This window comes from Glycine soja, chromosome 4 (genome assembly GCF_004193775.1).
Source record: "Glycine soja cultivar W05 chromosome 4, ASM419377v2, whole genome shotgun sequence".
Taxonomy (NCBI): Eukaryota; Viridiplantae; Streptophyta; class Magnoliopsida; order Fabales; family Fabaceae; genus Glycine; species Glycine soja.
In genome coordinates this window covers 5,374,351-5,515,411 of record NC_041005.1, presented here as the reverse complement: position 1 = coordinate 5,515,411, position 141,061 = coordinate 5,374,351, and the positions used below count along the sequence as shown (strand labels likewise).

At 32.0% G+C, this 141,061-nt stretch overlaps 15 protein-coding genes, 1 long non-coding RNA gene, 1 other non-coding gene and 1 pseudogene across 28 annotated transcripts in view; 13 read left to right on the top strand and 5 right to left on the bottom strand.

The window, feature by feature from the left end:
* Positions 1 to 2,928, top strand: part of LOC114408959 — a 3,611-nt gene extending 683 nt beyond the window's left edge. Inside the window, exons 2-4 of one of the 3 annotated variants that reach the window (XM_028372196.1) lie at positions 1 to 156; positions 1,005 to 1,400; positions 1,492 to 2,928. In XM_028372196.1, coding sequence (XP_028227997.1) covers positions 1 to 156; positions 1,005 to 1,400; positions 1,492 to 2,418 — 1,479 coding nt within the window. In that variant the 3' untranslated portion in view covers positions 2,419 to 2,928. Of the gene's footprint in view, positions 190 to 1,004; positions 1,401 to 1,491 lie in introns of all 3 variants that reach the window. The other 2 variants (XM_028372194.1, XM_028372195.1) reach the window with 2 other exon arrangements.
* A 942-nt stretch (positions 2,929 to 3,870) lies between these two features.
* On the bottom strand, positions 3,871 to 6,809 carry LOC114408958. Of its 2 annotated transcripts, none has more exons than XM_028372193.1 (4): positions 6,550 to 6,809; positions 6,318 to 6,432; positions 6,002 to 6,116; positions 3,871 to 4,716 (listed from the first exon to the last, which is right to left on the bottom strand). In XM_028372193.1, exons 1-4 carry the CDS (start codon positions 6,648 to 6,650, stop codon positions 4,253 to 4,255), a joined length of 795 nt encoding a protein of 264 aa, XP_028227994.1. In that variant the 5' UTR covers positions 6,651 to 6,809; the 3' UTR covers positions 3,871 to 4,252. The 2 variants fall into 2 exon arrangements, with proteins under 2 accessions (XP_028227994.1, XP_028227993.1); XM_028372192.1 differs by having other exon boundaries at positions 3,871 to 4,749; positions 6,550 to 6,808.
* A 4,500-nt stretch (positions 6,810 to 11,309) lies between these two features.
* LOC114408957 (putative clathrin assembly protein At2g25430) lies at positions 11,310 to 13,997 on the bottom strand. 2 transcript variants are annotated; one of them, XM_028372189.1, is made up of 2 exons: positions 13,775 to 13,997; positions 11,310 to 13,693 (listed from the first exon to the last, which is right to left on the bottom strand). In XM_028372189.1, the coding sequence occupies exon 2, from the start codon at positions 13,643 to 13,645 to the stop codon at positions 11,687 to 11,689; it is 1,959 nt and encodes a 652-aa protein (XP_028227990.1). In that variant the 5' UTR covers positions 13,646 to 13,693; positions 13,775 to 13,997; the 3' UTR covers positions 11,310 to 11,686. The 2 variants fall into 2 exon arrangements, with proteins under 2 accessions (XP_028227990.1, XP_028227991.1); XM_028372190.1 differs by having other exon boundaries at positions 11,310 to 13,682.
* Positions 13,998 to 16,551: 2,554 nt separating this feature from the next.
* On the top strand, positions 16,552 to 16,624 carry TRNAR-CCG. The gene has a single exon. It is a non-coding gene; the product is annotated as a tRNA-Arg (tRNA).
* A 2,142-nt stretch (positions 16,625 to 18,766) lies between these two features.
* On the bottom strand, positions 18,767 to 20,789 carry LOC114408955 (auxin-responsive protein IAA29-like). Its single transcript, XM_028372188.1, has 4 exons — positions 20,245 to 20,789; positions 19,638 to 19,897; positions 19,444 to 19,534; positions 18,767 to 19,267 (listed from the first exon to the last, which is right to left on the bottom strand). Exons 1-4 carry the CDS (start codon positions 20,511 to 20,513, stop codon positions 19,207 to 19,209), a joined length of 681 nt encoding a protein of 226 aa, XP_028227989.1. The 5' UTR covers positions 20,514 to 20,789; the 3' UTR covers positions 18,767 to 19,206.
* LOC114408956 lies at positions 19,804 to 23,047 on the top strand. The gene is made up of 2 exons (XR_003665960.1): positions 19,804 to 19,916; positions 22,710 to 23,047. It is a non-coding gene; the product is annotated as an uncharacterized LOC114408956 (long non-coding RNA).
* A 2,525-nt stretch (positions 23,048 to 25,572) lies between these two features.
* LOC114408953 lies at positions 25,573 to 34,640 on the top strand (annotated as a pseudogene).
* A 747-nt stretch (positions 34,641 to 35,387) lies between these two features.
* LOC114408951 lies at positions 35,388 to 37,932 on the top strand. The gene is made up of 5 exons (XM_028372186.1): positions 35,388 to 35,728; positions 35,835 to 35,934; positions 36,188 to 36,287; positions 36,517 to 36,605; positions 37,130 to 37,932. Exons 1-5 carry the CDS (start codon positions 35,581 to 35,583, stop codon positions 37,455 to 37,457), a joined length of 765 nt encoding a protein of 254 aa, XP_028227987.1. The 5' UTR covers positions 35,388 to 35,580; the 3' UTR covers positions 37,458 to 37,932.
* A 135-nt stretch (positions 37,933 to 38,067) lies between these two features.
* LOC114408952 (ATP synthase subunit b', chloroplastic-like) lies at positions 38,068 to 39,010 on the top strand. Its single transcript, XM_028372187.1, has one exon. It carries the CDS (start codon positions 38,213 to 38,215, stop codon positions 38,858 to 38,860), a length of 648 nt encoding a protein of 215 aa, XP_028227988.1. The 5' UTR covers positions 38,068 to 38,212; the 3' UTR covers positions 38,861 to 39,010.
* Positions 39,011 to 42,793: 3,783 nt separating this feature from the next.
* LOC114408950 (E3 ubiquitin-protein ligase KEG-like) lies at positions 42,794 to 47,130 on the top strand. 2 transcript variants are annotated; one of them, XM_028372185.1, is made up of 5 exons: positions 42,794 to 42,934; positions 43,677 to 44,044; positions 44,144 to 44,235; positions 44,345 to 44,818; positions 45,951 to 47,130. In XM_028372185.1, the coding sequence occupies exons 2-5, from the start codon at positions 43,685 to 43,687 to the stop codon at positions 46,891 to 46,893; spliced, it is 1,869 nt and encodes a 622-aa protein (XP_028227986.1). In that variant the 5' UTR covers positions 42,794 to 42,934; positions 43,677 to 43,684; the 3' UTR covers positions 46,894 to 47,130. The 2 variants fall into 2 exon arrangements, with proteins under 2 accessions (XP_028227986.1, XP_028227985.1); XM_028372184.1 differs by having other exon boundaries at positions 42,794 to 42,954.
* A 16,208-nt stretch (positions 47,131 to 63,338) lies between these two features.
* On the top strand, positions 63,339 to 68,447 carry LOC114408949 (adenine phosphoribosyltransferase 5-like). The gene is made up of 7 exons (XM_028372183.1): positions 63,339 to 63,675; positions 63,934 to 64,044; positions 64,887 to 64,979; positions 66,074 to 66,223; positions 66,376 to 66,434; positions 67,133 to 67,226; positions 68,164 to 68,447. The coding sequence occupies exons 1-6, from the start codon at positions 63,585 to 63,587 to the stop codon at positions 67,223 to 67,225; spliced, it is 597 nt and encodes a 198-aa protein (XP_028227984.1). The 5' UTR covers positions 63,339 to 63,584; the 3' UTR covers position 67,226; positions 68,164 to 68,447.
* A 2,300-nt stretch (positions 68,448 to 70,747) lies between these two features.
* On the bottom strand, positions 70,748 to 79,551 carry LOC114408948 (PX domain-containing protein EREL1-like). 2 transcript variants are annotated; one of them, XM_028372182.1, is made up of 10 exons: positions 79,052 to 79,551; positions 76,819 to 76,929; positions 75,829 to 75,927; positions 74,681 to 74,767; positions 73,688 to 73,796; positions 72,755 to 73,437; positions 72,377 to 72,541; positions 72,044 to 72,286; positions 71,381 to 71,599; positions 70,748 to 71,233 (listed from the first exon to the last, which is right to left on the bottom strand). In XM_028372182.1, exons 1-10 carry the CDS (start codon positions 79,139 to 79,141, stop codon positions 70,991 to 70,993), a joined length of 2,049 nt encoding a protein of 682 aa, XP_028227983.1. In that variant the 5' UTR covers positions 79,142 to 79,551; the 3' UTR covers positions 70,748 to 70,990. The 2 variants fall into 2 exon arrangements, with proteins under 2 accessions (XP_028227983.1, XP_028227981.1); XM_028372180.1 differs by having other exon boundaries at positions 72,755 to 73,563; positions 79,052 to 79,550.
* An 8,471-nt stretch (positions 79,552 to 88,022) lies between these two features.
* Positions 88,023 to 88,959, bottom strand: LOC114408947 (pEARLI1-like lipid transfer protein 1). Its single transcript, XM_028372179.1, has one exon. It carries the CDS (start codon positions 88,895 to 88,897, stop codon positions 88,364 to 88,366), a length of 534 nt encoding a protein of 177 aa, XP_028227980.1. The 5' UTR covers positions 88,898 to 88,959; the 3' UTR covers positions 88,023 to 88,363.
* A 7,493-nt stretch (positions 88,960 to 96,452) lies between these two features.
* Positions 96,453 to 105,494, top strand: LOC114408946. Of its 2 annotated transcripts, XM_028372178.1 has the most exons (10): positions 96,454 to 97,955; positions 98,383 to 98,847; positions 98,962 to 99,263; positions 99,869 to 100,591; positions 100,674 to 100,952; positions 101,134 to 101,295; positions 101,615 to 102,553; positions 102,646 to 102,861; positions 104,252 to 104,512; positions 104,705 to 105,494. In XM_028372178.1, exons 1-10 carry the CDS (start codon positions 96,623 to 96,625, stop codon positions 105,050 to 105,052), a joined length of 5,028 nt encoding a protein of 1,675 aa, XP_028227979.1. In that variant the 5' UTR covers positions 96,454 to 96,622; the 3' UTR covers positions 105,053 to 105,494. The 2 variants fall into 2 exon arrangements, with proteins under 2 accessions (XP_028227978.1, XP_028227979.1); XM_028372177.1 differs by having other exon boundaries at positions 96,453 to 97,955; positions 98,383 to 99,263.
* Positions 105,495 to 108,721: 3,227 nt separating this feature from the next.
* Positions 108,722 to 112,376, top strand: LOC114408328 (synaptotagmin-5-like). The gene is made up of 7 exons (XM_028371352.1): positions 108,722 to 108,745; positions 108,866 to 108,967; positions 109,337 to 109,411; positions 109,929 to 110,008; positions 110,987 to 111,137; positions 111,228 to 111,452; positions 112,039 to 112,376. The coding sequence occupies exons 1-6, from the start codon at positions 108,722 to 108,724 to the stop codon at positions 111,273 to 111,275; spliced, it is 480 nt and encodes a 159-aa protein (XP_028227153.1). The 3' UTR covers positions 111,276 to 111,452; positions 112,039 to 112,376.
* A 6,245-nt stretch (positions 112,377 to 118,621) lies between these two features.
* Positions 118,622 to 123,870, top strand: LOC114408944 (uncharacterized vacuolar membrane protein YML018C-like). 3 transcript variants are annotated; one of them, XM_028372174.1, is made up of 8 exons: positions 118,622 to 118,940; positions 119,384 to 119,779; positions 120,100 to 120,314; positions 121,560 to 121,630; positions 121,714 to 121,815; positions 121,979 to 122,096; positions 122,174 to 122,309; positions 123,521 to 123,870. In XM_028372174.1, the coding sequence occupies exons 1-8, from the start codon at positions 118,860 to 118,862 to the stop codon at positions 123,581 to 123,583; spliced, it is 1,182 nt and encodes a 393-aa protein (XP_028227975.1). In that variant the 5' UTR covers positions 118,622 to 118,859; the 3' UTR covers positions 123,584 to 123,870. The 3 variants fall into 3 exon arrangements, with proteins under 3 accessions (XP_028227975.1, XP_028227976.1, XP_028227977.1); XM_028372175.1 differs by having other exon boundaries at positions 118,623 to 118,940; positions 121,563 to 121,630; XM_028372176.1 differs by lacking the exon at positions 118,622 to 118,940 and having other exon boundaries at positions 119,413 to 119,443; positions 119,529 to 119,779.
* Positions 123,871 to 126,308: 2,438 nt separating this feature from the next.
* LOC114408943 (ER membrane protein complex subunit 7 homolog) lies at positions 126,309 to 129,424 on the top strand. Its single transcript, XM_028372173.1, has 7 exons — positions 126,309 to 126,539; positions 126,625 to 126,668; positions 127,477 to 127,585; positions 127,780 to 127,843; positions 127,950 to 128,066; positions 128,172 to 128,280; positions 128,988 to 129,424. Exons 1-7 carry the CDS (start codon positions 126,448 to 126,450, stop codon positions 129,080 to 129,082), a joined length of 630 nt encoding a protein of 209 aa, XP_028227974.1. The 5' UTR covers positions 126,309 to 126,447; the 3' UTR covers positions 129,083 to 129,424.
* Positions 129,425 to 130,947: 1,523 nt separating this feature from the next.
* LOC114408942 (cysteine--tRNA ligase, chloroplastic/mitochondrial-like) lies at positions 130,948 to 135,974 on the top strand. 3 transcript variants are annotated; one of them, XM_028372170.1, is made up of 9 exons: positions 130,948 to 131,381; positions 131,479 to 131,542; positions 132,326 to 132,487; positions 132,704 to 132,874; positions 133,023 to 133,304; positions 133,450 to 133,575; positions 133,757 to 133,954; positions 134,426 to 134,527; positions 135,312 to 135,974. In XM_028372170.1, the coding sequence occupies exons 1-9, from the start codon at positions 131,017 to 131,019 to the stop codon at positions 135,534 to 135,536; spliced, it is 1,695 nt and encodes a 564-aa protein (XP_028227971.1). In that variant the 5' UTR covers positions 130,948 to 131,016; the 3' UTR covers positions 135,537 to 135,974. The 3 variants fall into 3 exon arrangements, with proteins under 3 accessions (XP_028227971.1, XP_028227972.1, XP_028227973.1); XM_028372171.1 differs by having other exon boundaries at positions 131,184 to 131,381; positions 131,475 to 131,542; XM_028372172.1 differs by having other exon boundaries at positions 131,358 to 131,381; positions 132,295 to 132,487.
* Positions 135,975 to 141,061: the final 5,087 nt, after the last annotated feature.

The window sequence follows — 141,061 nt, the reverse complement described above, 5'->3', positions numbered from 1 at the left end:
GGAGAGGGAAATGCGGGAGAATCGAAAGCGAAAATGACGGCGGTCGGAAAAGCGGAAATGAGCGTTGCGGTGGCAGAATTGGTGGTGAGGAAGGAGAAGAAGACGCAGTTCACTTCTCATCATGACTTTCAAAGAAGGCTTCCAATCAAATTAAAGGTCAATGGTTTATGCATAGAAGCTACCCTTTTGGTACGCTCCATTTTCATTTTCTTTTCTGTTTTTATTTTAATTTTAAAAAACTTATTAATATAATTTATTATATGTGCCTTTTGGCCTTAGTTAGTCAAACCCCTTTCATAAGCACATACAGCAAAAGTGAAAAGTAATTAACACTTGGCTATTTTGTTGAAATTTTCTATGTATGTGTGGATGCAAACTCATGAAACAAATTACTAATGTCATATTTTGTTGTTTGAACTCATGACTCTCGTCTATCACTCGGTCATTTCTTGTGGCAATTCACTTTCAAAATAACGTAATCTGACCGTGATTAAGGAAAGAACTTGTCTTTTCTTTTTGTTTTTACTTTTTAATAATATGTATGTGTCAGAAATATTACTAATCTACATTTTATATATTTTTTCAATTTTTTTTATCATGCATTTAATTTCTATAAAACTGTGACATTCAACTAATTATTTATTTTTGTTAAGTTTAATTTTAAAAATAATTATTATAAAATTAATACTTATAATTTGTGGTTCACAGCCAAAATGCATTTAGATTAACTTCTTTTACTATTTAGAGAATTATCAAGTATGAACTGAAATGCATAACTTGTATGTATCTACTTTGTGTTAATAAGAATTAATATATGAATCCAACTAATTAGAAATAAAATTTTGAAAAAGAAGTGTGGAATCTTTGTTAATAACTGTTATTATAATTGTTGGATCTTTTCTTTCTAGCAAACGTAATTTGACAACCTCATCTAGCATAGAAAATTACACAAATGTGGAAAAAAGATTACAATTTCTCAGTGGGTAACGAAAACTTTTTAACAGGTCTCTATGAGATTATTGAAGTTGAGGGATTCTAATGGTGACTCAGCAGGACCCTTTGGAAAAAACTGGGTCCAGTCAGAGAAGAAACGAGGGATTATAAAGGAAGTGAAGTACTTGGCAAGCTTGGGAAAGAAAAACAAAGGCAAGTTTGATGAATCGGAACAAACGAGTCCTCATGACTCGGATAGATCCCCCGTGTTTGACTCGGATGACTCGTACGATTCCACCACAAGCAGTGGCAGCAGTAGCAACAGCGGTGGAATCCCCAACGCACGGTCAACACTCTCAAACGGGTCTGAGAGCTTTACAACCTCGGAGACAGCAAAGACTCGTTTGTCCCACTTGCCACGGAATAGAAGCCTCAATACTCAAACCTCCTATCCTGCTCCTTTCACGGTTAGTTGTTACCTCATCTTTTATGTTACCCCTTCATTATTATTGTAGGTCACTTTTTTTTGTAGACTAATTAGACAATTTTCTTGTTAAGTTATTGCAGAAATCAGATAAACTTTCTCCACAATTATTATACCAAAAAGGCAATTCAAGAAGCTGGGAATACAAGGACTTTTCAAGTAGAGATGGGCAAACAAAGCTCAAAACCAATGTGTTTTTTGCTTCCTTTGACCAAATGAGTGAACGAGCCTCCGGTGAGAGTGCGTGCACGGTTTTAGTTGCACTCATAGCGCACTGGCTCCATACCAACCACGGTATGCCAACAAGAGCACAATTTGAGAGACTCATCACACAAGGTTCATCTGAATGGAGAAGGCTATGCAACAGTGATGACTACTCAAAGCTCTTCCCAGATAAGCATTTCGATCTAGAGACAGTCATAGAAGCCAATCTCAGACCTCTTGTTGTTCTCCCTCAGAAATCTTACACGGGTTTTTTCTCCCCTGAGAAGTTCCAGTGCTTGAAAGGAGCCATGTCCTTTGATGAAATTTGGAACGAGATAAAGAGCAAGGTGGGTGATAAGGAGTCAAGAGTTTACATAGTGAGTTGGAACGACCATTTCTTTGTGTTGAAGGTAGAAGCGGATGCTTACTACATCATTGACTCTTTGGGGGAGAGACTTTATGAGGGGTGTCAACAAGCATTCATACTCAAGTTTGATGATTCGAGTGTGATGTATGGGAAAATAGACAAAGCGAAAGAGGTCCCAATTAGTGGTGCAAGCCGTGAGAAAATTTGCCGTGGAAAAGAGTGTTGTAAAGAGTTCATCAAACGGTTTCTTGCTGCAATACCACTTTGGCAACTAGAGAAGGAGGAGAAGGAGGAGAAGAAATGGAGTGTTTCAAGTCCCTATCTTCACCGGCAATTGCAGATTGATTTCCATTATAGCTCTTCATCATCCTCATCTGCTTCAGCTGATTCTTTGTGGTCTCTCTTAGAAAGTGGTTCTTTAGAAGCCTAACTACGTAGCCAGTTAGGTAGGCACATTCATCAGGGCCTTGTGAGTCGTCACCCAATGAACATGTGCAGAATCTTTGAAATTTGAACGTGTATATGATCAATGCTTTAAACCTTGGGGTTATATCGCAATCTTAGGTAGATATGCTGGGCCAGAGAAAAATTGCATCTCCACATCAAATTGGTGCAAGGAATGTTTTCTGCTGGTTGACCTTGAGCAATTGTTACCACCAGAAAATGCTAATTCACAAGAAATCCAGTTTTTAGCGGCTGTGCCGCTGTTTGCTGACAACTTCTGACCATGTGATCGATTTTTTTACTGAAATTGATGATCAAGAATATTATATGAGCATCATTAGTTCATAGAGTAGGCATCCTTTCGGGATTGATCCTTATTTGGTGAAAAACGAAAGGAGTGTTTGTAGAGATGCCATGTACTTGTTCTTGCCCACTATATTTCCTTTTTTTTTCAATCAATTTTTAAAGGTAAAAAAATTAGCACCATTTCACCCCACTTATACCTCATTTTTTTTCTATCTTCCATCCTCTTTGTTTCTCATTCTATCATTTGTTACATAAATTATTATTTTTTCTTTTATTGTTTCTCTCTATCTCTCTTATTTCTACTCATACATCCAAAAGTAGAGCATATGTTTATCATTGGTCTACCGTATACCATGATTTTTATCTTTCACTTATTATTTTGTTTATCTTATATATACTTGTACAGATGAAAATAAGATGAATGCAACTCTCTTGACAAAAGTTGAAGTGTATAAATTAATTTTGAGAGAATGTGTTTTATTATTCTTTCTCTTTAGTAATTAATTTCAACTATATCATTTTCCATTCCTTATCAATCAAGTGTGTGTTTGAAAAAAAGTTTCCCTTAACATAAACGGGTGTTTACTCAATGATAGGTGAGTGTTACTTGTATGTTTAATCTATGAAACCTTTACATTTCTCAACTTGTACGACATATAACGTCATAAATGGTTCAAGACGTGAGCAATTGAAATTTTAAGACGATACCCGAATTTAAAATCATTATATTTTATCAATTAAATCAATCACTAACTTATATTCGCCAATAAAAGTATAGATAATTATTTTTGTCGGCATCATCCAATTCAAGAGTACCTTCACATGTACCAAGAAATGTTTCATTGCGAGGTCACCATCTTGTTACTATTAAACCTGAAATAATAAATTTGCCTTCATAATAAAAAAATAGTACTAATTTTCTTTCTTAACAGTCACCAGATAATTCCACTGTCACTAGTCACTACATTGCATTCACAGGGGAAGCCATGTTCATCTAGTTGGTAAGACGTGAACATTGATATTGCACAAGTTACCTAACGTGGAAATGACGCATTTTACTACAGTAGAGGACCCACCATTTAAAGTGTCTGGTTTATGCAAAACCAATTTCGTTAGAAATCGAGCATGATAATTTATACAAAACCAAACACACTAACAAAACGTGAATAATTTACTCAAAACTAAACACATGCTAATCCACGGTTATACTTCTGATAGTAGTTGTTATTTACATAACCCATTAGTAGTAACACATGCCTAGGCTTTCCAAGAAGCATAGCAAATCACACACTAGAGATCACAGTTTTCTCAAAGTTAGTACACACTATCTTAGGCTTCAAGCAAAACATCTAAAATCTGCGTTCAGTTAATTGTACCGTTGTTGGTTGCATTCTCACATAATTGTCCTTGAAGCTCCAACTTTTTACCGTTCTGAGAGGTCCGAACAAATTAGATTGTTTCTAACTTCAGTTTCCTGAATCTGACCATTTTCAAAACTAGGGGTCGATGGTACATTAAGGGGGTCCTAACCTCAATGATAGATCACATTTTCTTGTGCATGGATTCTCAAAATCCCCATTAATAATGAATGATTGGGATCCCCCATTTGAAGAATTTTTTAAGTTATGGGCTAGTAGATTCCTAGCACCATCACCACCCACAAGGGCAGGTCCACCAGTGTGAGAAACAGATACATGTGATACTTTGAACCCATGATGATGTTGTGAATTGCCAAGTTGGATGTTGTTGTTGTTCCCATAGTACAGAGGATAAACTGAAAACAATTTTGGTGGCGGTTGGTGTTCCACGCATTGCTTTTTACTAGCTGAAGGTACATTCTCGGACACACATTGAGACCTTGTGTTATTATGATCCTTCGTATTTGCGGTATTATGCAACGTGCCATAAGAAAGTTTTGGAACCTCTTCAGTGCTGCGACTTAAGTAACATCGTTGGTTGTTGCGTTGACTCCTTGTGGCTTTTGTTAAGGAGCAACCCAAACTTAGAGCAGCTGAACCATATCAAACGAAGAAGGAAAAACACCATAGCATATATATGTATCAAACACTTCTCACCAATTAGTGCATTTTTAGATATTGGAAAGTGGAAAAATTTATACTTTCGTTAAATAAAATGTTTTGTTTTTATCCGTTTTCCGATGATTACTTATTTTAATATTTTAGAGCACTGCTAGACTACACGATTTTTTTTTTCGTACGACGTCTTCACAATGCATGTGTAAATCATGGTACACTGTTTTCTTACATGATTTCGTCCGAAAAAATCGTACCAACGGCATTTTCGTTCTCTTACATTTGATTCCCAGAAGAAGGTAGAAGAAAAGAAATTAGTATTTTTTGAGATGTCTTAGACAAGAGAAAATGAAAAGAAATAAAAGTAAAATTTAATCCGTTTATTTGACTGGATAAAAAAAAGAAAAACATATATTTATAAAATAATATAAAAACTCTAATAAATACACATATACAAAATAGGTTGAACTAAACAGCTCGGTCTGAACTTCTCTTATAAAACGTATGATTTCAATTTTAAGGCCAAATTAAACTCGGGCCGTTTTAGCCAATCCGATCCTGGCTCAATGGGGTTTTGGTATGCAAAAACCTGCCAATAGCTTTAAAAAAGTTAAATTCAAGTTTTTTTCCACCCAACCTTCTATAGTGCCCAACCTGCATTGAACCAACTGGGGTGTAGAGCAGCACATTTTACCACCTCTACATAAATGATACTAGTCCTTTTAATTTAATCTAAAAATGCTAGTCTTCCTCTTTTTCTACCATATTGGGAGAAAGACATTTTAAGACAGGACTCAAAAAACATAAACACTCTTTCCTCTCTAATCAGAAAACCAAGCAAGAAAAGTGCTTTTTCTATACTTTTCTTTTAAAGTTCCTTCTAATTCTATTCATACCAAACAAAGTGTTAAAAGAAAGCATTTTTTTACACTACTTAATTTTTATAGTACTACCTACCAAGTTCAATTTCACCCGTTGGTGCAGGAAAAGAAAAGATTTTCCTGCTCTATTTTTAGCATGAAATAATGGGTGCACGGAGATCGTAAAAACTGAAGACTGAAAACGTTTTTCTCCTTTTTATTTGTTAATTCTTGATATGAATGAACAAAAGTTGCAACCTTTGTTGTTATTTTTTTTCTCTTAAGTTGCTACTCCTTTGGTTAAATGAAACAAACTAAACAGAAATGGCGCAACTTGATATAATAAGAGTTGAGTAAAGTAAAATACTACCTTCGATGCAAGGGCGCAAATACTCTCCAGTTTCTGTATGCTCATCACGTCGAATTATTGTATCAATAGCATCATTTGTTCTTTCCAAAAGTGTTGTAAGGTCCATGTATTCAGCCTACCCAAAAAAACAAATTTATTATTTATTAAACACTAAAAAAGTTTTTTTTAATCCTCGTGATATTTCTCTTTCCACCTCCTCAAGAAATAAAATAACCCTCAAGTCATTTTTATTTTCCTTTTTTGTTTTGCAAACCATAAAATAAAATAGTTGAGTACACAAGCAAGCAAGCAAGAAACGAAGAAGAAGGAAGATTACCTCGGAATTGGCTTTAGAGTAAATAATTTCCTCTGCCCTGAGCACAACAACGGGTAGCTTCTCTTGGTACTCTTTGTTCTTCTTAGTAGAAGACCCATGTATCTCGTTGACAACCCTATTATTATTCAACAATAAAAAATAAAAAGATTAAAGTGAGAAACAAAAGGAAGAAGCTTTTTTTATTTAATTATTTTATTTCTGGGTGTGTGTGTTTTGGGGAGAGAGGGTTGACCTGAAAATTTCTTGAATGAGAGTTCCTCTGATGGGTTGGTGTATTTCACTGTGCCAAGCTCTTTTGACGCAATCGTAAGGTTTGGGACCTGGGCGGGGCATGATGGGCACTATGGGAGAGAAAGAGAAACAGAGTGCTCTGTTTCATGAAGAGAGACAAACCCCAAATGTGGCTCACATTATTATTAATTATTTGTGGGTGGGTAAGTAATAAGAAGGAAGTGTAACCTACAAATGTTTCTCAAGTGGGTTTCCAAACTTATTGGTAATTTGAGGATGTTGTTGCGTGATGATCTATAAATAAATATGTTTATAAACACTCAATAAGTCTAAATATGTCCTAATCTTATTTAATTCTTAAGATCCATTTCACTTAAATTTTTCTATTGGATAAAGTCTGTGCATAGAAATTAAAAAAAAAAAAAAAACGTAACTTAACTTGTACTCTAGATTTTGCTTTTTGTTAATTACTTCTCGACTTCCAAAATTGCTGAACACTGTCAGCAGTGAGCACAATGGGATACCATCAAATCTATTTTACCTTTTTTTTCTTCTTTTCTTTCAAGTACTATCACTCGTGAAGAAATTCAACAAATGGTAGTAACAAATATTCTTTAATATTGAATAAAAAATGCTTTTTTTAACATTGTTATTTGTTATCTTGAAATTAGTTGACAAATAAGTGTTTAATCTTCAATATTTCTTGAATATCACTCAATGGTTTAATTGATTTAAATAGTTTTATATTTCGTTTAATAAAAATATTTCAGTTAAAAATCATGTTAATAAAATATTAATCAAAAAAGTATTTATTAGTACTATTATCAGTTGGCTAAATTGTAGTGAAAAAAAACCAGTGGTTATGAAGAAAAGTTAAGGACTGGGGGAGATTGAAGAGTTTGGTTAGGATATGTACCCTACTAATCCACATGCTTGCTTCCCGTAGCCCCAAGAGTCTTTTTCTCCATTGGTCCCTTGTCTTCCTTTATCTCTAAAGTCATAACTATTTGACCTTTCATCAGATTATCACTGTCGGTGACCCCAAAGTAACCCCAACCTCTATCAACCAATAGATCAAAACGGCACAATGTCTACTTTTACTAATAAAAATTGCATCATGATTTTATTTTTTTCAAACCGCTTTTTATTTTCCATTATTTTGCAATTCATATTTAAAAAAAAATTATTTTCACTGTCTTTCAAATTTATCAAATAACCCAACCTCTCCCCCTCTAATTTCTCTCTTAACAAACAGGCTATAAGTAATCAAACTCAAAATTGATCAAGAAAAAAGAACTCTGATTCAGCTGGACAACATGCGGGACATGTCATTCAATCATAGTGTATGCAGAGTGATGATATTAGCAAGAAGCCACGTGTCGAACTCTCATGGGATGGGACATAATCATATAGCATCACGCGACACACTCGAAAGAACTCTTTAATAATCAACCTTGATTCCATTGGACGGCTGATATATGCCAAACACTCAAAATTACTATCTCACCAAGAAAATTTATTAGGGTTGGTTTAGTAGCAAAAACTGTAATGAGAATAAACAACAAAGGCAAATTTTCGAATTTATATTGTTCATAGTTACCTAATTAACCTTTTTAACTATAAATTTGGCAGAAGTTTTTGTGCGTTTTTCCCAAATAAATACTACTACTAGTTGAAAGTATTTAACTCGTAAAAGCAGGGATCCAGAGTTGTTCAATAATTATTACTGCTGCTTTTGCGTGCCATCCCAATATTTTTCTGTTCAATTCGAAGTGCACATGTTTTTCCTAAATTAAAAAAAAAAAAGGTTTTTCGAGACAATGCATTGTATTTTCTGCCTTTTAATTAAAAAAAAAAAAAACAAAGCAGAGTTATTCCTCTCCTAGCTAGGAGCCCACTACCAGTTTTAGCTAGGCCGCCATTCCGATTTTTAAAAGCCCACTGCTGTTACAGAAGTATATATATAAAAAAATATTCTTATTGGATAATAGGGTAGTTATAGACTTAATTTTAGGGGGAAAAAAATGAAAGGGGGGGGTATATTTATAAATTTAGGGAGGAGGTTTATTTAATATTTGCATAGACTTGAATTTACGCAAAGCCCAAACTCTTCTTGGTGTTCTCTATTACTGAAAGCCCATCCCTCGTAGCTTCAAGCGTGAGAAGTGCGATTCAACAAACCATTTCGTTTTCCTCTGGACCCAAAATAGAGAACCCTTTCCTAGAAGTAGAACAGATAAGGGTGGGACAGATGACCTAACAAAGAAAGTTGCAGTTGACCTTTCAATGCTTATCTATCATATCAACTTCATTTTCTAAATTCTTTCGGACCTTAGCAATTTCGACTCCATTTTGTGCTAAGTTCGCCCCTTACATCTTTTAAAACTTTCTTACAAAAATATCATGGAAATATGTCTGTTATGAAGACTTTCTGTTGTGTTATACGGGTCACATTACATATATACGTAAAACATTTTAATAATAGAGGAACTAAGTTGAACAAATTAAAAAAAAATAGAGGGACCAAAAAAATAATTTAACCTAAAATAAATATTATATATAGTATAAGTTATACATGCAAATAAGTGGAAGAAGAGAAACAAAAAAAATAATGAAACCCTATTTTTGTCACTTATTTGAGTTATAAGTAATAATTAAGGATAAATAACAATGTTGAAAATGCCTTGTTAAAGTTATAGCAAGTAGCCTCACGCCCTGACCACTATATAAAGGAAAAAGTAATGGCAACTAAATTAGTGTAGTTAGTAAGGAGTAAAGTCGTGTGTGTATTATAATTTTATAATTTAACAAAATGTAAAATACCATTTAATGACTTCAAGATATGAATATAAAGTTATTAAAATGTTAGTATTATTCTTTCTTAAAAAAAGAAACCAAAAGGTAGCCATGGAAAAGAAAAGCACGGGCAAGAAAGCATCGAGCGAGGTCAAGCTCTCGTTTTTAATTTATGTGGCCATGGGTGTAAAGGAAGGAAAACGGTGGGGTTATGATGCCAAAAGCTGAGTTTTCGCGAAACATCGAACTAGTGCTTTGCACAGTTTGTGCATTACAAGTATGATCTTTCCATTCAAAATGCTAAGTTATAAAATCGAAGCAGAAACTCCTTTTGGTTTCTTCGTTAGTGGGGCATGAATATCTTAATTTAATAGTGTTTGGCAACCGGTATCACCATTACCATTGTGTTTAAAGTCATCATAATAAAAAAGTTATATAAAATAAAGAGGGTATAACTGTAAACTTACTGGAAGAGTTCAATGCATGAGAATCCTATGTGTATGGTGGAAAAAGATATATTTATTTTCTCGGCTTCATCCACAGGCCGTCTTGTACAGATAATCAACGAAATCTAGTTGGGAAATGGGAACAACAAAAAAACAAACTAGACGGACAAGTCCATAAAACTGAGTTCTAAAACTAAAACCAAGCTTTCAGCCATTTTCTCAAATATTAGTTGCGATGCTAAATAATTTGGAAGATGAGATTCTCACTTTTCTAAACTATTTATTCCTTTCAATTTACTCTTTTTTATCTCTAAATTAATTTCACTATTTTTTAAAATTACCAATAATTAAAAGTAATCTTATATCATAAACTTTCTTGGTTTTTTATGAACTTGTATAAAAGAACTTGGGAAATCATAAGTTCAATTATGCTTCTTCCAAAATGCTTTAATATGATTTTTACCCATTATCTAGAGTTCTTGTGACATATTCAAACACAACTTCGTTTAACATTATCATCATGTCGACTCCAATGACTAATGAGAGCTGATACTTTTACTAAATCAATTTTACTAAATGGCTAAACTGTAATTTTAACCCTTTTTCATTCTTGATGAGTGATTGTGGTCCTCCTTTTTTTTCCCGCGATTTTGATTCTGTTTTAGAAAATCCACGATTTAATCCAATTCTCAACTATGCATAATTTATTTGTTTTATTTTAGTCTCATTTAACCCTAAATCTAACATATTAATTAAAGTATCATAAAAAATAATTTAATTAATTAAAATATAATAAAGAAATTAGTGTATGCAAAATTAAGGATGAAATCAAAATTGTGAATTTTATAAAATAATGGGACGAAAATTAAAATTTAATACTACTGTTGAATCATGAATTGTCACATAATATATGAGCATATAATTGAACGATCATATTACAGTAACAATTAATCTCAACTTTATGCATGAGTACATAAGCAGACAAACTATATATAGCAAAGAAAAGCCCCCCCACATGCCACAACGCCACGAGCTAACAAACACATAGGAAAGCTCTACTTTTTCTTAACCCAACCCAAAAGCTTGAAGAGAGAAACTATATTACTGTATCCAAAACACATGTATCGCCTACAGCTTACAATGACAGACGGTTTACCTGTCTTCACTCACCATTTAGACAATCTTCACCAAATAGTCGAAAATAATAGTTTCAAGATTCAAATTGAATAGTTGTTAACGATAGGAACTGAAGAGTATGGGACAACTATATTGTTAATGAAAAGACCCAATCATATAACTTGAATGCCATAAGAGATGTTGCTTGACATCCCTAGATAACATTAATGATGATGTAGTTAAATTCGGTGACCAAAGGTAAGACAAGGAAAAATAACCGGATTGAAAACTTACTTCCTATTCCTAATGTCAAACCCAGCAACTTACTAATACATCTAACTCCACCCTAAAGGAACCACTTCCCGAGTACCTATAGTAAAGTTTAAGAATAGGCAGTCAAGGCTGCTCCCACAAGATGGAAATATCATTTGGTATAACCAATAGTGTTCATCAGTACCAGCATTTAATAAAATTTACAGTAGTTAATCGTTTGTTTTTAAGGTGCAAGAATCACTTGGAAGTACAAAATCGGGAAGAAAATGCTAATATTACAAAATACAGAGAGATATCACAAATGAGTTACACATCTCCCAGCATCAAAACCCAACAAGAATTTGTCTCTTCAACCCAGTCTCCTTAGCAACCCCGTTGTACTAATGTGCAGATCTCAAGAATAAGATGACATCATTTGAAACCAAGCCAAACACTATGTCGTAGTAAAAAATAAACGAAACAACCTATAGATGTGACACAGAAAAGAAAAAAAAGGTGAAAGGGGTATCAGTAAGGAGTGTGATAATACCCGGTTGGAGGCCCCATTCCATTGACTGGGGGCATTCCATAAGGCATCATGGGCATAGGACCTCCGGCATAGTATCCAGCGCCATTCAGTTTGGCCAAGCTAGATTGACCTTGCATCCCATCCCTAGCATACTGATGCCACACCTGCTGCTCCTGCACAAGCAAGTGCTGCTTCTTCTCCATATCAGCCATTTGGACATAGGACGGTGGTGGAACACTCAGCGATGCGGCAAATGGATCCTGATTAACTGGCTGCACGGATCCATCCGGGGCGGGGAGAGCCAACACAGGGGTTGTAGTCTTCCCAGGTCCTGGCAATGCCACACTGCTTGCACTCCCTCCACTCAGTTGGGTAGTGCTGACATGCTGCCTCACCATTCCTTGATCATACATGCCAGTCAACAATAGAGGATCAAACCCACCACCTAAAGTTGCCTTCTGCTTTGACAAATTGCTAGCAGTCTCTACCAATGCCAATTCCCAATCAGCTTTCCCGGGCTCTGCAGCTGGGGTTTGCCAGGCTGAAGTCACTTCTGGCTGTCCATTTGATGGGAAGGCTTCCCATGATCCATTTACATTATTAGCAGGTGCACCAGCAAAGAGTGCCAAAGCCAATTTATTTCCCTGATCATCTGCAGTAACTGCATCGTCTCTCAGATTCACCAAATCCTCCGTAACCTGTGGCTGCGGCTTAGGCTCTGGCTCAGGCGGAGGAGGTGGGATATAATTCTCTGGTGGTGGCAGTGCCTTGATTTCATTCATATCCGGGGCCGGCTCCTCCTCTACCTTCTCCACCGGCGGAACCTCCTCTTTCCTCTCCGGACTCTTTGGCCTCTTGGCCCTATCCCTCACAAACTCCTCCAATGTCTCAAGCAACTTATTGGTAATCCTCTGAACCTCAGGGTACTCCGAGGACCTCGCCACACCGGTATCCTTACACCAATTGTAAAATGCAACCAACTCATCAATTTGTTTAGCCGCACTAGAATAAGCATCAAAAGCCTTCACACAATCAGCATAGTCCATATCAAAGAACTTATCAAGCAACACAGCCAAAACCTCACATATATCAGCATACAACTGAAAACTCTCCTTAACCACAGGATACAGCGCAATCAAAACCATCCTGCTATTCTTAGCCAACCCAGTAGGCCTACAAGCCAAAAACCGATCCAACAACTTCTGCAAATGTCCCATCTTCCCGAAAACCCTCTCTGGCGTCATATCCCTCAGCGGAGTCACACTCACAACCCTCTTCTCTTCCCCTCTCCCCACCGATTCACTCATGTCCCCATACGATCTCGTCTTCCTCATCCCATTCCCATAGCCGCCTTCCCCTCTAAATTCACCACCACCGCCGTACTCATACGGCGGTGACTGGAAATTGTCTCTTCCGCCAAATCTATCATCACTGCCGCCACCGCCAACACTACCCGCACCGCCACCATAGGAGGCGGCGGTGCTTTTTCTATCAAAGAGCATCAAGTCAAGCCTCTGATCTAGATACATAGCATAGGTCCTCACAAAAGCGGAGTGATCCCAGGAGCTGGAGTGAGCCTCATCTCTGAAATCAGACATGTTGAGGAGCCTGGTTCCCCTGCGGGTGGCGAAGAGGATTTCCTCCTGGAACAGCGGCGGGCCCTCGTTCATGAGCCTGTGCACGAGCATCAGCGCCTTGAGCGCCACAATCCAGTCGCGCGTCTTCCCCAAACGCTTGGACACGGCGGTGACACACGCGTGGACGTAGCCACGCGAGTGGGACATGAGGTTCAAGATCTCCCTTATGTACTTCTCGCTCGCGGGGTCGTCGTCATGGCTCGTCGCCTTCACAATCGCGACCTCCATCTCCGGCGCCATGTTGCTCGAAACCTTCGCTATCCCGATGCTTGTCTGGTCCTTCACCACCCCAATCGCCTTCCGGATCGTGGTCGGAGCCATCGCAAACCCCCCAACAACAACCTTATTCACTCACACACTAAACCCTAGCTGAATTAATCAACTAAATTTCAAAAAGAAGAAAACCGTTGAAATTCAACCGATAACAATTGAAAATTCCTCGGGGATTACCTGAGCTCCTAGATCCGCGCGAAAACGGGTATGGAGGGTCCGGTCGGTGCTAGATTATAGGTGCGGCGTATTCGGGGGAATGACCAATGGAGAGAAGGGTCAAAAAGCGTTAACCCTGTGATCTGTGTTTCAGATCTATGGCAATGAGAGAGAGAGAGAGAGAGGTGAAATAATAAAAAGGTGTTGTAATGTTAATAGCTACCGTCTACCGAAACTCTCTGTCTGAAGGGAGGGTGGGATTGGATGTGTCGCGGGTTTATTTTAGTGCAATACGACGCGTACGGGTTACGGTGACGTCGACGGGTTTTCTCCTTCTTGATAGCGATCTTCTTTCTGATCCTTGCTGTTGCGATGTGGACACGTGGAGACGGATGGTGCGGTGATGAGGTGGGGCCCGCTTGAAGTACACAAACTAAGTGTGATTTTTAATTCATTAAAGCATCTGTGTGATTGGAATTTTTGAACTTTCCCGAAGCCTCGAGCCAGAAGAAGGCGTCGTCGGTGGGAGAGTTAAAATTGAAATGCTTTGGATTCATGGAAAGCAACGAATTATTTGTCTTGTGTGTTTGCCTTTTCTGCTTATTTTTTCTCTTCCTTCCTTCTTTACCTTTTCTTCTTCTTCTTCTTCTTTCTTTTCTACTCCTTATTGGCGTTTAAGTGGGATGTTGTACTTCCATTTTCATTTGTTTATGTTGCCTTGATTGCCTTCTTTTACTTAAATAATATTAGTTTATGTTATCTTGATGCAAATGGCCTTTTAACGTGTTACACAATTACATGAAAAAAAAAATGGAAAGAAGTTACTTTTCTATTTTGTTAAGCGGGTTTATAAAGGATGATAAAATGAGAAAATAATGGAATTATATGTTTGGATTCTTCTGGATTTTAGGTCAAATTTCGTAATTATCATACATTAAATTACATACATCAATCATACCATAAATAATGGATTAATCAATCATATATTAGATCTAGATTTTTGTCAATCAATGCTTAAAATATGTTTAATGTGACAATCTATTCTGAATATGTGAATTGATCCCTAATTTGCCTCACTTAATTAATGGCATTCTCTTGTGTGTAGACTTATCCACAATAATAAAGTAGATATTGTTGAATTTGGAACAAGCTTACTGTCGAAGACTTAACATTGACTGAAAATTTGGTATCCACTATGAGTGTGGTAACTTTGATTTTTAATTGTGTCCAATGATGTAAGTTATGTGATTCACATAGTCAATTTTACTTAAGATAAAACTTTTACAAAGCTCTATATAATAACAATAACTACAAAAGCTGATAAATATAAAATGATATAAAGAAAAATGTAATTAATTGATTGATTAAAAGATAAAAAAAACAAGTAAATTAATGAGGATAAAAATAAAAATAAAAATAAAATATTAGTTTTTAAGCTAATCCCTGCAGGCATTTTTCATTTCAGTTATAGATCTTCCACCCTCAACCCTAAATATATCCCATATTGTCCTTAGACGCGGATGGAGATGAAAAGAGTAAAATTCACTTTAACTCACTCCATTGGCATGATCTAGGACATAAGGAAATAAAAATAATATATTGTTGATTTGTTAGTCACTTTAAGTTGTGTCTTTTTTATTGAAAAAATAGGTCATGGACCGAAAGTCAAAGCATGATCATTATTTTTTTTTGAAAGAAATAAATTAAAAAAAAATATTTACACCTAATATTACTTCTCATATAAGAAAATATTACGTTAGATTTTTTTTTTCGTATAAACTAAAAAAAAATGTGTACTAAATGTAATTAGGAACCAATGTAATTTTCTTATGTGGACAAAAAAATGAAATATATATTTTTTATGGGAATTAAAATAAAAAAACAACTTGGCGTTTAGCAAACAACACACTTGCCAGCTCAAAAACGAGAGGAAATGATATTTTTATTTGGTATTATAGTTGTAACGACAAAGAGAAGAGAAGTGCATCTATATCACACACAGCTGACCCTGAACTAGTAATTAGCTGTTGAATCACTAATCCAACGCATGCTTTGAATTCTACATTGACCCTTTAAACCATTTCTTTCGTCGTCGATCTAAGTTATTCAACAAAAAAATGTAGACTTCAAATTGGGTTAGTTCTTTTTCAACCATCCTAGATCCATCTGTGCTGCGGATACAAACTGGAAACAATCAACCCAAGCTTCCAAGCCCCATCAGATTCAAAGACTTTTTCTACTTTCAAAATATGGTTTTCATTTTATTTTGTTTTATATTTACTTTTAAATAAGACGCTACATAAAAATAAAATAGTTTGTTATAATTATTAATAAGAAAATAAATTACCTTTTAAAAACAAACATATTTTTTTTGTTTAATATAAGGCTTTAGATTTATATATTTGAAATTAAAATTTTATTTTAAAGGTTTGAGTTAAAAACTTTAAAAGTTTGACGCTGTGCGAAAAATAAAAGTATATTTCTATCATAAAGTCTTTAAAAGAAGTTTTAATTTTTAATAAGCCTTTGAACAATATCTTTTATGTATTTACTTTAACACTTGCATGTTAAGTGTTAAGTTGAAAATAACTTTTAATATTTTGAACCTGACCTTTTTTATTAAACAAAATTTCAAGTCTTAATCTACTTTAGTGGCTAAGTTAGGTTGCCGGCCAATGAACCACCACTTAGTCCTGTACTTGTAGATGTTTTTTTCAATTAATGTAGACTTTGCGCCCCATTTTAATTTTGTTACTATAAAATTATGATTATTAGAACCCTATCAAATACCAAGCATTGGTCGCGTGGCCTAATGGATAAGGCGCTCGCCTCCGGAGCGGGAGATTGTGGGTTCGAGTCCCACCGTGATCGTGTTAATTAAATAATACATTTTTATTTTTAATTATTCGCAATAAATTAAATTCGACCAGTTTTCAAATGTCAACTGAAACTACTTGGGGAATATTCAACAAAATTTCAACAGAAGATAAAACGGTGTTCAAAACGGTTGTTTTTGAATTTACTAACAACCAAATTTCACTAAACTTTTGAACTTAGAAAGGGATGTTAAGGAACAAACTCGCAGTCAACTAAGACAAAATTATTCAACACTTGACCAAGAAATCAGAGGAAGATATCAGTGTGTCATTTAATTTTTCTTGTTTCATCTATTAACTTCCTATTTTAGCAAAAAAAAACTTAACAGCATTTCGAGAAATATGATAGAGTCAAAGAGACTTGAAAATAAGGAAAAATATAGAATTGCTGTTGATTGAAAAATGAGGAAAACAATGTAAATAAGCATAATCCTGTCAACATCTATCAATTAACTTCAAATAGCTATGATTAATCATTTAACTCACACTAACTTCCAAAGCAATTCAACTACTAATATCTATAACACAGTCGTGTTAAATTAAAATCATAGTCAGCTATAAATATCTATACCAGTGAGCGAAGTGGGTCCTTAAAAATACATGACAGGGTACCTGAATCTCCTCAATTGCACTGGAAGCTGGAAGTATCAAAATATGGTGAGCCAGGTGAGGATTATACACAATTCGAGTTATTTCACACTTCAGACTTCAGAGATGGTGATACATTATAGTTCAGCTTGCTCATGATTTTTAGTAATAACCTTTAGTTTATTGATTCCTTAACTAGGTTTAATAATAAGACCCAAATGAATTTGATCTTTATGGCATTCAATGTGATTCAACCTTGTTTGAGAACTAGGCAAAAACTTATTTTCGCTTGTTTCTCACATCCATTCACATCCTAACAAAAGCAGATTATCCTATACTATTGTTTATCACAAGAAGAGGCCCATATTAATTCAATAGTGTCGGCATAGGAGGTTAGATAGTTTACACAAAGTTTTAGATTTAAACTTTATTGTCTTCATTGTATTGAAGAAAAAAAACCAAACCCATGTTGCATTTGTCCTGTTGAGACTACAATACTAGTAGTTTTGACTTTTGAACAGGATCCGTTAGGGCCGATGTCAAGTTTGTCCATTACAGGTAATCCCATAACCCGCTCTATTGCATATATATGTCACATTTAGAATTAAATGAACTTGGGAATTCTGCTGCATTATTAATTATCTTGAATAAAATTTCATGGAATTCCACTTTTCATGAAAATGCAAGAGTGAAGAAGTCAAGCATATAATTAATCCATCCGTTATCAAATATAAGAAGAAAAAAAAAATACATTTTTCTTGGTTTCAAATATAAAAAAATTTCAACTAACTTTATCCAATTTAATGTTATTATTTTTAAAACATCATTTAATGAGAGTTTTTAGTTCCAATGACTTATTTATATTGTTAATACCAAATTCCAATGGATAAGTTAAAAAAAATTAAAATTTTAATTGAGATTGATGCAATTAGATGTGGTTAACTAATTTTATTAGTTTGCATGAATCCATTTTTTTTTCTGTTAGATTTGAGAAGAGAGGGAGCAGTAGATGAATGTATTCAATGAGGCCAGCGTGCATAAGGAAATTATGTCTCCAGAACCAGCTAGAACAATAGATGAGAACTGAAAAGGTGGATATAAAGTTAGATATTACAGCTCAACGGTAGTTACATGCTCTAGAGTGACAAGTCAGAGAAGAATTTATTGCAACTAAATTTGAGGTGATTTTAAGGGTATCATCGCTCAGTTTTAAGGGCAAACTGAAAAGAGAAACCAAAATTTCATAGTAGTACTACTTTTTAGGGGAAGTTAAGGTTTAGACATGAAATTCAATATAGAGCAAGAGCTTTTACCCAAGAGCATGAGCTTTCATGATATTAGAGTATTATTATTAACTAACTGACCAGGAATTTGACCATTGCTTCTGAAAAATTAGTTTAGGATGGGATTGGTCCTTGACACACAGGATTTAATTTAGTTAACAAATATACATAATCAACTCCTTTGAATTGTGAGTGAAAGCATGACTAGTTAGTTTTTTTGGTAAGCTTTGAGCTTGATCAGAGAGGAGTCGGGACCAACGAAATTCTGATATGTAAATATGACAAGGTTCATATAAATTATTAAACCAAAGACTCTATTATTACAAGGTCAAAGTAAGGCTTTGATTAGTTCATGCTTTCTTCATGTACAGCCACATCCTTATTATAAGCCCCCACCAACCACTTAATTATAGCTATAAATTGCCTTGCAGATTACTTAACAAGTACAAGTGAACCATTGCTCTCAATTTCACGATCATGGGCAAATTTCGCTGATTATTTTGGCAGATGCTGACATTTGAAAGTTCGATCAGGTTACTTGTGATTGAAACAATACAAAATTATTAAAAAGAATCAAAGCTGAAGCAAGTTATTTGTAATCCGACTCTTTCATACTTTGCTTTTGCTTTCTACAACCTATTCAAGCTAATACTCTTTTCCCGAACCGACACCATAAACAACATCAGAGCACAGATAAAAATCTGTGTCAAATAGTTTCACTTCCATTCCTCAGTATCACTAAACGCCGCACAGTACCTATAAAGGATCTGCAAATCAAGAAAATGTTTTTCTTTAGATACCTTACCAATAATAATAATAATATTCCTAAAGTTTCTCTCTTTTTTAATTTTTTCTCCAAGGAATGAATTGTCCTTAAAGTTTCCGTGGCATAAAGTAGTCAATGGAAGTATGTAATCAATGTATATATAAAATATGCACATACTGCCATGGAACATGTCCTACTTGCAGCCATTCCCCTTGTTCGTTTTGAAAGGTGAGCGTGTAACTTTCTCCAACTTCCTCAAATTTTTGGTCTGTTCAAATATAACATGTATAGACCAAATCAAAAATCAAATCCACTGCATACATCTCACAACAAACTCAAAAGAAAAAAGAAATGTAGAACCATTCACTTACATTTAGCAAACATGCTGATCAAGCTGCTTGTGAGTGTCTGATAAGAATTGAAAAGCCTCAAATTGATTTTCCTTCCTATGGCTACCCCTTCCATGTTAACCTTGACATATAAAGAGTTTGGTCCTCTACTTTGATTTTCATTAGCTTGAATCCTATCGTTCCTAATTCGGCCTCTCGCAGGATGCTGCTGATGGAGTTCTTTCCTCCTCCATGATTTAACTGGTGGCCACCCCACCAAATGGTTTTCTTCATCACCATTCCTGTATGAACACCATCAAAGTAAGTAAGATAACCTTCTTTTAATAGCTTATCATTACAGAAGTTCTAGTTGTCCTTTACTAAGAACAAAACTTACATGTAGTTCTATAGGTACTTCTTATACTGGTATTAAATCAGAATTAGAGTTTTACTTTGGTAGTCTAAATTAACATTTTATAGAAACCTTTATTACGCAAATTAACGAGATAAACCTCTAAGTACCATAAAAGAATAACATAAAAAATGCACATATATATGATCAAAATGTCAATTATTACTTTACTAGTTAGTTTTAGAAGGGTAAGCAAACATACATATGGAGAACATAGTAAGTGGAGACACAACTTACTTGTTTGGTATGTGAATGTTTCTTTGCACCTTTTCACTGCGGTCATCTTCTTCATTTGGCTGTCCACTCCAAACTAGTAAAGGCAAAGGTTTCAAAAAATGTCCAAAGGACTCTTCGAAGCTGCGCTTATTGTGTTTGACACGTTTTTCGCTTTCTGAACCGCAACTGGCTCTCCATAACTGTAAACTCACTATCTGTTTCGACTTGTTAAGCTTGAATTCCTCAACGGAATTTTGAGTGGGGAGAGCAAGAACTAAGTCAACTTCCATGTATGTAATGTAAGAACTAAGAAGCTAACTATAGGATATGTTGCAATAGGCAAAGTAGAACATGTATATTGGGCAAATTTTCAAAGTTAGATATAGCTCTCTAGCTAGCTTTCTCAAAGTTATTGGGATTATTTGCCCTTTGGGACTTGTACTAAGCATATATATATATATATATATATGCGCGCGCGTTTGTGCATGAGTGAGTGAGGCAAAGGAACGAAAAGGATTATTGTCTTGTGAAACAAGGATAGTTTGAGACAGCATGGAAGTTGGGTCGGCTAAAAGAGAAGCAGCATTATAAGCTAGTTGAGGAATGAGAGCACCAACGTGCCACAGCCACTTTACCCGTTTTCTTTTAGTTGTCTCAATTTTACTGCCATGTGTCCCCACCTATACATTTATTCTCTTTCTCTCTCTAGCTTCTTTTTTTTTCATTGCTTGGGTTTATTTATTATATACTACTACTTAATATAAAGTATATATTAATAATGTATTAATGTTTTAGGGAATTGTCATATTCATTAACACCATAATTTGGTGAAGATGATCATTCTGAAAAGACTACGGATTAGGTTCATCAACAGCAGGGAGAATCTAATCTTGAAAACAATGTGTTGATCCATTTAAAGATAAATAAGACACAGACATATAAATATATATATAATGTTTATTTATCAAGCGGAACAACTTGTATTTGTTTATGATACGATTGGCCATCCACTTTTTTTCTTCTTCTTCCTTTTCTAATGGAATCTCTTTATAGCCAACTTCGTGTGTCAAATTTTGTGTCGCCACCAGAGTAGCTTCTGATTCTGATAAATCATGTATGCTGAACTTGTATATCAAACTCTTGAGCCTCTAATCATAAATGCCCCGCTTGACCATGTATCAAACAAAACACTATTAGTTTAACCTAGTTTATTATGAAAGAGTTAGCTAGCTTCCAAACAAACAAAAGAAAAAACAAAGAAACTAGGAGTTCATGCATGCACCTGTTGATATTGTTTGCTAATATGTCCAATGTGTCGGCTGATGCCCGTCAAACGTATCATGATTTTAGAACTCACACAACTTCCTTGTTTCCACTTAGCTAGTAGGAAATATTCGCTTCACCTTAGTTGATTATTTGATTACAATAACATTTTCAATTAATTAATGAATGAATTAATTAATTAATTAATCCCCTATAGCTACCTTGTAACATGTTTCTCTTAGAAATTAAACAACTAATTAATAATGTTTGTTTCAATTGGGTTTGTTTGTGTGTGTTTTTATTCCACACTATTGATTCTAGTCCATGTATAGTGAAAGTTGTGCTCGACATATAGTATGGTTAGGTACATGGTCCAAAATGGTAGTGTTGGGTTAGGAATAGAGCAAAATGGAGTGCTGGTCCAGAGGTGTAGACCTTGTGAAGGCCACGTGATGGTGCAAGGGAAATGGGAACTTATGCTATTCACTGAACCCCGCACGACCACTGGAACCAGGGTCTATCATTTAGTTCTCGTGCGGTGAAGGTTGCAAACTCAACTAGTAGGACCCCAAAAATATGATAGGTCCAATTCATTGCTTGCCCTTTACCTGGCATTGATTACTGCTCCCACACCCTACAACTCACCACATCCAGCACTTGGTTTTTGCATCAGTGTTGACAAGTGCCATGCTTGTCTATATTCAAAATTACTTTGGAGGATAACGTAATTAATTCGTCAAGAAATAAAGTTAAACTCAAACATGTGATCAGTTTCGATCTTCAAATCTATTTGCATGCCAGAAAAAGAACACTTGTTGAGAAAGTTTAATTTCTTAAATGGATTACATTACATTTTATTTGCCTCAATATCAAGTATTTTTCACAGGAGATAATTCTATAAGATTATTATAGATAATAAAATTTTTCTTCTAAATATTTAACATAGCTATATATATATAAGGCTCAAATTAAGATTTCTACTTTAACTAAAATAATCCTACATCATTGATTCACACGCTTTTTCGTTTGGATCACGATACATGAATTAACCTTTTGAGTTTATCTTCAAGCATTTGCTTTTATAATCAGTAGAGTTTATGTCAAGAAAAGAAAAAGTGATATGATTCACTTTTGGTTACTTATCCTCTTCTTGATGGCTAAAAATAAAGTTTGATGTATAATTTTTACTTTTAATCTGAGTAAAAATGTAAACTGATGGATAGGATGTCACTCTCGAATCTTGATGGTGGAAAGATATGCAAAGCAAAGCGTGGCAAGGTTCTGTTCTCTAGTTTAATGGATGGCCCACTTCAAGGAAGCGATATGCATCAACGCACTATGGTTTAAGTTCCCAGAGAAAGCTTGGCTAACTTAACCATGGATTGGAGGATAAGAAAACTTTGGTCTTATCGTTAAAAGTGCTTATTATCCATGTTAGTTTAAGTACATTAACTTATAACTGTGTGAAGAGTAATAATGCATTATCTTTAACTCGTTTAAAATGTATTATTGAAATCATGTGTAACATTTTCATTATGTAAGTTATTAATGTCTTCCATTATCTTTTTAATCTATCAATCATAAATAATTACAAAATACAAACATTTGAAATTACAAAATAGGAATCCGTTGCGGGCACCAAAAAGATGTAAATTATTAATGGAGTATCATCATTTATGCACAAGTCTTTTGCAGATTTTTTACCATCTCAGTTGACAGAGAACAAAATATTAAACTCCTATTTTATATTCCTTCACCCATCGTAATTAGTTTTGAGGTTTGATAAACTAGCGTGAAACCCGTACATTACACGGGTTTTGAAAAAAAAAGTGAAAGATAATATAATGAGTAAAATTAAAATAATTTTTTTTAAAAAAGTTGTCAAATTCCCGACACGTGACAGTGATTGAAAAGTTTTAATATAGATATAAATTACTTAAAAAAATTCAAAATGTTTTTTCATTAAAAATTGTTAAAGTTAATTTATTGAATTAATAGTATTATTTGATAACATTATTTGTTAAACTAATTAATAATAATAAAAGTTATATAAAACTATAAAAGATATATTTATATAACGTTTTTTATGAGTTATTTTATAGACGAAGATCTGTTTTTAGGTATTACGTTTTGTTTTTTAAATTAATATTAATAAGTTTTTTTTAATTGTTAGATCAAATGTTTATTAAAAATTAATAATGAATAACAATCTATAGTGTAATAATTTATACAAATAGTATTTAAATAAAATAGTATAATATTAAATGGGAAAATGAAAAAAATTAAAATATTAATGATAAAATAAAATAAATAACAATAAATTATAAATTCCAACATCACTTCAAATAACATTAAAAATGTTATAAATCAATAACATTTAAAATTTGATAAACCAATAAAAAAAAAAGTATGTTTGTTAAGTTTATAAGATAGTGTATAAACTATAGGCCAATAAAAAAACAGCTTGGCAATTACCTCTCAAACACATAAAATACTTTTATACTTGATTTCCTTTGGATGTTTAACAATTTGATAATGTGAAAGCACAGTCAGCCAAAGCATAAATTGAAATCACCACTGATTGTCAAGTTGTCAATTGCATTGACTATGGTAATGTAAAATCAAAATTTTTAAATGTAACCGTAATTATTGTGTGCAAATCATGATTACTCGGTTTAATTTCTCATAACAATCCAGAACAACTTCCTTTTTAGAGGAAACAAAGTAAAGACATTTCTGATCTTTCTTTTACGCGTTGTCTAACTAAACTGCTACAAAATGTGGCAACGTTAGAGCTCTCTCTTATTATTATTGTAGATGAAAATTGAAGGGAGACAAGGAAGTCCTTCAAAATAAAATTTATAGATTAGAAAAAAAAAAGCACATAAAAAATCACTACCATGCGTAAAATTTATGATATTCTGATTTATTTTTTGATGGTAATCTTCTGATTTCTGAGATACACGAAGCCGGCAACATATTTTCTGTTTGAAAATGTTAGGTATACAGTCCATTTTAGAGTGAAAGCAAGTGAAATGAAGAAGAAAGTAATATATATGGTAACTTGGTAAGTAACATTACAGAAAAGAAAAAGAAATGAGATGAAAGGAAGAAGAAAGTAATATATATGGTAACTTGGTAAGTAACATGACAGAAAAGAAAAAGAAATGAGAAAACAATGAGGTGAGGAAAAAGATGGAAAAAAATGTATAAATATAATTATTCTTAATTCATTACATTACTATACATGTGACCTAATGTTCTTAGGTTTAATTAATCCTTTTGATTTTTAAAGTTATAATATTTTTTTCTTTTAGATTTTATAGTTTAAAATATATCATTTTAGTTCCTAGTTATGATTTTTTTTATCTTATCAATCAAAATTGTTAATATATGTTATTAGTCAACCTCATGTTCGTTTTTGAATTGATTTGATTATTATTTTATTTTTTTAATTTATTTTTTAAGTTTAATTTAACTTTCTTAATTTTAAATATTTAATTTAGTCTTTTAATTTATTTATTAGGCTCAATTTAGGTTTTTATTTTAAATTAAATTTTTTATTTTTTAGAATGAGTTTACCTCATTTAAAATCAAGCTCGTTTTCATTTTTTTAAAAATGATGAAAGGTGGAGGTGACGAAAGAAAATAAAATAATATTTATTTTAGAAAATAAAGGACATAATTAAACCTTTAAAAAAATTAAACTTAATAAATAAATTAAACATTTTTAAAAATAAAAACTAAATTGAACCTAAAAAAATGAATTAGTGGACCAAAATAAATAACGATTAAGCCTTTTTTTAACATGATTGTCTCTATTTTATTTTTCTTCCTTAGATCATTTATTTCATCTCACAATTCTCTCTTCTCTTCTTATTAATTAATTTACTTAATGTAAAAAAGTTTATACTGGTACTAGAATATTGGCGTAAAAAATAATAATTTGTCATCTCTCTTTCACCAATCAGTAAGTTTAAGGATCTGAATCGGAGCAGAGAGAGACGCCGGCGGGTTTGGACAGTGAGTCACGAGTTAGGAATCGTGACACTCAGACGTTGAGAACCGCGGAATGCCTCTGAAGCCGTCGTATTCGTCGGAGAATCTGATGCTTCCGGTATCGGATCCTCCTAACGACGAAGACCGAGAGTGGCTTTTGAAAGCCGACAATAACAAGACCTTCCAAACACGAAGGATTTATACTGCCATCTCTTACATGTCATGTGCAGGTTCCACTCCAATTTTTGCTTCATTTTATTTTAATTCTCCAATTAAACTAATTGTTGAAACTCTCTCATTCACTGCGCGTGTTTAGGCTTTCATAAATCACTTGTTAATCTGTTTTTTTTTTGTCTTGTAGTGCTCTTTCGTCTTTTCACTTCCCATCTGCAGGTGTCATCACGCTTCTTCAGGTTCATCCACATTTTCATTTTTATTATTATTATTTCGGTGAAAGTTATAGTTCTCCTGTCTGAGCAATACGCCATTATGCTCATGATATGTTTGACGTAGTCAATGATCTCTCCAAATTTATTTGGCATTCAAATAGGTCTTTTCATGTTACTCACATGGTTCAAACGAGACAAGCCTACACGTGCCACTACTTTGTTGTAGTAAGAATTTCAGGCACTACTTACTCAAAATTGTAAACCGAAATAACTTTGTTCTTCGCCATTCTTAAAAGCAAGAATGCGAATGATAAATATCTTTCAAGGGATAGAATTGATGTCGAGATTCTTTGGAAGACCAAAATGATGACTGTTGTGGCTTTAGTTTACGGTATGTTTGGTAGTGGATCTTTAGGGGGGAAAGGGAAGAGAGGACAAATTTAGTACTTAATTAGAATGCATGGACAGTGTAAAGGTTTTTACACCGTCATCCAATCACATATTGACATACACTTAAATCCAATCATAGATTGCCATGCAGTAATCCAATCATAGATTGTTATGTAAGATAAACATGTTGACTTTTTTAATAATTATTTTAAAAGTCATGTCTAAGATTATTTCTGATTGATTTACAATATAAAAGTTTACACTGAGGGCACGAAAATCAAACTCTCAAGTTTATGAGTAAATAATATACGCATTGATTGTAAAAGATTTTTATACTGTCACCCAATTACAAATCATCACATATGATAAGTTTGTTGAGTTTTATTATAATAATCTTAAAAGTCATTTCGACAATGATTTCTGATCGGTAGACCATGCAAACTTTTTTACATTGAAAATGCATAGTTTTAAAATTTGATCAAATTTACAAAAATTTGTTAGAAATGGAAAATGTCCTCCCTTCCCCACGAAACCCAACTACCAAACATACCTTTTGAGGATTACAGTAAAGGTTATATCTATAAATTGATAGTGCCTACAGTAAACTTGCAATCTTTTTTCTTTTTCTGATTCTCTGTCCCTCTCTTTCCCAGTCTGCTACTGCGCCTTATCTTCCTCCTGTTTTACTCTTCCAATGCTCTTGAGCATCTTTCTCAACTGAAACTTAGGTGTTCTTACAATCAAACAGAATCCCTGTAAGAGTTGAAGTTCTTCAAACTCAAATACTCAATTATTAGGGATTATCCAAATTAGTTAAAGCAACAATGCAAAAGTTATATTTCATACATTTGTGATAGAAAGTAATGATATCAACAACAACAACAACAACAACGCCTTATCCCACTAGGTGGGGTCAGCTACATGGATCAACTTCCGCCATAATGTTCTATTAAGTACCATACTTTTATCCAAATCATTAAGTTCGAGATCCTTTTTGATAACCTCTCTTATAGTCTTTTTGGGTCTTCCTCTGCCTCGAATTGTTTGTCTTCTCTCCATCTGGTCTACTCTCCTCACTACAGAGTCTACCGGTCTTCTCTCTACATGCCCAAACCACCTAAGTCTATTTTCCACCATCTTCTCTACAATAGGCGCTACTCCAACCCTCTCTCTAATAGCTTCGTTTCTAATTTTATCCTGTCGAGTCTTACCACACATCCACCGCAACATCCTCATCTCCGCTACACCTACTTTATTCTCATGTTGGCTCTTGACCGCCCAACATTCTGTTCCGTACAAAATCGCCGGTCTTACCGCAGTCCGATAAAACTTTCCCTTTAGCTTGATCGGTACCTTTGCATCACATAACACCCCCGATGCTTTTCTCCATTTCATCCATCCTGCTTGAATGCGATGATTCACATCCCCTTCAATTTCCCCATCATCCTGTATTACAGACCCAAGATATTTAAACCGTGTGACTTGAGGGATAATATGGTCTCCTATTTTCACCTCTGAGTTAGAAACCCTCCTTCTATTGTTGAACTTACATTCCATATACTCCGATTTGCTTCTGCTTAGGCGAAAGCCATGTGTTTCTAGAGCTCGTCTCCAAGTTTCCAACCTCTCATTCAACTCCTCCCTCGACTCTCCAAGGAAGACTATGTCATCTGCAAAAAACATGCATCTCGGCGCTATCTCTTGGATTTGTTCCGTGAGGACATCCAGAATTAAGGTAAAAAGGTAGGGGCTAAGGGTTGACCCTTGATGTAAACCAATTGTGATGGGAAAATCGTCTGACTCCCCCCCCTGTGTCCTAACACTAGTCGATACCCTATCATACATATCTTGGATAGCTCGAATATATGCAACCCTAACCCCTTTCTTCTCTAGAGCTTTCCACAAAATCTCTCTAGGCACTCTATCATACGCTTTCTCCAAGTCAATAAAAATCAAGTGCAAGTCTTGTTGGGCCATGCGATATTGCTCCATCACCCGCCGTAATAAATAAATCGCTTCCATGGTCGACCTTCCCGGCATGAAATCAAATTGATTCTCAGTAACTTGAGTCTCCTTTCTTAATCTCCGTTCGATCACTCTTTCCCATAATTTCATGGTATGACTCATGAGCTTGATTCCCCTATAATTTGCACAATTTTGTATATCCCCCTTGTTCTTATAGATTGGCACTAACGTGCTTCTCCTCCATTCCTCCGGCATGCGTTTTGACCTCATAATTTCGTTAAAGAGTTCGGTGAGCCACTCAAGACCTCTATCTCCAAGAGTTTTCCACACTTCAATAGGTATGTTGTCTGGCCCCACCGCCTTACCATTACTCATTCTTTTCAACGCTTCCTTTACTTCCTGTTTCTGAATCCGACGATAGTACTTATAGTTCCGGTCCTCTTCTCTTGTGTCTAGACTGCTAGAGTCATATTCATATCCATCATTAAATAAGTTGTGGAAATACGCCTTCCACCTTTCCTTGATATCTTTTTCATGCACTAAGACTTTGCCTTCTTCATCCTTAACACACTTTACTTGATCCAAATCTCTAGTCTTCCTCTCTCTACCCTTAGCAAGCCTATATATAGATCTTTCTCCGTCCCTGGTTCCTAGAGCTTGGTATAGTCCGTCAAAAGCTTGGGCTCTTGCCTCACTCACCGCCTTTTTGGTTTCATTTCTAGCTATCTTATACTTATCCCAAGTTTTAGAATTTCTACACCTAGACCACTCCTTGAAACACTCCTTTTTTTTTTTTTTGTTCAGAATTTCTACACCTAGAATGTAAAATAAAATGTATAGTAAAGTGTGTGGTGTCTATGCCTTGGTTGACCACTTTGGCCTTGCAACTTGAATACCAATCAAATCATCCTGGATCTCCATTAGATCTTTTTCACATTTTTATATATTATTCTATACTTCTTACCACTGCAGATGGTATGTTCATGTTGTTTTCTTTATGTATTGAGGCACTGGAGGATAATTTCTTTCATAGCAGGCGAATCAGTAATTATGGCAGATAACTCAAATGGATTTGTTCCACTGAGGACTTTGAAGCACACTCTTTCTTTGGCAGGAGCTTATTTACTTTACATGGTATGCCCTTCCTTTATTTATAGGACAAATTTTCAACTGTGATTTAATCTCTTCATTTTAGACTAAAGGGTTCGTAAGAGCAACTTCCCTTGCCCCAATCCCTATTAGTTTCTCTTTCTATTTTTTCATGCACTCCTGTTTTTTTCCTGTCAAAAGCTAGTCACCATGGAGTCTGTTCGTGGAGTAAATGTTCCTATGTACACCACCCTTAGGAGGACCACAGTGGTATTTACTATGCTTGTAGAAATTATGCTGGTGGGGCAGAGGTACTCACCTTCTGTCATTTTCAGGTAGATTACTTTCTTTCAATTGCATGATGTGACATACAGATCCATATTGTATTCAAATAAATCTTTGATGACTTAATTGCGTGTGAAATTTTGGTGACATATGTGAAATGTATAATTTAGGTAGACTGGAAAATGTTCCATAGTCTTAGAAATATAATAAAACCATTCATCTGTCCTCCCCTTATAGCTTAACATAACATAGAATTAGACACTCTAAAATCAAATGGTTAGGACTTTGATGATTTTTTTACCCCCATTCCTCTTAATAAAAATAGAATTTTAGCACATGGTTTATTATTTTATTGACTGTACTTATTGTACTTACAAACTTAATATGTGCATTGTAAATATGGTACATTGAACATTTAATTTAAAATAGGCTTAATTACTCATTTGGTCTCTATAGTTATACAAACTTTACCTTTTAGTCCCTTTATTTAAAAATCATCCCTTTTAGTCCTTAATATACATACTATTTTCAATTCCTTCTACTCCCTATGAGTTTAGACTGTAGGGACTAAAGGGATAGAAAATGGTATGTATAAGGACTAAAAATGATATGCATAAGTACGAAAATGGACGATTTTTAAGTATAAGGATTAAAAGGTAAAGTTTGCATAATTATAGGGATTAAATGAGTAATTAAACCTTTAAAATATTTCCAAATGCTCTCCTCCTGCATCCTCTTTTAAATGGGTAAGTTGATGTGCATTCTATTAAAAAATAAAAGAGTAAACCTGCAATTTGATCCTCTAAAATTACGAGTACCATCACATTAGTCTTCCAAAAATTTTGGGCAATAAGTTAGTCCCTCAAAGTTCTTTTTGTTTCATTTTTATCCTCCATTTTAGATCTTTGAGGGACTAAAGTACTGATAGGAAGAATCTTTGGTGGATTAATTTGGTGGCGAGAAATTTTGGAGTACTAATGTGATGTGATGACTCATGGAACTTTGGATGGCTAAATGAGTGTTTACTCAAAAGAAAAAAAAAACTGGTTCTTTGTTCTTTTTGTTATTTCTCTCCCTTTCTTCCATTATGACTGAATGAAGTTAAAGTTCAAATTGTTCTTTGAATGAACATCTCCCTGATTCCTTCATTTAACTGAAATTTGTAAGGTTGTTATCAGTGTTAGCTTGATTGTCTTCGGTGCATTTGTTGTGGGAGCACGAGATTTATCCTTTGATGCCTATGGCTATGCCACTGTATTCCTGTCAAACATCACCACGGCTATATATCTTGCAACCATAGCCCGTGTTGGTCGTATTCCTTGTCTCTCTCATTCCGACACAGTGGAAATTCTATACCTTTTTTCATTGTAGTTGGAGTGCAGTTTCTTACTTATTTGGCATTATGTCTTTTTTCAGGCAAAACTAGTGGCCTTAATAGCTTTGGCCTTATGTGGTGTAATGGTAAGCTGATAGATTGTATCAAATGGCCTATCAGTTGTTTTTTTTTCTTGGTAAAAGAAAGCATGCTTGTTTTTCTTTTTAATCTAATTGTGATTTGAAAGAATTTTTCTATTATGTTATAGGTGTCATATGTGGGCCCTTTTTGCTTTTCTGGACATTAGTTCGGGGTGACTTGAAGATGACACTCAATTTTCCTTACCTTCTTTCACCTAGTTTTATTGTATGTTATGCTTTGGCTTTCTCCTTTTACTAGTTGACAGTTTTGATCCTTAGTTACTTGCCAAAAGATTTCTTTTTCTTCCTATCCTTCAAAGTTAAGTAGGATTCTAAAAGTCTGTCTAGAATAAATCATATAATCTCATCTTTTGCACTTTGTCAGCCTGAGCTATTTTCTGCCACATTTTGATGGAAAGAGGGTTATATGCTTATGTAATAAAGTACATGGGAAAAAGTGAAAACAGGCCAAGCCTGCTTGCTATCACATGTTCCACATGTCTATTCAGTTGACATATCGATGTAAATTTTGGGATGTTAGTATGTTAACAAAGAGGGCGAGCCCTGGTGCAGTGGTAAAGTTGTGCCTTGGTGACTTGTTGGTCATGGGTTCGAATCCGGAAACAGCCTCTTTGCATATGCAAGGGTAAGGCTGCGTACAATATCCCTCCCCCATACCTTCGCATAGCGAAGAGCCTCTGGACAATGGGGTACGAAGTTTTTTTTTAGTATGTTAACAAACTACTGGGGCATTTTGCCGCATTTTAACCTTTTGACCGTAGTCTAAATGGGCCAAATTGTAGGGGGCATTTCATACCATGATATAACATAGACTAAATGTTTTGTTCAGATTTGGTTGATGATTATTTTTTAGTAATCCAGTTAGTTTTATTTGATTTTTATTTTTTGTCATTCTTAGAAGTAAAATCCAAATAAATTTCAACTTTCAGTTTTCATAGCATATCTGTTGATCTTGCAGGGTCTATCCTGTCTCACACTAGTTAAAAATTATATTATCTATAATCTATCTTATAATTATTATAATGGGAATGACTCATTTTGGTTTTACCCTTAATTTTTATTTTTTATTTGTATAATGGAAAGCATCACTGCTTCCATATTTGTCTTACACTTTATTTTTTATTTATTTTTCTTTAATGGGGCAGACTTGCATACACATTTTTCATGCACATTATGTTTCCAGCAATTTAAAGGTCCATTATCTAAGTTCATAGAGAAACAACTGCCAAATGGCTTATAGCAATCTGCATCAAGTTTTAAACCCAGATTTCTCTTGATTTTGATATTTTGACAAGTTGTAATCTTTATGTGTTTTTGGGGTGCAGGTTGTCTTGCTTTTTTCCTGCATCCTTGCTTTCTTCCTGAATTACAATATTTTTCTGAACACTACTCTCAATTCAGCTGACACAGACAAAATGTGGTAATCTGAAGGTTTGTTCACTTGCTAGTTGTTTTGTCTTAAATGTGTGATGCACCTATTATTCCAGGTTGGGACTGATAATGTACAAGCCTTCTCTTTCATGGTGTTATCATAATAGCTAATTACTGCATTGACTTTTGCAAGGTCTCTGTGGGTAGAGTGGATATTTTCTATTAATTCAAAATTTGACCAATATTGGGGTAGAAACAGGGGTGCATTGGTAAACTTCTTGTTGCCTATTAAAACTTGGAATTTAGGGAAAGCTAGTACAATTTGGTGTGGAGAGAGAGAGAGAGAGAGCAAGTATAACTATTAGTTTGTTTATGGACATTGGTTCATGTTAAGAGGGTGGGGGAGAGAGGTAGGGGTACATTCAACTAATCAGACATGTAAATTTGGGGATGAGGCAATTTCAAACTGTACACTCTGAATTGAGAGGGGTATTTAAATATGAATTTGGCTCTTGTAAATTAAGAAGATGCACTAGAGTGGATGAAGTGTAATTATAAGTTTATAACTGTTAATTAAAAAATCAATGGTTCAAATCGTGATAAAAACATGCCCATCTATAACGTTATTTGTTAAAATCTTAACTATTCGTTTTTTAATCAAAGGTTATAAGTATACTTTATTCTCTAAATGGCACCTTCATCACTTTAAAAGAGCTAAATCTTTTAAATATAGAAGCAGTTTCACTTGTAAACATTTTTGGAAGAGAAAAAATGAGGCGAAATTGTTGATTCTCTTGGGAAATCATGTTTCTGGTCTAAAGTTACAGTCGAATTTGATTCATGAAGGAATGAAAAATTGGGGAAAAGGAAATATAACTTGGTATCTTGGTGCAGATTAGTTGTTTCTGATGAGGCATAATTATGATCTTTGATTGACATTGGAAACCTTTAGTTAGGAATTAATGCTAAGATAGTGTTTGATGTGTGTGGATAAACGAAATAGAATATTTTATTTTATTTTATTTTTATCTTTGGTTCCACCCTTTTTTATAGAACCAAAATATACCATTTCTCAACACAATATTTTGTTTTGTTCTATTTTTATAATTCACCAAAGCTAGAATAGAACTCATTGGTTATGTTCCATTTTGTAACTTCTGTTCTAATATGTTTACCAAATGCTACCTGTCTAAGACTTACCACAATATGTTGATTTTAATTGGATTAAGGTATCCCTTCCACATATTGCAGTCGAGTCCTATGTAAACTCATATATACTATCCCTTTTATATTCATTTTAGATCATTGCCATAATTGATGGTTGTTTGTTGTGCTTAATTTTTATGCATGGACTCTAAATATTCTGATTAAATGTCTAGGATCTATTTACTATTGGCTTTGGCTGGATAATTTTTGGTGGGCTACCATTTGATTTTGTGAGTACTCTTGTCCCTACTGACTTTTATCATTTGAGGTTATTTTCCCTGTTGATAGAAGAATGTGTTGTGTTTTGGTTAGTGGAATGTAGTAGGACAACTTCTGGGTTTTGTGGGCTCTGGTTTATATGCCTACTATAAGCTCATCGGCAGATAACTCACTCCAGTTTCTGCGGTTATTTGGGACTACCATTTGCTTCAATGAGTTCGGTCATCTGAACTTCACTACTCATCAAGGAGAAGAATCCGAATTGACCATACCGTCTGTCAAACATGTGATCAAGCTAATCTAATTTATTAGGAGATTTTGCTGAGTCAGAATTTGACAATCTCATGGCAAAGTATATTCAACCTGCTTTTAATCTCGCATTGAGTTCACCTAGTGTATTTGATGAATTCATTGCACCCCCCTCGCCGTCTTGGGGAGGAAAGTTTCTAGAGTTTCCATGTATTTATTCATTTTACTTTTTGGTGGTTAAAGACGTGAGTGACAAGGGAAGGGAGAGGGTAAACTCAACAGTTTTTGAGGTTCGATTTTAGGATAAAGATATCCCTTTCTGGACCTTACATGTGTCAGTTCATTATGTTCTTTGGAGGTATGAAGACGTGATAAAGGGAGAGTAAGCTAAACGGTTGAGGTTCTACTATAGGATCAGATATATACCCAGATAGAACTTATGCTACTGCTCTTTGGTCATCTCAATTTTATGCCCCATGTATCTCATTTTAGAGGAGTGTTCTTACTTCTTTCTTAGCCTTTCTCCTCATTTTATTAACGCTTAAAATAATAACTACAAGAAAAATCACGAAAAATTGCTTACCGTAGTAGCTGTAATGTCTGCAATTGTTGGGCGATTGACAACATAAATGTAGGTTAAGAAATTATAAAAAAAATTAAAATTTAATAGGCTAGTCGTGGAAATTGACCAAAAACTTCGGAATTTTAAAATGCAATTAGGAAGCAATATTTAAAAAGTTAAATCCCTTTTGATCGAAATAATTTATATGAATTTAAATTAAATCTATTGACTTATAATTGCTTTAAAATTTATATCTATTATAATTTTTTTATTGGTTGAGCGTAAACATTTACCATAACCATACATAGAAATTAAACTCGTTACTTTTTACTATTTTGATTTATTCATCGACCATCCTTAAAAGATAAATTACAGTAAATTTTGACAGATTTATTAACTTGTACTGTATTGAAATAATAAATAATCTTACTATAAACTTAAAATAATAGTTGTAATAATATAATTTTTTTCATAACAAATAAATTTGCGTCATAATATGTTCTTGGTCAATTTGATTTTTACCTAATTGCTTCATTTTCAATTTTTTCCACCTGTTTTTTTTTAAAATAATAATAATAAATATTTCTACGGCATGTGCTTATACTTAAGAAATTAGAAATGTGTTTTTTTTTTTACTTTAACAAAAAAAAAATTATTTTCTAAATAATATTGAAGAAAGGGAAAGAGGCGTTGAGATAGTTGGCGGTTAAAAAAAAATTTATCGGAGCGTAACGTAACCGTCATCAGCGTGTGCAAAACCCGTACCATTCCCCCACCACAGCGGAAACCTAACTCGATTCACACATTGCGTTTGGTTCCGCTTCAACAATCTCTTTCTCTTATTCCTTTAATCCTCACCATGGATTGATTGATGAGAATCGATGCTACGTTGTTATGGGTGAGAGAAGGTTGATGATTGTTTCTCACGAAATCCCTCAGCGATCTCTCAGCATGCACTACGTAGATACCAGTTTTTTCAACGATAGGTTTCATTCCGAAACGCTCATCCTCTCCATCCTCAAATTGGATGCCTCTTCCTTCCGTAATATTATAACTTGCTTCTCTTTCTTTCTTTCTTTCTTCTTTTCCTTTGTGATCAAGAAACGTTTCTGGATATTGCATTTATCGATGCATGACTTTGTTGGCAGATGTTGAAGTTGCAAATGCAGCAACTGTTGCAGAACTTAAGCAAGCGGTGGAGGCAGTTTTCTGTCGCGTGCCTCAGAAGGGACCGGGAAAAATATTATGGTCTGTTTATTATTAATTAATTAAATTTCGTTACGTATGTTTCTGAATATGTAATTTCTCTAATTTGATTTTGGAAAGCTTCTAGGTTTTGATTATAGGTATAACAGGGGAACGTGATTTATTATTATTATTATCATTATTATTATTATTATTTTACTTTATTTTTAAAATTCTGCAGTTTCTATTTACTTAATTATCATAATCTGCTATCTGCCTGAGTTATTTAGTAATTATAATTCGTTTGTTTATGAAGGCCACTTGTCTGGCGACAATTCTGCTTAAGCTATCAAGGACAGAAATTAGTCTCGGAATCGGATTATATTAGAGATTTTGGCATCGAGGATGGTGACCAGGTTTGTGTCGGATTTATTCAAGTGCTAGCTTGATCTCCCTGTAGTGCTTAATTTACTCAGATTATGATTATATGATTCGTGTGACTTTGTTTGATGTGGCTACAGTACAAACTAAGTAATATTAAGTCTCAACTTGTTCGTTATTACTTTAGCCCTAGTTTCATTCTTATAAAATGTTGGTCTCATGACTCTTAAGTCATGGTAATTATTTTTGTTTTGGCCTTTTCAGCTTCATTTCGTGCACCATGTATCTGACACTTGCAGTTTCGAGGGAAAGCAGTCCAAGAAACAAGCTGTCAATTTGAAACAACACAGGAGGTACCGAGTTTTCAATATAACCATGCAAATATTCTGGTTACCTGCATTCTGTTTACCATGTTTGTTGCATTAGATGATCTTTGGTCTTTATACTGGCATTGTAGAGAATCAGCTCTATCAGCTGTATCTACTTTATGATTTTTATCTCATTTTTAATTATATATGTTTTGAAATTCACTTAAAAAATAATACACAATCTGTTTTACTTTTACCTTTTCAGTTGCATGCCTATTTACATAAGTAGATGTTGCGTACTTGTATCGTGTGTTGTTTTCTTAAAGGTATGTATAAAACTAAAAATCATAAAAAGACACCACAGCGCTGGAGAGGTCTTAAATATATGACCAGCGTAGAAAATTACCATCGTGACTATTTTATTAGAACTTAATGATTTTCTTTGAATGGGTGTGGAAACACCAAAATGGGCAATATTGGGAATTTCCTCTAGTTGAATTTCATGCACGTTGCTATAATATTCTCAAACAAGTCCTTACACTACCTGGATGATATAAATGGAGGTGCAGGTCATCGTCAAAAGTCAATAGATATCAACAGAAAGAACATAACGATGACAACGACATTGGTTTGCATGATATAGTCATAGAGAATGCGAAGATCCGGAATTGCAATAATGCAGAAGAAAATGGAGGAAAGCTAAGCTTACCTGGCTTTTTGGGAGGGTTGTTCTCACACAGCCGGCTGGCAGTTGTGAGCAGAGCTAGAATTGAGGGCAGGATTTGCTGCTCAATGATGCTTAGATGTATAGTGAGCAATTTTAGAAAAATTACAAGAATTTTACGCTATTGCAGAAGGCAGCATTACTCTCGGAGACCCACATGGAGAGAATATTGATAGAATTTTCATTTTAACCTCTTGTCCTTATACACTGTAAAGAGTTTTTCAACCGTACGTGCTTTTGGTTCTTTTATTGTCTTTAGAGATAGAGACAATAATAACTTTGCTGGACCGAAACACTGTGGCTTGTACCATATTGTAGTTGGAGTTTCTTCATGTCCCTGCACAGAACGATGCCTTGGGAATTGTGGTTGAGTTCATCATGCAAAGTCTATCAGCCATGGCATGCTTTTATGTTACATAGTTGCTGCAATTTGGGTCTCAACATACCTGCAACGGAATGCTTTTTCAGTTGGTTTACTGAGGATACTTTCCCCACCCCGCTTTTATCACCCAATTTAATTGTAGTTTTGTTAAACTCAATTGCAGTTTTGATTTTGGTCGTGATATTCTTGTACACTTAGTGCTTGTAAATATTTGATTGTAATGCTACGCTTTTTTAAAAAAAAAAAAAAAATATTCAGTCCACATTCTTGTCTTGTCTTATTTGTATACATTTGGGCCTGGGGAGGTTTTAGTGGGTAGACAACAACTGGGCCCAGGCCTGATCCATTTAGAAATGGAGCATTCCAAGTTGTTTGTAAAGTGTCAAACTTCCAGATTCCATTAGGCAGCCACTGCCACACAACCTCATCAATTTGTGTGGCAAAGAATTTAGATAGTCTAGCTCTCAAATCCTCTTCTTCTCTTCCATCCAATCCTCTCAGACTGATCTTAGACGCAAACACATCCTAATCACAAAAGCGGTGACCATGGCAAACATGATTATGGCTTCCACAAAACCTCTGGTTCCAGTCTGCACCAGTTCCCGTTCCCCCACACCAAAACTCCCCATTCTCCAAATTTCACTCCCCAAAGCCCCAACCTTGAAACTGAAACTCCCAATTTCAAAGCCCCAGATGCTGTCCCTCCTGGGAGGGATAGCACCACTGGTCTTGGCCAGACCCTCCCTAGCAGAAGAATTTGAGAAAGCAGCACTCTTTGACTTCAACCTCACCCTGCCCATAATAATGGTGGAGTTTCTGCTGCTGATGGTTGCCTTGGACAAGATATGGTTCACCCCACTTGGGAAATTCATGGACGAGAGGGACGCGGCGATCAGGGAGAAGCTGAGCAGCGTGAAGGACACGTCGGAGGAGGTGAAGCAGCTGGAGGAGAAGGCCAATGCTGTCATGGCGGCTGCTCGAGCGGAGATTGCAGCGGCGCTGAACACCATGAAGAAGGAGACGCAGGCTGAGGTGGAGCAGAAGATTGCTGAGGGGAGGAAGAAAGTCGAGGCTGAGCTGCAGGAGGCTCTGTCTAGCTTGGAGAATCAAAAGGAAGAAACCATCAAGTCCCTTGATTCCCAGATTGCAGCTCTTAGCCAGGAGATTGTTAATAAGGTTCTTCCCACTGCTTAATATGTCTATGTAATTTTCATTTCAATCCCCTCACCAAAGGATTGATCAGTTTCTACTTTTGGATGTGTCTATTGTGTAATCGTAATAATTTTCAATGTAAAATCAGAGATTCAGGTTATGAATTGGGCTCCCATTGTTTTTTTTCTTAAAGAATATAGAAAACGTAGGAAAATTCCCCACCCCAGCTATGTGCATCTCTTCTCGTTATATGCTATTTACGTAGTAATTTTTTTGAGAGCAAGGCAACATGAACAGGTTCAGGAGATAATGAGTTATATTTTTTGTTTGGAATGTGTTGATGTATTTATTATGTGACGAGGAATGAAAGATGTGACATGTGTTTCTGAAAGGCTGCGGCAGATTCTGCAGAACCTCTGATTCTTGTATAATTTATGTGTAAATTTTAAGTGGCTCGTTAGGAAGTATTGTGTAAGTCCGTTTTGTTAATTTCATTGTTTCCAAACAAAGCATCACTAATATGAAGATTCAATGTGGCCTAAGGGATCGCTTAATCCATGAGAGCTGCAGTCAAAAGCATTTGGTTTTCTGATTCTCTCATCAGTGGCCAGGTTAAGTAATAGCTGTGCAAACGGATTTGGATTCTCTTAACAGGAAATGGTCATGTTTGAGTAGAGGGAGGGAAGAAAGAGACACAAGTGAAATATAATTAATGCACCTTAAACCCTATATCTTTTCAATAGGTTACAGGAGAGGATTCAAATCCCGTGCAGTATAGTCTGAAATCTTTAAATAGCAGGAAAAAGGTGACATATTAAAAATTTCTCGCCTGATTTCCAAAAGAACTGCTTCACTCGTAATAATGCTCCATAATAAGACTTCATGATCAACTAGAATATATATATCAGTAAAAAATTGTGTTTGGCTATCCCTTGAGAAATCATTACATACATTACGAGAGAAATGAGAAAATATAACACACTAATAAGACTTTAGTGGAATCGTTCCTAGTTCTCCGTCTGAACTCATTGAGCTTAAGCCCAATAAATGTTTAACTTATTTTGGATATAGCGAGCGTACTTCAATTTTGAAGCCCTATTAATGTGCATGAAAGATTGCGTTCCAAGTTTAGTAGTTGTAGACTCTTTAACATACTAATCTATGATCACTGCTTTGCGATGTTATTTTATTTTAAATTTCGCAGAGAACAGTTTAAAATATAATCCTCTTATAGTTATTATTTTATAAGATTTAATTACCTAATTTTTCAGGATTAAAAAAATATTCATTTAGTTAATAAATTTATCCTAAATTCATACATTTTTTATAAAAAATATTCATGTCATTAATAGTCTTTTCTTTCTTTTTTTCTTTGATATGGACTCTTCTCTCTCTTTTATTTAAATGTTTATCAGTAAATTAATTAAGAGTATTTTAGTCTAAAAATAATTAATAAAAAAACAATATAAATTCAGTCTTGTAAAGGTTATATTTGACAAAAATATTTTAGTTAGCTTATAGCTTTTTTTATTAGATAAAAAATTTGTTTAATTGTTCTCTAAACAAACTTTTTTTAATAATTTCTAACGTTCGCTATTTAAATTAGTGTTTTTTAAAACGCTCACTACTAACTTTTTATATTTTTTTCATTTTATCACCAATATATTTATTCAATTTTTTAGTTATTCTTTTTAAATAAATTATGATTTTATTATTTTTTCTATTATTTTACACTCTTCAGCTATTCAAGACTTAGTTTTACCAAACACTTATAATTTAATGAGTTAGTTTTTTCAGTGTCTAGCTACCATATTTTAAATATGTTTGGTAAAACATTTTAGGTAACTTTTAGTTTTTTTACTAGTTGAAAAGTTTTTTTAACGGTTCAATAAACAAGGTTTTTAATAACCTTTAACACCTTTTGTGTTTTTTAAAATGCTAGCTTCTAGTATATAACTTTTTATATTTTATTTCATTTTTATCCTCAATATATTTATTCAATTTTTTAATTATCTTTTTTTAAATAAATCATGATTTTATTATTTTTCTATCATTTTATACTTTTCAGTTACTCTAATAGTTAGTTTTTCAGCTAGTCTTATAGAACATGACCTTTAACTTTCAACTAGCAATTAATTGTTTAGCTTCTAGATAACTTTTTACCTAATTTTGTTGAGGATAGCAAAAAAGAAACAAACATCCCTTTTAACTTGGATCTTATAAATAATAACAAAGGATATGAAATTATTAACACACAACATGAACAAAATTGAAAACTAATAAATGTAACTAAAATAATGGATTTTTTTAAAAAAAATATCTAAGCATATGTTTGTTAGCAATGAAATGTTGCAAAAAAGGAAGGCTTAATTGTCAATTTGATCTTCAAATTATTTTAAATAGTTCAATTTGACTCTTAAATTTTTAAAAGGTTTAATTTGGTCATCAAGTTCTTAAAAATAAATCAAATTGGTCTCCAAATTTTTTAAAAGTTCAATTTGTTTCTCAAATTTTTAAAAGGAAATCAATTTGGTCCCCCAAATTATTTTAAATATTTTAATTTGGTTCTCAAGTTATTACAAATCTAAGGACCAGATTTATTCATTTTTAAGAATTTAACTACCAAATTGAATATTTAAAAAATTTGAGAACTAAACTGATTTATTTTTAAAAACTTCAGAATTAAACTAAACCTTTTAAAAATTTGAGAACTAAATTGAATTATTTAAAATAATTTAAAGAATAAATTGATAATTAAGTAAAAAAAGAAAGAGTGGCGACAAAAGAGGGAAGATAATGAATTTTTGTTGTTTGACAAAATAGGAATAGTGTAGAAAATTTTAAAAATTGAGTGAGACCTATAACTTTAAAAAGGTAAACAAAATGTCGTATTATATCTAACGTAACTTGGTAGTATCAACATTGATATCTAATCGTCCATATTCATCCACCTTCAACATGGGGTCTCAAGGAATTATAGATTGGGTACTTAACTTGAATTTATGCATTAAACTAAGAATAATTGGCCATACATAAAGTTCAAATTATTAGTATCAAATAAATCATTAGAAGTCTAGGTCAATTAATTGGAAAAATATGAGTTATTATGAAATTTTTAATATTATCTTTAATTTTTACGGATCAAACAAAAAATAAACCATTAATATAGCCCGTTAAATTAATAAGATCCTTTTATACATGTACCCAGTTACCCATCCACAGTAAAAATTAGAAAATACATCACACAGTCTCGGAGTTCATTCATACAAGACATACTTAATTACCTGCCTAGAGTACAACCACGAAGCATCGTAATATACTAATGGTGACAACTACGTATTCCAACCTTGGTTCAATTTCTTGTAGTTTTCGGCCTTTATTTTTCCTCCATTTGTTTGATTCTCTTTCCCTGTTTTATTTTATCAAAAACCGCGACTTGGAAGCCTAACACGTAGGAATTAACATGACATTAAACTCATACTATAGGGATAATTATTCATATCAAATAATTTCATTATAAAAAATTGCGAAGGTTGGTCGAATAAAGCAAGACAGAGTCTCTCTCGCATATGACGAAGGTCACAAATTCGAATCCTCAATTATTCGTTTGAAATGAAAAAAATATAAGTATTTTTTTTTTTAGTATTCTTTGACTTTAAAAAATATTTCTATCTTAGACCAGAACGTTATTATTTCCTTCTAAATTTTTGTTGCCTAAAAAATAATATAAATTTTAAAAAGTTACACTGCCAATTAATTAAAATTACAATAAATATAATTTTTAAAATATTTATTATCAAAATCAACAAATTTATTTATTAAAAAGAATCACAGTGCCCTTTCATATTTACTATATCAAATATCAATGGACGACGACGACAACAAATAATTCATCACATCACGTCTTCACCATTTGAAATGCCATTCCTGCCCTTTGCTAGTATTATTATTATTTTCATCTAAATAAATAAACAAGTCCACGACCTTAGTTTTAGGTTGTTCAGGTTTCTGTTCTTCTCAATTTGTTTGAATTTGTATAAACTTAGCAATTTTCTCTGCTCACCAAGCCGTTGGTTTCTCAGTGCTCACGCCAAAGATCATTCTTTCTTCTTCTGAGTACGTGCACAGTGAATTTGGTACTCTTTATTGCTTCTGATTATCATGTTTTTTTTTTATTATTCACATGCTTTTTGTATTATTGTTCTTTAGTTCTGAGAAGCAGAAAACTAGTTGCATGGGTTATCATGCTTGGGCGTGTGTCAGTGACTGAACCGTTAAGTTTCTATTTTTATGTTAAAGTTATGTTTTGGAAGTTGAGCTTTTGAGAGATTGACTCGGGCATTAGTTGCTGCAAGATTGAAACTTTGAGGTTAAGTAAAGGGAAATGATCCAAAAGAATACTAAGTTATATTATTTTGAGTAATGACTCAGTTTGATTCCTGAAAAAATTAGAGGAAAATATATTCGTCCTTAAGACTATAAATTTTTTATTTTAATCCCTAGAATCACAAATGTATGTCGTATCTGTTTTGTTCTGCTGAAATGGGAAAGGATATATATGCCCAGTGTTTGTGATATTTAGGGATTAATGTAGGTTTTTTATATTTTACATTTTTCATGGATTGACCTGTTTCACCCCTTTTAATATCTTTAAGGATTAACCTCTCTCAACCTAAAATTATCAGGGATGAATTTGGGTATTTAGTACTTTTTCGTCAACTTTTTACTTTTTGCTCTGGTGATAACTTGGGTTCTTGGCCATCCTTTATTCACGATGGTTTATTGGATTTTTCTTCTATTATTTTGTGTTGCGCTTTCTTCATTTTGCTGAATTATTTTATATATGTTACAACATCAGATTGAAGAATGGCACAAGATATTGCTACTCCACCAGTTCCTTTTGATTTTGAACTCTTGGTTGGTGATCACCTTAGAACTGTCACAGCCTCATCCAACAGCAGCAGGACAGACCCATGGATTGAACCTGAAAGGTTGAAACTCAGACACAGGATTGGTCGGGGACCCTTTGGTGATGTTTGGTTAGCAACTCATCATCAATCAACTGAAGATTATGATGAGTATCATGAAGTTGCTGCCAAGATGTTACCTCCAATCAGAGAGGAACATATGAAGACTGCATTAGAGAAATTTTGTGAATTATATTTTCAGTGCCAAGGAGCGGCTAGGGTGTGCTGGCTACTTGGAATTTCAATTTTAAATGGAAGGGTTAGACATGGATTATGCATTTTATTCAGTATATGGGAGATCTTTAACATCCTTTGTGAGACTTCACTATATAGCTTATATATTTTTTTATACTCACAGATATGCATCATTATGAATTTTTATGAGGGTTCAGTTGGTGACAAGATGGCTAAACTCAGAGAGGGAAGGATTTCATTGCCTGGTGTTCTGAGGTAATGTGATTTTGGTGTGTTCATTGAAATATGTTTACCTGATTATTTTTATAGCACAGGGTGGAGGGAAAAAAACTGGTCAATACTAAAGGCATGTTACGGGCTGCAGGTATGGTATCAATCTGGCTAAAGGTATTCTGGAACTTCACTCGAAAGGGATCCTAGTTCTCAACCTTAAACCGTCTAATGTGCTTCTTGATGATACTGATCAAGCAATACTGGGAGATATTGGTATTCCGAATCTTCTGTTTGGTTCCTCATTCCTTAGCTCAGATATGGCCAACAGGCTTGGTACTCCAAACTACATGGCTCCAGAACAATGGCAACCAGAAGTCAGGGGCCCTGTATCCTTTGAAACAGATTCATGGGGATTTGGGTGCACTATTTTGGAAATGTTGACTGGTAATCAACCTTGGTATGGGTGTCCTGTTGGTGAAATATACCAATCGGTTGTTGAAAAGTATGAAAAACCCCTAATTCCTAGTGGCCTTCCTTCTTCAGTTGAAAATATCCTCAGTGGTTGTTTTGAATATGATTTGAGGAATCGCCCTTCAATGGTAGATATTCTGGCTGTCTTTAGAAGGTTTGTAAGTTTTTAATGTTTCTAGGAAGTTTCTATAATTAGGTGGTATTTTATATATATAGATAGATAGAGAGAGAGAGAGAGAGAAGAGGGATCCACTTACTCTAAGAGTTAGAGTTACTCTTCATCCTTACCATTCATTTTATTGAGATCTAATGGTAACCATTAGATCTCAATAAAATGAATGGTGAGTATGAGGAGTAATTTTAAAAGAGTTACTCTTTGAGTAAGTGAATCCCTCCTCATATATATATATATATATATATAGCTTAATATGGTAGATATTCGTAGTTACATTTATTTTGGGTGACATGATATTGTCATGACCTTTCTTTACATTCATATTTTGGAAAATTGTCATTGAAGTTAGGCTCTAAGTCCAAATTCTAAGATAGTATCTGAGTTTATCTTAAGATTTATTGTTGGGCCACTTGCATTTGACACACTCCAAGCCGGTAGCCTTGGGCATGAGGGGGAGTGCTGATCCGCCTTAGTTGCGGCTTTTTTGGGTTGCCTTAATTGCAACATTGAAAGAAGGGGGGTTACTCCCACATCAGTTGGAGATATGGCTTAAATAGAGCTTTGTAAAGCTCAATTAATCTTCATCTTATAAGTCGGTTTTATGGGTTGAGTTATGTCCTAAGCCCAAATTCTAAGAATTATATTTCTTGATGTTTTAGTGTCTTCGATAATGCATTGTCTGAATAAACATAGTATTGTTTAGATCAATCAATTACAATTGCACATGATTGCATAACATGGTGAAAGGGCATCAATACAAAGCATTTGGTGCTTAGCATCTAGCTGGTGATTTTGTAACTCACTTAGTTAGCAAGTTCCTTCATTGAAACTTGAATCTTGCAAGGCTTGATTATGAACTTTGAACATTTAATGGGGCAGTCAATTAGGTGAGAATTAATTAAATTGTTACACACTTGTGCTTCCAAATAATCTGAGATAATTTTTGTTACAGAAACAGAAAGTAGTAAAACAATAATGTTTGAAAAAAGCCTGCCATTGTTTTCGACCAAGTATGATTATCTTTCCAGTGAATTTCTATTTATCTTCATGAAGAAAGTAAGGTTGGGTATTAATTAGTACTTTATTCTTAATTGTTCTGCCTACCTTGCAGCTCACTGAATGCAGTAGCCAATGATGGAGGATGGATATATCTTGGAACTAACAAAACTATGGCAAAATCAAGTAGCACTGGCTACAGTCAGTGGTCCCTCTCAAAGGATCATCTTCAGGTGGGTGATACAGTGCGCTCTAGAAAGCTTTCCAATTCATGCAATCCTCAAAACATGGAGGTCCCAGAAGGAAATGTTGTTGGTTTAGAACGCAATGTAGATCATGGATTTGTTCTAGTGAGGCTCCATGGTGTTCATGACCCTGTAAGGATTCGTGCATCGACTCTTGAACGTGTCACCAATGGTTTGGGAGCTGGGGATTGGGTACGCTTGAAAGAAGAAGATGACAAGCACTCGCCAGTGGGTATTCTTCATTCTATCAATCGTGATGGCAGAGTGACTGTTGGGTTTATTGGTCTGCAAACTCTTTGGAACGGTAACTGTTCAGATCTTGAAATGGCAGAACCTTACTGCGTGGGCCAGTTTATTAGGCTGAAAGCCAATGTTTTGAGTCCTCGATTTGAATGGCCACGTAAAAGGGGAGGTGCCTGGGCTACTGGTAAGATTTCTTGGATCCTACCAAATGGATGTCTAGTTGTCAAGTTTCCAGGCATGTTGAACTTTTGGGATGCACCAAGAACTGTCTTGGCTGATCCCTCCGAGGTTGATGTCGTTAACTTTAAGAATTGTCCGAAGATGATAGAGAAGTATCAACATGTAGAGGATCACCACTGGGCAGTTAGACCTGTTCTGATTGCATTTGGCTTTCTTACTGCTGTGAAACTAGGAATGTCAATTGGAAAGAAACTTGGGAGGAACATGAATGCTAATGCAATGGATAGTGAAAGTCATTATACAGATAACCAGAATGCTAGCCCTACATGGACATCTTCAGTGGCTAACATCTTTTCCAGAGAAGGTGTTAACTTGGCTAATGGTCGCTAGTTTTACCCCTTCTATCTCAATATTAACCTGTTCTATCATGCTGTTGTTGGGACAAACATATCACTTGAGAATTGTAAATTTGTAATTATACATAAATGCCAACGGGGCCAACACTGAATGTAAAAGTTGTACATATGCCTTGTAAACAAAATTAGCTAGTGTTGTTCATACTTAGCTTCTACGCAATGCAATGCATGTAGAAAATTCGTAATATACTTAATGAGATAATAAAAAAAATAGCATGAAGGTAATGAGTGAAATAAGCAATGAATCAAGATATATCTTATGCATATTCTTCGAGCATTGTTTGTTTTTGTGGATTGAACTCTGATAAATAAAGTGTTTGTTGTGGTTCTGAATTAGTTATTACAATATCAATGTGATGCAAGTTGGGATAAACTTTGTAGGACAAAAAAATTTCTTGCAGAGCATTTTCTGGGCTAATGCCACTTTCAATATACAGCATTTTTTTTTATTATTGAACCAGAATCTTCTCACTCAAATGTGATGTTACTTCTAGAGTTGAGTTGTGGCCACTAATCTGCCCCATTTCCTCCATTAGTATGAATGCATTGTATCCTCACATCAGCCATCTGCTCCTAGGATTGTTAAAGGTGATAATATTTTTAATTTAGAATGCTGTTACAAAATTGGTAAAGTCATCGATAAATTTAGTATGCAGCCACAATTCCCGTACAGTTGTTTTAAGGGATAGACAGTGGCACCCGATTTCATTAGGCCATTATGACAATGACAAACTTAAGGCACTGTCGCCTAGAATCCGATACTACGTTAAGCCTGCAATTGGGCTTTGGCCACGAAAATAAGTAAAGACGTACCCTTCAAAACATTGTTTAATAATGCCTGTACTAGATATTACAACAATAATAACAGCCTTGTAACAACTCACACGCATATCTGTTAAAAGCTTTAAAGTCGAGCCCCTCCATTTTCGTATGGCTATGTTGTGGTTTGTGTAGAATACAACATTACTTACCATTTTACTCATTGAAGAACCAATTTGCTAAATTTGGTTCTAAAGGAGAAGTGGCCATATTAAAGTAGTTATGCCTTTTATTTTGCTTAACTACATTGAAAAATAAATTATTTGAAAATCAACTTTCATTAATTTAATTGTTATATTGAGAGTTCTTTCAATAAGGAGGTCAAGTTAACAAAAATTGACAAGTTGAAAATTAATTGATACTTTATTAGTTAATCTCATTTTGACATAAACTATAGCTTTTGGAATATACGTAAAGATCAACTACAGGATAAGAATATTTAATTTATCAAAAAGCAAGTGTTTATAACTTGATTATTGAATAAGTGAATCTCTTCTCATGTCTACACACAAAAATTTTGAAATTTAGTTTAGTTCAAATTAGATCTTTTTTCAATGTTAGAATGAAAAGGAATCCAATCTAATTGATTTTTTTATTTTCAATTCAAATTTCGGGATTTACATTTAATTGGACACGTGTTATTAACAACATTTATATTAAGTCAACCGTGTGGAAAGTAGAAATAAGAGTGTTGCTTTGGACACTCAACAACCATGAAAGAATTAAAATGCCATATACTACTTCAATTTAATAATAATAAAAATACATGTCCTACCAAGACAGAATTTATAATTTGCTATAGCAGATTAGCTTTTCCATTTGTGTAGTGTTTTTTTTTTCTCTTTTTGTAAAATCACATTTTTTTAGTGTAACTTGTTTCCGTTAGTGTAATTTGTTTCCGTTAGCATTCTTTTGTGAGCGTTTGTTGTCGTCGGTGATGTAACTTGCTTCCGTTAGCACCTTTAGTGTAACTTAAATTTTGGTTTCATTAATTTTTTAAAACTAACCATATTTAAATTATTTTAACTTTTGGTTTCAATATTTTTTAAAACTAAAAAATTTAATCTTTTTAATATTTGTTTGAATATTTTTTTAAAAGTAACATATTTAATATATTTTAAAATTTGATTTCAATCATTCTTTAAAAATAACAATTTTAATATATTTTAAATTTTGGTTTCAACAATTTTTTAAAACTAACTAACAATTTTAAAATATTTTAAATTTTGATTTCAATCATTTTTTAAAACTAACAAATTTATTATCACTTTTAAATATCTGTTTCAATATTTTTTAACACTAACAAATTTAAATTATTTTAAATTTTGGTTTCAACATTTTTTTTAAACTAACAATTTTAAATCATTTTAAATTTTGGTTTCAATACTTTTTAAAACTAACAAATTTAATATCTTTTAAATATTGGTTTCAATATTTTTTAAAATTTTAAAAAATTTAATATTACAGTATTGTTATTTCCAAATTCGCTTATATTTATTATAATTTTTTTTTACCAATCTAATTACTAAACTAATTTTTTTGTATTATTTTTCTATCACTATAAAATAATATCACGAAATCAATACTTATAAAATTGTTAATACTATTGCTAATATACAAAAAAATTAAATTGCAAAACAAAATAAAAAATAAATTAGAAATATAAATATAAAATTTTAAAAAAAAAGTCGTACAGGTTACTGATCTTTATGGGTCATAATTCGTATGCCCAACCGTTAAAAAAATGTCATTTTTCACGCAGAGTCACCATAAAAATGCAAAAATAGTTACCATCATCGACAACCAACAACCAAAACGCAATGATTCAAACAAAACAATGCACAAACAAACTTACCTCGAAGGAGAACGAAAATGCATCAAGCCAATGAACGGAAAAAAAGATGAGAAACCATTACGAAGAAGAAGAAGCTTGCTGCGTGAATGAAGAAGATCACAAACCCCTTCGAAGAGGAAGACAATGAATAGCAAATAATAGGGAGAATAGGGAACGCAGAAGAAACAAGGAAGAAGAAGCCAACGAAGGAGAGGAGAAGCTTAAATGGCAATGAACAGTGACTTGTACGAATAAGTCACTTACTTTTATGTAGAGAGAAAATATGAATGATATTTTAGCCCTTTTATCTTAATTGCTGGGTGTCCCATAAAAAATGATGGGTGTCCAAAGCAACATCCAACTGCTGCTTATTTACCGTTTCATCTTTGAAGGGCCTAAACTAAAGTAGGTCCACTTTGTTCCCATTTCTAATACGACTTCAACACGCAATTAACAATGAATGTCTCCTTTAAAAATGTTTTCACAAACACCATAATTACTACCACGGACCATACTAATATGAAAGCTAGGATGTCTCTTTCGTTATCAATGGCAAGTTGCTTTGAAAAATCATGTTCAACTCTCTCTTGCATTGCGTACCCAATTAATACATACATACATTATAGGGTGATTTGGAGTAGTTTAGATTCACAACTTGCTTCTTTTTGTCCACCAAAAAAAAATATTAAAGGGGGGAATGAGATTATGGTAGACATAGAGAAAATGGTATTGGTAGAAACGAAGACTGGGAAATATAAAACAAATAAATAATGGGCCAGGGCGATAGGAGCAACTTGTCCTTCCCAAGATCTGCTAGTGTTTCAAAGTTATCGAAAATATTTGTTACAAAATAGCAATATACAATACCCTGTCAAAAAAAAATGTTTGTTTAATGCCAGTTGGCCACCTTACTAACATCAAATTGTATCGCTTTGGTTAGGTTTTATTGTATTTTGGATTAATGTGACTTTTGTTTTATCATGTTTCTCATTTATTTTATTTTGGTACATTAAGATGTAAAAATTTATTTTAGTTTTTTATATTTTTAAAATATATTATTTTGGTTTTTTTTTTCAATTTTTTGTTAGAAATTTTAGTGTTTTTTTAACATTTAAATTTTAAAATGAATTAATATCACTTTTCATCTATTATATTTCACAATTATTTTACTTTGGTACATTATATTTTAAATGTCTCATTCTTTTCTTTTATGTTTTTGAAAGTATCGCTTTGGTCAATTTTTCATTAAAAACTTAGTGTTTGAAACTGTTTTAAATTTTAGAATAGTCAAGTTAACATTATAACGACTAAAAAAGCCATTATCTTTTTTATTTTAAAAAAATAAAAATTATTAAATGAAGAAAAGATGGACATGAAATCATAAACAACAATAATCTTCTCTCTCATATTATTATCAGTATTATTCTTTTCATTCAATCATTTAATAACAATAACAATTTCATTTACCAATTATTCTCAATCACACTGGATAAAGTCTTTTTTCCTTCGTCTGTCACTTCACCTCTCATCATCGACCCAAAAAGATAGTTGTCCAGCCCCTTCTTTTGTCTTTGCCACAACCTCCCTACTCAAATGAAATTTTCAGTAGTTATAACAAAATTATGTGTTGATGGTGTTTGATTTATGTGGTGCTATATTTTTTATCTTTTTAGATTTGGAAAAGGTCGAAAGAGATGATAATTTTTTTAGTTGTTTATTTTTTAAAAAATAAATAAAATAAAGATAGTGGTGATTTTTAGTTGTCACTATTAAACTTAATTATTTTAAAATGTTTGATGTCACTTTTGATTTATTATGTTTCACTGTTATTTCACTTTGAAACATTAATTTTCAAAAAAATTATTTTGACCTTTTATGTTTTCGAAATGTATCATTTTGGTCATTTTTTAAAATTTTAAAGGTAACGCGATGCTAACATTTCTAACAAAATATTGAAAAATGACAAAAAAATTATATATTTTAAAAACATAAAAGACCAACATGAAACTTTTAAAATTTAATATGCCAAAATGTAATAATTATAAAATATAATAGAACAAAAGTGACATTAATTAAAATTAATTCCATCTCCAACGGTCCAAAAATCACATAAATAAGTAGTTGTGATGTAGCTACAAAATGGGAATTTGATAAAAATAAACAAGAACTAGTCCTAATAAAAAAGCAGAAAAAATTGGATTCCTAAATAATATTGTTCCCCCACTTCCTAATATAAAACCTTATCCAAGAAAGATTAAAAGAAAATCATGTAATGAGTTGTGGCAAATCCATTCTATGTAAAATAAGAGATAAATAGATGAAAATTTCATGAACTTTTTTTGTCCTTTTAGTTTTAACAGCACATTGTATCATTTTGGTTTTCTGCTTATAAATTAAGTAAATTTTGGTTTTTGTCATTATTTTTTTCCATCTAAAGCTCTCAAATTAATATTTTATATTTGAACATTAGATAGTTTGTAATAATTTTGAAATATGAAATAATTTTAAAACCTTGAAAGTAAAAAAATAGTTAAAATTCTAAAAATATTTTATATTTGAACATTAGATAGTTTGTAATAATTTTGAAATATGAAATAATTTTAAAACCTTGAAAGTAAAAAAATAGTTGAAACTCTAAAAAGATAAGAAGTGAAAGTAGGGTTTAAAGAATAAATTGAATATGTAAATCAATTGGTATTGAGTTGTTTCATTTTAATCAAAAATCTTAGTTCGAGTTTTAAATATGTAATTGAGGAGAGAAAAAATAAAAAAAATACGAGATTTTGTATTGGGTAAAAATATGGGTTTTTTTATTAATTGAGTGGGGAAGATTTAAAATAATTTTTCAATTTAAATTATAAATATTTTGAATAAAAAAATACTTTTTAAAAAAAGTAAAAGAAAAATCACAACAGAATTAAATTTATTTAATTTTAGAAGCTTAATTAACTAAAAAATTTTAAAATTACACATAATTTAAATTAATGAAATTAAAATATAATTAAACATTTTGGTTATATAAAAAAGTCCATCATTTTAAAAGGGTACGGAAATTAAAACATAAGACGAGGATAAATAAATAAACATTTTCTGTCTGATGCGATTTTCATTCCTTAATTATTGAAGATCTTCCATGACCAACTGGGCAACTGGTTAACTCCTCAGAAACGAAAGCTATCGCCAAAAGAAACAACCTATCATGAGAGCTCCTGCTTCGAGTAATATTATATAGAAAAAGGTCATTTCGAATCCATTTTTTTATTAAAAGAATTGTGATAAACATTACTTTTTACTGCCCCATACTTGCTGAGGTGATAGTGTTGAAGTATTTGTGTACAAAAATATATGTGAGCATCATTAAATGATAAAAGTACATTCTTATCAAGTAATAGAAAATAATCTTGTATATTATACGGATATCATGAAACTTAAAAGTGGGTGAATTGCTAAAAAAAAGTTAAATTTTAACAGAATATTAATTTAATCGTGGCTTGTAAATAAAATATTAGTTTAATGGATAAAAGTTACATTAAAAAATTGTAGCTGTTTAAAAATAAAAATTAATTAAAAAGTATTTTAATGATGAATTGATAAAAAAAAATGAATGTTTTGAAATTTAATTAAATTTTTTAATAGAAAGATAATAATATCCGTTGAATAAATGACTGATTAAAAAAAATTGATTGGACATGCAAATTCAAAAAATATGCTTTCCAAAATAAGGAAAATATGTCCGTGCGAAAATTGAGAAAGAAAGAAAAATTCAATTTTCAAATTACATGGGAGTGAATTTATTCAACGATTCAGAAAAAAAAATTATTTGACTAAAATTAAAGATCATTGAAATAATTTGGTGTTAGCTAATTTATATGCAGTAAATGTATTTTAGCATCACAGTACATAAAACTTCTATAATAAATTATGTTAGGATCACAAAATATATTAATTAATTTATGGAGGTGTTACTTAATTGATAAACATGCGCACACTATTGATAATGTTTGTAATGTATGTGCACATTATCAATTATTGACTTTCTCATCAACGATTAAGATTTATTATTTTACTCGATAAAGTGAGTCGTATCTTAGTAATTGACCTCACTATTGAAAGAAAAATTTTAAAATTAAAATAATTTAAATCTTATTTGAAATACTTATATTGCAATATAATTTTAATAAACTATCCATATTGTCTAGTGAGAAAAAAAATCGAGTTAATTAATAAATTGATAGCTAAAAGCAATAAAAACAAAATATGGACAATTAGTTATATTAGACTAACTCTTGAGCATATTTTCTTTGTTAAAAAAATTCTACAAAAGCCAATTTATGATAAGTATGCGATGAATTATATAGGACACAAAACACCACTTCATAAAATTGTGTATGACAAGACTTCATAAACAAGAGCTTAAAATTACATAAGATGGTTAAATGCACCGAATAGAGATTTCGTCAATTTTACAATTGTGATTGCCTCTATTTTGGGTTGAAAATAAAGGACGAGAATAATGCGAGGAGATGGTGACACACTTGGCCTAAGTGGAGTGGTGATAAAGGTGGAGGAGTGCATGGCAAGCCACTTCTCAAAGACAAAGGGGATAGCATTGTGATTGGCCATGGCTAAGTTTTATAGACTAATACTATGTGCTTCCCTCAATAAAAGAGCTAAATCCACATAAGACCTTCTATTTGCACTTCTAAATGGGACGACAGTTCACGTTATAAAGATCTGAAGAAGAAGAAGAAAAAACGCATAGAAACAATAAGTGAATTACCAAACAACTAGACATATAGCAAATTAGGGAAAAGTTCAAATCAAATCATGGCTTAAAATTTCTAGTTTGTTTAATGTTTGTTTATAAACAACATTGATTATTTACTTCAATCAAATCTCACCTTAGTCACCTATGTGTTAGATTCAGGGTCTTTAAGTTCAGCAAAAAATTGTCTCTGTTCAGAAGCCACACACATTTTCTCCTACAATATTTTTTTTGGGTGGTGTTGCTGTGCTTTGTGTTGACAAACAAGAAGGATGAAGTTTCAATTTATATACATATTAATTAATATCTTAAGCTTAATAATAACTAAATCATAACAAATTTTTATAAGCCAATCGATGAAAAGAACAAACAGGTATAATTATCATGTAACAACTTTGATAATGTCGCATCAATAAATGTTACTTTACCACATTACAAATTCACTCTCATATTATATTTGTTAGTTATCATTCTTAAAAGGAAGATATTTTAGGATTTTTTTTTTGTTATTGAAGTTTTGTTTGGTAAAAACTAACTGATAGAGGCTAATTTATAGTTGATATTAAATAAGTTATTGAATTAAAGTGTTTTGTAAAAAAAAAAAATTAAAAATGAAGATGAAGGCAGCAAAATCAAGAGGAGCATTCCAACTATGTTGGTACCTCCCAAGAGTTAATCGACTGCTTAAATCAACCTAAATTTATTATTGATAAAAAGAAAGAGCAAAACACTATGGAGGGACTAGGCCAAAATCCATATTAAGGGAAAAAGAATTTATACCGAGGTTGCTCTCCAATACCAGGACAAAGGATTCAGAAAAAAAAATTGTAAAATTAGTAATTGAAATAACTAATAAATATAAAATGACATAAAAAAATGCACAGAGGCATTGAATCAAAACTCAACGTAAAGAATATTTATGCTGGAGTTTCAAATCTAAAATGTAGGTTGTGTTTGTGAACCTGTTTCAAATTGTTGACACACGTTTCAAAGTTCAGTTCTGTGAGAAGTAACCTTTTCTTACTTTTAAATGAACCTACGTTCGAGGGATTATGAACGGAAAAACAAACATACAAGTAGTCACCTAAAAAGACTCTAGTTTAATCACCAACGAAGAGTCTTATACTTGGTCGATGTTTGCAAGAGATGAGGAAGGAAGTAGAATTACATTTGTATAACTTGATCTTGCTAGGCTTACTTATAATATTTCTTTAAGTAAGGGTAATGATTCTCACCTGATGATGTGTGAAGGACATCTCAATTCTTAGCTATTGAATCCCTTGATTCACGATGCTCACTGCTAACAATTTTAGCTCATAATCATAATCTAGTACCTTATGTTCATACAAACTTTCCGTGCACAGTCATGAAGTTTTTTTTAATGGTAAGGGATCTTAGTCCCCTAACTGTGTATATTATTTCATAAATACTAGTAAGAATGATATTGGTCTATTAAATAAAAGGATTAAAATCATACCGTTATAATACCTTAAGAATTTATTTGACATAATTAGAACTTAATGACTAATGCATTTGTGATACTTAAGAGATTCAGTACAATTGAAACTCATGATACTAAAATTACATAATTACGATACTTTAACAAAAATTAAGCCTTAAAACTTGTATCTCTAAACTATCTCAAACTACTATTCTCTTGTTTTATCCTTATTTGTATGTTTAATTATCTTTATTTATATGATTATTTTTCTGATCTATCTTATTTTAAGTTAAATTTTAATATTTTTAAAGGAAATTTTTAATAGTGACAAATAATCTCATATAACAATTTAAATTATAAGTATATATTTATTTATTATAATAAAAAACAATTATTATAAATTTTAATTTAATTATACAAAATTCTAACATGTAGAACTTCCAAAGTAAAGCACTAGTATTTTTAGTACAATGTGCGAGAAACTTTATCTGGTGGGGGAGATTCTGTTCTACAAAGCTTGAATATGGTATTATGAAATGAGAAAAGTATCTTGTTGATATGCAAGCATGCAAGTACACGATCTCCATTTAGGATCGGATCCGTGTCCTTTTGATTTAAAAAATGCACATGCAATGACTAAAACTCAAAATAGGGAGCACCTAGAAATTATTAAAAGGAATGTTCAGATTACGATAGGATCTGTCAGGCTGTTAAGTTAGTGATGCATAATTATTATTAGTGTTAAACAAATAGTAAGCATCACGGATGTATGTGTCAGGCTATGATTAGTGATAAAGTGTAAAATTAAAAGATTTGGTTTGGGTTAGGTGTAATAGGATTGTTTGTTTGTACCCTCTCTTTCCAGATAAGGGAGAAAAGCTCATGATGGCCCCATGGTACGAGGTCCCCTCTTGCATATAAAATCATGCACTCACACTATGTGGGGTCCGGATCCTAAGAAGATCTATTCCCATCACAACTCACAACCATGACCTCTGTAATACTATCATTACATAATTATTAACACTCCATATTTCCATTTATACGATTAGAATAGGTGTAAGTTTCTGTATTTATTTGCCCATACGTGTATGGCGTGGGGAAAATATTATTGTTTATGTGATATGTAATTGACTTTTATTTTTTTTAATTTAAAAATTAATTATGTGTTGACTATAAATTATTTAGTTGAGAATATAAACACGTTTAATGTTAGATCGTGTATAAATTTTTCAAGGATGTGATCCATTAAATAAAGGATGTATTATTCAAGTAATCTAATACAGATGCTTACCATCATAATGAATTTTTAGATAATGTACTAATTTCTCGAGGATATGATCCATTAAATAAAGCATGAATTCTTCAAAAAATAATAATTAAAAAAAGCATGAATTATTCAGGTAATATAAGATTATAAGCACATTTTATTTTAGATCACGTACTCATTAATGATTTTTGTAAGGGTGCCACTCATTCTTGTGGGAAATAAAGCTCGGATTATTCAAGTCATTTAAGAAAGACACCTGCATAGTTCATGAATAAAAAGAAAAGCTAATAAATTCTCAAAATATACTTTGTTTTTGTTGAAATTAAAAATTAAAAATAGAAAATTCCACTAAAATACGTTGATTAATGATATTACAATTAAAAATTATTGTAATATAGCAACGGGAGAGATGTTTGTTTGCTTTCTCATCTTGTTGTAATCGTTGCTTTTCAATTTGAGGCACATCTCGTGCTTTAATTGCCCATTATTAACAAATTCTTGCCTATAAAAAAACAATTAAAAAATATTAATTAATTTTGTTTTGAACGGAACCTTTATTTATTTGTATCTCGACTAAATACAAATGAATTCGCAATTACATTTGAACTCTTCTAATAAGGGTAATTTTATCAAAGAAAATTATTGTATCATAGTAATTTATTTAAGTAGAAACTTTTAAGAAGTGTTCATTAGGTTAAAGTATTCCTATCGTGATAATTTGTGTAAATAAAAATGAGTATTGTGCATTACCGTAACAATGTATATGTTTGGGTGTGTTTAGGGGAGAGGGGGCTGAAGAAGAGGGAAATATGACAGAAATGTCTAATTTTCGTTAGAAGAAAACAAGAAGGAAATAAGTGATGTTGTCATGTATAGAATTATTTCCTCTTTAATTTTCGTTGAATAAAAACAGTTTTTATAACATAAAAATAATAAATCATTTTATACTACGTTAAAATAATACATAAAAAGTTTTTTTTAGTTAATTTAATTTTTTTAATTAACATGGGAAGTTTTAGATACAATCTATTCATTTTTCACCAATTTGTCCACTCATTAGAATCCTTTCTGAGACTTTTTTTTCTTATTTTTATATATCAAAATTACATATATTTCTATACTCTATTTTGTCATTTTTTTTTCCTTTTTATTTCATTTCCAATCCAAGTAGACCATAAAAGAAAAATTTGTATTTTATCTCTTGATTTTGTTTCCTTTTATACAAACAAACCGATAATGTTATCAATGCATTACATATCATGACATTTATTCTAAATTTTATAGTTTTATTATTACAGTATTTATTTTTTTTATCAAGGTATGATATAGTCAATAAATATTTTTTTTGTTAATATATTATTAGTATGAAATATTTATTAATTTTTTTTGTTGATGATAATCTTGATAAAAAATTGATTAACTACCTTTAAATAATTTTTATTCTTTAAGTATATGAAAAAATGTTTGAGAAAAATTGACCTTTTAAGTAGATTTCAGTAGTTGAGAGATTAATTATCTTTTAACTCTTAATTGAAAGATACCTTGGATTTGAAAAAAAAATACCCGTTATTTTTTTATTACTGTATCATTTATTTATTAATTTCTTAAACTCCTGTGACACAATAACTAGTTAGCACACGTGAAATTGATATGGTTATATGGATTACGGTGAAGAAGAAAAGGAAATCTGAATCCGAGGGATGTGATAGATGGTCTAAAGGTATTAATGATCATGTTATCATGTTTTTATGGTACACTCGCGTGCGCATGAACAGTGCCTTCCTCTGCGTTTACGTCTCATGGGCCCTCCCTTCCAACCCAATCACACCTCCTTCTTTTGCGCGTCTTTCCTACTCCTTAGCAATGAAATCGTATTTTATACAAGAGAATAATTTAAGAACTAAATTATTATCGATCATTCAATAAGCAAAATGATCAGTTACTCTTTTTTATATATATTTTTCTAATGCTTTCTATTCTCACAATTGCATTAATTAATTAGCGTTCAGTTATTTTAGTAGCTTAATCTATAGTGTGGGATTGAAGTTTTAGATATGTATCTGGAAAAAAAAATAGATATATAAATATATTAAATATATTTTTTAAAATTTTTATTGTCTATAATAATCTTATTTGAGTTTAATAAGATCATCTCCTGAAAAGTACATGTATGTTCAAACATTTATTGTCATTAAAAATTGTGATTTTAGTTACTCACTAGCTAATTTTAATCAATCAAATGATGTGAATGGGAATAAATAAATAGACTCAATGATAATATATGAAAATAATTTTTAAAATTGATCATGGTAATATATGAAAATTAAACTCTTTTATATATCTTTAAAATTAATTTTAAACCTAAATAGACTCAATGATAGAGAAAGAAAATAATGACAAATGAATTCAAATCCCCTGCACCTATCTGTACCAAAAAAATCTTTTCCTCTTACGAAAATCTCTGAATGAATATGATGCGGCAGGCAATTTGAATTTGGTGAGTATCCCAGTGCAGACTGTGCAGTAATACTCCATCAATAATGTTTGTTGGACACTCAATGCCATCTATATTTAGATAGAAAGAAACAAAAATAAAGAAAAATAATAGATGTAATGGATGTGTGATATGATATGATAAAAAAGAGGGAAAAAATGAAAGGATATCAAATATTGAGATGTACACATATTATGTTCCACTTGTTTATATCATATACAAGTTGCATAAGTGGTAAGTGTAGGTTGGAATAAGGGTGGGGAACTGGAGATACGTTTGAATATCATGTTCTTAACTTTTTTTTTCTTTTTTCTTAAGAGAACACATTAGTGTAAAATATTTATTGATTTTATTGATGATTAATTTTTATTAAAAAAGTGACTGCTTATATTTAATAAAATTATTCTTTTAACCATATTTTTTTTATTCACAAAATTAAAAAATGAGTCATTATTTAAAAAATCTGAATCCATGTTTACTCATACCAACAATATGGTAGTCTTCATTCTAACTTTTAATCGGATGAGTTTGAAATCATACTAAAAAATTATCTGATGACAAATTAAAATTTAACTCTATTTTTGTCGAGGTTGGAAAAATTGCCTTGCTTTCTTTAAAGTTTAATTTATTTTATAAATTTAAGTAAAATTTATTTTAAATTATTAATAATATTATTTTAATTTTAATTCAAATGATAATAAAAAATAATATTAATTGTAAAAATAAGAAATCAAAGAGCTAAATTATCTTATATAATTTTAATTATTATTCAATTGTTAGTATTATTTAAATTATTTAATTATCATAAAAATCAATTTACTGTGCGAGGGTTTATATTCTCGAACCCAATCCCAATTATACAAAAGCAGGAAACTTTAAACTTGGACTCAGTTAAATTATGTTTTTCTCGTTAAAATTGAGTTGGAGTCAAACAAAAATGTGACAAGAAAACAATATATGATAAATTCGGTAAGAAACAGGCAAATGTAATAAAAAAAATACTGTAGAATGAAATTATCAGTGTCATTATATGCTTATATTGTTAAGATGTAAAAAAATTACTACTCCAAATAATTTTTGGCTTACGTTTATGTATACTTCAGCATCGTAAAAGCATAGAGAAATTCATTTCATTCGAAAAAGAAATAATGGCAAAGGTGTGTACTTTGTATTGTAAAGTACTAACGTGGATTCAAATCTGTTCCATGTAAGAAAAAATCCTTAGAATCCTTTCCTGTACGCATTGCGGTAAGGTAAGTATCCTAATGTCCGACACCTATGACCTATCCATACGACTTTTTTGAATATCAGAGAAAGTCAAAATAGCAAAAAAATAACTTCAACTTCGAGATATCGCTTTCACCAAATTCTTATTCTTATTTATTAGTCACCAAATTAATTTAGGAAAAGAAAAAAAATTGTCAACCAGCAATATTAGAATAGTGTAGTACTATTAAGAACATAAAATATAAAAATACACAATTCCATTATTGTACAAAAAAATATATTACATTCAATGGAAATATTAAATTCACCTTAGGCATTTTTCTTCTTCTCAAAAGAGCATGCATAGTCTTATTAGCTAGTCACCAAGACCAGCTGAATAAAATTTTGTTAGGCAAGAATTTTAGACCAATAATTAAAAAAATGAAAACATAAAATATTAATAAAGAAATTCGTTAATTTGATATTGCAGAAAAGAGCATGCATAGTCTCTCTCTCTCACTTTTTTTTTTCAAAGGACATGCATAGTTGTTTTTTTTTTTTTTTACAACAGAGAATGAATTGCTTTTCATTGATATAATAGTTTGATACAACTATTATTTATAAGATTCTCTTTAGACGATCAAGCTAAGGTATGCACTGCAAAATTATCCCGACGACAAGCAAACTGAATACTAAACGAGGGATGAGAAATGAACATCTTCTTGATACTCATGTTTCGACTTCTGATTTGATCCACCAAGCCTTTAAGTCAGTTTCAAAAATCACAGTCGAATAAGAAAGTTGATCCATCCATCTCATAGCTGTAAGCAAAGCTAAAGATTCTCCTTCTTATACATAGTTTTATTAGTCACCAGAATTAGCTGAATAAAAACAAATGTCAACCAACAGTTTTACACCAATAATTAAGTAAATAAAATTAGAAAATATTATATAGAGAAATTCCCTAAATTTTGGGATTGTTATACTATATGTTCGAAATATTCATAGACTATGTCAATAACTATTTTGTTGAAGAACCTAACTAAGTACATTTAATATAGATTTTATTCTCTCAACTACAATTCTTTTCATCAACAAAACTTGATATTGAAATCTTACTTCAGAAAAAATCACTCATTTAAAATTGTAAAAAATTATTTCTTACATTTAATAGAAATATTTAATGCACCTCAACACATTTTTTTAAAAAGAGCATGCTCTGTCTTATTAGTTACGAAAATTAACTGAACAAATTTCTTGTAACCCAACAGTTTTAGACCAAAATATTAAATAGATAAATTAATTAATTTTAAATTATATAATTTTTTATATTTAATATAAATATTAAATGCAACTGAAGACATGTATTTATAGGAGAACATGCATAGTCTTATTAGTCAACAAAGTTAGTTGAATAAAAAAATTGTCAACCAGTTTTAAACCAATAATTAAAAAAAATAAAAAAATTACAAAATATTAAATAGAGAAATTCATTAATTTGAAGTTATACAAAAATATTTATTACATTTAATAGAAACATGAAATGCACCTTAACACATAATTTTTTGAAAGAGCATGCATAGTTTTATTCGTTACCAAAATTAGCCAAATAAAAAAATTGTCAACCAACAATTTTAGAATAATAATTAAGATTTAAGAAAATAAAATTAAAAAATATTAATAATAGACAAATTCATTAATTTGAGGTTGCACAAAAACATTTATTACAATTAATTAAATATTAAATGCACATTAACACATACTAGTATTAAAAAATGTAGTATCATGTAAAATCTTATCCGATCTGATTCAGATTCATAGAATAATTAAGGAGAATAATGTTTCAACATCTTAATTAAGTGTATACATTCATAGCAAGATATATCGAGAGAGAGAGAGAAATTGCAAATGCGACGAAAGTTGAAACTATGAAAGCGATTAGATCATGTAAAAGGAAAACGAAACTATATATAAAAAAACTGGAAATACATAAAAAAAACTTAAATATACCATGATTAAATTAATAATATAATGTTCGAAATTAGAATGTAATTTTTTTCTTAAATAACCATTCGGTCTCTAGAGGTGTTTTTAGTTTTAGTCTTTTTTCTTTTGTTTTAATTCTTTATATATATATTTATATTGGTTCTTATATTTTAATAATAGCATTAGTTTTAACATAACAATAATGTGATAATTTATTGATTTGTTACAATTATTTTATTTTTGTTTTTGTAAACATTATAATTAGTACATTCGACTTTTGGTGGGATCTCGAGGTATTTTATAAGTTTTGATATTTTTGAATTACATATAAAAATAATCCTTCACAATAAAACTTAGTTACATTTGAAATAAATTTTTCTTTCTTTCCAAAATAATATTATGTGAAAATCAAATTCATGTCTCCAGCATGTTTAACATGTGTGTTATTTGCACTAAACTTGTTGGATAGACTTGCCACGAGTATGATAGCACAGTTACATTTTTTTTAACTGCATTTTTAAATATCTCATTAAGATTATTTAAAATAATAAAATGAGAAAACTCTATAAATAGGGAGCAATGTTATTTAAGTTTTTTTAAAGAGAGCGTGTGAGGTGGAGTGGGGAAAATCGCGTGGTTAGAATGTGTTGGGTTGGGGTTGGGGGTGACGCTGGACATAAATAAGCTCAAACAAAATGCCCACAGTTTGTTAAGTTGAACAACGCTCAAACCATCCTTTTCTTTCGCTCTTCTTCCATTCCACACTAAAAAGTAACAGTTTCGGAGGGAAACACAATACAACACAAAAAGCCCCCCCCACAAAGCAAATCACCTTTTTTTTCCTTTCAAAATGTTCGCCGAAGAGAATGGCCTCAAGGGAGACCCCAGACTCCAAGCCATTTCCCAAGCCATCAGAGTCGTCCCTCACTTCCCCAAACATGGTCTCTCTCTCTCTCTCTCTCTCTCTCACTCTTTTTTTATTACTACAACAAAATAAAGCTTCCTTCCTTCGCTATCTCTGCTCCCTCCTCTTTTTTTAACAAATAAAATATAAAAACCTTTTCTTGTTTTGTTGTTGTTGCAGTTCCTTTTTTACCGAACAGATCTGCAACCCTTTATTTAGTTTTATTTTATTATTTTTGTAAGGAGTGTGTTTTGGTGGATTAAGCTAAACTAATGGGGGGTGATGAAATTCGCAGGAATAATGTTCCAAGACATAACGACATTGCTGTTGGATCACAAGGCGTTTAAAGACACCGTCGACATTTTTGTCGATCGTTACAGAGACATGCACATTTCCGTAGTTGCTGGTACCGTACTGTACTCTACCATCACCTTCTCTTCCCTACTGTCGTTACTGCATCCCTTTTTTTTTATAAAAAGACATTTTTTTTTATACCTTTTGTTCTTGTGTTGAGAACTGATTTTGTTTACTGGGGCGTTGGTATTGACACCAAGGTTTCTCCTTTTCCTTTGCAGAAAGAGATCCATCTTGTTCTTGTTTCATCTTGTTCTTGTTCCTTAGTGGTCTCTGTTAATTCATGTTTTTTTATTTTTATTTTTTTCATTTCTTAAATATTTAAATATTTTATAGGATTTATTTTTTTTATCTTTTTGGAGTAAGTTTTGCTTCCCTTTTTTGTTTTTCTTTACACAATTTCTTTTCCGGGTTTTTCTAACTTTCTTTTCCGGGTTATTTATTATAATTTTTTTTTTTTATCTTTTTGGAGTAAGTTTTGCTTCCCTTTAAATATTTTATGGGATTTATTTCCGCGTTTTCTGTTATTTTATTTTATTCTTCTTGTTTCGATTTTTTGACGGTAATAATTTTTTTTGTAAGAACTAACTATATTTTTTAAAGGGGTGGACTTGAGAGTTAGGTTGTGGGTAGGTACCATTTGTAATATTCGAAGTATTTTCTTAGTCTCTGATTCTGATTTTTGACTGATAAAAAATGATGGACCTTAATTTAGGCCACATACACGTCTTGTCATGATAGCCTCATGTAGAAAACAAACTCAGGCATGGTGGTCATTTTAAACAATGACCCATCAACTAATGAGGGCTTAATAGATTTAATGGGGCTATTGCTGTTGATGTTGCCTTTGGTTGATTTTTGTGTTTATTATTAATGTAATTTGATTACACGTAGGAATTGAGGCAAGGGGGTTCATGTTTGGTCCCTCAATTGCGTTGGGCATTGGTGCAAAGTTTGTTCCTTTACGCAAACCACGGAAGCTGCCAGGTATATTTGTGTTTTGTTGAATGTTGATTCTAGAGATTGTGTCCAAACTTGCTCAATGTTGAAACTTGACACAGTTGGTTAAAGTTGAAACTTGGAAGTACCAAACTATGACTAAAACAACAGAATGTGTGGAGATCACTCTCTGAGTTTCTGTGGGATGGAAAGACCTTGTCCTACTTTGGTTGTTCACTGCTTAATGTGTTGAAGTGTTAATAGTGGGAGTTACATTGCTTGATTTGCATTTAGAAATCTTGTCAAAATTTTTACTAATTGGTGCATCAAGAATTCAAATTGAGTCATGGCTGCATTCAATTTATGAAAACTGGATTAAAACAAAGGCTTACTTCTGTCCTATGTATGCTGATCAATATTGCATGAATTACAGTTGCATGAGGTGGGGATAAATGTGTCTTTTTCAGCATCTTTCTTCCATTTTTATTTTTAACCTACTAACTAGTAGAGGCCTAAATTGGATAAAGAGTATGCTCTGTAGTAGGAATTTCACAACAGTTCATCTTAAGGTGCTTTGTTCAAAACTAGAATTGTTCGTTTTCAACTACTTGTTTAAGTACTAAATTTCAAAGCACATGCATCTGATTAAAGTTATTTGGGATCATTAGTTATTGTCATGGCGTGCTTAAATTGCCTTGTAAATGCAACCAGCATGAAATGCGAATTGAAAATCAGTTATCAGAATAAGGTAATAATTACTAATTCCAGCTAATATGTTCCACTATAGAACTGAATGTGTAGTGAAATCTAGCTTCAAGCCAATAAGATTCTCACTTTTGTAACAATTTCATAATTCATATTGGTTCCTCCAAAATTAATTAAATTTATACTTATCTCTTTGGTGTGAACGGAATCAAACTTAGTTATAAATCAGGCTTCAATCCAAATCCCCTTCCCCTTACACTTGCTAGCACACCTGTAAATGCTTAATCACACCCTAAATGGCTGTTAGCTGGAGGAAAAAAAAACCTTACTTTAATTTCAAATGAATTTTTTTTAGTAGTTTAGTACCTTTACTTCAGCCTTTTTGTTGGGCCCTCCACATTTTTGCCTAAATTAACCCTGGCATGGTTTATGTTTAGGTGAAGTAATTTCAGAAAAATATGCTCTAGAATATGGAACTGATTGCTTGGAGTTGCATGTTGGTGCTGCCCAGCCCGGTGAACGGGCCATAATAATTGATGACTTGGTGGCCACAGGTGGAACTCTGTCAGCAGGAGTAAAACTTCTAGGTGATTTATTTTTCAGCCTCTTTTTGGGGTGGGGGAGGGTGTTACTTTTTGTCTATATATTCTTTCCTTCTTTTATTTCACTAGTGATTGTTCAATGCATGTGGTCCCAACTTTGCTATATATATTGTGGTTTCTTGCAACTTGTTTTGTAGAACGTGTTGGGGCTGAAGTGGTGGAATGTGCTTGTGTCATTGGTGTGCCTGATGTCAAGGTAATAATCACTTATTAGCTTTTGTAAGTTAGCTTGTTTTGCTACTTAATCTCTCTCGGAAATTTCTATGCTGTTCAAGGTAAAATCCCAAAGTTAAAAATTCTTAACCGAAAATGCTGGATTGGTTTATGATCACGAGTGACCAGTTTTTATCTTAAAGTACATAAGAATATTTTTAACTTCTAGATAATGGCAAAACACTGAAAAGGAATTCTCTATTATTGTTGGAACCTGAATTATTTTGGTCTTTTTGTTTTGAAAAAATATTATTTGTCTTCAATTTTTTTTACCAACAATTACAAAAATATCTTGTTTTTGAAAAATTATAAGGTAATGCATAAGAAGAGCAGCGAAATCTTGCTTGTTATACGTGAATTTTTGTCAGAATATGTAAAAGTACCATCTATAAATTCTTTTTAGACAACACGAATATATATTTTATTTTAATCTTGAAAATGGTGAAAAAAAATATTGTAGTTTTTTAATTAAGCTTGTACATAAAAAATCAAACACCACGCTCTTAATTGAAAGCGGCGAATGTATTTGTTACTTTTTATCATCTACCATATTGTAATTTCATTTTAGATGATTTCCGATGACAATATTTTGTAATATATAATTTTTCACCTTCCTTTAAATTTTTAAATTTCTTGAGATTATGCAAATGAAATTTAAATTAAGCCTTCTCTTAATTTCAGGGGCAGTGCAGGAGTATTGGAAAGCCACTTTATGTTCTTGTTGAGCCACGTAAAGCAGATAAATGTCAAGCTCAAGCAGATAAATGTTACTGAGGTACGCCAAGCCAACACTAATTCCTGAAATGGAAATTCTTTCTAAAAATACACTTGTAAAATGGTTGCGTAAACTAACCGTTTGGGCTTTAATAACTCTATTCGTTTTGCTTCGTGGTCTCACGATATTGTGAACATATTTCAAACATCTTTAGCTTTTTCTTAACTACTTTAGACTCTTGCTGGCACCTTTTAAGGTAATGTCCTAAAGTGGCTCAACAGTTAGCTAGTGAGCCCTCTAAAATGAGTACATTTTTAGGGTTAAGCATCAAGTTATAATTATTTTTTAAAATAAAACAAATGAGATTATAATCAAACATATATGTACTGTTTTTTAGTTTTTTTTTTAAATAATCACTTTTAAAAATAAGTGTTACTAAACATGCACCATTAATTTTTATTTTTTAACGGATTAAAAATGTTCTTAGTCTCTTCAAACATGATAATGCTTATTTTTAGTTCTTAAAAAATAAACAATTTTATTTTAGTCTTTTATTTATGAAAATATGTTAGATGTGATCCTTGTTCTTCACAAAAAAAAAATGTCACATTTTGGTCAATTGATTATGAAAATAAAGATCAGATGACACATTTTCATAAATGAGAACAAAAAGAGAGAAAATAATTTTAAGAGACTAAAAAAGAACATTGATAGGACTAGAAACAAATTTAACCATTTTTCAGTCATGTGGTATATAACCCTACACTATCTTAAAAATGTACTTCTCAGACTAAAATAAAAAAAGACATCTTCCTAAGCTTCCCGTGGTTGGTTCTTGATTTGCACCGAGGGGCCAACATGGTTGCTTTTACCCCATGGATAGGAAAAAGACCTATAGAAATCTAGTTTCTTTTCTCTAACACTAGTTTTTCATTTTTGTGATATTATCCTTATATGTGCATGGATTTCTCTAAAAGTTATATACATATTCATGCAGATGTGATGTTGGTTCGATCTTGAACTGACATACAAAAAGGACGCTTAGTGTGAGAAACACAGGCCATAATGTGATCCTTAAGTTTTCGGCTGATGGAGAGTTGTGTTCATGGCAATTGCCAAATATCATCCTGGGAAATGTTCCCCCTTTTCATATCTTTTTATCTTTGTACATGTTAGCCATCATGTTATGTGGCCAGCAGTTTAGAACAATAACAATCATTAAAGAAGGGATGGATTTTATGGCATTTTATAAAATGTCAATTTAAGGTCACATTTCTTCAATTATTTTTGGAATATTCGTAGATAAGGAAATTATTATATTCTATTTATATATAAAAAAAGAAAAATATATATTTATAAAATTTATATAAAATAAAGATGTGAGTTGTTTTAAAAATCAAATTTTATACTTGGAACTTATTAACGTGATTCATTTAATTATGTTTAATTAGTTCAGTTACGATTTAGTAAGAGAACTTTTCAGTATATATAATCAAAGTAAAAATAAATCAACCTTGCCCATGTCTTACCAAATACAGAATTTATGAAACAAAAGATATACATTTGTGGAGTTTTAAAATTTCAAGTCATTTTTTATTTTCTAATATTCAAAGCATAAGATTTTTTACTTACAAAACAAAGCAATTTTACTCTTTTATCACTACAATTTTGCCACACGTTCATCACTCAACATTAGTAATGTTGCCTAACGTTGTGGTTCAATACTTGACACACCCTCCATTGGGTGTTTGTTTTGGTTGTTTTTCACTCAGTAAAACACATCCAACATTAATTTTTATTTTATATATCATTCTTTCTTTTAATGATTTTGAATAAATCAACACATTAGATTTTTCCTATACACAACTATTTGTTTTGTAATGTTTTCTTATAACTTTTTTTTTAATAAATACATTATGATTTCATAAGTAAATAAGGATAAACACTTTAGTATTAAAAAAACCATTAATTTATTTCCCCAAATGTCATCAAAATAATATTTTTTCACAAAGAAATTTATTCAAATATAGTTCCAATTTAATAACTATTTCGAGTGGTTGAGAAAACAATTTCATGACATTTTGTCTTGTTAAACTAAATGTAAAAATCTCTAAACTAAAATAAAAATTCATTTATTTCCTCAATGGTTCAATTATGTCTTTTATTTTTAAAAGGTTTAATTATATCCTTTATTTTTAAGATGTGTCCAATTTGGTTTTGGTCTTATTTTTAAAAAATTTCAGAGCAAATGGAAGGAAAATAAGAAAAAATAAAACTTATTTTACAAAAATAAAGAATTTAATTGAATTTTTTTTAAAAAAAAATTTAATTGAATCAGTTTTAAAAACACCAGACCGAATTGAACATTAAAATAATGAAGGTCAAATTAAACCTAAAAAAGTAATTTAACCAAATTGTATGTTTTTGCATATTTGTTTGAAAATTCATTTAAACTTAAAAATTAGAGCAATAGACGCACAAACAAATTGTTTGAGTTAATTACTATTATTAATTATTTATAAATATAAAAAAGGATTTTATAAATATTTTTTTTACCATTTAAAGATTTGAAAATGAACGTAAAAACTATAGTTATATGTGTGTAAGCCTCTTTGAATACAAAGTCAAAATTCAACTTATTCTAAGAAACCAAAAAGACTAAATGGCTAATTCAACTAATCTATCGGTATAACTAATGTTCCAATATACTTTTAATATGTGGATACTATACTTTAAAGCACATATTAATTCTTAAACAATGTTTACTAAAAAAATAACGCTATAAATTTAGAACCACAAATTTAATTCATTTGTTTTGATTTAAAATAAGTTAATTAAAAATATAATCTGATAAAACTATACGAATCTAGTAACACCACTTTTTACAGAAACAAATAGTTTTCAACTATGACGTATATACATGGTCCGAGAAAGACGAAACTTAATAGAAAATTATACTGGTGTTTCTTGGACCAAATTATCATTTTCTTGAGTATTTCGAAACTGAACTTCAAAACTGAATTAGACTTGGCAATGGCATGAATTTTTTATTTTTTTTGCAACCCCATTCGTACAATAAACCTAAAGTCATAACACGAATTCCCTCTGCAAAAATATATTAAAACTTGCACCCACCTATTATGTACTGATAATTATTTTAAATAAATACACTAACCAATCACAATCATAAAGTTAATCGCATTAACAAGTTCGTATAAGTGTTGAAGCCATAAAGATAAGGTATGGTTTTCAAAAATTCATTATAAATAAACATGCTAATCAACTGTTTTATAATTATAAAGCAAAAAGAAAAAAAAAAAAAGCACTCTATTTCCATGATGATAACAACAGCACTTTATTCCTGCTTTCTCTAAAAAATTTATCAAACATAGTATATTATTACTAATGACAAGTATGAAGTTCATTAAGAAATGAGGTTGTAAGACAAGATCACGGTTGACACTTTAAGCCCTCCCCATCCCACCCCCACCCCCACACTGCTGCCAGTGCTTCTCCATGACCACAGCTATAAAATGTGTTTTATTAATAAAAAATGGTAACGAAAAATAAAAAAGCAAGAGTAGACATAATTTTACCTTTGATGAGTTCCGGCTTTTCATTATTTTAAGTTCATAAAAAAATGTGGTGCAAGGCTCGTATACGTGTGTAAAGTAAAAACTCGTAGTACAAGTTGAAATACATTAGGGGAGCTACTGCACTCAGTATATTAACTCACCTATTGGGAACGGCAAATGATCATCCACCGGGATAAGAAACAGTGGGCTCTTGGTCAAAAGCCGAAGAACAATATATATATTAGCACTTCACATATATTTCTCAATACTTGTTACAGTTTCCACTGAAGGGGAATCATCACTTGCTGTCATATCCAATTTGAGGGCATGCCTTGTGACGCGGTTTGTCTGTTTTCTCAATCTAACATTATCGATGAACAAATCTGCTATGATCTTTCTCACTTCATCATCACAGATTACACCATCTTTTATGTCATTCGTTTTATCTACATTGCAAGCTGCACTTCCGTAGTCCTTCTCTAAGTTTTCTACCTGGTCAAATTTAAATAAACTCTTTATCTTAAAATGAATAGGAAGGTTCGCTGGATTCTCTAAATGTGTTGCATTAAAAAAAGTAGCTACAACTCAACTCTACAACTGAAAAGAAAATAGAAAGACACAGAAAGATATAATTTGTACCTCTGCTAGTAGGATGTCCATTTGGTCATCAGATGTCGTTAATTGATTAAAAGCATCAGTTGATGATGATGAATTCACAATTGTCCTACCTTCGTATTCGTAAGGAAGACTGACATTGCACTCTTGAAGCTGGTTGAAAAGAACCCTGCATTTCTCCAGCAGTATTCTCCGAGCCACTTCTGCCTGCTCCCTCTTCTCTCTTTCGTGCAGAAGTAGTTTCTAAATACATGAGAAATACAAGCATAGCATCATATGTCTTACATTCTGGGCTTTTATGTCCATATATCAAACGAGGAATATTATGGAGTGCAGTGAGGGAGAATTGCTATTAGAAAATTTAAGCTTTCAAGATGAAGTCCTGCTCATTACATTAACATTTAACTTCCCACTGAAGAGATAGAGAAAGAAAAACTTGGGTAGGGAAAACAAATAAATACATAACATAAGAAAAAATAAATAAGAAAGGAGACTCTAGTGCAATATCTGAAAGCAAAAACAGTCAAATGAAGAATGTGAGTTTCATATATGTATGTTAAAAGTCCTACTAATTTAGAATAAGACAAGAAAATTGACAAAGCTATTTTTCCGAGGAAAATATATACACTGTTGAGGAATAAGCTCCTACAAAATATGACATGTGCAGACTTATAAGTTATAACCTACCTCAGTTTCACTGTGTTCCTTTATAGACTCACTAAGTTCTTTCTTTAACTTTGTTTGGGAATTACGGAGAGATTTGACCTCTTTAACCAGAACTTTAACATCTGCTTTGGATTTGGCTTCTAGCTCTCCATACTGTTTTGACAAAATTTCCAGCTGCTCCTTAGTAGCATCTAAATTCTCCAACAGTACATCATTCTGCTGAACAATTGATTCCTTTGTCAAATCCTGATAAGAATTTCGCCCCTGGATATCATGTCATGAGCCATTATTGAAATCAACAAGTCCTAAAAAGAAAAGTTTAATATATGTAAAATAAATGCAAAAATGTCATACCAATTCAGACTTTAGTTTTATCTCCATTTCCAATGATTGTCGTCTAAGTTCCTCCATATTCCACTGCATTTGAGTAAACCTTTCTCTCTCAATTAGAATAGCCTGCTGCAAGTTCTCCTTATTTTTCTGTTTGGTAGTTTCAAGTTCTACTTCCAAATCCTTGACCTGAACAGATCCAATCAATTATAGACACACTTAATATCTATATAAAAAAAAAATTGAGATAATATGCTTGTTATAGAACCATAAATTCCATAAATATCCACAGATTATAGATATATTTATTTTTCAACTTGAGTTGTCTCATCAATCTCAAATACAGGCAAACTAAAAAATATATAAAATAATTTACAAGGAAATGCATGCCCACTCATGTACCTTTGTTGCAAGAAAATCCTTTGCAGCTATTTCTTGATTTAATCTAACTATAAGGTCCTCCATATCAGTTTTTGCAGTGCCTAGCCTTCGCTGCATGGTTGAAAGAATCCTGTTCAATTTATTGCGTTGATCTAGTGGAAGGACTAATTGAGTATCACCAGTAGACTTCAACTTTGTGTGGCCCATAATATCTGTCTCTCTTGAAACCAAAGCAGATCCAGGAAGGTCATGAGAGCCATCACCAGATGAATTTGGAATCCCAAAATTAGACATGTCACTACCTCGTATTGAGCTTCCATCACTTCCAACACTCTCACTTGAAAGCTTACGAACATGAGCAACAACCTTAGCATGCCCAGGCTCAGAGAAAAGCTCCATGGTATTATTAGCTAAAAGTGAGGAATCATATACATTACCATTATTTTTTACCTTTTCTGCAGCATAGTTCACATGTCTGGCATTTGCTTTATGCCTAGGAAGGCCTTCCAATTGCTCTAGAATAGTCTGACCCATAAACAAACCTTCGTCAATATTTGATATGCCATATTTCACAAGCTTTTCTATTGGATTCGTCATATCTTCATCTAATGTTAGATCATCTGTGCCAACTTCAGAATTATCGTCCCGTCCAATTCTTGGTGTTCCTAGGTCAGATGGCTCATATGCAGTATCACTACCATAATCTGAGGCAACAGATGAACTGCCAGCGAATAATGATAAACTCGACTGGAGAGGTGATTGCACAGAATAAACTGTGTTATTGGAATCGGGGTCTGTTTCAGAATTCTGCTGGCTTGCATCTTGGAATGCTAAGTGATTAAATGAGGTATAAAATATCAAAATTTGGGAAAGCTAACAATCAATTAGCACAAAACAGACCAAACTGACATGTTTGAGGAAACTAAGTGCAAGTTGCAAAAGATAATCACATACAAGATCTAGCAGCTGCTTCTAGTTCAAGAAATGACGCCACGGCAGCACATCGTGATATATCAATGTCAGATAATAGTTTGGTGATCCACTCCTCCAAAGAGCACCTTCTCTGTAGCAAAAGTATGTGTTAAAATTTACAACCACTAATTCAACTCTTGCATTCACAACTGTCCACAACTGCACAGATAGCTCAATCTAATTGTGACATGAAATTTGTAAGTAGGGGTCATAAAATTAGATGGAGCCAGCTGTCTAGTTGTCCAAAGCAGTATATAGATAACAGCTATTGAAACATATTCAGTTACAGTTAGTTAACCCAACCTATGGGTGAATATTAAGAAACCTGCTACACATATTTCTAGAAAATTTTTAATGATCTATAATCTCTTTACCTCTACATAAATAAAGAGAACATGGAGCTAATTTTCATCTACATTTTTTATGTCCCAAAATTTCTACGAGTATCCTTATCCAATTCAAATAATTGTTCAACAACCAATTAAAAATACAAGGCAGTTCATCAGATATAAATTGGCTCTGTAAAAGTTCTTTATCAATATTGGAACTGAAATTCACGCTGAAAACTTGACCTGGTTGCAATCACATACAAAGCTGGCACTTATTCTTGCTGTTAGGTCGAAGAGAAAAGATAGCAATTAGGAAGTTATAGACAGATTCAACGAAAGGATTTGGTGAAAAGAAATATAATAAGCTCTAGCAGAAATCCAAAAGCACATAAATGCTACCATCTTTTTGGGTAAATACATCAATGGGCTCATTTTTACAAGACAATGACAGGTATTGAGGAGTTGATCAATAGTAATCAAATACATACCTTACCTAAATTTCTAGGTGCTAGTAATCTACAGTTGCTAAGCATCTAGGCCAAGTATGTTCTTATAAAATAAGGAAATTCAAGCATGATGCAATATGCAGGTCCATAATGTCATAGATGAAACAATTGGAACTGTAGTGAGCTAAGACATTTCTGACCTCTTCTAACAAAGCTCGGCTTTTCAACCGCAAGAGTCCCTTGGGTGGTGCTGGAGGGATATTTTTCCTGGGAAACTCCTTTTTAATCTACAAAGACAGTATGGGGCAAAAGTCTAAAAATCAGAGTAACCTAAACAAGCATAGACACAGATGCAAAATATTTATCTATATATATCATACACGCACAAGTGCACACATAGCACAGGTAACATATGTCTTAAAACACTTATAACCCACTGGTTCTATTTTAATCTAATAACCAAAATTATTCTTTCTTGAAGAATTGAGAAATACTTGAAAGAATTTCCAGTTTCCAGAAGAAGACTTTTTCTCATCCATATCTACCATCGGTGCAAAAAAGGGTTGGTTTCTCTCATGTTGTTGTCAGACCACCATGGCTGTCCATTGATTGAAAGGCATAATATTTTGAAAACTTCCCATCCATGTCTGTTTTCCACATGAAAAGTTAATGCTGATTTTCTTTAGATCTTGTAATGTTTCAAATTTAGAACTTTGCCGTCAGTTTTGTAATGGCTAAGTTTCCTGTTTTCAAACTTCCATACTACACCTTATACTATTTCTTCTTCAGATAGAATATACTACTCTCGAATCTTGATACTTGTTAACCTTTCAATTTGCATTCCCATAATGTCTAAGTAAATTAATTAGAAACTAAGCCATTTCAGATTTGATAAAGGACATTTCATCATTTACTTAACAAAGTAAAACAGCTACATTGTTTACCAAAACAAAATTAGGGTCATTAGTCCTCTATTAGTTTTAAAGGACGTAGAAATGGATAAAACCAGCGGACTCTTTCACCACTGTTGGCGTATTTTCCCACTCTTTTCACTGCATGGAGAAAACCCCCTCCTTGAGAGAGTATCAGATGAGTTAAAATATTTCTTCCTTAAAGATCTTGCCAATCCCTTATTACTGTCACACTATAATAAATTGAATGGTCTTATGGATGAAAATAAATCAATGGCTAAAATTGGAGTAAGCATTAAACACTAAAATGGGTACCGACCAATATGTGTGTAGAGAGATGATGATGCTTAAATGAGAACTCAGTTGTCAGTATCAGGGTTGAAGTGCAAGTACATGAAATAGAAAAATCAAGATGTAGTTAAAAAGGATAAACTTACATCAGCAAACAACTTTAGAAAATCATTGAACCTTCTCAAGACTCCATGGACCTTTGTAATCCCTTCCGGTGACTGTACACCAACTTGAACCCTGTAGAACTGTCCCTTAATGATGTTAAAAATGAACACTCACAGAGAAGCTATTATTCCACAACAAACTATAAATGATTGAAATGTGGAAATCTGTAAACAATTAATTCCTAAGTCACCTCATTTCATCTTTTCTATAAGACATCTTGCTTATTCACTAGCATATGTCCTGGTTAGAATTTACCATCAATTTTAAAATTTAAACACTTGCTTGCATCCCAACTTATAAAAAAGAAAGGAAGTCAGGGATGCAGTATATGATCATAACAACAAATGCTGTAGACTTAAATTGCATGTAAGACGCTGAAAATAATGGTGGCAACATTAGACAATTCTAACTATTGGCAAAGAGAGACAGTGATGCAAGGATTGCAGTGATGTTAGAAAGTTGTGGTTGATATGAATAAAATCATTTACCACTGGATATTTGAAGTAGTTAGACTATGCACAAACAGTACAAAGAGAATAAAAAATACACTATAGTTGCATCTTTCAAATTCAGTGTTAACAGTGTCTCATATATACTATATTATTATATTATAAAGGAAACTCCCTATTATTATATTATAAAGGAAACTCCCACAATGGTCAAACATTATATTAGGTGTTAAGTTTTGAATCAACGTGAATTAACTCCTTCAACATTTATACATTTCTCTCGTTGCATCTCTGAAAAGATGGGATGAATTTCTGCACTATTCTCTTCACCATTGTTAACTTATAGTCTCACTTTACAAATCACACAAATTTAAACAAAACTTTTAAACCTATATGATAATTTCCACTTGCTTCAAACTGAGTATAATACTTCTAATCCTAACAAATCCAAACTAGAAAGGTGGTACAAAGTTACTCCTAAATCTGGTTATGAACGAAAATTGGGATATCAATAAACTTTACCACTATAGGATCTGAATTCCTTGATTTTGGAACAAAGGCCCAAGAAGGTATTGTGACACAATAACTCCAACCAGTAAGATGATTGTGTGGCCACACTGTATCTCGCCCATTCTGTACAATAGGGGACTTCAAAATTAGAAGGAAGTCAAATACAAAATAATAATTGCACAAAGGGAACCATTTTCAAGAATATGCATAAAAGTCACAAAAATATGAGCTATCAAATAATACCTGAAAATGGAAATGGGAGGAAATATTAGCTTAGGATACCAGAAAATATTCTTGAAATATGGTTGTACTGGTGAATTAAGATTGAAGAGAATTCTTGACAAAATTGCAAGCCAGAAAAAAAATTGTGAGAAAGAGCCACCACTTATTTAGATTTTTAAAACAATTGAATGCATATCGTCCTTGTGAGATGAAGAACATACAAATATATAACAAAATTTTCCTCATGCACCTCTAATTTGCTTGAAGAATAATGTCAAAGGTTCTCAAGAAGTTTTCATCTTTGAAAATATTCCATAATTTGCATTTAATGCCAGTAAACTATGTAAACCATTATCTAATGGAAAATTTCCCACAAAATATGACACCCTCTCTTTAGCTAATTAAGAAACTTCCACGTTATATTTCATCTTAAACCAATTGGCATTAAGTGAAATTGTCCAAAAGGTGTATAAACTGCATCCAAGTAATTGAGATGGGCGATGTGGGACTTTCTTACACTACTCTCCATTGATGGCTGCTGGACTAAGTGATACACAAAGGAAACTATGAAAACCATAGAGATCCCCTTCACAAACCACAAAAGCAATGGAAATGGGCTATAGGCTTTGATACTCTGTTAGATTTCCTCTTAAAATCAATTGAAATTAAGTGAAGTTACACAATAGGAATATCAACCACACTCCATTAATTAAGACAAGAATGTGGGACCTTCCAACACTCCCCTCCATAGATACTTGCTGGACTAGGCAATACACGAAGGAAACTACAGAAATGGTAGAGATCACCTCCACAAAACCAGAAAAGCAACAGAAATAAGAATATCAACCACACTCCATTAAGGCAGGGGTATGTGGGACTTTCTGAGACTCCCCTCCATAGATGCCAGCCGAACTAGGCAATACACGAAGGAAACTATGGAAATGGTTGAGATCCCCTCCACAAACCACAAAAGCAATAGAAATGGGCTACAGACTTTGATACCCTATCAGATTTCAATGCCTGCCAAACCAAGTGATACACGAAGGAAACAACGAATAAAGTAAAGATCCCCTCCACAAACCACAGAAATGAACTATAGGCTTTGAAAACATGTTAGATTTTATCATAAAAACAATTGATATCAAGTGAAATTGCACAACAAGTATATATAAACTGCACCCTAGTAATTGAAGCAGACGATGTTGGACTTTCCAAGGAAGGAAACTAAAAAAAAAGGGTGCATAAATCCCTCCACATGTGCCTAATGAACCAAGTGATATACAAAAAGAAACTGCGGAAACAATAGAGATCTCCTCCCCAAACCATAGAGACAATGAAAATGAGTTATAGACTTTGATGCCTTGTTAGGTTTCATCTAAAAACCACAATAGGCATATAAAAAGCATCCTAGGAAGCGAGGCAAGCATACGAGACTTTCCAATGGTCAAAACACAAGTTAGAGACAATTTTCTCTCCCTTTTCTGAGAAATTATTGTACCGTCCAAGACCGACCATAGTCCTAGCCAATCTTCGTGTGACATGTACCGATTGTTTCAATTTACGATAAAGAGTTAATAAAACTCAGTCACTTTCCACCTGGAAATTAACCGGACCATTGACACGCGGTGGTCACAGATCATACAATAATTTCTCCCCTTTCCTTGCCAATCATAGGAACATAGCATAAGGAACATGGCCTCCAAGTGATCAAGAAGCAATGATCTCCACAACTTAGAGCTAAAAGTAACTATAACCTAGGTCTCCTTTGCATTTTAAACACCTAAAATGACACACTCTACACACTGAATCAAATTCACACTAACGATCGCAAAACACAGTTCATATGATCACGCGCATCAATCGAATCACGACAATAGATACCTAGGGAGCAACAATTAACTCTTTGGTCGTCACGTACGAAGTGAGAAGAGTATTGACAAGGAGGTTGATCGAAGAAAATAGAACCAGTTCATTCAATCGCGCGAATAAAACTACAATTACATTAGAAGAATAAGAAACTAACCCATTTTCGAGGCGCAGGGCTCCAATCCATGCCGAGAGGCAGCGGCGAAGTCCCGTCGTGCCTGTGCTTCGGAGGACTTCGTCTCTGCATCTTCTTCGTCGTCGTCGTCACAGCCTAGAATTCTCTGTCTCTCTACAATTTGAAGATCATAATATGATTATCTGAGCTCAGTGGTAGGAATCGGGATTATGAGAGTGACGGCACCGCCGAGGACAAGGGTTTCGCCGATCGGATCGGACAAGGCGGAATCTGTGCCGTGGTGGGTACGGTGGAGGGGCGCACGTTAAGAGTAGAAGCGGCAACGTGGCTAAGAAAAGCCACGAGCGCAGTGCGTTTGTTTTATGTATAGTGTACACGTGTTCTATCCAATGAAAAAACAATTCTCATCTCGTATTGTGTTGTGGTGCTCTCTCTATACTGTAGAGTGTAGTGCGTTTGCTTTGGGACTCAATTGAGGGAGAAAAAAAGGAGAAAGTTAAAGAAACAGCTACACCTAACTGTCGTCTTCTGTAAAACAGCATCAGGGAAAGCCAAACGGTACGCTAGACAACTAGTATACTGTATTGGTAAATGGCCCGGGCTGGGCTGGGCTGGGCTGGGCTGAACCATGCAGGACAACTGCTCCTCAGTGCACCCTGCATTATTGCTGGTGCACCCAGTATTTTTTTAAAATGTCAAAAATGCCCCTATACTTTCTTTGTATTTGTGATGGGTGTGCATGAGGGTGATTCATAAATCGTACGGATCAAGTTGATCTGTAAGTCTTTTATGGATTAAGTTGATCTGTATGTTGATATTAAGCGTATATGGATCAACTTGATCCGTAAAAGGCTTATAGATCAACTTGATCCATAGAATCCTTATGGATCAACTTGATCTGTAAGCTTTTTACGAATCAAGTTGATCTGTATGATGATATTAAGTATATACGGATCCGTAAAAGACTTACAGATTAAATTGATTCGTAAGACTTCTACGGATTAACTTAAAAGGCTTACAGATCAAGGATATTTCAGTCTTTTCTCCTTAATTGTTGAGTGCATCAACAATAATGCTGAGTGCACCTAGCAACACCCCTGCTCCTAGTTGAGTATTTGGGCCTCAAAATTTTTTATCTAGAGCTGTTTTTATTTTAAAAAATATTATTGTATTTTTTCCCTAAATCTTCAGCTTATAAATGAAAAAATATTCTAACTAATCTAAAACTTAACTTATAAATAAGTAAAATCTGACCAAAAAAATCATTTTCTTTGAAGATTAAATTAAAATAATACTTGAACGATTTAATTTTAAATTTAATAAATTAATCGCTTCTACCCAATTATTTGGTTAATATGGTTGTTTTTTGTGCCCAAAGAAAAAGATGTCCGCATGGTAAGACAATGGTTAAGTGCGTATTTGGAATGACCTTTGAAAAGTGAATATGTTTATACTTTCATATTAAATTAGAAAAGGAAGTGAAAAGTTATAGAGAGTGGCTTCATTGTTGATGCAAAAAATAACATCCACGAAGATTCCAAACAGGCAAACACACTCTAAAATGGATTCCCAAAATGCCGAAAGATTTCTCCTAGCAACAAATTGTGCAAATAGTCTCATCATTATATGCAATCTTTATTAGTGTAATGGTAATACAAATCACACGCCGGCACCAATAATAATATTCGAGATTAAAGAGCATGGTGTAGAACATACATGGGACCGATATCTCATCTTGAGCACTTACGAGCTTTTTTACAAAACACGTAATGGTGCATCACCAAGGTCTGGATTATACACAACAAAAAACTCAAAAAGAAAAGAAAAAGAGCAGGACAAGATGCATGTGAATGTGATTGTCGAGGTCGAGGGTAATAGGAAAAAAGATTATTTGTAGGTAAGTTATGTTGATTAAAGATAACAAAATTTATTTTCGTGCAACAAGAACATTGCCAAAGAAGAAAAAGAAAAAAACTAAAGTTGCCTGATAATAAAAGGGGAAAGAAGAAATACACAAAAACACAAAAAATTGAACTCTCCCAAAAAATAATAAAAACATATTATTAATTATGTAAAAAAAAAAAACACCAATCGACAAAAGTCGGCTATTGAAATCGAATCTTTTAACCTTTGGACTAAGCAGGCTAACATAGCCGAAAGTGGTATGCAATAAACTGTTTTTTTATATAGAAAGTATGCAATAAACTGTTGCATCTAGTAACTAATGGTTAATTATTTATAACATAATTCAAATTAATACAAATATATAAATATTTAAGAATCTTTAACACTTATTATTTATTTAACATTTAAGTACATAACAATTGCAAATTAAGGATTAATAATTATATTAATATATAACACTTATTATTTATTTAACATTTAAGTACATAACAATTGCAAATTAAGGATTAATAATTAATATTAATATAACACATTTTGATCTAATTAATATAAACAAAACAATTGTAAGTACTTTTATAGGTATTTTTTAAATCATTAAGCCTTCTTAATCTTGGTGAGTCTCTCATATCTAACTCACATAAACTTTCACTCAACAAAAAGTATATATTAATCAATAAAAATATATTCATTTAATTAGTATCAGTGTAGTGAGATTTCTTAAAATATTTTTCATTCTTTCTTTATCTCTATAGATATACTTATTTTGTTGGGGATGTTTATAGCACTTGTCATAAATTTATCTCAAAAATTTGTGTGATGAAATTTTGCATTGAAAATAAAAGTATATTATCACACGATAAAACTAATATTTTTATGAAAAACAATACCAAAAACATACAAATAAAAAGATGTATCTAAATTTTATTCATTGTGTATCTTCAAATTATTGTGAGAATTTAGGTTCAAATTATTTCTTATAAAAAAAAGAATATAGGTTCAAATTCCCCTATTGTTCTTATGTGGGGCTCATGTGAATTAGTTTGAGATTAGATGGTTATTAATTATTTATTCATTATCCTTCTTTTTTAAGGAACACATAATAAGATGTAGTTGTGGTAGTTATTTATAAAAAAATTGACGCCCAAGTTGTAATCACATGAAAAGGATATAGTGGATGTTAAAATTGTCAAAATTGGTTTGCTTTAATGGCCCAATGAGCTAGGTCGAGCTATATTTGAGATCTATAAAGAATTGGGCCAACCTAATGGATCAAATAATCAATAAAATTTAGATCTACTCGTTATGAAGCATATTTGGCATGACATTATTTAAAAAAGAATAATTCAAAATTAACACAAATTAAACAAAAAAAAAAAAGACAAATTGATCCAACAAGTAAAGTCAGGTCAACATAGGAATAGTTCGTAAGAATTTCAGGCAAGACTTTGGCTCATCAAGTCATGGCCAGCTAGCCCATTTAACAACTCTAATGGGGGATTTTCTTTCGGTGCAGGAAGAAAGGAAGAAAATCCCCTATGATGGAGTGTGACGTATGTTTAAGCATTTGGGAAGTGATGTATTTGGTGGTTATCCTATGCCAAACATAGATCTATTTTTTGTATTAAGAATTGACAATAGGTGAGAGACTCACTACACCATGAAATAGAACACAAAGCTAATGTCTATAATAAAACTGTACTAGGTGATTCAAATGTGTTTTTAATCCAAGTTAAAATATTATTTTTGGTTTTAAATAACGGTCCGCAATATCAAGTTTTTTCAACTCAACTTGGCCGTACCACAACTATAATTACAACTATGTGCATATTTATTTTTCAGTTACAAACAAATGTTTGGAGCAAAATGAAATTTACAAAAGTATTCAAACTCTTTCTTTTATAAAATTGAGTTTGTGAACTATTAGATATATTTTAAAATTTGTGCATCACATTTTAAATTGAAATCCAAACATGTACTATATAAGTTATAATTTGCCACAATATCAAGAATCACAACAAAAGAACAACGCACTTATAATTTAAAATCATGATACCAATGTTGGGACAAGTGGAGGTAGTGGTTGTAGGTTAGGCTGGTCAGGCTTAACTCATGTTTTGGACACATAAACTAAACTAAAATATCAATCAAATCCTAAAGTTCGTAACAATGTGCTATTGTGCTTCCTATTTCATGCTTCCTTTATGGTTTCAAGATGCTACACAAAGTTGCATTAACTCACTTTGTCATGTTGTGTTTACAATAGGTCCATCTCCGACAACCTCCACAAAATATTTCCGAAAAGTCAAACAAAGGTTTGATTTTGAATATCATAATCTTCAAAACATCACAACTGTAAATGTGTCCTCCAATCACGCTAAAGTACCCGCAGGCCATAGCGCTTGCGCCTTTCGGCATTACGGAAGCAAGATATAAATCTATTATTTCTGGACGGGTGATCAAATTTGTGTTGTTTGGCAACCCACGATAATTAATGTAAATTTCATGATAGATTAATTTATACACATATTTTCAATAACTTAAAACAATTCAAAACTAGCTATACCTTAGCTAACTGTAACTACTGTATTTATTTGTATTAAATCTACCTAATTAATAACACCTTCGTCTCACATCCATACACAATGTCTTTGAAAGTTAATCAACGGGAATACAGATACGCACATTCTAGTTCATTTGAACAATTTATCATAGTTCTTGTAATATGGATAATAAAAAGTGTCAATTAAAGAAAGAAGAGAATCATGTAAATGAAGTAAATAAGAAGGGATAGAGAAAGAATTTTATTATACATTGTGACTTGTGAATTGTGATTCCAAGATTAATAGTATTCATGTACTTTATTCGAAATGAGTAACGTCTAATTCCTCTTAGTTAGGTGGTAAACAGAGTCTCTCAATTTGCGTCTTCATCCTCAAAGATTATGGGACATGTCTTGACTTCCAAACTGGGCCCTTCAACGATGCTCTGGAAAGAAACAAAAAACAAAACACAAAAAGACATTGGATCAAAATCAAGGAGATTAATGGCCTTGTATAACTCCGAGCCTCGAGTTTATCTTCTATGGAGCAAATGAAATATAACTGAATCACCACATCATGCATATACAAAAAACGGGTGATCAAGAATGTTTCTTAGTTGAAGAGCTGCGTTATTTTAAAAAAAATGGAAATATTATAAAGAGAAAAGGAAGAATAAATTCGAAGAATCATGCCTTAAGTATATTCGGGTGATCAAGAAATACAATTATATATGAAACCTGATGTGCAGAGAGGTGTTCAAAGATGGAGCAGATCATCTTATTGATTTTTCACAGCTTTCTTGAACGGTGTGATCATGGCAGATCTAAGGCATAAGAAAAAGTCTATGGTATAACAGTTCAAGAAAACTTGGAATATCATGAAAAATCGTTCACAATAATAAATATTTAGATATATCACTTTCTTACTTTTCCAATAGAGAAATAGGAGTAAGGGTCATTGAGGAAGATGGAAATATGAATCATGTAATTTTTAGATTTTGATGATGTCAAAGAGAATTTACTTGATAATGATTATTATCATCAAAAAGGAAAGAGAATATGAATATATGAATACATGATTTTGATGATATCAAAGAATAATCGAATAAGGTTACTTTCAAGATTACTTCAACAAGCATTCAAAGGTTAAACATTACTTCAAGATTAATACAAGGCTGTTTCAACAAACAAGCATTACTTCAAGATTAATTCAAGATCAAGTTTTTGCCTCAAAACAAGTGTTTCCAAGAGATCAAGGCTTGGTAATTGATTACCAAGCAGTGTAATTGATCACCAGAACATAATTTTGAAAAATCAGCTTTTAGAAGGGTTTTGAAATTTGAATTTAAAAGCTGTAATCGATTATCATTGATGTGTAATCGATTATCAGTAACGAAACTCTTGGAATTCAATTTAAAAAGTTATGACCCTTCAAAATATAACTGTGTAATCGATTACCAGAAACCTGTTATCGATTACTAGTAAAGAATTTCAGAAAAAGCTTTTTTGAAAAGACACATCTCTTTGAACCATTTTTGAAAAGGTAAGAAGGGCCTAATATATGTGCATGACTTCGAAAAGCAAAAAAGATATATATTCTAAGAGAATTTCATTGTCAAATGCTCTCTCAATAATTTTTGGGCAAACACTTGCAAATCTACTGAGAATTCATCCTGAAACTTCAAATTGTATTATCATTTCTGAAAGAGAGAAATTCCTTTAGGAACTTCAATTTGTATCATCCACTCTAAAGGAGAGAAATCTTTCTGTTCATCTCGAAAAGTCAGTTGTAATCAAGAGATTGGTTGTCTCTTGAATTGTGAGTTTCCTAAATACAAGGAAAAAGGATCCCTCGGATGTTCAAAAGTTATAAAAAAATTTTTTACAAAGTTAATGAAAATCTCAAGTGGGTTACTTAACGACTGGACGTAGACACGAGAAGTGATCGAACCAGTATAAATTGAGTTTGCATTTCTCTTTTCTCTTATCTCATTTATGTTATTACAATCAATTTTGTCTTATATATTTAAAGAACATTATTAAATTGATTGTTATTTATTATTCTGCATTCTAAGTCTATCATTAGAAGGGGGTTAAAAGTTTGTTAGTGAAATTTTGAAACTTAATTCATCATCTCTTAAGTTATTGAGGTCACTTGTCCAATAGGAGATTGATCGTGGATGGTTATAAAGAGTTTTGACACATTTTTTGGGGTCAAATTGTTCAATGAATTTACTTTAACCATGTTTGTTGTTTGGTAAAGCCTCGTTCAAATTATCATGCTGACAAGATAGATTCAACCTTGTGGAAATTACGGCATATGCTAGGTAATCGGAATTTTTAAAATAATTATAATTGTGTTTTTTTATGGAAAACTATGTATAAGTATGTTTAATTTTAAAATAATCAGCAATATAATTTTTTAAAATTTTAATTTCTTAAAAATACTTCGAAATATTTAAAAATAAAAGAGCCTTTAATGATTAAAAAGAGAGAAAAGGTGCTTTTTAATTAAAAAGACCTACACAAATGAATTTTACATCTTTATTCTATCGGAATGTGTCCGAGTATCCTTCCAAATTAAACTAGTGAAAACTGCATTTTGTCTTGCACAAGAAATTGGCAGTAATCGAAAACGACATTTACTTTTAATACTTTTATGTTTTATTTACTAGTTTGATGTTACATATATATAACAAATTTTAAATAGACTTTTACATAGCATATTTTAAAAACAATAAACAATTTTTTAAAATTTAAATAATCATAATTTAAAATAAAAAATAAAAATAGTTTAATTAGTTAGGGACTCAATTTCAATAACTGAAAGTTTTCCTACTAAAAAATAAATGACATAATAACTTTGTTAATGGAATTCCATTGAACTATTGTTTACAAAAATAACGATACCAAAACGCTTAATTCAAATATCTGCCGATTAATTTAACTTATATAAATAATTTTCTTTATATAAAAATATATGGTTTATTAAATACATTATTAGTAGAAAATGTTTTTATATAAATTTTAATACATTTATTCAATAAATAATATATTTTATATATTGTCTATCCCATCCGAATAATATAAGTATATAATAATACGATATTGAATCAAAATGTAATTTTATTCATTTTTATTTATAGTATGTTACAACTAATCAAACTCATGTTTTTGTCATCGTGCTCACGGCACACCTTTATTTTTAGGTGATTATTTAGATATGATTTTGTATGTAATAAGAGATTATGTAATTTTTAATAATTAAAACATTTAATAACTATGTAATAAATCTACCTTATCATCTAAGCAAAAGACAAATCTATAAATATAAATATCTATGCAAAATTGTGTTATGTTCTTGTTATATATATATATATATATATATATATATATATATATATATATATATATATATATATATATATTGGACACTACTTTCCTCCCTACCCGTTTTATTGTTTATTAATTGGACATACAAATGTATTACTTACACACACATATATAATTTATTATCAATTATACACTCATACAAATCTATTATTTGGCTGAAATTTATTAAAATTCATAACAAGGAAAACAAAAAAAAACATATTATTTAATGATTTTTTGCCTAAATTTTATAGTTTTCAATAACACATATTTTTATTAAATTTAGGCACACAAAAAAGAAAACAAAAAAAAAACATTTTCAGTGTTTATTATACAAATCTTTGAAACACAAGGTTGATAGTTCTGTAATTAAAAGATAAAAATAGAAAATAAAAATAGAATAAAATAGAAAATAAAAATAGGAAATGAAATAAACAAGCCCTATACTTCCTGAATAGTTTCTGTATTCTGTTTTCATTTTTTGGTTGGCGATTCTGTGATATGGCAATAAAATTCACTTGTTTCTGTCAACTTGCTTGATTTATTAGATTTTTTTGCCTAATATTTTTTCCCTTTTGTCAGCATAACTGTATTTTTTTATTACTTAATTAAATTAATGTTGTCAAATCGTCAATTAATATCTCATTTCATAATTTTTCAATTTATTTGTTGAGCACTTTAATTAGTTAAATTTGCAAATATAATCATCTTAAAGGAAAAAAATTGTTAGAACACACCTTTTAACATGTTTTTATTTAACATAATTCTTCTTATTAGTTAAAATATTAAAAATCACAAAATTCTGTAAATTTCACATTTTATTTAATTAATCTCTTTCATAATTTTATAATTTTTAATAAATTTTAACTAATGAAAAAAATTGTTAGAAGGATTGTGTTATAACACTCTTTCTCATCCTAAATAAATATCTCACCAATAAAGTTCACTTACTGTAAACCGGTAATGGCAACCGACAATTTTTTCTTTAAGTGCTATACGATACAAATCAACCCCACACGAAACCTACATGTTTATATATAATTGGATAGTTGTTATAATAATAAAAAATAAATATAAAGAATGAGATATTTAATTAAAATTACGGTAATTATCTTATAATAAAAATTCATCTTGCGTAATTTGTAGTATTTTTTTTATAAAAAAAATAGAAACAACTTTTCACCACGAATATGGACATAATGATAAAATTAGACAATATTTCATGATACATACAAGCTAGAAGACAAATTAAGGCAAACAAGCTTGCCCAATTCATAATTTAACGAAGCAAAACAATACAACATTATTTAGAACATGTACGTGCACTAGCATTAACAACGATATAAACCCCCAACAAAAAAACAACAACTACAGTAATACATAAAAAAAAACATATATAACACTCTGCAAATTGCCAAAGAAATGCTTACATAGGCAGTCAATCAATTTCATGTTAAGTGCATATCTAAACATTTCTCTGATGACGAGAGATATCTCATGAACCTAATTTGATTATCTCAGGAGGGACATTGGAAACCAGGAGGGACAGTCTTTTGACAAGCACTAAGGATCACGCTGAGCGTCACAGGTACGTTCAAGTTGATTCCAAGCACATTGCTCTTAATTGCGGTGCATAGGCAAAGTGCAGCTTCCAAATCCGCCAAACCCTTGATCAATGCACAACACTGGCTCGAAGGAGGAGTTCCAACAATAATGTTAACAAGTCCTAAGAGATCAGCACAAGCACCTAGCTTTAATGTGTCCTTGGGGCATGAGGCTTTGTTTGATGGTGGTGAAGGAGGAGAAGGAGGAGGACAACTAGGCTTTGGAGTAGGTGGTGTGGGATTTGGTGTGGGTGGTGTGGGCTTAGGAGTTGGTGGTGTGGGCTTTGGAGTGGGTGGTGTGGGCTTTGGTGTGGGTGGTGTTGGTATTGGAGTTGGTGGTGTGGGCTTTGGAGATGGAGTGGGTGGTGGGCAATTGGCATGAGTGAATGTTGAGTAAGAGAGGAGAGAAAGCACCAAAATGGTGGCCAGGAGTTTGTTGGAAGCCATAGAAAGTAAGGGTAGCTAAATGTGTGTAATTTTGATTGATGTTGAATGGGAATTGGTGAAGGGACATGGGAGCTATTTAAAGACAAATCGTAAGGTGCATGTTCTTGAAATCTGATTGAGTGGAAGCGAGTGAAGAGTGTGATAACGCTTCCAGTTGGATCTTTTTGTAAGCTTGTGAACATGTGGGTTGTAGTATTTTGGTTCATTATGGCTGTGTCTTAGATATTACTGCATCTTACCCCATTGTAAGAAATTAATTTTAATAGGAAGGGATTTTTTTCTTCTTCTTCTAGAGTAAATAATTGTTTGTGGACACTGTTTATTTTCTTGCACACACCACAGGCTCTCATTCCGCGGGAAGTGATAACATTTCCAAGGCTGGTCATGAGAAACGCCAAAGAATCACAAATTCAAAATTTCACATTGTTGACAAGGGCATCTTTGGCTTGTGTACATTCTAGAATAAGTAAAAATAATTTAAAAAGAAAAAAGAAAATGGCTTCCTTAATTTTTACATTTGAGTAGAAAACAAATTGAAAGAGTTCACGATGTACTCTTTTGGCCGTTGCACATGCACCACCATCACACTGCAATATTCTTCATTCTCCTGAATCTTCTCTATCTTTAAGTCTTAATTATTAATATTCTGCACCTTTCCTCCTTCACTCCCCGCTGCACACACCAATTACATTAAAGAATAGTGATACACGGATACCACTATTTTACAAACACTATCAACGTACATGCATGCTATTTCTTTTTCATATATATCACATCTTATTACTCCTCATGCATACATATATTTCTTTCTCTTTCTCTTCCTTGGTGTAGAATAATATGGAGTGGTCCATGCAACATTTTCCTCCGTGAAATAATATATTGCAGCTTTCTACAGCACTTAACAACTCCCTAATTATAGTCATCCAGCAGCGAAGAGTAGAGTAGAATAGTCTCTAGACTCATCATTTGCATGCCACGACTTTCGCTAACAGCACCACTCCATGGAGGAGAGAAACAAAAAACTTGTTTAATTGATATACATTCTCTCCATATTTGTTGATTTAATTCTCTGAAACATTTTGTAAAATGAGTGTTTTTTTTGTTACGTGGTTTATAAAATGAGTTGCATTGCAACGAAATTGTTGAGCACATCTCGTAACAAGTAAAAAAGGTTCTCAATTTTTTTTTTCTTATTTAAAATGAGTATGTATTTTTATTTGGATTTTTTTCGGCACTTGATTGCAACCTTCAACAACCTTGGGCAATTTCACATTTTTTTAATAGCAAAATTATTAGTGCAATAAGATGATAAAAATAAGTTTTCTAAATATATATATTTCTATCTCAATTATTGTCCCTAAAAAAATATATAGACTCAATTTTATTAGAACTAGTTTAAATTATTAGTTTCAACCTCTTTGATATGAACATGAAGGAAAAATTTATGAAAATCCAAACAGAGAAGAATAAAAAGGACAAGTTTCACTGGGATATTTCCTGCTATTGATTAGCGATTTCCAGCCTGTAAGTGACGAGCAAGGCAAGCTATTTTTGAGAAAATAGCATATAGGACTTCAACAGAAAAATATAGACATGATGTAATATAATGTGATAAAAAATTAATATATGTTAATAAATTATTTATAATATCGGTATACTTAAATATAATTATTCATAAAAAATAGGAAATTGCTGCAGAGCTTCTTAATTTTGCTATTTTAGAGAGTTTTGATGTCTTTTTTTACTTAACCAATGAAATTTTGACTTGTGTGTCACTACTGTAACCAAATATAAAGATAATACAATATTTTTATTTTAAATACTTCACCTAGAATACTAATAGTATGATGCCGTATAATCTTTTTAAAAATATCACAATATTACAAACTTTATCGTCAGTCAAACATAAAGATGGATCAATGTCATATAAAAGAAACTAGCATTGAAACTCGGTGTAGTGTAAGATATTTTTAGTAAAAAGGAGTGAGAGAAAAAATAATAGTATAAAATATTTAAATTTTTAACACAACGGTTGGATAGTTTTTATATAGATATATATATATATATAGGCTATGCCAATTGAAGTGGAATTAATATATATATATATATATATATATATATATATATATATATATATATATATATATATATATATATATATGTGATTCATGGATTAATAAATCATCTGAAGCTAAGAAATAGTTAATAAAATAATCATAATGTGAACAGAAGCACATGCCTTGTTGCCGCCAGTTTACACGTAGCAGGCAACAACTCAAGTGTGACCACTGAATAACATAACGAGGTCACCATCCTTGACGGAAACCCTACACTCTTCGGTCCCCATGCAATTTCGGAAAAAGATTTTTTCGTGACAGATATTAAACCCTTGTTATCAAACTTTGTTTTTCTTGTTTTTTGTCTCATGCTTTTTACATAGCAAGAATCCCATGTATTGTACATATAGACATTGTTAACTTTAAATAAATTTGAATATATAAACTTCAAAGCAAAAAATAACTTAATAATAAACGTAATTGAAATTTATAAGGAAAACAAATAACATAAAATTCTAAAAGTAATTAATTTTAGAGATTTTAAAAACGTTTTAAAAAGTATTTTGTGGTGAAATAGTATATCTTAAAAAATAAAATATGATATGAAATTATTTCACTTTTAAAAATAATGACTTTATTACTTTACTATACAAAGATAAATATAATTTGACTGTATAAGTATATATATTTCTGTGGCTATTATGTTATCAAAGAAAAACATATATGTCCTTAACTTACTGGTTTGTTGCCGTTGACATATAACAATATCTAAAGCTTAATTTTTATGATTTTTTTTAAGAACTGGACATCTGGAACGTAATTAAAGTTTACAAAATTGAACATATGTGAATGGTTTAATAGCAGTCAAATAACTCAGTTGGAGACTGATATGTTAGGTAAAATTAACTGAAAAATTAAAAAATAATATGTTTGTTGATTTAAATGTTTTGTAAGATTAACATATAAGTTTGATAAAGAATATAAAATGACATAAAAGAATATAATTAAATATTTGATTAAAAAAGTTAAAAAGAAAACACAAGTCAAATAATGAGATATAAATGAAAAAGAAAAAAAAAAGTTAATCACTTATAAATAAAAGTAACTCATTTTTGTAAGTTGTAAGTTACTTGAAGTAATAAGCTATTAAAATAAAGTTACGTGACAAACAAAACTCCATGAGTGTATTACCAAACACAATCATGACATATAAGATAAATATTAAAATAAAAATATTTTTTTCAAAAGATGAAAATACGTGACAATAATGAAAGAAAGCAATCAAAGCATGGTATTGTAGCAATTATAAATAATCACAAAAACTAATTTAAAAATAATCAAAAACAAAATGTAAAATATTATTGGCTTAATTATATTATTAGTCTCTAAAATTTTAAATAAATCAATGGTCCACATATTGGAAAAAAATCATTTTAACCAGTCCCTAAAATTTCAAAAATTACATTTTTAATCATTGGAGCTAGACAAAATTAATGAAAGTAGTGACGTGACATTGCTAATGTTTGACATATATGTGTTCACTTTCAAAGCACCACATCACCAAATCTATTAATGTTATTTGGTTCCAAAGATTGAAAATGTATTTTTTGAATTTGAAATATTAAAATGAACTTTTTATTTTTCAATTTGGGGGACCAAAAATGGATTTACATTTTATTCTAAAATTTAAGGACTAAAAAACATAATTAAGTCAATATTTCTCTATGATAAGATTATTTTTAAATATTGAAAATTATAGAATATAAACAAATTGAAAAGTAAAAAATGAATAAAAGAAAGATGATGGTAAATATAATGGAATAATATTTTTTTTACAGTAGAATGCTGGATGAAATATTTTTTTTGGTCGTTGCTGCTGCAGGATGAATTTTATTACGAAGAAAAACAAATATGATCAATTTTGAAAAACTAAAAAAAATTGAAATGTATTAAATTACTGTTTAAAAGAATATAAAAAGTATAAGCGTAGAGTTTGAAAAATACATTCACCTAAAAAAGAGTTTGAAAAATATGAAACAGTAGAAAAAAAAATAAATAAGGAAAGCCTTCTTCAACTTACACATTTTATTCTTTCTACCGTGAGATTCAAATTTTAGGGAAATTTTCGTATAGGGCCAATTTGTTTATATTTTAAAAAAATAAAAAATTAATTTTTAAGAAGTAGATAAAATTTATTTCTTAAAAAATAGAAAAATATTTTTTAAAAAACATTTTAGACAAATACATCACTAAAGTATAAAACTGTTTATTTAAAAAAAATAAACTTAAACGAACCGGTTGACAAACGTCCTCTTTTAGGTCTACATGCAATAAGACCTGTTTTTTTAAATAAATAAAAAACTCATATCACTTCATGAATAATACTATAATAGTGTCAATACAAGTTGGACTGAACTCAAATACATGATGACTAACATAAAACCTATATTCTTTCTTGCTAAACAATAAGCATAAGAAATAATCCCACTGTTCCAGGCCCGTGGTAAGTCACGGTGACATTTATTTATATTATAATTTGTTTTATTTCTTATCAATGTTGCATGCATGTGCATGAAAGAAATTCACACCTTCTTCTCCACCACGCTCATGTGGCGTACCCAAAGAAAAAGTAAAAGGATTCATGGCCCCCGAATTTCTCTAGACCAACCAAAAACAATGTACACAAGACTATTACTAGTTGCACTCCCCCTAATTCTTTTAATTCTAATTTCCAAAAATATCCTTAAAAACACTCCCTTTCTTCTCTCTCCATAAGTCTCCCAGCAATGAAAGAAGGCTTCTCCACCCCGGATGCAACAAATGGTGACAAAGGGGATGGTGAGGCTTGGTCGACCGTGGAGAGAGTTGATTCTTGGAAGATTGATCGTGATGCCAATTTTGCAAAGAATACTTTTTTCAAGAAATGAGTGGAAGAAGAAGGGAAATTTAAGGAAGAGAGTAAGAACCATTTGTTTCTGACTAGGGACTCCCAAATGCAATATGAGAAGCACAGTTCCATCCAGAACCGCCAAAACAACCTAAGTCACACAAATTCTGCACCTTTTTGCACCAAATTGAAAAGGGTTAAGAAAAAAAAAATCAAAGCCTTTTATGTTAGGTAAATTGAAATTTGAGATCACAGTACAATTTGAAAGTGAAAAGTGTGCGATGCAAATTTGAGGTCAACTTCTTCAGAAAGGGAACAAATGAAAGAGACAGGATCCTTTTTTCCTTTTTGTGATTGCAATTTGCAGATGAAAAGACCAATGTTGTGCTTTTAGTTGTATTTGGCGTTCTGGAGAACCCCAACAACAATGAAAAATTCGATCCTATTTCTTGCACCAACTTTGCTTTTTATGGCCATGATGCAACAAGGAAAAGTTAAATATGAAGGAAATCATGATTTTAGGAGAAGGTTGTAATTTTCTGAAAGCAAACTCACGTGGGTGTGTAGGTTTGATGGTTGAAAACAATGTTTTTATTGGGGGGGGGGGGGGGGGGAGGGGGGGAGTGTACTAGTAATAAGGGGGAGTTGAAATAGTTAAAGCTTTACACAAATAGGGAGGAATGGCCGCGCAAAGATTGGTCCATTAAAGTAAAAAAGATAAATATTGATAAGTAACACACCACTTTTGGATTCTAAAAACAATACAACTCAACCCAAGAGTTTGCTATTCCTACCTAATTTTTTACTCTTTTCACCCCATACTTTCTTAAAGAAACAATGAACAATTACTCTTACCTTTTAACCCATCGAAGTAAGTTTTTCCTTTTAACTTTTAGATTCAATAGAATCACAATTTTAGCAAATAAAGGCCTATAGTCATAGACGAGATCCTTTTAGCAAATTATGATGTCAGACTATCCTAACACATATGATCGATTGTATTTGCACATCTAGAGAGACTACATGCTTAACAACAACAACAAAAGTAGTATAAGACACGTGCTATTGTACCTAAGGAAAAGGTATCAGAGGTTAATATAGTATCACATCATGTGACTCTCATTTGGAGGAGATCTACAAACTTGTCTTTGCTTTGGTCTTATAAGAACTATGTTGTTAGACATGTATGGAGCCCTGAAGGAAGCTAATGTTGACAAGTCATGATAAGAAGGTGTTACGAATGCCATCACAACCAAAGGTCTGGGATTATGTGTAGAGGTTAGGGCTCATCTCTTGTACATTATGTACTTTAAAATGCTTTATACAATCATCTAATTATAAAATTACAATGTATAATAAATTTATTAATTTTTAAAATAATTATCTTAAAGTAATTTAAATTATGATTTTTATTCGATAATAATATAAAATTGTTCCATGTTTTCAATTATAAAAAACAAGTATGTTTCATGTTCTGATTTTTCATTTATTCAAATAAAATTTTAATTTAGTAAATATTGACTCTACCGGTTAATCGTTGTTTCTTTGACAAAAAATAATCATTAAATACAGGTTAAAATATTTTCTTATATTGTTTCTCTAACACAATTAAGCTGGATTCATATCAATTAGAGCAGCAGTGCTACCTAATATGAAAAAAAAATCGTATAATCCCTTCCAAATCCATGAATTTTTATTTTGTTGGACAAATGATACACTAAAAAAAAAAGAATTTGTCAATTTGATGGAAAACTCAAAAACATAGTTTTCACATGTATTTTCGTGCTAATTGTCAAGTACTTTGTAGTACTCCATCAAATTATGTCTATCATGGTTAATTATAACTTAAACCACATTTATTAATGTCGAAACACAGGACCCTAGCTTTATCAAACGTGATCAACTTCATCCAGAAAGACAATCATGTCATTAACCATTAATTGATCATAATAACACAAAATAAACAAAACATCTATAAATTGAAATAAAAATGGCAAGTTGGTACCCAATAAAATGGACTGAGTTCAGTGGTATGATGCAATTTTTTTTATTATCCTATATAGTAGCAATATTTAAGACTTTTATTTTTCTTTTACAAGGATGGTTCATCAAGTATGGTCCCTTGCCCCGGAAGAATAATTTAGGGCTGAATGGCTCATGCCTCATGGTATGATTCACATGCCATTACACCACACGCATCCGCACCCCGCAAAAATGTCAAACCTAATTTCAATCGATCAAGGCGTAATCAGACGGTGGAAAATGAGTATCCCATCTTGTAAATATCGTGAGAGTGAATGCGATGCGATTCACCCTATTCCTATACACGACTCCAAATCAAACGCTGAAGAATGACGTGGCTGCAGTGGAATGGAACAGAGGATCCACATCCTCCCAGAAGCACGTGCGCTCTCACAGTATCCCCCAACCCATCAGAGCAGATTTATTAATCCAACGGCTAAAGAGAGCCAATATCAAGAAACAAACCTACTCTCGCCTGCATGTGAACCTAACCAATAAAAACAGAATAAAGAAAGAAAGGCGCAAGATTAACTATCATGCGCCAGGGAGTAACGAGGCAATAAAAGAAAAAGGCGCAAGGTAGTACTATCTTGCGCCCGCATTGTCCAAACCTGTTGTGTGCTTTCTTTCTTTCTCTCGCTCGCGCACCACATCTCTCTCTCTGCGTCTTCTAAGATTTCAATACTCGCGAGACAACAAAAATAACACGAACGAACACGAACAACAAGAAGAAGAGGAACAAGAACGGAGAGCGGAGCAATGAAGCAAGCTTCGTCGGAGGCAGTTCCGTCGCTTTCCTCGGCGCCGTCGTTCACGGAGGCGGCGACATCGTCGACGTCGTCCGCGGCAGCGGCGGAGGACCTGGCGGTGGGGTCGCGGGACGGAGGCGGCGGCGCGCAGGAGACGGTGGCGGTGGATCGGCGAGGCGAGTACTCGGCGGTGTGCCGATGGACGGTGCATAATTTCCCTCGAATAAAGGCTAGGGCACTGTGGAGCAAGTACTTCGAGGTAGGCGGTTACGATTGTCGGTTGCTAATATACCCCAAGGGTGACTCACAGGCGCTGCCTGGTTACATCTCCATTTACCTCCAAATCATGGACCCTCGCGGCACCTCTTCCTCCAAATGGGACTGTTTCGCCAGCTATCGTTTGGCAATCGTCAACCTCGCCGACGATTCCAAAACCATTCACCGCGATTCCTGGCACCGATTCTCCAGCAAGAAGAAATCCCACGGCTGGTGCGATTTCACGCCCTCCAACACTGTTTTCGACCCCAAATTGGGTTACCTCTTCAACACCGATTCTGTTTTGATCACCGCCGATATTCTCATCCTCAACGAGTCCGTCAATTTCACGCGCGACAACAATGAGGTGCAATCCTCGTCTTCCTCGTCCTCCAGTGCGATGACTTCCTCCGTGGTCGCGAGTCCCGTCTCTGATGTTTCCAGTGGGAAGTTCACTTGGAAAGTGCATAATTTCAGTCTGTTCAAGGAGATGATCAAGACGCAGAAGATAATGAGCCCGGTTTTCCCTGCGGGGGAGTGTAATTTGAGGATTAGTGTGTACCAGAGCTCCGTCAATGGGGTTGAGTATTTGTCCATGTGTTTGGAGAGCAAGGACACGGATAAGAGTGTGGTGTTGTCTGATAGAAGTTGCTGGTGTTTGTTTAGGATGTCTGTGTTGAACCAGAAGCCTGGTTCCAATCACATGCATAGGGATTCTTATGGGAGGTTTGCTGCGGATAACAAGAGTGGTGACAATACCAGCTTGGGGTGGAATGATTATATGAAGATGTTGGATTTCATTGACGCGGATTCGGGGTTCTTGGTGGATGACACTGCGGTTTTCAGCACCTCGTTTCATGTGATCAAGGAGTTTAGCAGCTTCTCCAAGAATGGGGCTGTGATTGCCGGGAGGAGTGGGAGTGGTGCAAGGAAGTCTGATGGACATGTTGGAAAGTTCACTTGGAGGATTGAGAATTTTACTAGGTTGAAGGATTTGCTGAAGAAGAGGAAAATTACGGGTCTGTGCATCAAGAGCAGGAGGTTTCAGATTGGTAATCGGGATTGTCGACTTATTGTTTACCCTAGAGGTGTGCAATGTTTTTGCCCGGCAAATCTTTTATCGTTTTCTGTGCACCATTTGCTTAGGCTTATAGTTAGCTATCAGATATATACTGTGTTGTTTGTGAATTATTATAGCTCCATTAGATGTGATCTTTTTGTATGTAGTTTGGTGCGGTTGTTGCCTATATTGATGGTTGAAGGAGCATGCTTGCTTTGTTTTAGAAGCGTTTCTATTTTTGAAAATTTCATTGAATTTGATATGTTATGCTTGTAGTTGTATATCTACTGATGATACCATCATGAGTATAAATGAAAATCTAGATCTTGGGTCTTGATGCGCGAACATAGTAGTCTGTGTCTTACACTCAGATTATTTTGATACACCTAGAATTTGTTTAGTTTGTGATAAAAAATGGAGTCTGATGAATTTTTATACGATTTTGGTGCTATCAGGGCAGTCTCAGCCACCATGCCACCTTTCAGTGTTTCTTGAAGTTACTGATTCAAGAAATACTTCCAGTGATTGGAGTTGTTTTGTAAGTCATCGTTTGTCAGTTGTGAACCAAAGGATGGAGGATAAATCTGTCACCAAGGAATCTCAGAACCGGTACTCTAAAGCTGCGAAGGATTGGGGTTGGCGTGAATTTGTGACACTTACCAGTCTCTTTGATCAAGATTCAGGTTTTCTTGTCCAGGACACTGTCATATTCTCCGCTGAAGTTCTTATATTGAAAGAGACATCAATAATGCAGGATATTACTGAGAACGATTCCGAGTTAAGCAGCAGTGGTTCCCCAGTTGATAAAAGAAGTTCATTTACATGGAAAGTGGAGAATTTCCTTTCTTTTAAGGAAATAATGGAGACTCGAAAAATCTTCAGTAAATTCTTTCAGGCTGGTGGCTGTGAACTTCGGATTGGTAGGTGTTCTATCACACAAATTTTATCTCCTGCATTTTATTCACTACCAGTTGTAGTTGTGAACTTTTACTTTTTTTATTCTCTGATTGAAAGGTTATGTTTCCATGACCCAGGTGTATATGAGTCGTTTGACACCATATGTATTTATTTAGAGAGTGACCAGGCTGTTGGTAGTGACCCGGATAAAAATTTCTGGGTCAGATACAGGATGGCAGTTGTGAATCAAAAAAACCCAGCCAAGACAGTGTGGAAAGAATCTTCTATCTGCACAAAGACATGGAATAATTCAGTTTTGCAATTCATGAAGGTGTCTGATATGTTAGAAGCAGATGCAGGATTTCTTGTACGTGACACTGTTGTTTTTGTATGTGAAATATTGGATTGCTGCCCTTGGTTTGAGTTTTCAGATTTAGAGGTAAGTCCTTATGGGATTGCTTGTCTCTGTGTTATCTTGTCTATACAACTATTACTTGATAGATGTCAAATATTCCTCTCTCTTGCCCCATTTTTTCTATTTTCCTTTTACCATCTATAGGATGACTTGTTCTTGACTTTAGATACAAGGCTACCTGTAATCCTGTATATGCATACCTATTGATTTGACCTTGGCACATACATGCCACTAATTTAACATATAATATTTGGTTTTGCATCATCTGACTCATTCTATATGGTAAGATTGGAACAAGCCCGTTAGGAAATATGGCCTCTTCCTTGGAACTTTTGCTTGTTATTAGCTGATAAGATGCATGGAACAAGCTGATATGTCATGAGTTACAGAAGTTGATTAATGCTTCAGTTCATAATTTTGCATCCCTTGAACTTCTTAATGTACAATAAAACTTGTAAGCAGATTTCTATCCCATACCTGAGCCATATGATATAATTATGACTATTTCTTCAGTTCATTGGTGGATCTGATGTCAGGGGATTTTATAGTGCCTACTGGTTGTATTAAATTTTGATTGCTCTTATCATATGGTTGCACGTGCCTCTTCTAATTTTGTCTTTAATATACAGGTTTTAGCATCAGAGGATGATCAGGATGCATTGACTACTGATCCTGATGAGCTCATAGACTCTGAAGACAGTGAAGGGATAAGTGGAGACGAGGAAGATATTTTCAGAAATCTTCTTTCCAGAGCTGGATTTCATTTAACATATGGAGATAATCCTTCACAGCCACAGGTTACTTTAAGGGAGAAACTTCTAATGGATGCTGGTGCGATTGCGGGGTTTCTGACTGGACTTCGGGTTTATCTTGATGATCCTGCAAAAGTTAAGCGTCTGCTTCTACCTACCAAGCTCTCTGGCAGTTGTGATGGGAAGAAGGCCACCAAAGCTGATGAATCTTCCCCAAGTTTGATGAATTTGCTGATGGGAGTTAAAGTCTTGCAGCAAGCAATCATTGATTTACTATTGGATATAATGGTTGAGTGTTGCCAACCTTCCGAAGTGGGTCCTGTTGCTGATTCTGTTGATGCATGCTCTAAACCTTCTCCAAATGGAAGTGGAGCTGCAAGTCCTCTTGAGTGTGAAAGAGAAAATGGAGCAATGGAGTCTGCACGAGTCCCCGTATGTGAGAGGTTGGATTCTGTTGTTCAAGAAAGCAGTAATGCATCTGCTGTGCAGAGCTCTGATTTAAAAGGCAATGGTATTCAGGAAAAAGCACTTCCTGGACAGCCCATTTGTCCACCAGAAACATCTGCCACTGCGTCAGAAAATGCATCCCTTCGTTCAAAGGTACAAATTTATATTTATAAGAGGTGACTTTTGTATTTTTACACATATCTATAGTTTTGATTGTGTGAATTTGAAACTTCAGACCAAGTGGCCAGAACAGTCCGAGGAGCTCTTAGGTTTGATTGTAAACTCACTAAGAGCTTTGGATGGGGCTGTTCCACAAGGCTGTCCAGAACCAAGACGGCGACCTCAGTCTGCACAAAAAATTGCTCTTGTATTGGACAAGGCTCCTAAGCATTTACAAGCAGACCTAGTTGCTCTGGTGCCCAAATTGGTTGAGCAGTCAGAACACCCACTGGCTGCCTGTGCACTTCTTGAGCGACTTCAAAACCCAGAGGCGGAACCTGCTTTACGAATACCTGTGAGACTATTATATTTTTTCCTAAATGCCTTATTTGAGTTGTTTTATCTCATGCCTTTAACATTCAGCCTGGAACACAATCTTAATTTAGACATACCTTTTCTGCATTTCCACCATTACCAACATGATGCTGAATATAGTTTGCATTTCTTTCTCCTATTGATGAAATTTTATTTCTCAGGTTTATGGGGCTCTTAGTCAATTGGAGTGTGGTAGTGAAGTGTGGGAACGCATTCTGTTTCAGTCATTTGAGCTTTTGACAGACTCAAATGATGAACCCCTAACTGCAACAATAAATTTTATATTCAAAGCGGCATCTCAATGTCAACACCTCCCTGAAGCAGTAAGCCTGAAGATAGATAGTTGGGAATTGCACCATTGTTACATTATTTACTTAGAATTTATTTTGATGCGCTGTCAATGCAAAAGAGTTCTATACTTGTATTCAATAATGTTTTGCCACATCATTTAATGAGTTTTACATCTCGTGTAATTGTTAGTATAGTCAAAATCATTAAAGGTGTCAACCCAAAAATGGATGATAGTGTAAAAAAGTTGTAAGCAGACAATGCATCAAAACTAAACTCATACTTATGTCATCTTTTTCAAATGTTTTATGAAGCATTTGTAACATTATTTTTATTTTTTCCCCCTATATGCAGGTTAGATCTGTTCGTGTCAGGCTGAAAAATCTAGGTCTTGAGGTGTCACCTTGCGTCCTTGACTTTTTGAGTAAGACTATAAATAGTTGGGGGGATGTTGCTGAAACCATACTTAGGGACATTGATTGTGACGATGATTGTGGTGACAGTTGCTCGGCTTTGCCATGTGGGATTTTCTTATTTGGTGAACATGGCACTGCTCCCAGTGGATTGCATGTGATTGATGAGCAGGCTTATCATGCTAGTCGTCACTTTTCTGATATTTATATACTGTTTGAAATGTTATCTATTCCTTGCCTTGTTGCTGAAGCTTCTCAAACATTTGAGAGAGCTGTAGCTCGAGGTGCAATAAGTGCCCAGTCTGTAACCCTAGTATTACAAAGCCGTCTTTCCCAAAGATTGAACAATAATGGCAGCTATGCTTCTGAAAATTTCCAGCATTCAGATGGTGCTACAGAGGGAGATGCCTGTGAGCAATTGGGAGTTCAAAGGGATGATTACACTTCTGTTCTTGGTCTTGCTGAAAATTTGGCCCTCTCTAAAGACCCATGCGTGAAAGAATTTGTGAAACTTCTCTACATGATAATGTTTAGATGGTTTGCCAATGAATCTCATCGGGGGAGGATGCTGAAGAGGCTTGTTGACCGTGCCACTAGCAATACGGACAATGGTCGTGAAGTAGATTTTGATTTGGATATCTTGGTTACTTTGGTCTGTGAGGAGCAGGAGTTTATCAGGCCTGTTTTGAGTATGATGCGTGAAGTAGCTGAACTTGCAAATGTTGATCGGGCTGCTCTATGGCACCAGTTATGTGCCAGTGAAGATGAAATTGTGCGTGTTCGTGAAGAAAGCAAAAATGAGATTTCTAATATGGCTAAGGAAAAAGTTATGATATCGCAAAAGCTGAGTGAATCTGAGGCCACAAACAATCGCTTGAAGGTATTTCATGTCTTAGTTGATAAAATAATGTGGTTACCTCGTGTTAATTGCTAATGGAGAATTTAGGTCTAACACACTTCATGATTCAACAGTCTGAAATGAGGACTGAGATGGATCGGTTTTCTCGGGAAAAGAAGGAACTAGCAGAACAAATTCAAGAAGTTGAGAGTCAGCTTGAATGGATCCGCTCAGAACGGGATGATGAAATCGCAAAGCTCTCTGCAGAGAAGAAAGCTCTTCATGACCGTTTACATGATGCAGAGACACAACTTTCTCAATTGAAGTCTCGGAAACGTGATGAATTAAAGGTATTATTTTTTTAAAAAGTTTGAATTTCTACATTTTGACAATAAAAGGCATTCAGTTATGCCAATGTTAAGTGCTGTGCGAGTATATGTTTTTATGCTTACAATGATTATTCTTACATTTTTTTACGAGCCTGTGTCTTGAAGGAAATACCACTTCTATTTTTACTCAGACTTGGCATATATGCATGTGTGCTAAGGTTTTCAAAATCCAAAGTATCTCTATACTCAATTCTGTGGGGATCGTGGCTTTTACACTAGTACTTCAGTATGAAATTTACTACTTCTGTCCTTGCTTTATCTGACTACTACACTTCTTGCTATCTTTCCCCCTGCTATCATTCTTCACTTAAACTCTGATATGGGTGAATGTAGTATTCATGCATTGTTTTTGCCAATTCCTGAAAGATAGTTTTCAGCTCTTTGTTCTACCTAGTTTTTCAGCTGATAGGCTGCTCCTCTGTTAGGAAGGAGTTTGATCCTACCCATCTCCATTCTTCTAATTAAAGATTAGGTCTGTCCTACCTTCAAGGCCAAAGTTCTTTTGTGTGCAGGGGCACCTTAGTGGTATAAGCCATTCCCAGGCTTCCAGATAACTATCCAGCTTGCTCCATCCTCTCTATCTTTCTCCTCCTTCCTCTCTTTCTAAACTTCAAGACCACACTTTGCTATTCTCTCTCCTGGCCTCTCTATTTTTTGCCTGCTGCAGAGGATTCAATTTGCCAGTTAACAGCTTAAGTTTTTCAAAAGAGTTGGTCCTTGACTTGAACTTTAGCCTATGAGCCATACAGTTCTCTTCTTGAGCCATCCTTTATTTCATTTATCAAATTACTTGAAAGAAAATAACAAGATTAATTATTTATATTCTCTTTTACTTGCGTGTCAATTCTCATCAACAATCTCATTGGTGGATCTGAAGCATCAACAGGTGTTTGAAATAATTCTATGATCTGTAGAAAGGATATTTATCTATTTTCTGATGTGGGTGTCTTGAAAAGGACAGGCCAGTGAAAAGGAGACTGTCCTTCATTTTGATTCTGAATTGATAGTGGGACTGTTTGGTTTAAGAATTTTTATTTTAATTTATTTTTCACTTTTAATTTAAAAACTATCACCTTGTTTCCATTTTGGGGCTGGTGAAATGTTTTTTGTTTTCATTATCTGTTCAAATTCAATTGTTTTCACGTGAAAACAACTTTTCATTGGTTTCTGTTTTCATTTTCTGTTTTTGATGTTTCTTGTACAAACTTTTGAACATAGGAAGGAAAGTGAAAAGAGTGTGACATTTTTTATATGAGAACAGAAAAAGCTTGTTTAAATTAAATGACCCTTAGCTTTCCATTGTGTATAATGGGATCTAATTGAAAATTAATGTCAATCTTGTTACATACAGAAAGTAGTCAAGGAGAAAAATGCTCTTGCTGAAAGATTGAAGAATGCTGAAGCTGCACGCAAGAGATTTGACGAAGAACTGAAAAGATTTGCAACAGAGAATGTGACCCGGGAAGAAATCCGGCAATCACTCGAAGATGAAGTTCGTAGATTGACTCAAACAGTTGGGCAAACTGAAGGGGAAAAGCGGGAGAAGGAAGAACAGGTTGCTAGGTGTGAAGCATATATTGATGGCATGGAATCAAAGTTGCAAGCTTGCCAGGTTTGTCTTGATCAAGAGATTGTACTTTTCTTATTTACTATTTTTATAATTTGTTATTGTTTATCACCTTAATATGCTTACATTTTCAACCTATACAATGAGGTTAAACCTATTTCAGCGGTGGAACTTCCCGTTTTGAACTAGTTGTGTGAAGTGTAATACAGTAGGTTAATGGGTGTTTTCCTTTTGCAGCAATATATTCACACACTTGAGGCCTCACTCCAGGAGGAAATGTCAAGACATGCCCCTCTATATGGTGCTGGTCTGGAGGCTTTATCATTGAAAGAGTTGGAAACACTATCACGTATTCATGAAGATGGGCTTAGGCAGATCCATGCCCTTCAACAGCGTAAAGGGAGTCCTGCCGGGAGCCCTCTTGTGAGTCCCCATGCTCTCCCTCACACCCATGGATTATATCCAACTGCGGCCCCCCCAATGGCCGTGGGTCTGCCTCCCTCAATAATCCCAAATGGTGTAGGGATCCACAGCAACGGCCATGTGAATGGTGGTGCAGTTGGACCCTGGTTTAATCACTCTTGAATTTCTCTCTCGGGTCAGAGAGTGTTATTCTTTTCGAGTTATTTCTTTGGCATTCTGGCTGATAGAACTGTTGGAGCTTAATGTTGGGTAAAGGATTACCGAATATTAGAAGTTTTGGGTGAGAAGTTTTGCCTTACAATGATAATCCAGTGGAACTATCAGTTGCAAATGCCGTACTCATTTGCGCCTACGTCTTTTTGAGGGAAAAAAAATTACTTACAGGCTTTTTTTAAGTTTCTATAGTTATAGCTTACTGTTATTACATAGTTTGGCAAGTGGTTGAATCTATTTTATCCTGGGCCAGAAGTGAAGCGCTGTAAGAAATCTTGACTGACAGTTTTTAATACGTAATCAACAAAGAAAATCCCTTTTCCTCTGATTACGTTAATGTTGCAGGTTATTCGTTTTAGGTATGTATACTTAATTTTTCTTTTTTCTTTCATAGTTGGTGTTTCCAGGTCTATATATTCATTCGATTATATTTGTGCACGGGGATTTGTTGGAATTTATTTATCTTCAAACCATCAGTCCGGTGATTCTGCTAGCTAGTGAAGCCGACCTTATTACTGGATGTTCCATCCGTGTCTAACTATTTTGCTGTTAATGAGGTCATAGTATTTACGTATTATATAATAAAAATAGTAAACAGACATTTCTATAGTCAAAATTATTTACATATGGAGTTTGCTAATATTAGAAGTGGAAGTAGACCATATAGTTCTCATAGGCCTATGATCCAATCTATTTAAGATCTAACTTAACTCTTCATTTGGTATAAAAGTACAAGTTTTTAAAAATATCTTTTTAGTTAAATAGGTTAAGTTTGATAGACTTGTCTATCTAGCGGTTATTATTATTATTATGATGATGATATATAATATTATAATTATTTTCATGAAATTATATAATTAATTTAGTTGTTTAATGATTTGAATCATTTTAATGTCTCTTGTGGATAAGTTAACACCAATTAACATAATTAACAACTCTTTTTATATATCACTTATTTTTTTATTATGTGTTGTGTACTTCACTTATTTTTATAAATATTATTAAAACTCTACGTGGTATTAAGGTAACTATTGCAGTTAGATTATCGAGATTCATATTTGTTTATCTGTTTGATGTCGAGATAAAATTTGGTTATTTTTTATTATTTACATGAATCATAATTTAGTTTTTGAAAAAAATATATTGCGTTGATATAGATATTTATCTAGATCAAGATTTTCTTTTTTATCAAATTGCGGTTATTTTATTTTGAGCGATAACTCCCTGATTTTAGATTTCAAATCACATTTTTTTATTCTCTAGAATTGATTTATCTGGCTTAGGGGTGTTCGCGGGCTAGTTCGGACCGATTTTGATCAAATTTAGGACCCAACCCAATCAAATTTGATCGGTTCGGTTCAGTTTTCACACTTTTTTTTAACCCAACTCATTCATGAACAATTTGGTTCGGTTCGGACCAACAGATTATCCATTTAAATTTGATTTTTTTCTTCTTAGAATCACTATTTTATATCATGATTCTTTCAAATATCCAATTAACACAATATTATCAAATGTTTGAAAGTAGTAAAATTGATTCATTTAGTGTCATCAACATAATATTCTAAAATATACTAATACAAATTAAAACAAAATATTCTTCAACAAGATCTACTATAATAGTTTGAAACACAATTATTTCTTACAAACTAATTTCTTGTAACCAAATTTGGTACAACCACAATAATCAGATTTAGTGAAACAAATAAACAAAATATGATCCATATGGTAGAACCCTGTTAGCACAAAAATAAATTGATATTTTATACAAATATAAAAAATGAAATAAGAGATTACACACCTTATTCAATCTTTTTTGTTTCATTTATTTCAACTTGCAAGTCATTAACATTTTGCTTAGTTGATCTAAGCCAATTTTGGACACAAATGAGAACTTCAACAATAGTAAGACTCAAGGAACTACGAAATGAATCTAGAATTCTACCCCTATACTAAATGTAGACTTAGATGATATAGTAGAGATAGAAATAACCAATATATCTCTAGTCATATAGGAAAACATAATATTTGGATACTTTCAATTACCACCAATTCAAAATGTCAAACTCAGGATGGTCATCTTCAACATTATCCTCCAAATACATATTGATAACTACGAAAGCTGAGTTAATTTGATAGTCAATTTTAGCTAATAATGATTGCAATTTTCTTCACTTTATTATTATTTTTAATGAAATAACGAAGAAATTAACATCTTTGTAATTTTTTATTAGCAGAAGTCAAAAAAAGAAGATTTCAAGTGCTTTAGAGGAAAATTGATGGAAAAACTGGAAGAAAAAAAGCCTTGTAGAAAAGTTGGAAGAATTAGACAGTTCGCTTAATGCGCACTGCAGGCTTAACGTGTAAAAATCCCACGGCGAAACCCTATTGGAGCCTAGCAGTCAATGTCCTTGTAATGTAATTGCTCGTTTTATCTATTAATGCAATTTTAATTTCTATTGTCTCATTTTTGCTCTTCATCTTTATTGTGTGGTTTGGTCATCCATGCATCTGTTTTTAAGGGTTATACATTGAAAAATGATAATATCTAAAGAAATGAGAAATGACATCTCAATAATGCATTATTAGGGATAGAGTGACTTTGTTAATTTATGATTCAATATTTGCAAAAGGATTTGGGAGAGAATACATAAATTAGGCTCTTCATCATGAGAGATCAAGGTTGAGTATCTTAGCAAATGTAGGTAGAAATTGAAAAAACAGTTAATAGAGAAAAACATTAATATTGCATCAAGAGTAATTAAGCATGCTAGGCTTCAACATAATTGCATTCTGAAGTCATCTTTTGCACTTGGTATACTTGTCAATCTATTAACGAACTCATTTTTTTGCACCTCACCTTATTTTTTCTTCATTTTCATTCTAAATTCATCATCTCAATTATCACCCTTATCATCTTTGTCATCATTATGTTGTGGGACTTGTTGTCATCCTATGTATCACTTTCATGTATATTGTTATTTGTTTCATCTTTTTTTTCATATTTATTTTTTCTACCATATTTATAATATTAATGAATCATATTTTTTTCATTTATTTTAGTAAATCTGATTGCAACAAATGTGGTTGTAGTAAATTTGGTTGCAAACAATTAGTTGGTAGGAATTAATTATGTTTCAGACTATTATAGTAAATCTTAAAGAATATTGTTTTAATTTGTATTAGTCTATTTTAAAATATTATATCGATGGTGCTAAATGAATTAATTTTACTATTTTCAGACATTTGATAATATTGTATTAATTGTATTGGATATTTGAGGGAATCATGATATAAAATAGTAATTTTAAGAAGAAAAAAAGATCAAATTTAAATGAATAATTTGTTGCCCCGAACCAAACTAAACCGTTTATGAATGAGTTGGGTTAAAAAAATTGTGAAAATCTAACCAAACGAAACTAATCAAATTTGATTAAGTTGGGTCCTAAATTTGATCAAAACCAGTTCGAACCGGCCCGGGAACACCTCTGGGCATAAACTCCATACTTACGATAATTCCAAGATTAGCCTTGGATGTACAAATGTAGCCACGTTATTTCATTGACACACACGAATCATGGAATTTGGTGGTGACCACAAGCCCCTCGCACAATTTTAATGGTGACAAGTACACAGCTAAAGGTCTTTACCGCAGCAATTTGATCAATATATAAATATAATGACTGTGCATATGTCAACATTTATTTTAGGTTATTCCTTATCATTCTATTCTTTCTCTTTCCTGGCATCTTGTTTATATAGGTAAAAAATATTGGATTCACTGGGGTTTTCTGGTTGATCTTCAATCCACTAGTAGATGAGTTCCCTGCTTTTGGAGCTGTTTACTTTTCCTTGAAAGAGAAGGTGAGTTACATTGTCTTGTAGCATGCTAGTATGCTTTTACTGGGAAGATTAAAAAAAAAAATTCAACATTTTTTTCGTCCATGAAATATTTCAACATGGTGAAGGAAGAGTAATTTGCATGATATTATATATAATGGTATCTCTGCTCTTTGATGTCAAGTAACTGGAAACGAACATAGCTTCAGGGCATGTCAAGCTGTCAGCAACAAAATGCAGAATCGTACTTGGGATATATTGTTTTTTATGTCATTTATTTGATGTCAATGGGGCTTGTTCAAATATGCGTAAACTATCTCATCAAAAAATATTTGCAAACTACAAAATCCAACTATTGTTAAAATTTCTTCCTTTTCTTTGTTATGCCAACAGAGAGATCTGGATTTTACTCTCAAGGTTATTGGTGGCGATTTATCAACTTTACCGGGGATATCTGATGCTATAGAGGTACCAGTAAATTATATCTTTATGGTACTTCTGTTATTCCTTTCATTTCTGTTATATTAGTCGATGCAATATTACAAAATAGTGAGTCGTGTACCTAATCTTCATATGTAATAGGATCTCCTAGTTGTGCAATAAAATAATAATCAGGCATTATAACTATTATAAATATCTTTGTTCAGTGTAATAATTTATAAATGGTTGTGGTTTCACAAATTTTAATGTTGACTGTTTTTATAATCATTGAAAATCTTTATTATGTTTCCAATGTTTTAAAAGGTATTACTCATACTTCTTTTTACTCTTTTTTTTCCTTCCGGAAATCTCTCTCTCTCTGAATTTTGTTAGCGTCCCTATATATGTAAGTCTGAGTTAAGTGAGTTCCAAAGGCTTGAATAGAGGGTGCAATGTAATTAACTACGACAATTAGGCAGTATTATCAATTCGCATTGCATTGTCAATAGATTTTTAATTCATTCAGCACTCTAACTTGGTGAGAAACTCTTCTGCTATTTATTAGGAAACAATTAGAGATGCCATTGAAGACTCTATAACTTGGCCAGTACGCAAAGTTATACCAATTCTACCCGGGGATTACAGGTATGTAAAATTTCAATTCATTCTCACTTTCTTCCCAAAGGAGGAAAATATTTAGTTTTTCTAGTTTATGTTTTGGGAACCTAAAAAATTGGGCGCTGATAATGATATAAGGATAATACCTTTAAATTTTCTTCTTTAGTGACTGGAACCTATATTTTGAGAGTAATGATACACATACACTCATCTATTTTAAACATCTCATCAACACCTTTCATTTCTATTTATCTTTTTCTTCATATCACATCATAAACTTTATTATACTTATAATTTTTTCTCTTTTTCTACTCTCTCTAGGTGTAAGATAGCATCATGGGTGTTCATCAAACCTTTTTCATATTTTAATGGCAAAGTTGCAAACAAATCCATAGGCATGTGCAATTCCGTTTCATTGGTCAATGAAAAGCTAGAGAGTAGATACCAGTACCACTAGAAGGAACTGTAGGTATTATAGTCTGCTTTCACTAGTTTGGCAAAGTGAAAACTATAGATGCACGCTCCAGTCACGGTTTTTTTGGTGGGATGAGGAAGTGTTGTTATAAGAGCTATTAGAAAATAGAAATATTGAATTGGTGATGAAATCCAACCAACTACTTACCTTATTGGAGTTAGGGAAAGTTTTGAATGTTAAGCGAAATTTCTACTTTAAGGTGTCATCGCCGGGGAGAGGTTATCTTATTAAGCCTTGATGATTTAAACCGAATGCTGATTCACCGATTTTCTTTTTGAACTTTAGGCATGGTTTCGTGTAGATGAAATGTATATTGGAATGCTGCCTTGGTTGCTTGTTGTTTTATTTCATTCAATTTAGGCATGGTAAACTAATGTCATGGTTGCTCGATTGGAGTTTAAGTCTCTTTTTCGTTCCAAATCCTTTTCTTTGTCTTTTTTAACATGTTTTTAATGCATATCATATATTTGTAGCATTTCAATATCATATTTTTGTATTCGAGTGTGTGTGATTGGTTCTTATTCTCGCAGTAATCTAGAGTTGAAACCGGTTGGAATACTAGAAGTAAAACTAGTGCAAGCTAAGAACTTAACAAATAAAGATATAATTGGGAAATCCGATCCTTATGCTGTCATATTTGTACGCCCCCTCCGTGACAGAACCAAAACCAGTAAAATAATGGTAAGACAACCTTTCTTTACAATGGAAACTTTTTTTACTTTTACTCATCTATTATTGTGTGGTTGTAATCCAACTGCTGGGCATGTTCAGAACAACCAGTTGAATTCATTATTGAAGATGCGTCAACGCAGCACTTGACGGTAAGAATATTCGATGATGAAGGCGTTCAGGCTTCTGAACTTCTTGGCTTCGCTGAAGGACCTTGAACCTGGTAAAGTCAAGGACGTGTGGCTTAAGCTGGTTAAGGATTTGGAGGTCCATAGAGATAACGAAATGTTAATTCTTGAAGTCTACGATCATGATACGTTTGGCAAGGTGATACTTCGTGAATTTATCTCATGAAATTGTTTGTTTCCAAGTGCTGCTGGAGTTTGAAATCTCCTTCAATAACTTGAATACATATATGTATGTATCTGTAATTATTCATCTGGATAAACTTAAATACAATTTTAACTAGAACAAAAATTGGATACCGATTTGATTAATGCATCTAGACACTCTATTTAACTAATTCGTCCCACCCACTCTTTGATGTTAATGAAGATTCCCATGTGGATTCATGTTGCAAACAGCGGGGTTGGAGATAAATATTTCCATAGATATATGGAACTGTATTAGATTTTTTATTGGGTCATGCAGATATACATACATAAACTTACGGACATTAATTGTAAATTAGATTCAGCAAACTTTTGCTTTGAAAAATAATTATTTCAACGATTTGTTTGCTAGAGATAATTTGTTGGCTGAAATCCACAACTTAGATCTTTCTGTCCTAATTTTCTGAGTGTTGTGCATAGAATCGTGTCATCATTTTATCATCTTCATCTCAATCTTATATTACTGCATTTCTTAAATCAGTATCAAACTGAGGGTTTTCCTAAATGCATGATTATTTCAGGAAAAAATTGGAAGAGTGATCTTGACACTGACCAAGGTCATCTTAGAAGGGGAATACAATGAAACTTATCCTCTAGATGGCGCTAAATCGGGAAATATTTCTTTGCATTTGAAGTGGACTCCACAGCACAATTTTCGGGATCCTTAGAAGCCTTTTGTACGTATTTATTTTATATTTGATAAACCTATCGAAGCCTCATAGAATTTCAGACAAAATGAGTATTGTATCAACAAACAAAAGCATTGCATTCCAGTGTAAATATAGGATTTCATATTATATTACACCATTTTTCTTCTCTTCAAAAATATAATTAAATTCAAAGAAGTTTTCTTGGAGTATTATTGAATTATTACATGTGTTAAGTAGATTCTTCTCGTTAACGTAAAAGTTAAAATATTTATGACAAAGAGCACCAAAAATATCTTGATATAATCGTGTCTGATACGCATTTTAGATTTGATTTTGACAAAATAAACTTTATTATTTAGAACTGAAGAATTCTAAAATGAATTCCCTTATTATCCCCTTAACTACTAAAATTCAGGAGATGGGCCATCTTATAAATATCCGCTGTTAAGTAGTTAATGGCTGAGAAGGTATCACAAATTCACAATGTAAAAGTGGAGGAAGAACCGAAAAATATAACTTTATAAAAGGAGCTATTTTTTTTAGCATAATTTATTATTATTATATATTCACTTTCTCTTGTATATTTTTTTTTATCACATCATTATAATATAGTATTCACTTCCTCTTTTATAATCTCTATTTATTATTTTTCTTTGCTTATCTTTTTTGTACATGATTAAAACCTTATTTGACTTCCTTTGATAGAAAATGTTAATAAGTATAAAAATAAACAATAATTAAAAATTTTCTCTCTTTTTTTTAAAAAAAATAACAAATACAAACACTAGTAATAAATAACCTTTTAAAAAAATCCGGGTTGATGAATATCGAGACACTTGTGGTATCTCAACTAGTACAAGACAAAAAAAAAAACCTTTTAAAACGTAATAACAATATTGTTATTTTTCAAGCAGGAATTTTTTTGTGACAAAACAGAAAGTTACATAATACAACAATAATATTACTAAAAGAAACAAAATTTAAATTAATAATTATCCATGCATTTCAAGAAATCAAGAAACAGAAAAAAATGTTAAGTGGTCCACAGAAATGAATCTGAATGGTTGGTTGATCATGAGACATAAGGACTGATAGTTGTATTGTAGTTGCCATTAGTCATCAGCATTCACCTCCCCTTCTTCCCCTTTCTTGTCTTTTCTGCCCTTTCACCTCTCTTCTCTTCTAGTCCTTTCCAGCAAACAAATTTAACTGAATTTTCATCCCTTCTCTTTTTCTCACACATTCTCATTCTCATGGATGACCTTCCCACTCCCAAACACCGCCTCCTAACTCTCCTCAACTCCCTCAAAGAAGCTTCCAAAGTCCTTCACACCACCACCAACCCCTTCTCCTTCCACTCCAGAACCGATTCACGCGCCGCCATCGACACTCTCCTCGACCTCGAAGCAAAAGCCCACGCCACCCTCTCCTCCGTCGACCCAACCCTCCGCAACCTCTCCCGCATGCTCTCCTCCCTCCGTACCCTAATCGACAAACTCCACAAGCACCACGGCTACTCCCCCCGATCCCTCCTCCACCGCTACGTCACCGCCTACAAAATCTCCCACCTCGCACGCGCCGTCGAATCCCAAATCCAATCCTACATCGACCGCCTCAACATTCGCGATCTCGTCGACACCCTTCAAGACCAACAACAGCAGCAGCAGCAGCAGGTTAAGGTTCTTGTTGAGTTCCGACAGAGGCTGTCCCAGGGTTTCGATTTGGAGTTCCAGGACTTGGTTCTGCGGGCGAAGGTGTTCACGCTTCTGGAGTGCATGCTGTTCGAGAACTCGAGTTCGGAGCGGGTGAAGGAGGAAGCCGCGATGACGATAGCAGCGCTGGTGAAGTTCAACAAGAACGTGTTTGTCGGGTTGGTGTTGATGGGCCCCACCATCAAGGCCTTGATTGCGATGGCTTCGGGATGCTCCGTTCGCGTTTTATCGTCGCTGATAAGGTTCATTCGAAGCCCGTTGGTGGACGAGATTCTCTGCAGCGGCGAGATCCCCAAAATTGTAGGGTTTTTGCGTTCACGCGACTTGGGGCTTCGCGTTGCCGCGTTGGATTGCGTTCTGGAGCTAGGGTATATAGGGAGAAGGGAAGTGGTGGAAGCGATGTTGAAAATTGGTTTGGTAGAGATTCTCATGGACTTGCAAAGGGAAGAAGGGTGTTGTGAGAGTGATTGTGATTTTGCGTTTGAGTGTTGCGTTTCGAGGTTTGCGATTCAGGTGGAAGTTGGGGAAGGGTTGAGTGGTGAAGAGAAGAGAGAGGTTAAGTCGGAGATACTGAGGATTGTCAAGGAAGCTTCTAAGTCTGAAGCAGAGTTTGCCACCGTTAGCGCCGAGATTCTGTGGGGTTCTTCACCTTAATGAATCGGATTTGTGTTTAGTGTGCCCAAAGTGGTAAAGTGCTTTCTGACTCGGCCACTGCTTCTGGTTGGTTTGTTGGCAATGGCAGATGTGGAATACATGCCTCACTTCTTGTTGGACCTCAAAGACATGAAGACGGAAACAGAAGTGGCTTTCAGAGCTTATGTTTACTTATCAACTGGTGTTTAGATTATTTTAAAATGCTTTCAATCTAAATTTTAAAAATATTTAATTTCCTCTCTAAATTTTTTAAATGAATCAATTTGATTTTAAAATTAGTTTAAATAGTTTAATTTCATTCTCAAAAACTTAAAAATTTGAAGATCAAATTGATTATTTTTTAAAATTTAACGATTAAATTAAACTTTTAAATTTTGGAAATCGAATTTAACTATTTAAAATAATTTGGGGGACAAACTTGATAATTAAGTGTTGATTCTTTATATGAAATTAGCACATTGCACTCATAAAATTAGGAGTATAAAATGTAGTCCATCATTGTATGGAAATTTGATATTATTGAACTTAAAAAACTGATTTTAAAAAATAAATTTCAGATAAAATTTATTTGTTTAAAAAATAATTTTTTTTCAAGAAAAGACAGTTTCGACGAATGCATTGAAAAAATAGAGAATTACTTATTTTATTAAAAATATTTTTTTTAAAAAAATGAACTTGAATTACTTGTTTTATTAAAAAAAAATTAAATAATCTTGAACAAATAGTCCCATTATTGGAAACATATTTTATAAGGTTATGAATAAAGAAAATAGTCAACATATATAATATATTATCTTTTTCTTTCAGCTCTATTTTTGTTTTTATTTTTTTATCATATTATTTATCACACTTATTATTTTCTCCTTTTTTTCTTATTTATTTATCTCCCTATCTTTTTTTAAAACTCTAATAGTAACTTCATCACAATATTTAGCAGAGTGAATAAATCTAAGTCACATATTCATCTTAGACTTGTTGAGTCAGCATGAAATCAAATTGTGTCTGATGAGTCATCTTAAGTTGTAACTTGATGACTTATCTTAATCCTAAACTAGGCCAATGAATTAAATGAAACATAATTAAAAACAAAAAAAAACATATTTAATATACAACATCTTAATAAGTATATAAAATTTTATTTAAAAAATTGTAAAATTAAAAATGTTTTATTAAGGAAGACCAAAAACGATTTCGTCAAGCCTAAACCTTAAAATTTTAATTCAATCTTATATATGAACTATTGAAGTCAATCATTGCTCTGACTCAACTCTAGTGTTTAGGAAGATATACTCCTTATTAAAAATGATGTCTATGATATAAATGTCATTGAGAGAGGGAGGACAAAGATATAGAAAAGAAATAATAGGTAAATAGAAGAGTGATATATGTAATATGTGATGTGTTGAATGGATGCACCTTCCCCATTATGGGGGCAATTGCCCCATTAAGTAATTTTTTTATTTTGAATATTTTAAATAATAATTACTTTTGCCCTAAAAAATAGAAATTATCGTTATAAAATATTTAAAAATAAATATATAAAAATAAAAGAGAAAATAAATTAACACTAGTTTTATCCACTTATCTTTTTAAATTTGTAAGCGCTTAGATATTTTGATTTTTATAAAGGCTTATAATACTTTTTGTGAATGAAAATACTATAGATCATTTTTTTGCCTCTACTCTCAATCTATTACTAGTTCGAGAATATAACTATACGACAATAAAAAAATTTAACCTTTTTTGTTTTTAAAAACTCTTGACTATGTTGATATTGCATGTTAGGGGTCATGGCAATGTGATTTAGTTTGATTTTTTTATTTATTAAAAAGTCATTCAATTCAAACTTACAAATTATACACAATTTAATTTGGTTCGGTTTGAATGTAATATAAAATTCAAACAAAACCAAATCAATCTTTTCTAATTTGATTTAAATTAGTTTTTGAAGTTTTTCTTATTTTAAATTTTATCTTAATATAATTTTTTATATTTTAGTAACTTCATAAAGAACGCATATATCAAACATGAATAAACAGGAAGCATTTCCATTTATACAAGTATTTAAGAATTAACCATTGAAAATTCTTCCTGGCCCTGCATATCTGAATCAAACAATAATATAATTTTTCTACGTTGTTATTTTCATTAAAAATAAACTAATTTCATTAGTGTGCTGCGATTTCAGCAAATAATAAATGAAAATAACTTTGATGACTCATCTTAACCCTAAACGTTGTTATTTTCATTTAACAATTATAGCAAATCGCAGTACACTAATTGAGCAACATTTAGAGAAGTGCTAAGTATAGTATGATCAAGCTACAATGCATTTTTAGATATTAAAATATGTTGCAACTTTCTTTTTGAATTAAATTTTTATTTTATGCTCACTTAACTACCATAATCTTTATTTTTCCCACACAGAAATTCATAGATTTAGTTATTTGTTTTTCAAAACATGATGCTCATGTCACAAGAAACAATCACAAAACCAATTAAAAGTATTATAATATAAATAAATATTTACCATTTAGGTCGATTTTCTAAATATCAACCGCAAATTAAATCAAGCTGTTCGATTTACCCAAAAATCAATTAAAGAAAATATAAAAAATATAAGTTTGGTTCAATTTTTTATTTTTTTATTTTAGACTAATTTTGATTTGAACACCATCGCCTACGGTGGTAATTTCAATCGTACATGATGTCGGCAATAAGAAAAATGACAAACTCCTCCTAAAAGATATAAAAATTTAATAAGATGTAATCAGGATTAATTTTTAAGTCTTGATGCTTTTTGTGTTAGAAAATTATTTCTGCACATAAAAAAGGTTTTAATATATACTTACGATTTAGATAATTTAAATATACATTTTATTCAGTTTAATAATTTAAAAATAATTTTATCATAATTAGTTTTACATAAATATAAAATAAATGACTTATAAGTTCTAATACATGGGAGTTTTTAATTGATAATTTTTATTATTAAGTCTCTTTCTAATGTGAAAATGTTAAGTTTATTAACTTTACGTGCTTATATCCAAGTTAGACAAAAGAAAAGTTGAAACAAGAAGTTTATAAATTAATTCTTATTGCTTTAATTTTTTTTATTTTTCTGTATAAGTATTTTTAGTTTATCCATAACTATATATATAAAGAGAATAATATATTGTACGTGGTGTACATATTTTTATGTTTCTTATTCATAAGTTATTATTTTATTTTTATAATTATTTTTACATACCATCTACTGACTTCTATTATTTTTTCTTTTTATTTTAAAAAAATAAAAATAAATAACAGACACGGAACCCCTATTTTCTCCTAATTATATATAAAAAAGAAAACTTAAAAATTGTTGCTGTTTCCGTCGCAAGCCAAGCTTTCATGTTCATAATCGATTGAATGGCATCTCATTTTCACCTGTCATTGGCCAGCCACTATCAATGCAACTTCCAAGTAACCGACACAGCTAGGATAGTTTTTTTTTTTTTTTTAATTACTTTCTCTGTTTCAAAATAATAATTGTCAAAAGTTAAATAATTTATACAAAATAAAATAATAAATAAATGAAAAAATTAATAAGTTTACAAAATTAAATTATATTATAGTTAATTTATTTATAAATTTTATTGTTAATTATTAATATTATAAGAGATATAAATGAAAAAAAATTATATTATATTAAAAATTTAAAATGATAATTATTTTATATTACACAATAATTATATTGAGATGTAAGTACAATTTAGGTGTAATTTTGTGTAAATTAATATACTAGTATATCTTAAACATATGATGAAGTTTTTGTTCCAACTTAACAACTTAACTAAAAATTTTAAATTCTGAGTCCCGAGTATATATTAAATTGTTGAAGGAAATTTTTTACCTTAACCATAATCCTTTCAGGTCGAACAGGATTTCCTACTTACAAAGATACATCATTTTAGGAAAAAAAAAAGGAAGAAGTTTTTGTTGTTAATTTTTGGAATTGGGAAGAAGGTAGTACTATTAATAATTTAATACTATTCAACAACAACAAAAATTAATACTAGTACCGTGTTGGAATGGGGGTATCAAGTAACAGGTGAAGAAAATTTAATTAAGGTATTAAGAAACAAATAAGAAAGGAACTTAATTTTAACGTTTCCCTCTGAGGATTGCTTTGGCTTTTTCTGCGGTTACAGGAATCCACCACCCACCACACCCAACCTCTGTTGTGTTGTGTTGTGTGTCTTCTTTATTCTATCGCTAGAATAAGATCTGGTTGGAAAATTGGTGTTGAAGTGTACGGATCTGGTAGTTTCTCTTGTTTGTGGGATGGGGTGGAGATACAACGCTGGTTTGTTCCTCATAGTCACTGTCGTTATTATTTGGGTCACCTCCGCCGAAGTTACCCAGGTACGTAACACATTTATATTCTTATGCGATTCCTAGTTGAATGTGGCCAAATAATTATTCCTAGTCCTATCTCACAATCAAGTTAATGTTTGACTTGATCTGACTTTATGTTCAAAGTTCATAATTCAATCAGGTAATCATACACCAATAGTTAGCCCAAAGTGTGAGGGTTGTCCCTCACTTATATATTTTAATGTGAGATTATTTTTAGCCGACGTGGGACTTAAATTATTTCTAACAAAAATCTATGATTCATATTTCATTATCTGCACATGGGGAGATCTTATTTTCTTCATACTTCAAACACCCTTGTTGTTTGAATCCTGCTTGAGGGGTATCTTAGTAATAGTATCTATTTAATATTTTTACATTATCATGCAACAATGTCAGCATCCAAGTTTTATACCTCTGAATGATTTTCTGAACAATTTTTTTCTCAACAGGATATTTTTACCGATTATAAGCAGCCATTTGCAGTAACATATCTTGGAGCTTCTCTTATGGTAGTTTACCTCCCAATAGCATTCATCAAGGACTGGTTCTGTAACTTACTTAAATCCCGCTCCTCTAAAAGTGGTAAAAATGCAGAATGCGTGGATGAGTTTTCTGTCAGGATTAGCTCTCCTCTCAAAAGCAATGGAGTGCATAAAAACTTTGAACTGGAACTGGGGAGTGTGAATCGGAAAGATAGTGATTTAGACCTTTCAACACTTGCAGAAGTAAAGCCATTAGTAGCTAAATATAATGATAATACTGTGCTGAAGGTGGAGAGACAACTTACTGGGAAGGAAGTTGCTGCTTATGGATTTTACATTGCACCTATCTGGTTTATAACAGAGGTAACTGCAGAGTAATATATGTTGTTATTTTCTTTTGTCCTTCAAGAAAAAAGAAGAAGCTTGATTATCTGTCCTAAAAAGTTGCCATGAGTCTATGAGTTGACAAGGTTTGAAATTATATTAGATTTTATCAGTTAAACTCATAGATAGATGTCTCCTTCCACAATAACTGTCATGGTAGCTGGTTTCTTTTTCTTACAAATTGAATGCTTTTAACTGTTGCAAAATTAATATTTTTTCTTCAAGTTGTTATACACATCATTTATTTTGATTTTGCTTTCAGAAGTGGTTCTTTATTAATTTTCTTCCGTTGCTTTCAGTATCTATCAAACGCTGCCCTTGCACGAACAAGTGTTGCAAGTACAACAGTGTTATCATCAACTTCAGGACTTTTCACTCTTTTCATTGGTGCATTTATGGGTCAAGACTCTTTAAATGTAGCAAAAGTAGTTGCTGTCTTAGTCAGCATGGCAGGGGTTGTCATGACAACGCTGGGGAAAACTTGGGCTGCAGATGAATCACAATTAAGTGATGCGTAAGCTTTTACTTGGCCTTTGATGGTCAAATCACATTTATCACATTTTCAAGTTTTAACGATTAGTGGTCAGTTAGTTAAATTAATGTGTAATGTAGAAGGAGCTAGTCCACATTCATCCTACTTTAAAATTTTGGCTCTGCAAATCCTCTTCTCTTTCATACAATAAAAGATAATGAAAAGAGAAAAAAATTGCTCTGGATTGCATAAAATTAAAATTGTCATTTTTGTTGACTAGTATATAGTTGAAGAACTGGTATATGTTGAGCCCCCTGCCCTGCCCTCCTCCTAAAAAAATAAAGCTTAAATAAATCATTGTTGAATGTTGATGAAGCTTTCACAGTATTTTGGCTGAACATTCTTGAAGTGTTTAAACTTCCTCATATCTTTATCTTTGCATAAATTCCACGTGCAGCCCTCGTTTTTCCCCTGTCGTTATGATGTAGAGGAGGGGCCAAATCCTTAAATTGGAATTAATAGGAGAGGAGAACCTTGGCTGTAGCTGAAAATTTCTTGTCCCATACACAGCCAATGAGAATTTCTTTCCTCTGTCAGTGTCATCCCATAGGGTTGGAAAGAGCAGTCCAGTTGTACCTAACATGGGTGTATAACTAAATTCTGATTCCAATTTCAAAGATGAAAAGATATCATACGATGGATGGACTCAAAATCCTGTGAGTTAATTGTATATTACTAAGTCAGCCTGAACTCTCTGCACTAATCACTGCTGCTAGTTGCATGATTTTTTTCAATGGCTTATATAATATTATTGGTTGCCACTACAAATAGAACACAAGAGAAAACATTATAGTACAAAACAATAAATCATGACTCATATCTTCAATTTTGATTCTATCATTTATTAATAATTACCTGAAAGTTACATTGAGTAAGTAAACAAAATTCTCATAAATAATTCATGTAAAAATGACAAGAAAATCATTGAGGTGCAAAATATAATTTCAATTGGTCCTTCTTTGTCCTACTTTGCATTTCTTCAAAATCTATCTCTTTCTGTGTATGTTCAGTGGTACAACACTAAAGATAATTACTTAAATCATATTGCAGAGCCTTAGGGAGTCATGTTCTTGTCTTTCATGATATTTACATTATCCTAGGATACTATAGGATAGGATGTCATCAGGACTGTTTTTATAACTGAGATTGATGTCTTGTAAATAAATATATCATTACCAGCTTGTTCTTGCTTTTTTTGGGACATTGACAGTTGATATTTGTGTTCAGCAGTGGAAAGCACTCTTTAGTTGGAGATCTTTTTGGAATTCTCTCAGCTATGTCATACGGTCTATTTACAGGTTAAGCAATGTCCTGTCTATTCTGTTTTTATCAGATAATTTAGATAGATCATGACCACTTCTTCAACTCATTACTACTGCAGTTCTTCTTAAGAAGTTTTCTGGTGAAGAAGGAGAAAGGGTTGATGTGCAAAAGCTGTTTGGGTATATTGGATTGTTTACACTTGTAGCATTGTGGTGGCTCAGTAAGTCTTAGCTTTTTCATGCTTCTGTAGTCACTCATCAATGCCAAATAAATGAGGTTTTATGAGCACACTACTTTTTTGTGCTCATTTATAAGTCAAGCATGTAAAATTTATACATTGCTACACTGAACAGATTGCTAATTCTCTTTTATACTTCCCTCAGTCTGGCCATTGATGGCCTTAGGAATTGAACCCAAATTTACCATTCCCCACTCTGCTAAAGTGGACGAAGTGGTTCTTGCAAATGGATTTATTGGAAGCGTACTTTCAGACTACTTCTGGTACATGAAAAGCCTTATTAATTAAAACAATTGCAATTACTCAAAATCTTATCTGATATTTTGTTTCATCTATCCAGGGCACTTTGTGTTGTATGGACTACTCCTCTTGTGGCCACTTTGGGTATGTCACTCACCATTCCTCTCGCTATGGTGGCTGACATGGTAATTCATGGTCGGCATTATTCAGCAGTATACATTCTTGGCTCAGTTCAGGTACTTTTATCTCTAAAGAATTAAAGATATCAGCTACTTGACTTTTTTTTTCAGTTGGTACCTGACTACCTGCGGGAGGTTCTTGTTTCTACTTGGCCAAATGAAAAAAAATTAAATATATATGCATAAAAAAGGGTCATATTTGCCTCTTGGTGTTATGATCGTCCTTGCAGTTCAATATCTGTTCAAATAATTTCTGTCTTGTTTTCCTGCTTGTTTGTTTGGGCATGTCCATGCTTATGAGTTGTTTGGGGGCATGTTTTTGGGGGATTGCCTGTTCTTGGTCCTGTCCTTTAGAAATTGTTGTGGATAATATATTGTTAAAATATCATCCTTGTGTTTTTAATTTGTTTGTCAAGTAACTTAAGAAAGTGGATTTCATCAAATAAACCCCCATTTTCATCTCCAATCTTGGCATGCATTGCCATATTAATCCTTACACTACAGAAACATAAATACAAGTCCTCGACCTATGCTTTTGTCCGTCAATTTTGTCCTCCATGTGTGCTTTTGTTTGATACAAGTCCCTAAACATAAGACCCTCATTAGGAACTAATGTGACTAACAAAAATGAGATCAAAGGACTTAATTTGTCTCTTTAGCTTATGATGAGACACAAGCCAAGATTAAGGACCAAGTTAGGGATGAAAATGGGGGTTTCCTTGGATTTCATCAATGGTGCAGAGTATATACAGCAGCTTTGCTGATAACTTATATCTGCCAGAGACTTGGCTCACCATGTTTAGTGGAATCTTGCATCCTAACCATGGTTTTTCCATGAGTAATTTGGATTTATTGCATGGATCATAGTTTCTCAATTTCTCTGCAAGTCAAGTTAAAGAAAAAGGCAATTTTCCAATCATTGACTCAAACCCATTGTTATGGATTAACTTGTAATTTGCAATGTTATTGAAAGAGGTTTTTTTTTTTTAAAATAAAAAAAGGCATTTTTCTTCCAAAATTAATCAAAACTGAAAACCCATGAATGGTTGGGGCGGGAGGGGGTTTGAAAACTGAAAAGGCGAGATCAACATAAAAGAGTGATCATTATTATTTTGTTTGACCTTATGCATGCCAATTCTTGTGTCATTCTGCTATAAATTAAACATGAAGAACTGGGAAATTTTGTCCACCGATGTACTAACTATTGACTGATGGAGACGAATCATTTTCAACAATGTTCACATATTAATGTTGGAATTGATCTGCAGGTATTTGCAGGGTTTGTAATTGCTAATCTATCAGATCGGTTGACGAAGATGTTGAGATTGTAGCATATTGTTTTCTATATTAATTTTTTCCACAATTGATTCTTTGTTCGGTCCATCATCCGTCCATTGTTCGGTGCTGTACCATGAGACAATGTATATCCTAAATCAATGCGCTGATTGGGTGCTATATTTTTTTTGTGTGTATATGATTCTAGAGTGAGCTTTATGTTGTATTCATTATAGGTTTTGAGCTATTAGCCATGGATCAGATGGATGTAAAGAAGATTTTTTTACATTTGTGTATGCAATATTTTTTTCTCATATAATTCAAGATTCTTTTCTTTTCTTTATTTTAGATATGCTACGATGTACCTCATTTCTCATGCAATGAGTTCCTGCCATTTGTGGTGCATATATTAATGTAAACATAACCTGCTTAAAAATTTGGTTAAAGAATGAATATTTCTTTCGATCTTTTAAAGATATATAAATATATAATTTTAGTTCTTTAATCTCACATGTTTGTCATTAAATTAGTTTTTAAAATGTAATTAAGTTGCTTCTTGAAAGCAGTGTTATCAGAATTAGATTGATATTAGGTCAATGCATTTCTGGTTGAATTGTATAAATTAGTATATATAATTTGTGAATTTTATATTAAAAATATTGTATATAACTTACATTTATCATAACAAAATAAAATAAAGACCGGTGTAAAACTAATATTATTTTGAAGTGGATCGTGTAAAATTACAAATCTGGCGAACATAATAAGTGTTATTAAATTATATATAGCAATGAAGAGGGTTTTTTTTTTTTTCCTGTACAAATAGCAGAAAAGAGTTTACTATAGGGGAGGTAACAACCCAAATTGAATTATTGTATTAAAAATGTTCTTAGATATTTATTGGCCTATACAATATTGAAAAGTATTAAAAACAAAAAAATATATATTAAAAAGTACTAAATTTACATTTATTTCATGTATGCATTATCATCATAGGATTTAAACAATAATTCACTATGTATAAAAAATAGATAGTTTTGTATAAAATCTTAAATTTAAATCTTATTATCATTTTTTTTTATTTAGACTACATGTATTTTTTACTAGAAATAATCATATTCGGATAGAACCACTATAAACGATAAGGGTGAAAAATAAAAAGGATCTTGATAATGATCTCTTTTTTTTTTAAAAAAAAATCATTAAGACACTTTTTGTAGTTAATCTTATAAGTACTAATTTATATGTTTCATTAGTTATGAGTTATTAATTTTTTTGAATTATAAATATTTATACATTAAAAAATATTTAATATATAAATATTCTAATTTTATTTTATATTTTTTATTTAAAATAGTTTACATATTTTTATCTTACCAATTTATAATTAAATTTCATAAATTATTTACAGAAATTATTTTTTAAATTTATTTTAATATAAAATTACTTTTACTCTAATTATACAAATCAATATAATTGCATCAATTAATATGTAAATTATACATATGTAAATTATTTTATTTTAATAATATAAATTAAAAAAAAATTAATATTTAATATTTTAGAAAACCTACACGTTAATATTTTCCTTTTAACTAGAGAAAATTATTTAGTAAATAATTTTTTTAATATCAATTATATAAATCGAGAAAATCACATAAATTAATATGTAAATTATTTATATAAATTATTTTATGTAATTTATAAAAATTATGTACATTTATTTGTGTATATAAATAATATAATTTTTTAATTATAAAAAGTATTAAATTTTAATTTTTTAGATCATTTAAATATTGTTTTAAATTTACGTTATTTGCATAAATTACATAAGATAGTTAGTTAAAAAAAATTGACTAATGAATTTTAAGGACAAATAAATTATAATAAATAAAAACATTTTTTTATTAATTTATATTAAAATAAATTTTATAATAAATATAAATACATGTAAAATTAAAATTAAAATATATTTTAAATATTTTTTTAATTTATAAATTTTTATAACTAGAAAAAATTAATAACTCTTGACTGATTATATTTGTAAAAATAATGTTTATAATATCAACTAAACAAAGCAAGTATTCTAAGAATTTATTATTTTGTCTTGAAACAAAAGATCATAACTTTTTCTCCTACTAATTTTTATTTTATTTTATTCAGTTTATTTAACTCCTTGTCATGTAACTATCATATTAATGACCTATATAGACATAAAATGAGTCCTAATATGTCACATTAAAATCAAATAATGATCAATCAACCAAATGAACAAAATTGCTTATTCTAAAAAAATAAGAAAACAAAATATTTTGTTTTAAAAATAAATAAACTATAAAATCACTAGTTGAAAATTATAGAAGAAATAAAATTATAATTTATTCTTACTATTGTAACAAAAAATATTTCTTTTATTTCATAGACATACGATAGATAATGTACCAAAAGAAAAAGAGACATCCCATAAAATTGGAATGATACCAAAAATAATTTTTGATTAATTAATAAGGTAAAAACTTTTTATATGGATATGAATATGAATAATATAAAACTATTAAAGTCTTAAAAGAAACCAATCAAATGAGTTGATATTAAACTTTGCATATCTTTATACACTAAAATAAAAAACAGAGATTTCTTTTCTTAAAAAAAAAGGGGGAATGGATCATAATCTTTCACGGGGTGAAATCCTAATTTTTCAATAAATTTGATTAATATCATATATTTTTATTACAAAGTGAAAGTATAAAAGGATTAACTAGTGAACAATTTAATCACCAAAAAAACTACTAGTGAGGGATCGCAAGGGAGTGTTTTGGTGCGGGTTAAAATGCAACGATAACTGTTGAAATAGAAAAAAGAAAAACAGTGTTTTGGTGTAGCTGAGAAAACAGGTTTAAATCACCTCTGAATTTCTGCTATGGCTTCAACCAGATCAGTCTTTCTTCTTCTTTTCATTCAATTGTGCTTCTCACTTCTACCCTTGTCATTCGCTCAATCCCCCGCCACCGGGTATCAATTCGCTATTCCGTAAACCCTAGTTTCACTATGCTTTCTGTTTTCTATTGACCTTAGTTTTAACGAATGTAATCTCCAGGTCTACCGAAGGTTACACCATTTATGGTCGAGTGAAGATCCCCAGTAAGTTCTTAGTTTTACTTCAATTTCTTTTTATTAATTCAAATCCCGATAATAGTTTAATGTGTAGTTCGTTCAATTTTAGATGAATAAAAACTATTGAACTTCGATCTGTAAATGAAGCGTGTGCTTGTTGTGATGTCTAAGGCTAATACACGATAGGACAATGTAGGTTGTGCCGGGTCATCAAAATTAATTTTTGGATAGTAGTTGTGACTTGTTCTTATGAATTTACCAGAATTGTGTGTGCTAATCGAAATTTATCTGGTTTGAAATCTTTTTCTGGTTATATTTTTTCTTCTGTCATCTCCAACATTTTTTTTCCTTGCACAGCATGATCTTTTCTTTTCTTTTTCTTTTAAAAAAATCTTGTAAAGACAAACACACCTCATTTTACTTGACAACAAATCTTGTCATTTTTAGGATGTGAAATTTAATGCGGCAAGAGCTTAAAAATTTCATCTGAATTAATAATGTGGATGGGTTAAAAAGCTTGTTGGTTGCTTTCATCAGTTGCTTTGATGGACTATATTCAAACAGTTTTAATAGGAAGATAGAATTCTGAACCTGTTACTGTCTGTGGTCATTGAAAAGGTATGTCTCATGGTGTTTAGTGAAGTCAAATTTAGCAAGGTTTTAGGAAAGTCAATGGTTTGGTTACCTGAAGGTTGAAATGGCAAAATTTAATTGTTTATTATCCTTGATGCATACTGTTTGGTGCATATCTGTTCTCTGACTGCACACGGGTTCGCTATAGCAGCATAGCCTATAAATTTGATTGTATAATGGTATTGGTAAATCCTTTTGGCAGGTGTGGGAACAAAAGATTATATTCTTCCTGGAAAAATTTCAAATGTCAAAGTCATACTCAATGGTGGTCAAAGAGTTACTTTTCTGAGGCCTGATGGATATTTCTCATTGTATCCTTTCATGTGCAACTTAATTTCTACAATTCTACTTCTGTTTTATTTGCATGATGACTGTTTTGGGGATATTAAGCCCTATTTAATTGTATCTCTCCTCATCTTCTTGTTCTTGATTTTAAGAAGTTGTAGTTAATGCTGGCAAATCATTGTTAAGAGATGATCTAATTCCTTAACGTGTATGCTTTAAGCCACAATGTTCCTGCAGGGACACATCTAATTGAAGTGGCTGCCATAGGCTATTTCTTTTCTCCGGTGGATACTCAACCTTAAAATTACATCTCAAGTCTTTTCCCCTAATATATTTTTGTTTTCTATGCATGCTCATTTATTAAGTTGTTGTGTTCATTATGAAAAAAAGGTACGAGTTGATGTAAGTGCCAGACACCATGGCAAAATTCAGGCAGCCCTGACAGAAAATAGGAGGGGGCTAAGTGAGTTTGTCTTGGAGCCATTGAAGGATGAACAATATTTTGAGGTTGGTTTAGACTTACAAAGTTCCTGTTTGTGTTCCCTTGTTCCCCTCCCTTTCCTTCAAATTATTGTCCGAATGTCCACATGGTGTTATCTTGTTTTGCTACAGGTTAGGGAGCCATTCTCTATTATGTCCATTGTGAAAAGTCCAATGGGTCTGATGATGGGATTTATGCTGATTGTTGTCTTCCTCATGCCCAAATTAATGGAGAACATGGGTATGCTTTCTAAAATTCATCTGCAAACTTTTCTCATTTTCTGGGTCTATCTTTTTTGCATGTCTATATAAATATGGCTGTGCTTTCTCAGTTTCTCAGTTTCTCTGTCTCTCCATTCTCAAAGAAAACTTTTCTCGCCTAATGTTTTCTTATTATTGAGTGATTTGGGTCATAATTGAATACTTTGCAATCCTTCATGAACTTTGCTATTTTATGTGAATACATTATACATGTTAAAAAAATCAGCCATGAATTATGCATCTTTAGCATTTTTGGATGAATTTCATGGTGAGAAATTATCAATTAATTTTTCACGGTGAAGGTAACGCAACAAATAGTTGCTTTTACTTTTTCATGGTATCACCATGATTTTGTGAGGTAGAATTGATTCTTGTGTGTTATGTTATCCAATAACACTCTTTTTGGGTTTCTACTAATTTTTTCATGCATGGTTATCAAACTTGATGAGTTTATGAAGAAAAACTTGTTAACCTATCATTAACTCCCAGTTGATGAAAACTCATAAACTAGGAAAAATGATGAAAATATTGTTCAACTTTACTCTTGATGTCGTCATTTGATTTGCTTGTTTCATAGACAATCTGCTGAATGATAGTTGTTTCATATTGTATGGACTTATAAAGCAGCATATTATGCTACTCTTTTGCATAAAATGTGCTGATGGCATTGTATTTTCGTGGAAACAGATCCAGAAGAAATGAGGCGTGCACAAGAAGAAATGAGAAATCAAGGAGTTCCATCTTTAGCAAGCCTGTTACCCGGTGCTGCAAGAAGCAACTAGGTGTACTAGTAAAGGAAAACCATTGAGCAAGTTGGTTACCCCAAGCAGGAGCTGAAAAAATATGGCATACGATGATTGGAGAATTTTCTTGTGACAAATTGATGCCGATGGAAATCTTTTGATTATTTATGTTGTGGATTATAAAAAATTTGAAATTTCTGATAGAGAGGTTTATATGTTTGATTTGAACAGTGGGGAGTAGGCAGAACTCGTCAATGTTGATAACCATGCACTGATGGATAATTTTTTTTTGGTTTACTTGTAGAAACTGTTAATTTCCACTTTTGGTCCTTTTGCTTGAAAAAGGAATTGATTTATGATCTGTTTTGGCTGCATTGCTCTAGTTAGTTTTCTTCTTCAATCTATGTTTATTATTATTATTATTATATTATTTGATAGATAAACAATCCTACTGAGTTCAATTTTCAGAACTTGGTACCAAAGAGAGGAACAGAACTGTAGTAATTTGGAATTGAGGTGATGTTTTTCTAAACTCTAGAAATTTAGATTGATGGGCTATAAACTTCCAAACCCTGAAATAGCCGTTTAATTGAAATAGCCTTTGGTTCTATCCATGACTATCAAAATATTGAGTTAACTCATTAACTTTCATGAGTTTACGAGTTCACTTCTTTTCTGTGAGTTAAGTCGTGTGTAAATTCTTTTTTTTAGTATACTCTGGGTAGACTCTATAAATTTTAAATAAATTCGACAAATTCTCAAGTTCACCACTGAGTCAACAAGTCTGCAAGTTAAAAAAATTAAATCAAAATGTAAATTATTTTGGATTGTTTTCTGTTTCTTTAGTATTCAATATATCTTCATTTAGTGTGTCGTTTTCGAATAAAAAATTTTCACATTTAATAACATCAAACCCTTGTAGTTAAATTATTCACTTGGTCCCTATAATTTCACGATTCCTACCTTTTAGTCTCTATAGTTTGAAAGTAATATTTTTACTTCCTATCATTTATATTTTAATTTTCTTTTAGTCCTTATAGTTTAAAAGTGGTCTTTTTAGTCTTTATAGTTTGTATTTTAATTTTTTTTAGTCCTTATAATTTAAAAGTGATCTTTTTAGTTCATATAATTTATATTTTAATTACTTTTTAATCCTTACTATAAAAAAATATATAAAAATAATTAACTACAAATTAGTTATAAATTATCAACTATTTCTTATTACAAATTATCTTATGATAAATTAGTTACAAATTACTTGCTAATATTTTTGTAGTTAATTATAATTAATAATATTACTCATATTTTGATGGTAAAAACTAAAAGTGAATTAAAATATAAAATATAGGAATTAAAAATATCACTTTTAAACTATAATGACTAAAAGAGAATTAAAATATAAATTATAAGGACTAAAATGTTCACTTTCAAATTATAGGGACTAAAAAAAAATTAAAATATAAATTATAGGGACTAAAAAAATTACTTTCAAATTATAAGGACTAAAATGTGTAAATGATGAAATTATAGGGATCAAATGAATAATTAAACTTTTTTTTATTATATTGTTGAAATGTTTAATCAATATGTTATTTATAGACATTTTGTTATTATTTTAAAAATTAGTTAATATTTTTTTTTGTTAAATAGCTAATAAAATTGATTCAATAAAAATTCAACAAACTTTATTAGGACATATTTTTATTGAAATTGACTTTTAACTTATGCATAACAAATTTTAATGATAATAAAAATTGAATAGAGAAACAAATTTTACTATATTTGACACAAATAAATAACTTTTGGTTTGATAGTTTATCTTTAGTTTTTGAAAAGAATTTTATTTTTAAATTTTTAAGATTCTAAAAATATCCATGTACCCAAGAAAAAAGAAGGAAGAAGCTCCTCTGAAGTGTCTGGCAGTGGTGTACGCTAATAAATAAACGATAACGTTATTTGGCTGTGAATTTGGGATGAGCTGGTCCGGTGCAAAAATGGGTACGGTGTCTCTTCTCAAGTGCTACAGACCCTTTTTCTCTATGCTTTTCCCTCACTCCGCTCCACCCAGACTCCACGCCGCCATCTTCAGGAGCAAAAACTTTTCTTTTTGCGCCACCTCGTCCCCGCCGTTGACGGCGGAGAAGGGTTGCGGCAAATCCGACGCCGAGTGTCCCACCTTGCCGGAGGTGTGGCTGCACAACACCATGAGTAGGACGAAGGAACTCTTCAAACCCAAAGTGGAATCCAAAGTGGGAATGTACGTGTGCGGCGTCACCGCTTATGATCTTAGCCATATTGGACACGCTCGCGTATACGTCAATTTCGACCTTCTTTACAGGTTTCTCTATTCTCTTCACACACATTTCATTCAATTCGACCATACCCTCCTTTTCCTCATTGGTTTTCCTTTTCTGCTCGGTTTGGCAATTAGGCAGATACTTTAAGCATTTGGGATTTGAAGTCTGTTATGTTCGCAATTTCACTGACGTAGATGACAAGGTCAGTCACTGTCTATTTAGTGTTTACTCTGTGCCCCTTTGTACTTTTCAATTTTAATAAGCACTGTTAACGGTTCTTTGTAATCTTAAATATACTAATGGGCGTCGTTGAGGTGTTTTCCTTCGTTATTTTGTAATGCATACTTCACCTTATTACTTGGCTCCTGTTTCAATAACTTCTTTCTATGCTTTCATTAGGTTCAGGCGTTAAGCTTTTGTCTTGTTGAAAATATTAATAGCTTGACAGCTAAAGAAGAAATAAAAATCTTCAAAGTTATATTTTTGGAACTTGGTAGTTGGTACTTCTTGTTGTAACTTTACACTGAGTAGAGGATGGTAATAAGGTGAGGAATCTTTGATGGGTTTGAACTAGGGTTCTGTTTGGATAAACTTCTCTGTAAGCACTTATAGGAAAAGAAAATAATAAGATAAAGCAAATTGTATTTTTGTACAATCATCTTAGCTTTTGGAGAAGTTGGATGACGAGAGGGCTTCTATAAAAGTTAAGTATGCTGACTTCAACTTATGGAGAGTCTCAATTCATTTTACCTTTTTTATTTTCTTCTCCTATAAGTGCTTACAGAGAAGTTTATCCAGATAGGAACATTTTCTTGGCTCTTGGCCATTTGCTTGTTACCTATAAATAGTATCTTTTTTATCATTTAGAGTCTAGGGCTTAAGAATTTTTTAATTATACCCATTTGTTACAAATGCAAAGTACCCACTGCTTTTTAATTGGTATTACTATTACAGGATCTTAGCCTGCACTTTTCAAATTATGTAGATAATTGCTAGAGCAAAGGAGTTAGGAGAAGATCCAATCAGTTTGAGCTGGCGCTATTGTGAAGAGTTCTGTCAAGACATGGTAACTCTTAATTGTCTGTCTCCCTCTGTGGAACCAAAGGTCTCAGAGCACATGCCCCAAATCATTGATATGATTGAGAAGGTACCATTGCTGGCAATTTTACTGTGGCATTAAAATGGATGCAAAAAGGTTGATAAAATTCAGACTGTTTTTTCATTTTCAATTTCTAAGGAAGCTTACTTGGACAAGTTATTGGTATATGATTATGAAATGCGTATTATCAATCTCTCTTTTGTTAATCTGCTTAAGAAGTAAGATGTCGATACATTGTTGATCGGTTAACATGCTTGTTGACAGATCCTTAATAATGGGTATGCCTACATTGTTGATGGGGATGTGTACTTTAATGTAGAAAAATTTCCAGAATATGGGAAACTATCTAGTCGAGATCTAGAAGATAATCGAGCTGGTGAGAGGGTTGCAGTTGATTCTAGAAAGAAAAATCCTGCTGATTTTGCTCTTTGGAAGGTATAATATATCAGTATGAATAATGATAACACAAATTTGTTAAATATGTTGATTTCATTATATATTACAAACCAATGATTATTATATTCTTGAAATCTTAATTTAGTTCAGAACTTACTCAATGTGGATTCTTGATGCTATTCTGCAGTCTGCAAAGCCAGGGGAGCCATTTTGGGAGAGTCCCTGGGGTCCTGGAAGACCTGGGTGGCATATTGAATGCAGTGCCATGAGTGCAGCTTATCTTGGTTACTCTTTTGATATCCATGGTGGAGGAATCGACCTTGTGTTTCCTCACCATGAGAATGAAATTGCTCAGAGTTGTGCTGCATGTAAGAAAAGTGATATAAGTATATGGATGCACAATGGTTTTGTCACCATTGACTCTGTGAAAATGTCAAAATCTTTGGGGAATTTTTTCACAATACGTCAGGTGAGACATTCCTGATGGTTTAAACTTACCCTGTTTGAGTCTAATAAAAACTATAAGTCAATACATTAAGGACCCACAGTTTCTATTTGTTGATGGTTACCATTCCAAGGGTTACATTCTGATGCAATAAACATTGTTTTATTAGGTTATAGACGTTTACCATCCACTGGCCTTGAGATATTTTTTGATGAGCGCACATTATCGATCTCCTATTAACTACTCAAATATACAGCTCGAAAGTGCTTCAGACCGTGTTTTTTATATATATGAGGTACTACTTTCTTCAGAAATTACCTTATTTCTCCTTGATGTGTGTGCTTGCCTGTCCATACAGTTTGCACACTTCATCTTTTATGCATTTGTCTCCTGGATGTTCTTAATTGGGCTTACTTCTTTATTGTATCATTGTATATGTTGTGTGGACATATCTTGAAAGTTTCATGTGTTTGCAGACATTACATGAATGTGAAAGCTTTTTGAATCAGCATGATCAGAGGAAGGATTCCACCCCACCGGATACTTTGGATATTATTGATAAGTTCCACGATGTTTTTTTGACCTCAATGTCGGATGATCTTCACACTCCAGTTGTATTGGCTGGAATGTCTGATCCATTAAAATCAATCAATGATTTGCTGCATGCTCGTAAGGTGCAATATTTTCTCATATGCATCAGAAGTTATTTTTAAGATTGATTTTGAATGAGATCTAGGTTTGGAAATGAATATTTTCACAGTAATTCATCATATTTTTAGTGTGCAATTTTGGTTTTAGTTTAATGTCAATATATTGAACTTCAGGTTTTGGTTATACTTATATCTAACAATCCATCTTGATTCAAGCAAATCTATATTTCAAGTTGTTTACTTGCTAAGTGTTATATGATGCCAATAACCTAATCTTAGCAAAGGTTGAACAAAAGGGTTTTGCGCAGATCTCTTCATGGTTTTGGAGCTCTAAAGATGCTGTCTCTAATTATGTTGTTTCAGAGTTTCAATGCTAGAAATGCATCTTTGAAACTTTATCTTGTGGATGATATAATTTGAATGCTTGACACTTAAACAAATAAAGTATATTTCACATAAATGTTTATAACATTTGCATCTTCATAATCCTCTCAGGGGAAAAAACAACAATTTCGAATCGAATCACTATCAGCTTTGGAGAAGAGCGTCAGGGATGTCCTTACTGTTTTAGGACTTATGCCTGCAAGTTACTCTGAGGTATGAATCCGTTGAAGTGATTGCTTTCTGTCACTGTTTTCTAATTTTTTTGCATGTGAGATATGATATCATACCCAACAATTTTATCGGGAGTACAAATCCCTAATTTATGTGTACTCAACAGAAATTCCATTAAGGAGTGAACATTTATTTCCTTTATCTTTTTATTTGCTGTTGTGTAATTGTTATTTTTTGAACTATTTAAACAATCCTTTTATATGGGATATATATTTGTTTCACATAGATTAACTTCTGCTTCTTCCAGTGTAATACTTATGATTTATTTTCTACATTTTTCTGCTCATCAGTTAAGGATTGGCTCAGTGAATCCTCCCATTTTTTTTAAAAAAAATTCTTGGATTCCCATTCAATTCTGGGATAGTGTTTAAATGGAGGTTCCTAGTGGCATTCTTTTTTGGTACCCCCTGAATTTATTGACCATTGGATTTATCCTCGAGATTAATCCAACAATCAATAATATAGTACTTCCTGCCTATAAAAAAAATTAATATAATATTTCCACCTAGTCTGAAGTTGCTACAGCAATAGACTTTCACAAAATTATCCCTAATGGTACTGTAATATATATAGAACATAACTTGCATGCATAGTTGTTGGGTTTTATATGGATCTTTACAGTGAGCTTGCATAGATCTAGAGTTAAATCTAATTGTGTGAAATGTTAATAGGTTTGAGATTTTGTTTCTCTAAATCTGTGTAACATAATTCATATTCTTCTGCTAAATGCTTAATATTTCTTGTTTGTAACCGTTTTATGCTACAGGTTTTGCAGCAGCTTAAGGTAAAAGCTTTAAAACGTGCAAACTTTACGGAAGAAGAAGTCTTGCAGAAAATTGAAGAACGGGCTACTGCTAGAATGCAAAAGGAGTATGCTAAATCGGATGCAATCAGGAAGGATTTGGCTGTACTTGGTATTACTCTTATGGACAGTCCAAATGGCACAACTTGGAGGCCTGCCATTCCTCTTCCACTTCAAGAGCTGCTCTAAGTCAAGAGTTGTTCAACATCTCCAAAGCAAAACCAAGAAATGTAAGTTACTAGGTTCTGGTATATGGAAATCAATTATAAGGGATGCCACGGGTGTATCTCGCTATCAACTTCTCAGAATGATAAAGGCGACCCCTTCTTAACTCTTGATGCCGTAAAAACATGGATTACAATTTACGTTTTGATAGAGATGTGCTTAGTGTAGTTGTCTTGGTGACCAATATTGAATTTTTTTTTTTTCTTCATATACCGGGCTTTTAACCCCTAGAGTATTCATAGTTTCAACGAATTTGAGTTTCAGATTAATATTAAAATAAATAGTCGCACTATCACTAGAGTAGTGTTATGTTTCTACTTTCTAGAGTAGCTTCGGTTTAATATTGAGAAAGACATTTTTTTTGTGGTGATAATGAATTTTCTGTTGTTTTTTTTTCCTGGATCTTTATTGCTGCTATTAAAGAAATGGACCCCCTATAAAGCTAGATCACGAGAAAGCTGTTGCATTATCTATGATATAATCAGCCGATTGGCTCACAAGAATCAAATTTATAATTGAGGGACTTTGACTTAACCTTTGTAGGTCAAGACGATAGGATTGCTCAAACCATATATAATCAGGGATATTTTGTTCATATTCGGTGTGGATGCACGTGGGTGATGCAAAATTAGAACTGAGATTAAATTGAGTTAAACTCAACTTTAATAATGCATTGTTTAGTTAAAGAGAAAATAACAAGTTGTCTTTTAAATATGAAAATGAATATATATATTCAAATTTCTATTTCTTCTGTTCATTATAAAGGGTATTTTGGTTGCATAACAGTGACAAGTGAAATATTAGCAATCTTAAAAAAGAGCATGCTTGGATTGGATATTAGAAGAATTATTTTTAAAATAAATTGTTCCAAAATAATTTATATTTGAAAGTAATTTTTAAAAATAAATTTAGAAGAATTATTTTTTCTTAGATGGTAAATAAATTGTTTTTTTTAGAACTGAGCTTAATTTTAACATGTAAATAAGTGTTTTAAATCATTTAGAATAATGAGAATATAAATTTTTATATTACTATTCATTCACAGAATACAGTAAATTAAAGATTATTGATTTTAAATTTTATATAATTATAAAAGAGGGGTACTAAGAACATATTCTCAGTCCTTAAAATATAAAGCATACTAGTACTTTTTACATAGCACCGGTGAGGGTGGAAGATAAATGTGTAAAAAATAAAAATAACCATTCTCTTTTCTGCCATGGTATCAGACAGAACACAAGAAGTTACAACTACGAAGGATAAGTACATATGCCTATCACGTAAACAGCTGATAAAGCCAACATATTATCATATCATATGAGGCGGTCCCACACAGACTAGCAAACTCCACCAGCTGTGTCCAAATTCACAAACACGAGAGCAACATCGGCTTTTGTTTTCCTCACGCGCTGCAAGGCACGTGGAAAACAGTTCTATCCAAAACTCGAGGGGATTTTATTTTTAATAACCCGAAGAAAAAAAACTAAATATCCAAATGTTATGCCCTCAATTCTTTGTTTGAAAGTCTCAATTTTTTTTTATTCAAAATTTCATAGACTTCAAATAAAAAATCACGTCTCCAGGATTTTAACACCCCCTCATGAAAAATTTATAGAAAATTAATTTCGATGAAATGGAAAAAGATAGAACGTAATTTAGAACATTTTTAATGATTTTTTAAAATGAGTTTCTTAAATTATTTTTTGTGGTCCCATAATATTTTTTATAATTTTCTCAGGTTCATGTCATTTTACAAAATTCATACACAATTTTACGATAAGAAATTCTAACAAACTTCAAAAAATTCATACTTTTATATTTTTTTTATTCTTACTTAATTATGATGTTGTTATATGTTAGATAAATATTATTTTTTAATACTAAGTTGTTATAAAAGATATAAATCTTATTTTTAAGAAACTTTCTCTCACATATGTTTATTCTAAGGAAAAATAAATTATAAGAAACAATTTATTCACTTAAAAAATCCTTTAAAAAATTTCATTGCAAATGCTCTTAAATTTTTCACACACAATATTATTTAAAAAAAATTCAAAAAACAGAAATAGAGAACTGAGAATTCTGTTCAAAAACAACGATGAATATTAAAAAGACACCATAAACATTGACCCATCTGAAGAGATGGAGTGACAAAATCAGTGTCCTGCAATAATGCTTTTTCATGGTAGCTTCAATAAATATTGATCAATTAATTACAGATATAGTTATGGTATTATTTTTTTATATGCTCAATATATTGATACTTGGTAATTAGATGTATAATATCAAATTAATAGTAATTTTTATAATTTAAAAATAAAAGATTATTTGAATATTTGTATTGTGTACCCACAATTAAAAGCAATAAATAAAAAAACATTAATTTTGAGTGGAATAATAAATTAACCATTATATCCTTAAAATGGGCGAGAAATTTTCTCCTACAACAACACCAAACTTATTTACTTTTTAGTATATAAAAATTGCCTATCTTTAATTGAGACAATCTCAAAGTTTGCCTTTAGCAATTTCGTGACAAATGAAAAGTTTCTTCCCTGCTTCAAGAAACGAAATGTGTAAATGTGAGGAAAGAAATTTAAAACACAAAACATGGAAAAGGACAAAAATAAGAACAATATAAGATGGAAAACAAAAAAGTCTACCAAAGGGGAGGGATACATACCTCAACAACAATGCAAACAAAGATGATGTAGGAAGAGAAAATAACCTAGTTCATGTGACAATAAAAAATTGAAATTGAGTTTATTGAATGAGTAGAAAGTAAAGTGATATAGATTATAGACAATTAGACACTGGACAGAAGAAAAAAAAAAAAAAGGAAGTTGATTCAAAGGCACATGGAGAATGAGCGCATTCAATGAAAAAGAACAAAAATAAATAAGGGTAAATAATCACTTTTATCCCTCAATATGTAATTCGTTTATAAATGCGTCCTTGAAAGATGAAAATACAAAATTTAGTGTCTGAAAGTATAAAAAGTGCGACAAATATGTCCTACCGTTAACTTTCGTCTGTCACCGTTAGTAAAATAGTCTACATGGCACGGAAAGATAAATTTATCACTGAAATGATTATCAACATAAATTGTCAGCATAGAGACATATTTGTCATAATATTTGTTTTACTTTTCGTCTTCCCACTCCGCTGACAAATGTGTCCCTGAAAGATGAAAATACAAAATTTAGTCTTTGAAGGTATAAAAAGTGCAACAAATATATTTGAACGTTAATAATAAATTGTGACTTATTATTATTATTACTATGTGTTTATAATTAACTATTTCTATTCGTTTAATACTTATATAATATATTTTTTAAATTTCCTTTTAATGTATATATTTTTATTATTTTTATTTCCTTATCAAACCTTAATCTTTGATGTTAAAAAAATTATCTTATATCTTGTAATTTTATCAAATTTCACAATTTTAATCTTTAAAATTATTCCATATCACAATTCCAACTTAAGTGCTCTTATATTTAGATTAAAAATAATATGTCAAGAGTTTTGAGTAGAAAAAACACAACCAGTCGTGAGACCAAATTTATTTATTTATTTATTTTTAAAAAAGAATTTAATCAACTATTTTTAAAAAAAAATCTCACAAAATTTAAACTAGATAAAGCTAAAATGGAATTATAAGTCTTTTTCCTTAATCAATAATATATATATATATATATATATATATATATATATATATATATATATATATATATATACCTCAAATATGAAAGAATCCGATAAATTTTATGTGTTTCCATTCGAGACAATACTTATTATACATAATATGAATGAAATGAAAACAATTACTAACAAATAAAGACCCCAAATAAATTTAAATAAAAAATACAATAATGCTTAAACTAATACAGAAGTTAACTTAAAAAAAAAAAAAGATAATACAAAAGTTTATTCTTTGCCTTTGGGATGTAGAGTTATATCTCTTGCTGATTTAGGAGTTACATCGACCTTGCATTCCATTTGAAATACTGTGACACAATATGTAATATAGATTAATAATTAATTGAAGAAAAAAAAATTCAAGAAATAAAAGACTTTCATTTTTTTTAAAATGGTAACTCAATTTTTTTATATCATAAAACTAAAGAATTTTATTTTATTTTGGAAAATAAGTAGTTATATTGATTAATTAAAAAACTAATTAACAATTTGATAGATGGATAAATAGATAGATAATCAAAGTATAAGAGTTCAAATCTTAAGTTGTATTTTACTATTTTTTAATTCCTTTTTTCATAGTTTCTCTCCTATACAATTCATTATCAACGTCCAATATATTTGTTACACTTTTTATACTTTTGGGGACTAAATTTTGCATTTTCATTTTTCAGGGACGTATTTATCAACGGAGTGGGAAGACGAAAAGTAAAAAAAAAATAGTATGACAAATATGAATATGTCCATATGCTGGCAATCCACGTTGTCAATCATTCTAGTGATAAAATTGTCCCTCCACGCCACATAAGTTATTTTATTAACGGTGACGGACGAAAGTTAAGAACATATTTATCGCATTCTTTACACTTTAGATTAAATTTTTTTGTACGCACATTAAAAAACAAAAATGATTATTTACCCAATAAATAAAGAAAAATAGAGGGAGTGAGTTATGGAGGATAAAATTAAAAATATTTAGTAAAAAAAACAAAACTTACTTAAATACGTGTACCAGCATTTAAGAGCAATAAATGTATAGAATTAATTTTGAGTGCAATAATAAATTAGCCATTCTATCTTTATCCCTTGAAATGAGCGGAAAAAAATTGTCATATAGAGACACCAAACTTATTTACTTTTAATATATAAGGATAAGGATAAGAATTAAAATATTGATCAAAGGTAGTAATAAATGTATTTTTTTATGACGTCTATAATTAATTGCATATTTAATAGTAGTAAAAATATTGCACTGTTTGCTATTAATGTAGAATTAAGTTTGATAAAAAATAATAAATAAAAATATTTTCTACTCCAGAAAATGTTTTGATATTATAACATAATATTTGTACTTTATTTTATTGGGTACTTAAATATCTATAAATGTACACGTTGTTTATACTTTAAACAATATAAAAAATTAAAAAATAAATAATACTGTATTAATTAAAAATGATAATAATTAAATTAAAATGTCATTTAAAGACCTTTAAACATCATCATAATCCTACCACAATTCACTCACATTGTGATTCTAACTTTGTCGTTCATTTTTTTAAAGTCTAATGGTTAAAATTAATTATTTATTATAATTATTAGATCTTAATAAAATAAATAATAAAAATGAGAAGTGGTGAATTTGAGTAAGTTGATCTGTTCTCATATATATTTAATTTTTTGATCTCATCTCTTCTTTTCTTATGAAGTGGTGAATTTGACTTTTTCTAACATACATATGATACTTTTAGTATATTTTTTTATGTTTTTAAATTTTAATATCAATTGAATGG

What these genes read in the sequence shown, in the direction of transcription:
- LOC114408328 (XM_028371352.1), top strand. Translation starts at nt 108,722, where the DNA reads ATGGTGACAAGTACACAGCTAAAG. An exon ending in TGACAAGTACACAGCTAAAG is followed by an intron (nt 108,746 to 108,865) that starts GTCTTTACCGCA and finishes TTGTTTATATAG; the next exon opens with GTAAAAAATATTGGATTCAC. An exon ending in GGATATCTGATGCTATAGAG is followed by an intron (nt 109,412 to 109,928) that starts GTACCAGTAAAT and finishes GCTATTTATTAG; the next exon opens with GAAACAATTAGAGATGCCAT.
- LOC114408949 (XM_028372183.1), top strand. Translation starts at nt 63,585, where the DNA reads ATGTTCGCCGAAGAGAATGGCCTCAAGGGAGACCCCAGACTCCAAGCC. An exon ending in CCCTCACTTCCCCAAACATG is followed by an intron (nt 63,676 to 63,933) that starts GTCTCTCTCTCT and finishes TGAAATTCGCAG; the next exon opens with GAATAATGTTCCAAGACATA. An exon ending in GCACATTTCCGTAGTTGCTG is followed by an intron (nt 64,045 to 64,886) that starts GTACCGTACTGT and finishes GATTACACGTAG; the next exon opens with GAATTGAGGCAAGGGGGTTC.
- LOC114408943 (XM_028372173.1), top strand. Translation starts at nt 126,448, where the DNA reads ATGGCTTCAACCAGATCAGTCTTTCTTCTTCTTTTCATTCAATTGTGC. An exon ending in TGGTCGAGTGAAGATCCCCA is followed by an intron (nt 126,669 to 127,476) that starts GTAAGTTCTTAG and finishes TCCTTTTGGCAG; the next exon opens with GTGTGGGAACAAAAGATTAT. An exon ending in TAGGCTATTTCTTTTCTCCG is followed by an intron (nt 127,844 to 127,949) that starts GTGGATACTCAA and finishes TATGAAAAAAAG; the next exon opens with GTACGAGTTGATGTAAGTGC.
- LOC114408951 (XM_028372186.1), top strand. Translation starts at nt 35,581, where the DNA reads ATGGGTGAGAGAAGGTTGATGATTGTTTCTCACGAAATCCCTCAGCGA. An exon ending in GCATCGAGGATGGTGACCAG is followed by an intron (nt 36,288 to 36,516) that starts GTTTGTGTCGGA and finishes TGGCCTTTTCAG; the next exon opens with CTTCATTTCGTGCACCATGT. An exon ending in AATTTGAAACAACACAGGAG is followed by an intron (nt 36,606 to 37,129) that starts GTACCGAGTTTT and finishes ATGGAGGTGCAG; the next exon opens with GTCATCGTCAAAAGTCAATA.
- LOC114408947 (XM_028372179.1), bottom strand. Translation starts at nt 88,897, where the DNA reads ATGGCTTCCAACAAACTCCTGGCCACCATTTTGGTGCTTTCTCTCCTC.
- LOC114408948 (XM_028372180.1), bottom strand. Translation starts at nt 79,141, where the DNA reads ATGCAGAGACGAAGTCCTCCGAAGCACAGGCACGACGGGACTTCGCCG. An exon ending in AGGATTTTCTTGCAACAAAG is followed by an intron (nt 72,542 to 72,754) that starts GTACATGAGTGG and finishes GGATCTGTTCAG; the next exon opens with GTCAAGGATTTGGAAGTAGA. An exon ending in AGGAACACAGTGAAACTGAG is followed by an intron (nt 71,600 to 72,043) that starts GTAGGTTATAAC and finishes TCATGTATTTAG; the next exon opens with AAACTACTTCTGCACGAAAG.
- LOC114408946 (XM_028372177.1), top strand. Translation starts at nt 96,623, where the DNA reads ATGAAGCAAGCTTCGTCGGAGGCAGTTCCGTCGCTTTCCTCGGCGCCG. An exon ending in CCACAAACAATCGCTTGAAG is followed by an intron (nt 102,554 to 102,645) that starts GTATTTCATGTC and finishes ATGATTCAACAG; the next exon opens with TCTGAAATGAGGACTGAGAT. An exon ending in CAAAGTTGCAAGCTTGCCAG is followed by an intron (nt 104,513 to 104,704) that starts GTTTGTCTTGAT and finishes TTCCTTTTGCAG; the next exon opens with CAATATATTCACACACTTGA.
- LOC114408944 (XM_028372174.1), top strand. Translation starts at nt 118,860, where the DNA reads ATGGGGTGGAGATACAACGCTGGTTTGTTCCTCATAGTCACTGTCGTT. An exon ending in TGTAGCATTGTGGTGGCTCA is followed by an intron (nt 121,816 to 121,978) that starts GTAAGTCTTAGC and finishes TACTTCCCTCAG; the next exon opens with TCTGGCCATTGATGGCCTTA. An exon ending in GTACTTTCAGACTACTTCTG is followed by an intron (nt 122,097 to 122,173) that starts GTACATGAAAAG and finishes TCATCTATCCAG; the next exon opens with GGCACTTTGTGTTGTATGGA.
- LOC114408942 (XM_028372170.1), top strand. Translation starts at nt 131,017, where the DNA reads ATGAGCTGGTCCGGTGCAAAAATGGGTACGGTGTCTCTTCTCAAGTGC. An exon ending in TCACTGACGTAGATGACAAG is followed by an intron (nt 131,543 to 132,325) that starts GTCAGTCACTGT and finishes CAAATTATGTAG; the next exon opens with ATAATTGCTAGAGCAAAGGA. An exon ending in TGCCTGCAAGTTACTCTGAG is followed by an intron (nt 134,528 to 135,311) that starts GTATGAATCCGT and finishes TTTATGCTACAG; the next exon opens with GTTTTGCAGCAGCTTAAGGT.
- LOC114408950 (XM_028372185.1), top strand. Translation starts at nt 43,685, where the DNA reads ATGGCACAAGATATTGCTACTCCACCAGTTCCTTTTGATTTTGAACTC. An exon ending in TCATTGCCTGGTGTTCTGAG is followed by an intron (nt 44,236 to 44,344) that starts GTAATGTGATTT and finishes TACGGGCTGCAG; the next exon opens with GTATGGTATCAATCTGGCTA. An exon ending in ATTCTGGCTGTCTTTAGAAG is followed by an intron (nt 44,819 to 45,950) that starts GTTTGTAAGTTT and finishes CCTACCTTGCAG; the next exon opens with CTCACTGAATGCAGTAGCCA.
- LOC114408952 (XM_028372187.1), top strand. Translation starts at nt 38,213, where the DNA reads ATGGCAAACATGATTATGGCTTCCACAAAACCTCTGGTTCCAGTCTGC.
- LOC114408958 (XM_028372192.1), bottom strand. Translation starts at nt 6,650, where the DNA reads ATGCCCCGCCCAGGTCCCAAACCTTACGATTGCGTCAAAAGAGCTTGG. An exon ending in CTCATTCAAGAAATTTTCAG is followed by an intron (nt 6,433 to 6,549) that starts GTCAACCCTCTC and finishes GAATAATAATAG; the next exon opens with GGTTGTCAACGAGATACATG. An exon ending in ACTCTAAAGCCAATTCCGAG is followed by an intron (nt 6,117 to 6,317) that starts GTAATCTTCCTT and finishes TTTTTTGGGTAG; the next exon opens with GCTGAATACATGGACCTTAC.
- LOC114408955 (XM_028372188.1), bottom strand. Translation starts at nt 20,513, where the DNA reads ATGGAAGTTGACTTAGTTCTTGCTCTCCCCACTCAAAATTCCGTTGAG. An exon ending in AACATTCACATACCAAACAA is followed by an intron (nt 19,898 to 20,244) that starts GTAAGTTGTGTC and finishes GTGTTCATACAG; the next exon opens with GAATGGTGATGAAGAAAACC. An exon ending in GTAGGACATGTTCCATGGCA is followed by an intron (nt 19,268 to 19,443) that starts GTATGTGCATAT and finishes CTTGATTTGCAG; the next exon opens with ATCCTTTATAGGTACTGTGC.
- LOC114408957 (XM_028372189.1), bottom strand. Translation starts at nt 13,645, where the DNA reads ATGGCTCCGACCACGATCCGGAAGGCGATTGGGGTGGTGAAGGACCAG.